This window comes from Camellia sinensis, chromosome 10, assembly GCF_055761805.1.
Source record: "Camellia sinensis isolate YWXY chromosome 10, ASM5576180v1, whole genome shotgun sequence".
Lineage (NCBI taxonomy): Eukaryota > Viridiplantae > Streptophyta > Magnoliopsida > Ericales > Theaceae > Camellia > Camellia sinensis.
In genome coordinates, this window is record NC_138970.1 from 19,311,602 (window position 1) to 19,455,780 (window position 144,179).

General features: G+C 39.4%; 4 protein-coding genes across 8 annotated transcripts; 1 reads left to right on the forward strand and 3 right to left on the reverse strand.

Annotated features, from left to right (window-relative positions):
• Positions 1–13,186: 13,186 nt before the first annotated feature.
• Positions 13,187–19,387, reverse strand: PEX10 (peroxin 10). Its single transcript, XM_082890942.1, has 11 exons — positions 19,035–19,387; positions 18,436–18,467; positions 17,200–17,289; positions 16,728–16,822; positions 16,407–16,617; positions 16,032–16,101; positions 15,853–15,931; positions 14,958–15,091; positions 14,415–14,509; positions 13,651–13,742; positions 13,187–13,564 (listed from the first exon to the last, which is right to left on the reverse strand). The coding sequence occupies exons 1-11, from the start codon at positions 19,252–19,254 to the stop codon at positions 13,462–13,464; spliced, it is 1,221 nt and encodes a 406-aa protein (XP_082747068.1). The 5' UTR covers positions 19,255–19,387; the 3' UTR covers positions 13,187–13,461.
• Positions 19,388–33,677: 14,290 nt separating this feature from the next.
• On the reverse strand, positions 33,678–36,536 carry LOC145800197 (uncharacterized). The gene is made up of 5 exons (XM_082889842.1): positions 36,515–36,536; positions 35,102–36,436; positions 34,322–34,608; positions 34,136–34,225; positions 33,678–33,977 (listed from the first exon to the last, which is right to left on the reverse strand). Exons 1-5 carry the CDS (start codon positions 36,534–36,536, stop codon positions 33,678–33,680), a joined length of 2,034 nt encoding a protein of 677 aa, XP_082745968.1.
• Positions 36,537–43,823: 7,287 nt separating this feature from the next.
• On the forward strand, positions 43,824–91,421 carry LOC114260903 (nonsense-mediated mRNA decay factor SMG7). 4 transcript variants are annotated; one of them, XM_082890947.1, is made up of 8 exons: positions 43,824–44,056; positions 46,310–46,464; positions 46,796–47,404; positions 47,548–47,670; positions 48,740–48,966; positions 49,479–51,530; positions 51,606–51,744; positions 90,899–91,421. In XM_082890947.1, the coding sequence occupies exons 2-6, from the start codon at positions 46,396–46,398 to the stop codon at positions 51,400–51,402; spliced, it is 2,952 nt and encodes a 983-aa protein (XP_082747073.1). In that variant the 5' UTR covers positions 43,824–44,056; positions 46,310–46,395; the 3' UTR covers positions 51,403–51,530; positions 51,606–51,744; positions 90,899–91,421. The 4 variants fall into 4 exon arrangements, with proteins under 4 accessions (XP_082747073.1, XP_082747072.1, XP_028056916.2 ...); XM_082890946.1 differs by having other exon boundaries at positions 49,479–51,423; XM_028201115.2 differs by lacking the exon at positions 90,899–91,421 and adding an exon at positions 52,657–53,175.
• LOC145800989 (uncharacterized) lies at positions 56,282–60,881 on the reverse strand. 2 transcript variants are annotated; one of them, XR_014341735.1, is made up of 4 exons: positions 58,581–59,093; positions 57,706–57,770; positions 57,539–57,589; positions 56,282–56,744 (listed from the first exon to the last, which is right to left on the reverse strand). XR_014341735.1 is itself a non-coding variant. In XM_082890943.1 (4 exons), the coding sequence occupies exons 1-3, from the start codon at positions 59,553–59,555 to the stop codon at positions 57,559–57,561; spliced, it is 300 nt and encodes a 99-aa protein (XP_082747069.1). In that variant the 5' UTR covers positions 59,556–60,881; the 3' UTR covers positions 56,282–56,744; positions 57,539–57,558. The 2 variants fall into 2 exon arrangements, 1 of the variants encoding a protein (XP_082747069.1); XM_082890943.1 differs by lacking the exon at positions 58,581–59,093 and adding an exon at positions 59,352–60,881.
• Positions 91,422–144,179: the final 52,758 nt, after the last annotated feature.

Sequence of the window (144,179 nt, forward strand, 5' to 3'; positions counted from 1 at the left end):
ATGTCAATCCCTAGGATTGTCTTCCACAACTTTTTGTATTCCCTTTTTCAAGGACTTATTGGATGATTCAGCTTGACCATTGGCTTGTGCATAATAGGGAGTGAAATTAACAAGGCTAATTCTAAACTCTGCCACAAAAGACTTTACCATTTTCCCATCAAACACAATCCCATTATCAACAGTTATAGTCTGTGGGATACCAAATTTGTGGATTAAATCCTCAATGAATCCAATAACCTTAGTTTGGTCTATAGCTTTGTATAGCTTAGCTTCGACCCATTTAGTGAAGTAATCAGTGGCCACTAAGATGAAACAATGATGCTTCGAAGAAAGTGGGTGTATTTTCCCCATCATATACATGGCCCATCTTCTAAATGGCCAAGGCTTTACTACTACATGTAGGTCAGTTATGGGCACATGCCTGATCGTGCCATGCTTTTGACCTGCCTGGCAACCCCTTGCATATTCTATGCAGTTTTTAAGGATAGTTGGCCAATAGTAGGAATGCCTTCGAAGTAACCACCTCATCTTCACACCAGACTGATGAGCACCACAGATGCCTTTATGAACCTCAGCCATAGCTGTCAATACTTCTTTTGGGCCTAAACATTCTAGCAATAAACCATATCTCCCTCTTTTATAGAGAGCATTACCGTATATGATGTATTGCATATATTGCAATTTAATTTTTCTGCTGGCCTTCGGAGATGGGCCAGCCAAGTACTGCATTATTGGATGCCTCAAATCTTGTTCCTGTAAGTCATTATGATTGACTTCCAGGACCGCATTCCTTTTATTTAAAGGTGGTATTGATTTCTGGTATATTGTTTGACTTATGTCCCTTTGAGTATTATCTCTTCTCTTGAAATTCGAAGTTTTCTGAGCCACATCATTAGCTCTACTATTCAAGAATCTTGGGATATGAGTTACATCTGCTACTTGAAATTGAGAAAGCAGATGTAATGCAACAACATAGTATGGCAACATGCTTATACTTTGACATTTGAAAATCCCTTTTACTTGGTTAACCATCAATTGAGAATCTCCAAATATGTCAACTACATGAACTTGTAGTCCAATAAGAATTTCCAATCCCACTATTAAGGCTTCATATTCAGCTTGATTATTAGAACAAGTAATTTCATCCACTCTAAAACCATGTGTGGTTTCTATTCATTGTGGTGACTTAATCACTATACCAATTCCAGTTAGGTCATTGGCTTTCGATCCATCGAACCACATTTGTCATGGCTCAACACTAGCCATACCAAGTTCCATTATCTCTTGGCTTTCTGTTTGAGATGGATGGTCTGCCAAAAAATTAGCTAAAACTTGTCCTTTTACTGCCTTTTGGGAAACATATTCTAAATGAAATTCTAATAAGGCTAATATCCATTTGCCAATTCTTCCCCTCAACAAAGGTCTAGACAACATATATTTAACAAAATCTGTGGTTTTAATTACCAAGACAGTTGTAGGCAAAAGATAGTATCTTAATTTCATTGCAGCAAAATACAATGCAAGGCACAGCTTTTCTACAGCTGAGTATTTACATTCACAAGAATTTAAAAACCTACTAAGGTAATAAACAGCTTGCTCCTTGCCTTCTTCATTATCTTGGGCTAAGAAAACTCCCAATGAATCTTCTGCTGCAGCTATATGCAAATTCAAGGGCTTATCACCCTTTGGTGGCATCAGCACTGGAGGGTTGGCCAAGTAGGCTTTGATACCTTCGAAAGCAATTTGATGCTCTGCTGTCCACACAAATTCCTCTTCATCTTTTAGCCTTAATAAGGAAGAAAATACTTTAGTTTTCCCTGCAGTGTTAGAAATGAATCTTCGAAAAAAATTAACCTGTCCAAAAAACTTTTGTAATTCTTTCTTACTTGATGGAGGTCTGGCTTCAATGATGGCCTTGGCTGTATTCTGATCAATCTGTATTCCTCTCTTGTGTACTACATAGCCCAAGAAGTTTCCAAATGATACACCAAAAGCACACTTAAGAGGATTGAGTTTCAACTTGAACTTTCTCATTCTTTCAAAGGCTACTTCTAAGTAAAACAGATGCTCCTCCATGGATTGGGATTTAACTACAATGTCATCAATATAACACTCTAAATACCCTCCAATGAGGTCATGAAAGATAGTGTTCATAGCCCTCTGATATGTAGCCCGAGCATTCTTCAGGCCAAATGGCATTTTAACCCATTCGAATGTGCCAATATTCCCAGGACATCTGAATGCTATCTTGTGAACATCCTCCTCTACAATGTAGATTTGGTTATAACCAGAGTGCCCATCCATCATTGATAAAATTTGATGCCCTGCTGAACTGTCTACCAACAAATCTACTATAGGCATAGGATACTCATCTTTTGGAGTTGCCAGATTCAAGTTTCTGAAATCAATGCATACTCCCATTTTACCATTCTTCTTAACTACAGGCACAATATTAGATAGCCATTCAACATACTTGGCTGTCCTAATAAAGCCTGTCTTGAGTAGTCTAAGAATTTCCTTCTTAACTTTCTGAATCACTTCTGGACTCATCCTTCTTGGTTTTTGCTTGTATGGCTTGAAATTAGGCTTCATAGGGAACCTATGTTCCACTAATGACCTATCCAATCCTGGTAATTCATTATAAGACCATGCAAAACAACCTTTATATCTCTTCAGAATAGCCAACAACTGGTTCCTGTCAAGAGCATTCAACCAAGCACTTATATAAATGGGCTGTTATACAGAACCTTCCCCTAAATTTATTTTTTCCAAGAGGTCTTGTATCTGAGAACTTACTAAGCTCCTTCTTTGATTCCTTCTGGCTTCAAAGTAATCCCCTTGCTGTGTTCTGCTCCCAGGTTCTTTGATTCAACATCTTTACCCTCCTCCTCATAGACAAAGTCTGTCTACAAGGCTTCTTCTTCCTGTATCTCCTGGAATTTTGTTTCAATGTCCAATGCACAGTATTTATCAAGGGCCAAAACTTTGGCCTGTTGCTGCTCCTGCTTGCCGCCAATTATCATGGCCTCTATCTCTTACCCTTGCACTTTCTAGACTATTGATTTTACATCCAATCTTGAGAACTTAATTAGAGCCAAAGACTTGGCTCCTTGTGCTTCACCTCTTTGCCTACAACCAGGCATCATTGTCATCTTTAATGACAACCTATTCATCAGCACTCTCCTGGACTAAGTGCTTCAGGTGTGTCACTTCCTCATCAGCCGTCACTTCGGCTGAGCCATCAGGTTTCCTCAGTATACTAAGTGGTGTCACTTCGTCAATATACAACTTGGCCTCTGCGAAGTCTGCGCAGGCTATGAAAGATTGAGGATCTGCATCAATTTCCTCTGTCTCTCCATTGCCCAAGGCCATCATTATTTTCTGATACAAAGAGGAAGGCACACACTTGTTAGTGTGAATCCAATCTCTACCAAGTAAAACATTGTACTTAGCATTGCTGTCGATGACGAAGAATGCTGTAATGCAGTCCCTGGTTCCCCTACTCAGGTTGATGGGCAGAATTCCCTGAGCCATCTGTCTGTTTCCAGCGAAACCAGCAATAGTTGTACTGGTTGGGATTAACCTAGGATTCCCTAGTTTCTTCAAAAAAGATTTCGGTAGTAAGTTCACCACTGCCCCATTATCCACCAAGACTCGGTTCAATTGTATCCCATCAAAAAAGGCCTTGATATACAAAGGCTTGACATGCTGTGTCATAGAATCTGAGGGATACTCAAAAGGATATGAGAGGTTAATGCTCACCTTTTCTTCACTCTCATATTCAGTTTCCATTGGGGTAGCCATTCCGGATTCATCCTGCACCATACTCACTTGTGAGTCTTCACTAGAGACTGAATTGGGTCAATTTCTTGCCCCTCTTGGTTTTCATCTCCAGCTTGGAATTCATGCGGTAGTATGTGTACCATATTCACTGACATTGAGCCAAATTGGATGGCTGGCTGTGTCTATTTTTCCTTTTGGCCACCTTGTTCAGTTATTCCAGAAGCATCCTCCATACTGCTTTCTGGTACTTCATCCTTCAAATGGTCTGTCACGACCGGCTTTTCAACCAGAAATGTTTGTTCAGCCATGAAAACTTCGAACATTTCTTCCTCAACCATTTTTTTCTTTTAGCCTAAGCCAACTTCTTTCTCTGCCTCGCTGTCACTCGCCGTCAACGCCTTCTCCAATCCTACTAAACTGGACTTCTCTCTGGCTTTTAGTTCAGAGTGAACTTTGGCCAACTGTTCTCTACTGCAACCCATTTTGCCTTGTAGAGTTGGTTTTGGAGTATAGTCTGACTTTGGATTCTTCTTTCCTTCTATCTGTACCAATGAAGAACTCTCTCCACTCTCTTTCAGGTCTTGCCGGTACTGAGTGTACCTACGCTGAATTTTCCTCCTTTGTGATCTAGAAATTATGGGGACCATGTCTGGTTCCTTTGTTTTTGGGTGCTTAAGCAATACCCAATTGTTTGGAGCCACCAAAGGAGGCTTGACCATCCTGCCTTGGTTTCCAGTTACATCTCTTTGGGTAAACACTTCCCTAGGTTTGTTCTGCATCACAAATCAATCTGGGACCCCAGGTATCCACGAACTTACTGACCCAGCTGTTGCACTGCTTCTTTCTTCTTTCGAAGTCACCTTCGAAGCTGGCTGTGAAGGCCACTACTTGGCCCTGACTTCATGCTTTGGGCCTAACTCAGGCCTTCGATGAAGGTGTCCACTTTTTATCCTGCGTGAGGCTGGTCTAGGGGACTGCTCTCCATTCTGTAATAATTAGGTGGCTTGGACTCATGTAAAGGCCTCTTGCATTTGGAATGCATCCTATCAGCTGTTGGTTCAACCATCAATGGCTGCTGCCTAACACCACATGGATATGACATTTTATTGTAAGCATTGGTTGGTTTAGGACGTCTCTGCACATCCTTGTAATATTGTTTCCCATCAATTGGAAGTCCTTTCTACCACTTGTAGCTTAGTCTGCACCTAGGACACATCCTTTGCATTACAGCTGCCTCTAAGGAATCTTCATCCAGTGCTTATTCATCAGAGTCTTTCCTCTAGTGTGAGAAATCTTATCCAATAGCTGGTAGATTTCCAGTGTCTTTCTTGATAGTTATCTGGTTGGCCACATGCATCTGTACATTGACTTCTTCCAATTCTTTCAAAGACAGATTCTGAAAGTCTGGCATAATTACATTGGCTACCACCTCTCCAATTTCTGAAAATGGATTACTGTCGATCCCCATAGCCTTTTCAGCTTTGGCTGGGAATTTCAAACTTCCTTTTCGAATTGTTCTTAGATCCTGTCTCGAAAAATAATACAATTCTTAGTCGAGTAAGAACAAGAATTATGCCATTTACAATATACTTTTCCTTTAAGTTCATCAAGAGATGGAATTTTAACTCCTTTTGGTAACTTAAGGAAGTTGGCCGCAAGTAAATGATCAAAAATGTCATCTACTTTAGTTAAATCGAAAGAGTATTTCCTGTGAAGGTCTTTCTTTTTAAATCGCTGGTCAATCATTGTATCCTTATGAATTAATGCTTCACAGATCACAGGTTCTTTCCCTACAATCTCTGCTGCATCGATCTCATAATTAGGATCTTTATAATATGTCTTGTACGATGCATTATTTTGATCTTGTTCCTCCTCTAGTAATGCTTCGTATCTAGACACCTTATAAGTGAGTTCCACTAAGTCTCTTAACTCAGTTGAGTCAAATTTCTTTCGAAGCCTAAACTCTAAGCCATTTTGAGCCAATCTCACAAATTCTGGCTCTGGCAGGATGACTCTACATTTATTTCAAGCCCCTTTTAAATCTGACAATAAACTGAGTAGCCTTCTCGTCAGGCCTTTGACTCAATCTTGCCAAGTCTGTCATGGAAACTTCTAGTTCCGATTGGAAGAATTGGGCATGAAATGCTTCTTCCATTTTTTGCCAAGTTTGGATAGAGCCAGGTGTAAAGTTAATATACCATACAAATGCTCTCCCAGTTAGGAAATTTGGGAATAACCTTAACTTCATATAGTCATTATTAGTAAATTCACCGCATTGAGCAGCAAACCTAGCAACATGCTCCACTGTTGATTGGTTTCCATTCCCATAAAAAAGGGCAAAGTCTGGTATCTTGAAACCTCTTGGGTATTCATGTACCCTGTCCACCCACTCTGGGTATGGTTTCCTGTACACTGGAGTCTGGACCCCCCGAGCCATTGGTCCACACATCTCTCTAACAATGTCAGCAATTTGATCTCTAGGGACCATATTTTGTGCCTGTTGAACCACTACTGGAGGGGCAAACACAGGATTTGGTGGACAAACTTGTGCCTGTGGTCCTCTTGGTCCATAAGGTGGTATATTCGGGACTAGTTGTCTCTGTGGTGCAGGTTGCTGTTGGGGGTGTGGGTAACCCCTTTGAGCCTGTCCTACGAAAGGTGCTAGAACTGGTGTTGTGTCTTTTCCATTTGTAGGAAAACCTTTCAACCCCCTGGATATAAATTCGAATAAGGGATTAGTGAAACCCCTTGTGCTAGGTATGGCTTCGAACATAGGATTTGGAACCATTCTTACGCCATTTTCTTATACTGGGCCAGATCCACCAAATTGCATGGCTTCACTGTTAAGTACTGAGGCATTTTGACCTGCTATAGGCCTTGGAATAAGTTCGTACCAAGACTGAGATGATGGTCTTTCATAGTTCTGATTACTAGTTTGACCATTAGAATGTCCATTAACTTCCATAGGCTATTTATCTCTAACCAATCTTTACTGAGGGACATTTAAAACTTCCTCCATGTGTCTTGCGTTTGTTGTTTGGTGGTTATTCATTCGATCCAAAAAGGATGTTGCCCATCTTTCCATCGTGTTTATTAACTGCTGTCCCATGGCATCTACTAGGTCACCCCATGGATTTATTGGCTGAGTAGATGGAACAGTAGATGGTCTAATTCCTTGGTCTTATCCAATATTACGAACATGTGGTACTTGTTCTGAAGTGCTAGTCTGTTCGATCATAGGTTCTGATAAAATGGGAGTTTCCACAGGATGTGTTATCACATTATCCTCTGGATTAGGTATCTCTACCTCTCATTCCACGCCTTCTTCCAAGTGTTCATTTTCTCCTTGTCTCCTACGTCTAGCCATTTCAATTAGTCCCATCGGGCGTGCCAAAAATATATGTTGGCTTTTTTGGCTTTCGAAGGTTATTATTGTAATTGCGAGCGTGCCAGCAAGGATCAATCAATCCTTACAGAAAATTAATTGCCAACCAATTATCAGACGATTGTGTTCTAGTTCTTTCAATCTTAATGAAGAGGACTTTTACTGATGGCTTGATTTAGAAGAATTAAGCAAAATTACAATTAAATGAAGAACAGTTGAAATATTTCATTAAAATGAAAAATTTACAATAATCCAAACTTAGCCTCGTAGAGGTTTATAGTAACAATCTACTTAAAACTACTCCTATGAACGAAGTGCAGTGCAGGAATTTAAAGTGCAGGAAATGTAAAACTAGAAAGGAAGATAAGTATAATAAGATTGGTTTTTTAGATCTGAGTCTGGGGGGCTTTTCTGGGGCCTTCTCTACTATTTATACTGCTCAAGGATGATCATTGAACTGCATTTCTAACCGTCAAATTGCTCCTCTATGATCGCTGATCATATTGTCTCAAGATTAGCTCCATTATGCCATTACTTGCAGTTAGGCTTCCCTCCTAAATTTGAATTTGAAATGTGAGTAACCGTTGAAGCCACATCACCTTGCATCTCTTTGTTGATCCACTGCTACTCAGATCTCGTAATAACCAATACTAACTGCCACGTGTACGATCAGGATCGAAGACTTGAATAGTCTTCCTATATTATCCTTATTTTGCCACGCGTTGAATTGTAATTGGCTTATACAAAATATGTAGCCAACAAGGGCCCTCCATGAAGATGCATAGTTCCTGATGTAGAGGTGCAAATACATCGTTCAACACATCCTCATAGAAGGAAACAGAGCTGCTGATGGCTTGGCTAATTTAGGGGTTAATCACTAAGAACCTTATATTTTTTTGAACGACCCTCCTACTGAGGTTGCAAGTCTACTTGTTGCAGATATACTAAGAACATCCTCTGTGTAATCAAGGCTTTATGCCTTAACTCTGTCTATTATTTTTTTTGAATCGAAGGAAAAAAAAAAAAAATTACTCTTATGACTTGAACAACCATTTTTAAATTTGTATAAATCATTAATGAAAAAACTAATAATTGTCATACATTTAAAAAAAATATATATTATAAAATTATGTAACTCGTATTATTGTCTTACAAATGATCAATGGCCCACCATCAAGGAAAATAGTAGCGTGAGGAAGATTCCTTTGGCACACTTTAATTCAAAATTAAATCCAAAAAATGGGTCTTTAATTGAAAAAAATAATAATAATAATTTGAATTTGGTCTAAAATTTAATTAAAAGGGCCCAAGTGGTTTCAGCCACTTTGATAATGAAGTAAGAGTCAAAACAATTAAATTAATACATGGGATTAAATCCAAAAAATGGGTCTTTAATTGAAAAAAATAATAATAATAATTTGAATTTGGTCTAAAATTTAATTAAAAGGGCCCAAGTGGTTTCAGCCACTTTGATAATGAAGTAAGAGTCAAAACAATTAAATTAATACATGGGATCAACATTAAGGAAAATTTAGTTAAAATTTCTTTATTAGACACTTATTTAGTGAAAAAAGACAACTCGATTTATTTTACTTCATAAATCTCCTAAGGAAAAGGCACTTAATTGAACAACGACAAAGCAAAAAATCCTCTCTTTTTTTCTTGAATAATATTGCCAGACAAATATATTTCTGTGAAACAGAATAACATGTTATTGTTAAACAAAATAACATGATACTGTTTACATCAATTTCAACAGTAATAAATTTTTATTTTTTATTTTTTAAGAATTTTATAGTTAACATGAATCTTATTTAATAAATCTTAATAAAAATATTATAAATTAATTTTTTTTTAAAATTAACATTTAGATCAAAAGCTATATTATTTTAAAGTTTAATATTTTAGTAATAATAGTATGTGTTAGATTTTTCAATAAATTTTTTTTACGCTTGTCCTTAATATATTAAAATTTTATTATGAGAAAATTTTGACCAAATCTCCGAACATTAAAGCCTAAAACAGGGTTTTGAAAACCGGATCGAACCGGCCGGTTCGACCGGTTAAACCGTCGACCGGTCAAGATTTCGGTCTGGATATACCCTCTGAACAAGTGAAAACTAAAAACCGGTCTATTTAGACAGAACCAGAGAAACCGACAGTCGAACCGGCCGACCTGGAGCCGGTTTATTTTATGAATTTTAATGCAATTAAAAAAAAGTTATTTTCAAACATATTAAAAAAAAATTCACTTCATGGAAAAGTTTTAAAAAACTATTTTAAAAAATTAATTCCCAAACGAGACCTTAATTTAGTACAAGATTTATCAAATTAAAATTCTAGTAAATTATGAACTGAAGTTCTATCAACCAGACTTCCAATTTAATAAATAAATAAATAAATTATAAACAATTTCAATAAATTACACTAAACATGTTGTTAATATTTTTGGAACAAATATATGCAGTATTACAACTTAATTTTGTTAGTTGAAATAATGAAATTCAGCGCTTCTATGCAGGACGAAATGAATAATGTTTGAGGGCCCGAAATTAGTAGCTCAAATTTGGCTCAAAACCCAAAACGACGTCGTTTTGGGTTTTGATTTTTTTTTTTTTTCTTCTTCTTCCTTCCTCTTCTTTCTTTTCTTCTTTTTCTTCTTCGTTTGAACCTGAGAAGCAGAGGCGAGAGAGAGGGAGGAGAGAAAGAGAGGGAGAGGGAGAGGCCGTCGCCGTCGTCGTCGCCGATAGCCGATCGCCGCGCCTCCGCCTTCGCCGCCTCGCTGCTCTGCTCTGATCGTCGCCGGCTCTGCCCCGATCGTCGCCTCCGCCCCTCGTCGGCTCTGCCCCGCTCGTCGCCTCCGCCTCCGCCGCCTCCTCCTCCATTTTTCAGGCCCCCTCCATTCCTTCCTCCCCCTCCCCCTCCCCCTCCCCCTCCTTCGTCTTCCTCCTTTCTCCGGCTGAAAAGAAAAAAAAAAAAAAAAATAGGAAATTTTTTTTTGAGCCATTCGAGCCGTTGCCCATTCGGGCTCTGTACCACCACTCAGGAGGAAATATAACAAAAATCACATGATGAATAATATAAAATATTGCTCAAAAATCGTGAAATAACCACTCTCACAAAAAAATATAACTTTTTAAAAGTGCCAAATTGTCTTTTCTTCTTTTCTTCTTTTTTTTTTTTGTAATATTTATTTGAGAAGATTGGGTCGTGAACCACAAATGGCCACAAATATGTCAGGTTTTGTCAACTTTACCAAACCTATGTGTACTTGGTTTGATGGAATTATTATATAAAATATAGGGCAAATTACATATACACCCCTCGAGGTTTGGTTAAATTACAGATACCCCCTGAGGTTTCAGAAATTACATCCCGCCCCCTGAGGTTTGTATTTTCATAACAATTTACCCCCTGAGGTTTATATTTCATAACAAATTACCCCCTAATTTCTTATGCAAATATAGCATTCAGGGGGAAATTCGTAATTTCTCAAACCTCAAGGGGGTATTTGTAATTTAGCCAAACCTCAAGGGGTGTATATGTAATTTGCCCTAAAATATATCGTAAAATATTATATTAATGGAATAGATAATTTTACACTCATCGAATAAACAATTTTAAATTTTGATTATCTTCTATCCTTGCCCAGCAACAAAAATTAATTATATATTTTTTTATCATTATAATCAAATATATTACAATAATTCTATAATACATATCCGATAAAGTTTAACCATAAGACTCATTACCAATTTTACTCTTATGATCACATTCCAAACCACTAAAACTTATGCAGCATTCCAATCTAATCACATTAATGGTCAACTTCTACACCACGCAACTAATTGGGCTTTGCCTTTTGCAGGTACAATCAAATTCTACATTGATGGGTGCTCAAAAAGTAACCCTAGAATAGCTGGTTATTGAGGCCTATTCCGGGATGAGAGAGGAACTTTGGTACATGACTACCATGGGAGATTGGAGGAAGGCTTGGAAGCAGAGTTAAGGGGAGCATATAGGGGCCTCACTATCATACTAGAGAAAGGAATGAAAGACATTACTATTGAAATTGGTTTTGTGCAAGTTGTTAAACTTATCCAAGAAGACTGTAGCCCAACTTTTTAGCATAAGACCCTCCTTGAAGATGCAAAGTTCCTGATGCAGAGGTGCAAATGCAAAGTTCTTGACGGAGAAAGAAACAAAGCTGCTGATGGCTTGGCTTATTTAAGGGTTAACAACAAGAACCTCTTGTTTTCTTTGAATGACCCTCCTACTGAGGTTGCAACTCTGCTGCTTGTAGATATAGTAGGAACATCCTCTGTGTAATCAAGGCTTCATGCCTTAACTATTTAGCCTATTTTGAAAAGATGATTATAATCAGTTTTTTGGTTTTTTGTGAGAGAGGAAGTGGGTTATAATCCGAGAAGTGGATTATAACTCACTTCCCAGCTTATAAGCAACTTTTTTGTCTATTATTTCTGTTGAATCGAGAAAAAAAAATAAAAAAATACTCTTATAACTTAAACAATCATTTTTAAATTTGTATAAATCATTAATGAAAAAATTAATAATTGTCATACTAAAAACAAATATTATAAAATTATTTAACTCATATTATTGTCTTACAAATGATTAATGGCCCACCATCAAGTAAAATAGTAGTGTGAGATATATTCCTTTGGTACACGTTAATTCAAAATTAAATCCCAAAAATGGGTCTTTAATTGAAAAAATAATAATAATAATTTGAATTTGGTCTAAAATTTAATTAAAAGGGCCCTAGTTTCTGCCACTTTGATAATGAAGTAAGAGTCGAAACAATTAAATTAATACATGGGATCAACGTTAAGGAAATATAGTTAAAATTCCTTTTTTAGACACTTATTTAGTGAAAAAGACAACTTGATTTATTTTATTTCATAAATCTCCAAAGAAAAAGGTACTTAATTGAACAACGACAAAGTAAAAAATCCTCTGTTTTTTTCTTGAATAATATTGCCAGACTAATATATTCCCATGAGATAGAATAACATGCTACTGTCAAACAAATAACATAATACTGCTTACATCAATTTCAACAATAATAAATTTTTATTTTTTATTTTTTAAAAATTTTATAATTAACATGAATCTTATTTAATAAATCTTAATGAAAAAATTCTAAATTTATTTTTTTTTAAAATCAACATTTAGATTAAAAGTTATATTATTTTAAGATTTAATATTTTAATAATAATAATGTGTTAGATTTTTCAATGAATTTTTTTATACTTATCCTTAATATATTAAAATTTTATTATGAAATTTTTTTGACCAAATCCCCCAACATTAATGCCTAGAAATGCAAAGTGAACCCATGAAACCCAATTGAAATAATTAGGAAACCATATGTCTCTAAAATTAACCCAGTGGACCCAGTGCCACTAATAATATATTAAAAACATATAATCATATAATTCATGCTCAACATATATACAGAACTAACATGTGCAATTTGGAAGGGGGGGGGGGGGCAATAATATAAAAATAATAATAATAAGAAATGCACATATTATATGTTGTTCAAGTGATATGTACTTTTTAATCAAACCCATAATCTCAATTTCGAGTCACAATTTCCTCTTAATATGATTTTTACATAAACACCAACTATAGAGTTATTTTCAAAAATTCCAAAATATAAGACATTTTGTGTCGACACGGCTTCACATATTTAATAGTAGGAAAATGAGTGAGAGCACACATTAGTGCTATCACTAATGATGTGGCAGTGAACCCCACCAAGAATGATTTGATGTTTTGACCTTGGTGTTGTATTTTTTTTCTTTTTTTATTGAGTGTCATGTCATTAGTGATCTTTTTAGAGCTCCAAAAGTAATGGTCTCTATCATTGTTGTTAATAGTAACACCATCTCAAGGCTTCACACATTTAGTATAGATAGATAATAGTATAGATTAAATCATACTCACAATAAGGTTATGCTAACCAAAAAAAAAAGAAAAAAAACCTAGATCTCGAAGTAATTCATTACAAATAAAATAATAATAATAATAATATTAAAAATACAATAGATTTATGGAACACCTCTCCCCCAACCCAAAAAAAAAGAGGATAAATAAACCCACCACCAATTATTATTGACATATAAAGCATCAAACTACCTACCCTATCTCTTCATTATTATGCCAAATGCAGTTGCTTCAAAGTCATTTAGTTTTAGTTGAAAGTGTAAGAACTACCTGATTTCCCTTTCCATTTAGTTTCAATTGAAGTCCAACATGATCAAGTACTAGAAATCAGAATGATATAAACAGACTAAACTCGAATGAGTTAGAGGGGAACGACATAGAGGGCATTCAAGCTTTTCATTGCACCACTCCATAACGCAATTCCTACAAAAGAAGACAAAATGAGAGAGAGAGAGAGAGAGAGAGAGAGAGAGAGAGAGAGAGAGAGAGAGAGGGTAAGGACGCAATACCAGCAGAATACGTGACCACAAGGCGTGGCAGTTGGGTATTGGCGATTACTAAGGCAAAGTGTACATTTGCTGACTCCACTTGTTGCTTGAGACTAAACAAAGAAAGTCATTCCACAATGGTGTTAGTAGCACATAAACTACTTTGAATTGCTCCACATGATAAAGATTCATTTTTTCATGATGGGTTCCGCTAAATAATCTAGCTGATAAGATCAACATGCATGCCATAAGAGAAGCATGTGAAGCATACCTCTATTTGGCACAAGAAGCCTACTATGATTGAGTTATATGAATGAAAAACAACACATGACAAGCCCAAATGGAATATGAACAGAAAGAGACACAGATCTGTTTAATATATGAACTATAGTGTATTTGGTGCTTATGGGATCACAAATTTCACAGATAGTTGCCAGGGTCTAAATAAAGAAGATACATGTGCTCCAGGATTACATATGGTTTTTCCTTTAGCTATATTTTACTTATAGTTACAAGAACACTATTCTTAAAATCTTCACTATAGTGAAGCTATCTGATCATCATCACCATCGACATTCTGATGAAGGTGAACCACAACCTCATTTTTATGTCTGCTCATAAGGGCACATAAATGGGATAATATGTTCTTTCCTCTGTTTCAATTTTAACAATTTAACCTAAATCCAGGCATTTTTGCACTGACAAAAAAAATAATAAAAAGAAAGGGAAAAAAAACCGTGGAGATTGAGTGAGATTATTGTTTGATTGCGAAATTGGAAAATTACCTCTGAAGTTGATGTGGAATCAGAGACCCAACTTCCCTTCTCAGAGTCCCCAGTTACCAAAGTGCCTTCTTCATTTAAAACAGGTATACCTCGCCCTACAAAACCAATGAACAAAGGGGGGCACAACATAGAGCCACAGTATGCAAGGTCCAAAGTTCAAATTGTTGCCAACTAGAATTGAAACTGTATTAGAATCCAATGTAAAGGTGAGAAGGCTAATATCATATTCCTGTTCACTTGTATTAATTATTTTTCCACTAAAAACCTTGGTGAAGCTGCAAAAGTATCAAACTGAGGTGACAGCAAATCCATTGGATCATAAACTCTCACGTGAGAGTTTATCTTGCACACAAAAAATGAGCTAGGCTTCCATCACACAAAAGAAAAAAAAAAAGGGAGGGGGGGGGGATGGGGGGGGTGGAGGAATTGAGTATGATATAAATAAATTAGAACCTGCAGAAGCATGGTGTGTCCCTAAAAGGGGGGGGGGGGGGGGGGGGGGGGGGGGGAGGGGAATTGAGTATGATATAAATAAATTAGAACCTGCAGAAGCATGGTGTGTCCCTAGAGATGCTTGGTGAACTGAACTTGCAATGGAAGATAAATTGCTGCGACGTAGTCCTTCAGCAGCAATGATGCATAACTGAATTAAAAGGAATACCCCCAGTATTTGGTATCTGCATCGCAGGACAATTGAGTTTTGATCATCTCTTTGATAAATCATGATAAACAAAACTGATCGGACTCTTGGGATGATTTATACCACCTAAACCAAACCAAGCCTTAATTCCCATCAAATGGGGTCGGCTACATGAATCTTTCTTCACCACGCAGCTCTATCAAAGGCCATATGATTTATACCACCTAAAAATAAAATAACAGGCTGTTGTTGCCCATCAAGATTGCTAGATTCTCCAGTTCCAGCACAAAAGACTAACATTACATGGTCAATTAGTACATGGTATGCAGTAAATTATTGAAGTTTTTTTTTTGTTTGTTGTGGTTATTTTTAATTAGGGTTCCTATAAATAGGCCTATATGCAATACGTTTCGACTTAAATTTAGAAAATTTGATATATTGATTGGGATTGTGTTCCCTGTTTTTCTCCTTCTCCCCTATTCTTCTATTTCTACCGGTTCAATCTCTCCTCTTCTTCTTTTTCTGATCTTTCTCCGTACTGGATCTGGAGCTACATGACTATGAAATTGTGAAAAGGCATGGAAGGTCAATGTAATTACACAAAAATGTAACTTTGAATCATCTGATTCAAGTTGAGGTGTCATATACTTGGATCATTTGATGGAGTTGGAGGTCATCATATAAAAGCACAAAATATCAAACCACGAAGTTAACATTTATGGATCATTCTTTGACAAATTCTTATGAAAAAAATGATTTGATGCAATTAGTTATACTTCCATTCGGAAAGAAATTTACCTAGGTCTTTGGTTCATTTGTTTTCCAATGAACACGTAACGAATGCCTGCTGCACGTTTTGATATATGATAATATAGGCCTGCAGAAGAGAGCATTTATAAACAACCAGTATTTTCCCCCAAATTTCAATTTGAAATTCCATTATGAAGATGTGTCCATTTGCAAAACATAGGCATCACCTTCAAAGTAGAAGAACATGAGGTTAGTGCGAAGAACCAATTGCAAAAATTCGCGGGCTAAGGGAAGCATCTGAATTTGCCACGCCATAGAAATGTTAGCTAAGAAAATCATATAACTCATCATCAAACAGTGAGAAAGGTAACAAAGTAGTCTTGAATCAAAAGAGAGAGAGCCAAAAGAAAAGTGGGGAAGAAAAGAGGAAAAAGACTGAGGTTATTCAGCAGAGGGACCATACAAATATTAGATTAAAAAGGACTGTCTGCTCAATGACGTTTGGATTAAAATTTTGGAAAAGGATCAACTGATAGCTCATAATTAACAAGAAACAAATCTCAATTCGATTTCTAAGGCTAAAGTGAGCAATATATGTTTACCGAGGGCCATGTCCGAATTGCATATAGCCATAGCCCACTAATTTTTTGTTTCAACCTCGACAAAACCGAAACATTTGCTCCTGATGCAGGGGCAGATGGGATTGTAGCAACTGCGGATGATTGAACTTGACTACTCCCAGGAGCATCGTTGCCATACAGATGATCAGACAGTGAATCAGTGAGGGAACTGCCACGAGAAGCAATTCTCGAACTGTAAATGAGACAAATAACAAAATTATAGGGGGCTATTTGGTAACAGTTACGACTTCAATGAAGTTCAGAAGTATTTAAAAAGATGTGAAAGAAAAAACATAATTGAACCTAATTCTTTCTGCAATGTAAGGAACTGCTGTGTGGTAGACAATGAATAGGGCACGCCTAGCAGGTGTTGGAGGAAGTCCATATGATCCAGAAACCTGTAAAATCAAATAGTAGAAAACAAATTGAGTGGTACACTTTCCAGACATGAACCCTCAACATCAGATAAAAACTCCAGAATTTTTTTTTAAGAAGCCAATACTAATGGAAACCCTAGGGGAATTGCAAGCTAAAAAAAATTGTTATGTTTGCAAATGTTATCACATAATGGTGCTGAAGACAAAGGAATATCACCTTTTTCTCTGACAGTATTTCACATTTGTAACATGCATACATAAAATATACATTTACACATGTTCATTTATACATATATTTTCATTAAAAAATAATAATTAATTAAAAGCTGATGCAACTGTTCTTACTTTACTTGAAGACCCAAGAAAAGAATAACAAATAAAGTAAAAAGTCTATACACCTGAGTGATGTCACAATATTCTTCTCCAAGTGTTTGTTGCCCCGAACCTGTTGTTAATATATAATAAAGCATTTGTCCCAAAAGTTTTGTCTGCAAAACAGTAAGACGCAGAGGCAACATTTGCAAATCAAAATTCACTTACAAATCCAAATCCAATAGCAATGACTTCGCAAGCAAACAATTACAACATGGAAGCACACCATGTCTGACATATATAGTCTCTAGTGAATTCTATAAAGGAACTCATGTTTAAAAGATGATTTTCTGTTCTTTTCTTTTTCCCAGCTGTGTACACGTGCAAAAAAATGCACCCCTTGTAAAGAAACACATGTTTAAAAAGTGCTTTATTTTCCCCCTACCCACAATGTAATAAGCATGAACCAAGGTATCACCCTTATTCAAGCTAACAATCAGCAGTCTAATGTCTATAGGAACAAAACAAACAACAAGAATATCAAAACCTATGTTACTTGGAAGTTGGAACCTGGATCGTTCTAGTACATGGAATGGAACAGGAACATGATACACCACATACTCTAAAATGTGATAACATAGGGGTAGATTTGTCTAGATTATACTACTAGAATTTAAGGTACACATCGAGCAATTTTCTTTTATCAATTAGACACCCAATTAAATATTGTATATTTTTATCAAATCAATCCTGTAAAAACACATTTTTATGAGCATTATGACCTAATTTTTGCATTTCGCTATATCAATGCTTCACTCTCCTTCAATTTTAGTTCATTTTATTGATTTTCCTTCCTCCCAAGGAAACCTTGAGGTAACATATAGGGGAAAAAATTAGGAGAGTGGCGTACATTATATTAACACACAAGTAACAACTAAACTTTCCAATATATTGAACTTTTTCCAATATATTTGAAATAATACATAGCATAGTAACAATTGAAATTATAGTACTACCGTAGTGTACTCCACTCTCCAATATATAGCATAGTAACAATAGAAATGACAATAATACACAAGTAACAATTGAACTTTCTCTGCTATAGAATTGTGCAAATGGAATCCCGCAATTAAAAATGATTACTTATGCTATATTTCAAATAGCATGAAGCTTGGATTTTCAGCATTCTCAAAAACCCTTCACTGCAATTTAAATCCACATAATAATAAGAATCAAAGGTAATGACTATTTCATGCAATTAAATAAATAAATAAAAGAACAGAGAAAGTAAAAAATAGATTAAGAGTTAGGAGAGGGCTTACCTCACTCTGATAAGCTACGGCAACCCTTGTACCTGAAATAAGAAGCTTAAAATCATAAATTTGATAAATATGAGCAAAATGCAAGAGAATCATTTTTTTATGTTTCATCCAAAACTATCAATTTCATCTATTTAGTCCCTAAAGTGTTATCACTTCGGTTCATTTAGTCTGATTAGAAACGATTTCATTTAGTCTGATTAGAAACGATTGTACAAATTAGTAACCATTGAAGTTCTTAATTTAATGATATAAAAAAAGGTCATTTCAAAATTTGAACAACAAATTAGTTTATGGGGGTGTTTGTTCAAAATAGTAAGAAAAATGAGTGCTTATGATTTAAATTACTCAAATTTTTAAATGACATTTTTATCCATCAAATCAAGCTTCAACAATTACTAATGTATACAATTATCTCCCAATTAGACTACATCAACTAAAATCAGAAATTTGGGGCTTATATATATGAAATTTATAGTTTAGGCATGAAACATACAAAAATTGTAACAATTTAGGATAAAACTGAAATTGAACTTACAAACATATAAATAAAAACATAAATAGGCAAACCCTAGAGTTGGGGGGAGGAAGAGAGGAGAGACCGAAGAGGTGGCGGAAGGCGTCGCGACATCCATCGTATACGAAGGAGGCGTACTGCTCGTCTTTCTCTGCTGCTCTCATTATCTCCGGCTGCGCCGCCACCGGAAACCGCCGTACGCCACCTGATTCCGCTGTGCTGCTGCTACTGGGACCAACCTCTTCACTGCTAGTATTGCTCCCGGCATCGCCCGAACCCGATGGCGCTTTCCACTCCAGCCCCATCTCTCTCTCTCTAACAAATTTCTCTCTCTAGAAATGGAAGCTTCCACTCCGGGAGTGCAAGGGATTCAGACCAGATATAGACTCCTGACTGAGATATATGGAATTGGGACGCTGCTGTGCAGGGGTGAGCATGGTTCGGATTGAATCGGATTGGATTGGGGTAAAATCAGGACCAATTCGTTATCTACGGTTCCTGAAAAATTGGAACCAATCCAATCCGTTTAAATCATGAAACCAATTCGAACCAATCCATTTAAATACGGATTGGATCGGTTTAGGACCACGGATTCACATAATTAAATAACAAAAATATATATATAACACTTTAATTTCATAAAAATATAAATATAGCGCTATATTAGTTCCACAATAGCAACATCTATTTCTATAATAGCGACATATTGTGCTAGAATTTAAACAACCATAAGAAAACTGGTTTCACCATAAGTATTTAGACCATTACAAATTAAAACTAAAACTAACAAACAAAAGTAATAAAAGAAGATATTATACGGTTTTAGGTTTGAGTTTAGATTTTATATAGAATAAGAGAAGATACTATGGGGGAGGATGTATAATAAAAATATATACTATTTGTATATGGTCCGGATCGGTTCCAATCTGGAACCGTGAGGTTCAATCCGGAACCAATCCGTGTACTACGGATTTTTAATTTTTCAATCCGGAACCGAACCACGGATTCAAAAAACCAATCCAAACCTATCGGATTGGACTGGACTGGATCGGATTACGGATTTCACGGATTTCTTGCTCAGCCCTACTGCTGTGTCGGAATCCGTTTAAATAATCTGAACATTTATTTAGAGTATATATCGAATTCACTTATTTTTATATTTATTTTAGTATATCGAATTCATTTTTATATTTATTTTAATATTTTAAACCATAATATTATTTATTTTTCAATATATAAATATGAGTAGATGAATAGACTAACATATCTGATTAATTTGATATTTGACAAATATGTTTTACTTGATGTACTCTAAAATATAAACAATTTAGATGATCAAAACGAATTCCAAAATAAATCTATAGGACTACACAAGAGTACCTATTGTACTAGTGCACAACCGACCCTCAAACTCGAGATATACATGCCTAAAAAGGGCTAGTTTTATTGCACCTCAAACTCGAGATATACATGCTTAAAAAGGGCTAGTTTTATTTATTTATTTGGACTATTTTGAAAAGATAGTTATAATTAGTTTTTTGATTAAAAACTGATTATAAGCTGCTTATAAGTTGCTTTTTGTGAGAGAGGAAAGTAGGTTATATTCTGGGAAGTGAATTATAACTCACTTCTCAAAAAACCCCAAAGGGTTTGAGTTTGGTGTTTGGCAAGTTGGTTTGTGGCTAAAATAGCCACAAAAGACAAAATAGGTTATTTTAACCACAACAAACAAAATATTACATCCAACCTATAATGATTACACTTTTCTCTTACAAAGAAAGCTAAAAAAGTCAAAAAGTCCTTCCAAAACAAACTTTTTAGCCCAAGCTAAAATAGCCAAAAAGTCAAAAAGCCAACCCACTTCCCAAAGGGAAGGACCAAGTTTTGTTTGGTTTGAGTTTTTTTTATTAAGTTTTTTAAAAATTGAGTTTTTTTTTGTGTGTGTTTTTTTTTATTTTTAGTGAATATTTTTAAAATTTTAAGCATTTTTTTTTACTTTTTTAGATGCACCTTGCTTAGATATATTTAAAAAATACAAAATTTGTGAAAAAATATTTTAAAAAAATTAATAAATACATAAAAATAAGAAAAATATATTGAATTCTTGTCTTTTTTTATATTTTTGGTATTTAGTAAATTTTTAAAAGATTTTTTTCACAAAAATTATATTTTTATGTGTATTTATGTTAGGTGTGTCTAAAAATTAAAAAATTTCTTAAAATATTTTTTAAGAATTAGTAAAAATAAAAAACACAAAAAATAAGAAAGTAAAATTTTCTAAAAAGTGTTTTTGAAAAACCAAAAACAAGCAAAGTGATGATGTTGTAAAAGAAAAGAAAAATATATATATAAGTACACATATCACATTATGGGGTTGTTTGGGATATCCTAAATAAGTGTACTTTTTATCTTTTTGGACTAAAAAATTGAGAAAAAAAATATGAATGTTTGGGTTAACTTTTTGACTTTTTATGAAAAAATATGTAGTAAAATATTGTATAAATTAGTATATAGGAAAAAATTAAAATTGAGAATTGTGCAGCCATAATTTTTAACTTTTTGTGAATAATGATAAAACTCTTTTTAGAGTTTTAAAATTACTACTCTCAATCTTTATCCTTTATTTATTTATTTGTTATACTTTTTAAATTTTGAGTAAAAAATCTTCAAAATGTCAATTTTTAAAAAAGCTTTCTCAAAGCAAGATAAGCCAAATTTTTATTCCAAATATAAAACTTTATAAAATTTGACGTTTTTAAGTATATTTTTTTGGAACAAGAATTCTTTTTAAGATTACATAAATAAATTGACATTATTAAAAAAAAATGACAAATTACGCTAACAGTCCCTATAGTTTGGGATTTATGTTACTTTAGTTTTTGACTTTTCAATTGTAACACATTTAATCCTGAATTTTGAATAATGTTCCAAATAAGAACAATTGAAGATACCATTGTTTAATTTTAAAGGCAAAATCGTCAATTTAATAAAATATAAACTAATTTGACAAAAATAAATGTCAAAAAAGTATTTTTAATTTTTTAAAAATTACTTCTATTTACTAAAGATAAAATTATATAAAATTGATCAAAATTAATAAAAATTACATGCTTAATTTTACATGATCATCATCCAAACACATAATAAGAATTAATTTGGTAAAAATAAATAAATGTCAAAAAGTTTTATCAATTTTACATAATTTTATCTTTAGTGGATAGAAATAATTTTAAAAAATTCAAAAATATTTTTTTGACATTTATTTTTGTCAAATTAGTTTATATTTTATCAAATTGACTATTTTACCCTTGAAAAATCTAATGATATCTTCAATTGTCCTTATTTGAAACAAAATTCAAAATTCATGGTCAAATGTGTCACAATTGAAAAATTAAGGGCTAAAATGACATAAGTCACAAAGGCTCCGTTTGGGAAGATAGATTGTGGGTTTTTTTGACTATTTTAGCCATAAAAGACAAAATAGGTTATTTTAGCCACAACAAACAAAACATCACATCCAACCCATAATTATTACACTATTCTCTCACAAAAAAAGTCAAAAAAGCCAAAAAGTAAAAAATCTTTTTAGCCCAGGCTAAAATAGTTAAAAAAATCAAAAAGCCGAAAAGCCAACCCACTTCCCAAACCAACCCAAACTATAGGTACTAATATAATTTATCCTAAAAAAACACAAAGAAATTCAAAAACAAACGGAACTAAAAAAATCATATAAGCCAACTCATGATTGCTGGTTAAAACTTACAAAATAAATAAAATAACATAATTATAAAAAAATATAAATTATTTTATTTTATCTCTACCCAAGTTGAAAGCTTGTAATTAATTTCAGTTCATAATAATTTGCTCAAAACATAAAAATGAACAAACCTCTGCATAAATTGTGAACATGGTAACAAACATTAAAATTCAATTCAACAAATTATACAAACAGTGGAAGAAATTTATTTTTATCTTTAGAAAATCACCCCACACACAACCGACTATAATTCATAAAAATTGTTGGGAAAAAAGAAATTAAAAGTAGTTCTTAAAATGAAAACGCCAAATCTTTTATTGTTCATTATTTGGTTAAAAGTTTCAACAATGATAGAGACCATTAATTTTAGAGCTCTAAAAAGATCACTAATGACATGACATGCAATAAAAAAAGGAAAAAAAATACAACACCAAGGCCAAAACATCAAATCATTCCTGATGAGGCCCACTGCCACATCATTAGTGATAGCACTAATTAGTGCTCTCACCCATTTTCTTAAAAATTTATGGCACTTGAGTTTCATGTTAATTAAAAGTTATAAATACTCGATGTGATTGGTTAAAAATTTATGGCATTTTGAGTTTTGTGTGAATTAAAAGCTATAAATATTTGATGTGATTGATAAGACACTGAGCAACATAGTGAATATGAAATTAATTGATTATGTTCGAATGATGTGCACCATGAAGTAGTAGCGTTTTGAGAAGTTTGTAAAAAATTAATTTTTTATTTTTTTAGTTAGAAAAATTAATTTTTGGATAATGATTTGGATAAAAAAATTAGTTTTTTTATTAAAAAAGTCAAAAGCTAACTTTTTGCTAATTTGCCGAAGCAAGTCGAAAATGAGTCCAAATCCTCTCCAACCAATCTCTCCAGTCATTTTTCTTGTTAAGGGCCAAGATTTGGCCATGTCACTTTGGAGAGGTTGGACGACTCAGATCAGATTAGTTTTAAAAAAAAATTGAAATTCATTTCATTTTTGTTAGCAGCAGAGGTTCCCTCTCATTCATTTTTTCCCTTCATCTTCGAAGCTCTGGTAAACGACGATCGGCAACGAATCCAAGTCGGCGATGAACATCAACGATCTCTCCCTCTCTCCCTTTGTCTTACTCTGTAGATTTCAGCCACCAATCTCTCACTCTCTCTCACTCTGAAGATTTCTGAATTTTGTAAGAGTTACTCACATTTCATATATATATACATACATATATATAATCTATAATGTGGTTCTGCAAGATCATTTTCTAAAACTGACACAGTTGTTATTAATTGGTTCGGAGTATTGAAGTATTAAATTGAAGGGAGAGAGACAGCTTGATTAAGTAATTATTATTTGGAAGGTTAAAAATGGGAAAGGAGTTTGCAATTTTGTTTTTTGTTTTGTTTTTCTCAGTTAGTTTCTTGTGATGTGAATCTCAGATTTTTGTATTGCATCTGCTATTTTCATTGTTTAATAGGCATAAATAAATAAATAAAAATATAAGTGAGTAAAACCAGGAAATTCACCAGAGTTTAAGAAGGAGATGAAAAGTGAATGGGAAGGAACTCTATTTTGCTGTGTAATGAAGTGAATTTCAATTTTTTTTTAAAAAAAAAAAACTAATCTGATCTGAGTCGTCCAACCTCTCCAAAGTGACATGGCCAAATCTTGGCCCTTAACAAGAGGAGTGGCTAAAGAGGTTGGCTGGTGTAATAACCTGACCCTCTTATATGCTTAAATCTCTCATTATATGCGTGATTATATGCGTGTTTATGTGTTTAACATGAAATTTTATGTTTTAATGTATGAATTATATGATTATGAAATCATATCTGTCGGTTATGAGAAAATTTGTTGAAATTACGACATTTGGACTGTAAATTGAAAGCCTTAGAAGCGCGATAAATTGAAGTTGACTTTACAGTTATGATTAGCATGATTTTTAGGACATTATATGAAATTTTGTAAAAATTCGATTTGTAACAAATTAATTGAATTATTTGGGCTCAATTTTTAATTAAACTTAATTAGCTTCATGACTTAAGTCTTAATAGATATAAAAGCCACTTATATGGGCATTAGATGATCTAGCCTCAACAAAAAAACACTAACATATCTCTTGGAAAGGTTCTAGAGAAAGAGAAAGAGAAAGAGAAAGGAGAGAGAGGAAGAAGAGATCTTGAGGATTGAAGCATTTGGAAGGGGGTTTAAAGAATAGAGTTCACGATTAGTGTAAATCAATCAAAACAAATCTCTCTTCATTTGATTATCACCAAGCTTTAAAATGAAGTTTATACACTTATCCAAGTTAAGGTTTTGAAATAAAGAGTTTGCTTAAGGAGATATCCATGGCTCATTGTATTTGTTTGATTTGAGAGCATATCCTTGTATTTTGAGCTTGTTTTGAGAAAACTTGAGAGGAAATATGTGTATATGTTTGTGTATATGTTTGTGAGATCATGAAAAAGATGAAGAAATGAGTGAAATGTAGTAATTTGAGTTATAAATATGTAATTAAAATGAGTTATGAATTACTTGGGCTTAAGATTCATGTTTACTATGATTATATATTATGTTTTTGGAATAAAATTGCTTGAATTAGAGCCTTGAAATGCCTTTGGAAAGCTGAAATTGTTGAATTTTTTGGCTGCTTAAACAGAGTCTAGGACCGCACGTGCAGGATGCACAGCCGCACGTGCGGAAAACAAAGGAGGCAACTGGAGCATTCTGAAATAAAAGCACGTGCGACTAGTGGGGAAAATTTCTATCAATTTCTTTTACTCTGTTTGACCCTCTGAATCTGTTCATATGCACATTTGATCCTTTTGAAATACTTAACAATGAATAGGAAGTGAACAAAATGAAAGAATAAGGAAAGACAAAAATAAAGAAAATAATGCATTACTTATCAATTTTTGTGTGTGATGTGTAGGCCACTTGTTGGAAGAAATCATCGCACGATCGGATCACTGTGAGTAATAGTAATGTATTGATATGTTATGCTTTGAGATGTTGTGTTTATCTGTTAAAGTATCCCACGGGTTCACAATGGTATATGTGTCACGACCCATCCCGATAACCAAGGCTGGATCGCAACTAGCTAATCCTAAAATCCCACAGAGTGATTCTAAGTAATTAATTTAAATAACGCAGCGAAATGAAATAAAGAAGGTAAATTAATATCTAAAGCATACATAGAAATTATTATTTATTTTACGATGTAACATCAGTCAGATAATGATTATAAGGAAAAAAAAACATGATATCCATAACAAATTTGAGATTCTGATCCGTAGGGTAAAACCATCATTCTGTAAATTTCTTCACCTGAAAGGGGGTTTTAACAGCTATAAGCACATGGCAGAGTGAGAAATATTATACTGAGAGCATAAGGGTATAAAATCACCATAGATAATTGTAACAACCCTCATACTGTTTACCGATTAATGACTGATTAACCGCTAATTACTGTTAACCAAGACTGATTTTGACTGATAATTGAACTGCCTAAGGTACTGAACTGACTGACTGAAAACTAGAATCGAATTGACTGAGTATGTGTGTGTTAAATTGTATTCTATCTGTTTGACTGTTTGATTATCTGTTCGTGTTTTATGTTTAAACTATTAATTGAAGGCCTTATTGGCGGCCGAACCGGAAATTGGTTAGTGTTTTATGATCCTCATAATTAATGTAATTTTATGGTACATTCATTGAAAAAGTGATTAGGTATGATTAAATTAGATTAAATAAGCTAATTAAAGAGTTAGGCTTAATTACCAAATTGCCACCCTTAGTGGCCCACTCAATACACACACTTGAGCCTTATGTACACACTTAAAGAACATTTCATCAGCCATTTCTTCTTGTTCTAGCCGACCTTAGAGAGAGAGAGACTTGAGGAGTTGATTTCATCTCAATTTTGCTTGTGAATTGTTTGGAAATTGAAGAAATTGTTGAGGAGATTGCATATTTGAGCTCCCTCACTTCTAATTCTACACCTAAGGTAGATCATTCATCATCTTAATGGTGTCTTTGAGTTGTTCTTGCATGATTCATGCTTCATTGTAGAACTAAGTCATGAATTGGTTCATTGTTGTTGAATTGAAGCTTAAGGGTTGCATGCATGTACATATATTGAAGTTTTGAGGTGGTAGTTCATCATACCTCACATGTATGTCCATCTTTTGGTCATACTCCATGAGTTCATCTTGTTTTTGAAGGCTTGAGCTCTTTTGAAACAGCATTAAAGCTTTGAAAATGATTTAAGATCATGCATGTCATGTTTGAAGATTGTTCTTGAAAATGATTTGAAATTGGGTTGAAATTGGGTTTGAATTAAACACCCTTGGGCTTTGATTTCTCAAATTGAGCTTTGAACCACGTTATTCTATGTGTTTATAAATGTTTTTCAGAAAATGAGCCCAAGAGGATCGGTTTTGATGCATTTAAACTTGAGTTTGAGCTTGGAGGTGCAATCTGGGTTTTCCAGATTTCGCACTTCCGCTCGAGCGGGGAAAGTTACGCTCGAGCGTGGAATCCGAGCAACCAGCATCTCTCTGCACTGTTTTACAGTCCGCTCGAGCGGAGGATAGGGCGCTCGAGCGGAGTCATGTCTCAAGCTCGAGCGGGCGTCGAGCGGAGATTTCACCCATCCAGTACTTTTACAGTACGCTCGAGCGGAAAAGTTTACGCTCGAGCGTGTACCTTTGTTGCATGTCCGCTCGAGCGGGGAAACATGCGCTCGAGCGGGACTCTGTTTTTCTGAAAATGCTTTTAAATGTGCATCTTTGCATCCTCACTCCATTCTAGGCATTCTTAGACCTAGTTTAAGGTATCTTATTGAGGATATAGATGTAGAACACACCGAGGCAAATTAGGGTTTAAGTTGTTACTTTCCCAACTGCGTAGCTTAGTGTGTTCAATCTGTTAACTGTGTAGGGTTGGCGACTGAGGAGACACGCTCTAGCTTACTGTAGCCCGAACTCTGTAAGTAACAATTGTGTAAAGATATGTTCAAAATGATTATCTTCTGAATACTGAACTGACACTGTTTACTGAATGAATGTATGTCCTATATTCTGAACTGTATTGTGGCATCCTTAGCACCTACTGTTTACTGTTACTGTTACAGAGATCTCTGTCGGTTCCCTCGTGGAACCACTACTGTTTACTGACTGATGGCCATCATTACTGTTCGGTCTTTTAAGACCTACTGTTACTGTTATGCTAATGGATGTACCACATATGACTGTTTACTGTACTGAACAACTGAAATACTGATTGAATTGAACTGTTTTCATTACCGTAAGGACATTTCATTCATAACCCCTTTACGCATTATGTTATTCACTGGGCTTTAGCTCACTGTTTATATATATATGTAGGTGCTCAGCCACCAGACCGGAGCTAGGAGCGTGGGTTAGACTCCAGTTTTGTCAAGCCAGCCTATGTGCCTCACTGCGAGGTTCCGAGCCTATCGTGTTAAGGCTTAGGGGTGTTTTACAATTCCCCCTTCTGTACTGTCTTACTGTTCTGTATAGACTGAATGTTTTCCGTACTGTTGTGTAGGGTTGAGTCCCTAGTTTGAATGAATGTAAATATTGTGCATACTGTTCTGTACTGTTTACGTATGAATGTATGAAAAAAACATATTTTGGCATACAGACTGTCACAGCTCATTGGGCATTGTTTCTTTACTGTATTGACTTCTGCCAGGCCCTGTACTCTGTTTTACTGTATTACTGTTCTGCAGGCCTTCGGTAATCTCGGATTACTGGCTGGTTACGGTACTAAACCCATAGGGCCGGGTTTGGGTCGTGACAATAATTATTTAGGCTAAAGATGAATAATTTGATCCAAATAAATTATTTTTAATAACAGATATATAACACGAAACTATATAACAAAATAATCATAACCACGGTACAGAACAGAACAGAGGGTCAATGGATCCATGACAAACAGAGGGTCACGAAGTAATTAATCAGAGGGCTAAAGGTTATTTAAGTCCTCCAAGGCATGAGACTGTCAGAGGGTCACTAAAGTGACAATTCAGAGGGCCAATGATTATTTAAGTCCCCAAGATATGGGACGTCCATGGTGGTACTTATTCAAAACAAATGTTTATAAAATCAATGTCAAATATTTTTTAAAATTTAAACAAACATATCCATGGGTTTCAATTTAAACAAATGGAGTTCAGAAAAATAATTCACGTAATTAAAACATTAACATAACTATAAAACATAATTTATATAAAAGAAGTTATGATAACTCAAAACATTCGTAAAATATATTATGGTAACTCAAGGTATAATATCACTCACCTAATTAGTAATTCCTAATTGGGCTCCCCTCCTTCGCGAGCTCACTCTCTCACCCGATCACCTTTGTTGGTTGTTTTGTTTTTTTTTTGTTTTTTTCTCTTGATCTCCTCTTCACATCAATTCTCCTATTTATATTGGAAAATGATTTTCCCCCTGAAAATTCGGCCCCGAATCCCCCGTTTTTTTTTTTTTCTCTCGTTTATATTTGAAGAGGGAGATGGCAAGAGAAAGAGAGAGAAGAAGAAAGAGAGAGAAGGAGAGGAGAAAGGGAAACAGAGAGAGAGAGAGGCAACGGCGATGGCGGGGCAAGGCGACGATGATGGAGGATGCAGTGATGAAGGGTGCGATGGTGGTGTGACGGTGACCTTCCCCATTCTCTCTCTCTCTCTCTCTTTTTTTTTTTTGCCTGGCTCCGAAGATGAAGATGATGTGTTGATGATGGTGATGCTAATGAAGATGTTGTTATTATTTTATTTTTTTTCCTGTTAGATCCAAATCCAGATCTGAAGGAGGAAAACAAAAAAAAATTGTTGGTTGATGATCTTTTTCTTCTTCTATCCCTCCAGATCTAAAGGGGTAAAACAAAAAAATAAAATAAAATGTTGGCTGATGATCTTCTTTTTCTTCTCTTATTCTTCTTTCTCTTCTGCCTGTTCTTCTTCTTCAGACAAACGAGAAGGAAAAATGGGAAAGAAAAAAAAAATCCCAAAATGACGTTGTTTTGGGATTTCGGGCCATTTGAGGGCTTCCAATTCGAGCTACGTAGCACGATTGATTTATACTAAGCATCAAACTTGCTCAGCAAGTTCATAGGGGACATGTTGCCTAAGCTAGGTAATTGATGCTCTAGAAGGCATGAACTTATCCATTTGGGATAAGTTTGAATAGTTTTTTTTATTTACTTTTTATTTATTTATTTATTTTTGGGTTCAAATTCTAACATAATTAAACCGTTAGATTACATTTTAGCACATGTCATTTAAATGCTTTCCTAGTATTTTTATTTTTATATATTTTTATTTTATTTTTATTATTATTATTTTTTATTATTATTTTATTTTTTTATTATTATTATTATTTTTATTTTTTTATTAATTAAACAATTAGGGTGTCACATTTCTTCCCTCCTAAATGGAAGTTTGTCCTCGAACTTGACGTACCTTGGTTTTCAAAAAGTGTGGGTATTTGGCTCGCATTTGGTTTTCAGTTTCCCACGTAGCTTCTTCGACACGATGATTTCGCCATAAAACTTTGACAAGAGGTATAGTCTTGTTTCGGAGAATTTGGTCCTGACGATCGAGGATCTGTACAGGTTGTTCTTCATAAGAGAGATTTTCTTGAACTTCAAGGCTCTCATAATTAACAACATGTTCTGGATCTCGAAGATATCGTCGAAGCATCAAAACATGGAACACATTGTGAACATTGGACAATTCTGGTAGAAGTGCAAGACGGTATGCTACAGGGCCGATTCTCTCTAGTATTTCAAATGGTCTGACGTAACGCGGATTCAACTTTCCTCGTTTTCCAAACCGGATGACTCCTCTTGTTGGTAAGACTTTTAAGAAAACGTGCTCTCATACCTGAAATTCCAAATTCCGTCTCTGTGTATCCGCATAGCTTTTCTAGCGACTTTGAGCTGTGCGAATTCGCTATTGGATGAGTTGAATCATATCAGTCGTTATTTGCACGATTTCGGGGCCTACTAGTTTTCTATCTCCGACTTCTGCCCAACATAGGGGTGACCGGCATCTCCTTCCATACAATGCTTCATATGGTGCCATACTGATGCTTGTGTGGTAGCCGTTGTTATAGGCGAATTCCACTAAAAGTAGGTGCTCATCCCAATTACCCTCGAGGTCCAACACGCACATCCGTAGCATAGCCTCCAAAGTTTGAATTGTTCTTTCGGATTGCCCATCAGTTTGCGGGTGATAGGCAGTGCTAAACTTCAGTGTTGTTCCCAAAGCTTCTTGCAATATGTTCCAAAAGTGAGATCTGAAGCGGGGGTCTTGGTCAGACATGATTGACACTGGGGTACCATTGTCACGACCCAAACCCGCCCCTATGGGTTTAGCATCGTAACCGGCCAGTAATCCGAGATTACCAAAGGCCTGCTTAATAGTAAGACAGTAATACAGAGTACAGGGGCATGGTGGAAGCCAAAATAGTAAATAAACAATGTCCAATGAGTTGTGAGTCTGTATGTAAAAAGATTTTTCATACGTATATACATGAACAGTACAGAACAGTATGTGCAACATTTACAGTCGATCAGAACAGAGACCTAATCCCTGTTAAACAGTACAGTACAGTGCTATCAGTCTATGCAGTTATTACAAAACAGATACGGGGATAGACAGGGGAAATTAAAACACCCCTAAGCCATAGCTTGACAGGCTCGAAACCTTGCAGTGAGGCACAGTGGTTGGCTTGACAAAAAGGGAGTCTAACCCACGCTCCTAGCTCCGGTCTGGTGCCTGTATACCTACATATATATATAAACAGTGAGCTAAAGCCCAGTGAAAAACATAATGCGTAAAGAGGTTAAGAATGAATGTCCTTACAGTAATGAAAACAGTTCATTAAATCAGTATTTCAATCATTCAGTCATAACAGTCATATGTGGTACATCCATTGGTATAGCAGTACAGTAAATAGTAGGTTTTAAAAGACCAAGCAGTCAATGATGGCCATCATAACAGTAAACAGAAGTTCCAAGATAGGAACTGACAGAGATCTCTATAACAATAGCAGTAATAGTAAACAGTAGTTGCTATGGATACCACAATACAGTTCAGAATAGAGGACATACATTCATTCATTTAACAGTAACAGTTCTGAAAGCAGTTCAGTTAACAGTCAGAAAATATTCATCTTTGAACATATCTTTACACAGTTGTTACTCACGGAGTTCTGGGCTACAGTTAAGTTAGAGCGCGTCCTCAGATGCCAACCCTACACAGTTACAGATTGAACACACACTAAGCTACACAGTTGGGAAAAATAATAAATTAATCCCTAATTTGCCTCGGTGTGGTTCTACATCTATATCCTCATTAAGATACCTTAAACTAAGCCTAAGAATGCCTAGGATGAAATGAGGATGCAAAGATGCACATTAAAAGCATTTTCAGAATTTTAAAAAAACAGGGGTCGCGCTCGAGCATCTATTACTACGCTCGAGCGGACATATAGACAAAGGATACCTGCTCGAGCGTGGACTACTCCGCTCGAGCAGACTGCAAAACATGCCAAAAGTGCTGGATGCTTGAAATTTACGCTCGACAGGCGCTCGACAGCCGTTCGAGCGTAAGACACAAGGTATCGCTCGAGCGTCAATTATTCCGCTTGAGCGGACATTAAAACAGTGTAAAGTGCTAGGAGCACGAATTTTACGCTCGAGCGCCAGTCACCCCGCTCGAGCGTGAGTTCAAAATCTGGAATTCCCAGATTTGAACCTCAAGCTCAAATCAAGTTTCAATGTATCAAATTCGATCCTTTTGAGCCCATTTTCTAGAAAACACCTCAAAACCCATAGTGTAATATATTTCAAAGCTCAATTTGTAAAATCAAGGCCCAAAGGTAGTTCAAATAAATCCAAATTCAAACCAATTATCATGAACAAGATCAACATGGGACATGCATGACTTTAAATAACTTCCAAACCTCAAATACATGCTCTAGTGAGCCAACTCTTACAAAAACAAGATGAAATCATGGTCTATAACAATAATATGAACATGCATGCACCAATTGCCATGAAATCAACATCAAAATGCAAGGACATAGACATGCATGCAAAGCCTTAATTCAATAATCTATTCCAATTTTTGACTTAGCTCTTTAAACTATCATGATCTATGCTAGATAGAACTTAAATACACAATTAAGAAGGTAATTATTCTACCTTAAGTCTTGAATTAGAGGTATGGAGGCTCAATGTTGCAAGTCTTCTACAATTTCCTCAAGTTTCCAAGCAAAACCCTCAAGAACAATTCAATCTCCTAACTCTCTTTCTCTCAGTCGGTTTGTCCCTCAAATGGACAGAGCAAATGTTGTGTTTAGGTGTAATGAAGCTTCAATATGTTTTAGATAGTGGCCCACCAATATGGCTTTTTGGTAAATAGTGCAACTTATGCCATTTATCAATATTGATCCAATTTAATCATACCAAAACACCTTTTTTAATTAAATACACCATAAAATCACATAAAATCTAATTGACACAAAATATCAATCAATTTCAGATCCGGCCACCGATAAGGCCTTCAATTAGCAGTTTAAACACAAAGACATGAACAGATAATTTGGCAAGCAAACAGATAGAATTGTAATTTAACTAATATACTCAATCAATTCGGCTTCAGTTTTCAGTCAGTCAGTCAATTAACATATTTAGCCTCAGTTTAACAGTAATCAATGGCTTATCAGTAAACAGTGGTGAGGATTATTACAACCATGCAATCGAATGATTTATTTGATGTATAGAGTGGTGAACTTAGTAAGAGAGTACGTGATTCTGATTGGTAGGAAATGCCCTGACTTCGTTAATCAGTCTTCTATAAACCATATCGCATCATTCTTTGAAACTGATTGTGGTAGCCCGACCACGAAGTCCATAGTAATGTACTCTCATTTCTATTCAGGAATAAGGAGTGGTTGTAGTAACCCCGCAGGTCTCTGATGTTCCGCTTTAACACGTTGACATTGCAAGCATTTGGAGACATGGTCTGCTATGTCTTTTTTCATACATGTCCACCAGTAGTGTTCTCTCAGATTGTGATACATCTTGGTGTTGCCAGCGTGAACTGCAAACCTCGAGCTATGAGCTTCTACTAATATCTTCTTCTTGAGCTCTGGTACATCGGGTACGCAAATTCGATTGCGAAATCTTAGCATCCCATTGCTTATAGTGAAGTCAGGATCAGGAGTAGTTTTCTGCACTTCGTACTTTTTTCTTCAAAAGTTTATCTTCACACTGGCATGCTTTAATTTATTCAATCAATGTGGGTTCTATGATTACGTTGGCGAGCAATCTATTGGTTTTGCAAGGGACGAGAATACATGCCAGACTTTCTACTCAATGTGTCTGCTACCACATTAGCTTTGCTCGGATGGTGATGGATCTCTACATCGTAGTCTTTCATAAATTCCAGCCATCGACGTTGCCGCATATTCAGTTCTTTCTACGTAAACAGATATTTAAGACTCTTATGATCTGTGTAAATCTTGCAGGTTGCACCATAGAGATAATGACGCCAGATTTTGAGGACGAAGATTACTGCAGCCAATTTTAGATCGCGAGTTGGGTAATTCTTCTTGTGAGTCTTCAGTTGTCGCGAGGCATATGCAATGACTTTCCCATTTTGCATAAGAACACAACCCAAACCATTGTATGAGGCGTCGCTATAAATTACAAACCCATAAGTTCCTTTGGGGATTGCTAGTATAGGAGCAGTCACAAGCCTATTTTTCAACTCCTGGAAGCAACGTTCCTGCTTGTCAGTCCATTCAAATGGTGTGTTTTTCTGTGTTAGCTGGGTCAAGGGTGATGCTATCTTCGAGAAATCTTGAATGAAACGTTAGTAATAGCTGGTTAGACCCAAGAAGCTTTGAATTTCGGACACGTTAGTAGGTCGTGGCCAATCCACGATTGCTGCAACTTTTTGGGGATCAACCGAGATGCCATCTTTGTTGATGACGTGGCCGAGGAAGTGTACACTAGTGATCCAAAATTCGCATTTCTTTAACTTGGCATAAAGTTTGTGATCACGTAGTGTTTGCAGCACGGTTCATAAGTGTCGCTCATGATCCTCTGGTGAATTGGAGTATACGAGAATGTCGTTAATGAAGACGATGACGAACTCATCAAGATATGGTTTGAACACTCGATTAATGAGGTCCATGAAGGCCGCTGGAGCATTTGTGATGCCAAAATGGCATGACAAGAAACTCGTAGTGTCCGTAACGTGTTCTGAAGGCCGTCTTCTCAATGCTTTCCATTTTGACTTTTAGTTGATGATAGCCGGAACGCAAGTTGATTTTGGAGAATACTTTTACACCTTGAAGTTGATCAAACAAGTCGTCAATTCTTGGCAAGGGGTATCGATTCGTGATGGTGACTTTGTTCAGCTCCCGGTAATCGATGCATAACCTTATCATGCCATCATTTTTCTTTACGAAGAGTACTGGAGCTCCCCATGGTGAGGTACTTGGTCGAATGAAACCTTTGTCCAGGAGTTCCTGGAGTTGGGTTTTTAGTTCCTTCAATTCTGTTAATGACATGCGGTAAGGAGTTTTAGAGATTGGTTGTGCATTGGGTTGAGTGTCGATGGTGAAGTCGATTTCTCGATCAACTAAGGTACCAGGTAAGTCTTCAGGGAAAACATTAGGAAATTCTCGAACGACTAGTATTGAATCAAGTGTAGGGTCTATTTGTTGAGTGTCGACCACAACACAAATACAACCACCACAACCTTTTCTCAAAAGCCGTTGGGCTATAATAGAGGATATCAAATACGAAGGGGTAGAAACTCCAGTTCCTTCGAAAACCAGCTTGCATTGATCGGGTAACCGAATAAAGATCTTTTTGGTCATACAGTCGATAGAGGCATGGTTAGCAGTAAGCCAATCCATCCCTAAGATTATGTCGAAGCTACTAATGTAGAGTGGAATTAGATCCACATACAAGGTTTCATCCTTTAAGTATAGAACACAGGACTTGTATACCTTTGTACTAAGTGCGGTGACACTAGATGGAAAAGCCACAGATAATGCATATCCCAATGGTTTAGGTGTTGATGTTAACTTGGAAATAAAATGTGATGCCATAAACGAATGAGTGGCACCAGAGTCGAAGAGAGCACGAGCTAAGTCACCACAGACAGAAAGTGTACCTGTCACAACGTTCTTCGTAGCATTGGAGTTTCCGGGTACTAACGCAAAAGCTCTTTCTTGGCGTCTCTGTTCCTTCTTCCTTCCTGTGGTGGTTTCTGGTTTCTGAGCTAGTTCAGAGGTACTTATCACAGAGTTGGTGAATTTCGGACAATTTTTCATCACATGGCCAACTTGGCCACATCTATAACATACTCCTATTGCCCAATAGCACTGTCTCCTATGAGCCTTTCCGTAACTTGGACAATTTGGAATGGTGCTACCCTTGGGAATAGTAAAACCTTGGTTAGCTGAACTAGTTGAGCTAGTAGATCCGGGATTTACTTTCTTTGGTGGGGCTGCCCTTGATCCTCCGACTGGTTCCCAAGACCGTCTCTTTTGACCCATTCCACTATAACGTACGGTTTTAATTCCTTTTTCGACGATATATGCTCGATCCACCACCTCTGCATAGGTTGGTAGTTTTAGAACCTCGAGCCTATCTTTGATTTCTACATCTAATCCTGCTTCAAATTTTCTTGCTATTCAGGCTTCTGTCGGAATAACATACGGTGCAAATCGTGCTAGTCGTGTGAACTTACTTTCGTACTCCGCCACCGACATTCTTCCTTGCCTCAAATGTAAGAACTCAGATGCTTTCTACTCCCGTAGTGATTCCGGAAAATACTTTTCATAGAACACCTCTAGGAATCTCGCCCAAGTCATGACCTCTTCTTTTTCTAGGTAAGAAGCCACCATTCCTGCGCATCTTCCTTGAAAGTGAAAGTGGCGAAGGATACTTTCCATTCTTCTGTGCAAGGTATGGCACGAAAAATCTTCTCTATTTCTTTAACCCAAGCTTCAGCTATCAACGGATTTGAACCTCCTGTGAATGTGGAAGGATTCAAGTCTTGGAATTGTTTAATCGTAGTTGTCCCTTCTCGATGTTTTGGTGACCCATTGTTTTGCAAGGCTTGCAAGAAACTGGTAATAGCTCTCTCCATAATCCGTTCCATTGGATCGGCTCCATTGGATGATGACCCGGTACCATTTCCATCGTTAGCCATAGCTATAAAACAATTTTAATAAACGTGGTGCATGATTTCTATCAATTACCTAAATTAAAACATATTCACATAATCTACAAAACATAGATAATATATTACTCACAAAACACCAGTTTTATTTATGTATAATGGTGTTGGTACATTACTTGTAGTTATGTCAATTTTAATGCCTAACCCTCCATGACAAAACGGGTTAGAACTAGGTCATGGTCAGCTCGCCTAGATACCCAACAAAAGAAAAACATAAAAACAACAAAAGAAAGGACTTTGTTATTAGGGTCTTAGGTTGAAAACAACCATGGGTACTGCAGCTGCATGTGATGCTCAAACTCCTATCCGTTTTGCTCTATACCAAAACATCGCCATACCACCTCCACTTGGTATATGGGAATGTCTGCCTCGTAACCCCACAGTTGTCATCCTATGATACGCACAGGTATCTCCATATACATCCTAATGTCACCAAAGTTAACCGTTTGAGTGTCAATTAGGTTCTGAGGGGGAGAGACTTTTGCTTGGATGTGATCACTTAAGAAAGTATGTCCTCGTCGACCCATAAACTTTGAAGGTAAAGGTGCTACTAAATAGTGAGGATATTCCTGACTCGGAGCCATGCCTACTACCCGTGTGGGTCCTAAAAACCTGTCTAAGGTACTCATAGCGTCAACCCTTAAGTATACTGGTTGGCCCATAAATCAGTTGAGGATCGAGTCTACCTGCCTAACTATTGCTTCAGAGTACCATATTTCCTCTGGTAAGTTTGAAACATAATTGTTATTTTCAAAAATTCTTTCAACGTCCGGGGGATCAGGTCCATACCAAAAAGAGTCGCCAAAGTTAAGTTCTGACATTGCCTGCACCACAGGATGCCCAACTTAGCTATAGAACCAAGAAAAGACTTATCACTATAAGGACTAAGGTGAGACCATAAGGGCTAAAAATTTATTTTATTTTATTTTTTTAAACCATTGCTCTAATACCACTTTTGCCACGACCCATCCTGATGATCAAGGCTGGATCGCGACTAGCTAATCCTAAAATCCCACAGAGTGATTCTAAGTAATTAATTTAAATAATGCAGCGAAATGAAATAAAGAATGTAGATTAATATCAAAAGCATACATAGAAATTATTATTTATTTTACGATGTAAAATCAGTCAGATAATGATTATAAGGAAAAAAAAAACATGATATCCATAACAAATTTGAGGTTTTGATCCGCAGGATAAAACCATCATTCTTTAAATTTCTTCATCTGAAAGGGGGTTTTAACAGCTATAAGCACATGGCAGAGTAATAAATATTATACTAAGAGTATGAGGGTATAAAATCACCATGGATAATTATTTAGGCTAAAGATGAATAGTTTGATCCAAATAAATTATTTTTAATAACAAACATATAACACGAAACTATATAACAAAATAATCCTAACCACGGTACAGAACAGAACAGAGGGTCAATGGATCCATGACAAACAGAGGGTCACAAAGTGACTAATTAGAGGGCCAAAGGTTATTTAAGTCCTCCAAGATATGAGACTGTCAGAGGGTCACTAAAGTGACAATTCAGAGGGCCAATGATTATTTAAGTCCCTAAGGCATGGGACCTCCGTGGTGGTACTTATTCAAAACAAATGTTTATAAAATCATTGTCAAATATTTTCTAAAATTTAAACAAACATATCCATGGATTTCAATTTAAACAAATGGAGTTCAGAAAAATAATTCACGTAATTAAAATATTAACATAACTATAAAACATAATTTGTATAAAAGAAATTGTGATAACTCAAAATATTCGTAAAATATATTATGGTAGCTCAAGGTATAATATCACTCACCTAATTAGTAATCCCTAATTGGGCTCCCTTCATCCGCGAGCTGACTCTCTCACCCGATCACCTTTGTTGGTTGTTTTGTTTTTTTTGTTTTGTTTTTTTTCTTTTGATCTCCTCTTCACATCAATTCTCCTATTCATACTAAGCATCAAACTTGCTCAACAAGTTCATAGGGGACACGTTGCCTAAGCTAGGTAATTGATGCTCTAGAAGGCATGAACTTATCCATTTGGGATACGTTTGAATAGTTTTTTTATTTACTTTTTATTTATTTATTTATCTTTGGGTTCAAATTCTAACATAATTAAATCATTAGATTACATTTTAGCACATGCCATTTAAATATTTCCTAGTATTTTTATTTATATATATTATTATTATTAATTAAACAATTAGGGTGTCACAATATGTATTGGGCTCGAGGCCGTTTTGTTATTATTGGGCCTGAGACCGTTCTGTTATCTGTCATTATTGGACCCGAGGCCGTTCTGTTATTATTGGGCCCGAGGCCGTTCTGTTATTATTGGGCCCGAGGCCGTTCTGTTAGTATTGGACTAGAGGCCGTTCTATTATCTGTTGGTGTGTTTAGTAACGTTTACGTTTTCAGTTTATATTTACAAAAATTTTATAAAGTGGTTTTTTTTTATTTTTTGTTTATTTTTAGAAAAACATAAACTACAAATGCGTTTGGTAATTAACAAAATGTTTAAAAAAATTTACAAATATAAAAAAGAATGAGAAATGGCAAGTGGTGGCAAGTGGCGGTAGAAGACGGTGGTGAAAAGTGGTGACGGTGGGTGGTAGATGGTGGGTGGGTGGCAGTGGCGGGTGATGGGTGGTAGCGAGTGGGTGGTGGTGATGGTAGCGGCGGGTAGTGGCAGGTGGGTGGCGGATGGCGGGTGGTGGCGGGTGGGTGGTAGTGGGTGGGTAACGGTAGTGGGTGGTAGGTGGTAGCGAGTGGGTGGTGGTGGTGGCGGGTGGTGGCAGCAGGTGGGTGGGTGGTGGCGGGTGGGTGGTGATGGTGGGTGGGTGGATGGGTGACGGTGGCAGGTGGTGGTGGGTGGTGGTGGTAGGTGGGTGGCAGGTGGTGGTGGGTGGTGCGGGTGGTGGTGGTGGCGGTGGCGGTGGCGGGTGAGTGGATGACGGTGGTGGGTAGTAGGTGGTAGTGAGTGGGTGGTGGGTGGTGGTGGTGGTGGTGGGTGGTGGTGGTAGGTGGGTAGCTGGTGGGTAGTGGGTGATGGGTGGTGGGTGGGTGGTGGCGGCGGCGGGTGTCTGGCTGGTGGTGGCAGGTGGGTGGTGAGTGGTGGTGGCAAGTAGGTGGCGGGTGGTAGTGGCGGGCGGTGGATAGTAGTGGCAGATGGTGGGTGCTAGCGGGTGGATGGCAGGTGGGTGGTGGGTGGTGGTAATGGTGGTGGTGGTGGTGGCGAGGGGTGGGTAGTGGTGGCGAGTGGGTGACAGGTGGGTGGTGGGTGGTGGGTGGTGGTGGCCGGTGGTGGGTGGTGATAGCAGGTGGATGGTGAGTAGTGGTGGCAGGTGGTGGTGGGGGGTGGGTGGTGGTGACGGAAGACGGTGGTGGAAAATGATGGCGGGTGGTAGCTAGTGTTGGGTGGTAAAAAAAAAAACTGAAAACTCAAAATGGAAACACATTTTTTGTGTTTTCATTTTTTGGCTAAATTTATAAACTGAGACAACTGATTTATAAATCAAAAATTTTACCAAACAAGTTTTTATTTGAGTTTTTTAAATTTTTGTAAATATAAACAGAAAACTGAAAACGTGTGTTACCAAACGGCAGCCGTTCTGGAATGTGTTGTTGGAAATGACATACATGTAATACATACATATTCTTCAAGACACACGTTTATTTACATGCCCTTATACATTATTATTATTCACTGAGCTTGACTCATTTCGTATTCATATATGTTTTGTAGGTGGTTAGCTTAGAGACCAGCCCTAAGTCAACTTTAGATGCCCTTTGTGGACATTTTTTGTTAAGTCTAAAGTGGAGTCTTTTTGCCTCTTAAAGAGTTCAGTGTCACATTTTTATAAAATTCTTGATCGCTTTTGTTAAATATTTTATGGTCATGTAACTTTTAGGTTTTTAACTATTTGTACGTATACTTGCCTTGGATTGTATTTATATCTGAAGTGTGCATGTGAACTTCGTCGTTTAAGGGAAGTTGTATATAATGATACTGGTATATATGCACGGCTCGATGGACGTTCTATTATTTAATTGCTTTCGCTTTAGGCCCCACCATTGGATAAATTATATTCTTAAATTGTTATTTGAGGCCTAAGTACAGGCCGATCATGTCTTAAACTTTTAGGGACAGGTTTGGGTCTTGACAGTTGGAGAGAATTTGGACACTTATGAAAAGTATGAGAAATTATATTTTGGCCTTAATGCAAATTTATATGTTGTTCTAAATAAATTTTGATTGGTTAAAATAGTAGGTCTTATTATTTTTGTTTTTATTTTGAGAAGACAAATGGATAAGTATCTAATTATCTAATTTTGAATGGTGTTGAGTAATACTCTAAGACCACCCAGTACCTTCTCGAAAAGAATTGTCACATTGAAGATGGAGGGAAATGTAAGCAATAATCATAACTATTTAAAAATATCATAAATAAGTATATACACCAAATCATAAAGTTAATTACGAAAGGCGATATGTACCATCATTTGTTGATACGAATTTAAGGAAAACTTCAATAAAAAATTAGCGATTAATGCAAAGTATTAATCATGTTCATTTAAAATAGTGTAAGCTAAATTACACAATAATTGGTCTTAAATAATAAATTATTAATCATGTTCATGTAAAATAGTGTAAGCTAAATTACACAATAATTGGTCTTAAATAATAAATTATAAACTAGTGACACAAATGAGAAAAGTAATATAATGGCCTTGTTTGGTTTGTGTTTCCTAAAATTTTTTTAAAAAAATTCTCTACAAATAAGTTTTCAAAAGTAATCAAACCAAACAAATATTTTTAAATTTTTTTTTAAATTTTTTTTTCAAAACTTGTTTGGTTTACAAGTTTTCTAAACAAATCTCTTTTATACACATCAAATCAATCACTTTTTTCAAAACTCTCTCTCAAAATAAATTTTCAAAACATCTTTTAAAAAAAACAAACCAAACAACTTTTCGTATTTTTTATCTTTAAAACTCATCTCCCAAACTCAAACCAAACATTCCCAATATGTCCATAATCTCATTCCCCTTATGATCCGTTATCTTACTAACATAGTAACATGTCATCGCTGCCTTTCACGCTCTCTACAACTCCACGTCCCCTACTTTTTTTACATTTTCACAATTTCTTGATACAACCCACTCATCTCCTATCATCTTAGTACATCACGATCACTGTTTCTCCACAATTTTATTACAAACTCAATCATATTTCCTTAATTTCATTGCCACTTGCAACCTTCTCATCCCTTTCATTCTTAGTTTTATTGTTTTTACCCTTCATTGATGTCACTCTAATATCCCTACTCCATCTCACATACTTAGCCAACCAATTGTAATCTAATAATTGAAAACCTTAACTCAATTTCTTTTAAATCATATATATCTTGTACTCGTAATTTGGAGATGTTGGTTCATTTTAATATCATTTATTTATTTATTTATTCATTTTGTTCATGAATCTTCCTTGGTTCTTATTCATGAATTTTATGTTGTTCATGAATGGAGATTCATTGTTTTGGTGTCTTTTTGTCTTGTTCATGTATGGAGTTTAAGTGGTGAATTCATGTTTGGGTACATTCTCCATTTTCTCTAGGTTCATGGCCATTATTGTTTTTTGATGTTTTTTGTAATGTCCTAGTGACCTATAAATAATTCTCTCTTCTACTCTTTTCTTCAACAACAAATCAACACATCAATTATTTTCTATACAAGAGAGATTACTAGAAAAGAAAGGTGTTTTTCTTAGTGGAGTTTTGGGTTCACCATCTTGTGTAGAGTTGTCTTGAACCATACAACAAGTGGTCGGGCTGTTGTATCTTGGAGGGGACATGTCATAGTTTTGTGACTGCTACATCGGTATTTGGATTTTTTCAACCGCGGTGGGCTTGATTTCCTTAAAGAAAATGAGATATTCGTGCCTCAACCTGATCTATTTGTATCTATTTTTCTTTGCATTATTTATCAACAAAATATATTTTTTCTGATATTTTTACCACCAACAAGAGAGTTTTGGATTTTGCCTTGGTCACCATCATTACATATGGAAAACGGGTGATAGGGTTGTCGCAACAATTAAGAGATATTGTGGGTGTAGTGAAAGGAAAGCAGGGAGTGAAAATAAAGAAAATAGTGAGAGTATATTGGGAATTATGAGAATGGTAAAAAGATAAAATATAAATATTAAATTTGTAAACGTAAATAATAAAAAGTATCTGTAAAAATTTAATTTGTGACGTAGATTTAAACTCGCCAATTTTTTTCAATTCGTTCATATATAGTTAAATCAAGCGCCTAACACACGTATATATATGTTTGAGACACTATTAATTTTACACTTTATTTCAAATTAAAAAAAAAAATTTAGATATATTAAAATGTTAAGATGGTTACAAATGCTTATATATTTTTCATAAAAAAAGATAAATTGTACTAACCTCCCTAAAGTTTTAAATAAAATATAACAAGTTTTACATTTGTTTATATAAATACACAAATTTTTATTTAGGTGGTCAAAATTAATACAAACAATAGAACACACAAATATAAATAATGTAAAGTGTATGAAAACATAATTTTTTATTTATAAAACTAACGAATTACTAATAAAAATATATAAGTGTTATGTGAAATAAATATTTTAAATATCATAATAATTATACTAAATTTATACAGTTTACCTAAATTTATCAGATATATACATATGTTAGGGAGGTTTTGGGTTTTTAGACTAAACTTGGGGTAAAATGGAATTAATTGAAATTTAAATATTTAAATATAGGTGATAAGTTTTAAGACTATAGTTAGTCGGTCATATTCGCATGACTAAAACAAGAAAAGGCTTCTTGTTTATGTGTTTTCATGTTCATTCCAACAACAATGGCTTGAAAAGACAACCCAACCAAACCCTAGACTCGCCCTAACTCTCCTCTCTTGTCCTCGCAGATTATCTTTTCTCTCCGAATTATCCTTCAATTCACCGATTCTCTGCGCGACGAGACCTTTGCAGATCTGATTTCGTAACAGGTAGCCATAATTTTAGATTTCGAGGTTAATATATTTGCTTTTGCTTTTGCTTTTGTTTTGTTTGTTTGTTTGTTTGTTTTTTTTTTTTTTGTAGTTTTGTTTCAAAATCGATGCTTACGTAGTGGGTTAACATGGGTTCTATATATAATTTGGAGTTTCAAGGTTTTTGGGATTTATTTCTTGGTTATATGAGAAATTTTGATCGACATGTTGGTTTTCGTTGTCTTGATTTCCTCTTGGACCCCTTTTTATCCCTTTTTTGCTTTCTCTCGGTTTTTTTCTTTGTATTTTTTTTGGTTGAAGGTCAATTTAATAGAGGTGGTTTTGAATTTTTTCAGTTTCAGGTGTGTATATGGGGGTGGCTAATAGTTGGGTGTTCTTTTATGGGGAAATTGCAAATCAGTGGTAAGACCAAAAATAAATTGCAAATCATGGAAAAGTTTATCACTTTAATTATTAAAGTTGATAAGCTTTACCATTGATTTGCAATTTGTTTTGAAAACTTACACTGAATTGCAATTTCCCCATCATTTATCTGTGCATAGGCTTGTTTGGAAATTTTCTTTTTTAATGGATTTTTGGTTTTTAATGATTATGAAAAGACGTGTAAAAAGTAGAGAATGATTTGACAATTTGTTATTGCTTTTGGGCTAAAACTATCCTTTCCAAACCAGTGTTCTGATTGCAATTAAGCAATCTAGCTCCCAAAAACCCGTGTGCCACTGTTTCTATAATTTTATCTGCATATGTTTCCATTATATTTTATTTGTGTTTTATAGAAATTATATGCGGAGTCATAACCGCATGGCCTATCTCTAAACACGAACAGTATCATCGCTTCATGGTAGACTCTGTAACTGCCAGTACATTTTCTTCTAGGTCAAATAATAAAAACTAGTAATCTCCATAATACCGAGGTTTTGATACTTTGTTGTTATTTTATGTGGAATAGATGCACTGGAATTATTTATGGCGATCTTCATGGTTGTATTAACTATTGAACAAAATCTTGAGAGGATGTTGCAATTAGAGAAGGAAAGAAATAGCATTTTCAATTATTTTGAAAATGTGTAGGTGCATATGACGGTTTGGACATTTTAAAATTTGAAGTTCCTTTTTTAACTTAAGTGCAAATTACACTGACCTCTCTTGAAATTTGTGCATAATATAGATTCATCCCACATTATGGAAACTACACAGATCACCCTTGTTAGTGTTTGTTTTTTAACAACTCTAACGGGAAAAGGAAAATTACATCATTAACCACATATTGAAACAAAATTACCTAATTATCCTCACCTTACCTCACCTTCAAACCCATGACAACTGTCCTCTATGTTTCTGTCACCGGCAACTCTTCTCACCCTCCGACCTTCCACTCCCACCATCATCACTCTATGCCATTATGGAAACTACACAGATCACCCTTGTTAGTGTTTGTTTTTTAACAACTCTAACGGGAAAAGTAAAATTACATCATTAACCACATATTGAAACAAAATTACCTAATTATCCTCACCTTACCTCACCTTGAAACCCATGACAACTGTCCTCTATGTTTCTGTCACCGGCAACTCTTCTCACCCTCCGACCTTCCACTCTCACCATCATCACTCTATGCCACACCCCCCCCCCCCCCCCCCCACCCACCCTTCACCCCCCACCCCCCCACTTCCATCGTGACCACCATCAGCGTGAAAATGACCTCCACTGCTTATGACTCAATCCCCCAACACCATTTTATCACTTTCCTCAAGTTTGATTGGAGTTTCTCGAAGTAGAGGTATTGCTTATGAGGGAGGGAGGTTGTGTCTCTAAATTTGTGAAGTAACCATGTCGGATACTTGACACTGGGGTAAGGTCATAGGATATGTGTCTGATATGCGTAGTTGGAGATTTATGAAAAAAATATTATAAGTAGTCTACTTTACTACAACTACGCATGAGATACACGTAAATGCCATATTTTAGCTTGTAAACACCATTTTACTCTTAAAAATTTAGACAAGTATTTAAGAAATATGAAATATAGCTTTGTCTCAATGTCCTTGACAAGAGAATTAGATGAATTTGACACTTGAATTTGACATGAGTATTTAAGAAACAAAATAAGTGTTTAAGAAATAGGAAATATAGCTATTTCAGCAATACTATTTTTTTTTAAGACTCAGATCTTATAGATATGTTTGTGTTTGTATGTGCCTTTTGAATTTGTTTAAAATTTTTTGTTCTGATTGAATTGTTATTCTGCAGGCAGTTTCCTTTAGTTTAAATGTCGTGTGTTGCTATTGAAGCTACATCTTTTGGAGCTGAATTTAGTGAAAGTTGTTTGATGGATAATGACTATTCCGATGGATAATACTTCAGATCTTTCATCAAGGGATCGCGTTCAACGTCTTTATAGCAATGTATGCCTTGCTTTTTCCCAGATTTTATTTATTTATTTATTTTTTAAATTATTATGGGATAGAACAATAGTACAAACAGAGTGTATGCCCTTTGTGCATATACCTGGAAAGGGTATAGCAATCTAGTCATATTTCATGCACAAAGGGTAAAAGTAATGTGCATGTGCATCATTTTGGGAAAACACAGATGAAAGGATGTGGGCATTAAGCATTATGCCGAGTGATCATGTCAAAGAACTTTCAGTATCGTTGTCTTCTTATATTTTGTTATTATTTTATTTGTATTGATAGTGACCAAGTTGTTTGATGTTTGTCTATTTCCTCATTTTAGAATGTTGAGTTGGAGAATAGGCGCCGGAAAGCAGCACAAGCCAGAATTCCCTCAGATCCCAATGCATGGCAACAGATGCGAGAGAACTATGAAGCTATTCTCCTTGAAGATCATGCTTTCTCTGAACAGCATGAAATAGAGTATGCTATATGGCAGTTGCATTACAGGAGAATTGAGGAGTTACGTGTGCACCTTAGTGTTGCTCTTGCGTCAACAGGATCGACCACTCCTCAGAATGGGAAAGGTACCACACGACTTGGACCTGAGCGACTCACAAAAATTCGTTCTCAGTTTAAGACCTTCCTTTCGGAAGCAACTGGGTTTTATCACGATTTGATGGTTAAAATTAGAGCTAAATATGGTCTACCACTGGGTTATTTCTCCTATGATCAAGAAAATGAGATTTTGTCTAAAGATGTAAATATATCTGCTGAAGCGAAGAAAGGTTTGGTCTCCTGCCACCGTTGTTTGATTTACCTTGGGGATCTTGCTCGTTACAAAGGGTTATATGGGGAGGGTGAGTCCAAAGTGCAAGATCTTGCAGCAGCGTCAAGTTACTATATGCAAGCTGCTTCACTTTGGCCTTCAAGTGGCAACCCTCATCATCAGGTGATCCCTTTTGATCCATTGTTACATAGCTTTCTTATATTTGATGTCTGTGCTACGTTCTGGTGTGGCTTATTCTTTTCTTTATATGGTTGTCTTGTGGTGATGAATCTATGTCATTAAACTCATCCTTTGCTTTTTTTCAGCTTGCAATACTGGCTTCTTATTCAGGGGATGAACTGGTGACAATTTACCGATATTTCCGAAGTCTGGCAGTTGATAACCCTTTTACCACTGCAAGGGATAATTTGATTATTGCATTTGAGAAGGTAAGAACTATTAAGATGATAGAAGTGTATGCCATGGCCTCGTTTGGTTTGTGTTTTGAGATATTATTTCAAAAATAATTTTATGAGGAGAGTTTAGAAAATTTGAAAATTTGTTTCGTTGTATATTTTGAAAATAGTTTTGGAGTTTGGGATGATTTGATATTTTTTTTTGTAGTTGAATAGATGGGTGTGAGAGAAAAAGTGAATTGAGAAGGAGAGATGAGAGAGAAAAAATGATTGATTGATGTGTAGTAGAGAGAAGGGTTTTTGAATTAAAAAAAAAAAAAAAATTCAACCAAACATGCCCCCATATTTCTTCAGCATACTATTCCAGTTTTATTTTTTATTATCAGGGTTAAGAACCATGAAGTTTATTTAATGACTGTACTAAGGTCTTGAAAAAAAGGAGATGCTTAAGAAGTTTGGGTCATAGATTAAGTGCGTATTGACCTTTGTTTTTTGACTTGTTGGTATGGGCATATCTTTTCCATGAGACCATATGGATAGGTTTATAGGCTTAGCTGAAAAGTGTCTGGTAGGTTCCGTTTGATTAGAAAGTAATAAATGATGAAAGGTGAAAATGGTAAAAAGTGAAGTTGAAATAAAAGAAAAAAAAAATGCCCAATTAGTACACATTAATGTGTTTTTGGGAGGGAAAAATAGGAATTCAAATTATAAGTAACTATTTTGATAACAAATTTAAACTTTCTTGTATTTTCATGTATTTTTTGCAAGAAATTAGAAGCTTAGTTACCATGCTATTATGAGTTGTACAATAAAATTAACTTTCTTGTAACTTCAATCACTTTCATGCTAAACAAACTTAGAAAAAATTTATTTATTTTTCCATTTCCTTCACTTTCTACCATTTTCATCTTAACCAAACTGAGCCTTAGGTACAGACTAAAGATTTGGATTCAAAGACTCAGCTTTTACCTGCAAGTGTAGTTGATGTTGCTTTGCCTGGCAACAAATGAAACATGAATAGTTTGGTTTCTGTTGTAAAGTCTCTGTATAAAATCTGTAAGAAATGTTAATTATCGTCCTACCTATACTTTCTTTTTGGCAGAACCGTCAGAGTTATTCCCAGCTGCTTGGGGATGCCAAAGCTTCTGTCAAGAAAACCCCTGTGCGGATGACTGGAAAAAGGAGACAAAAAGGTGAAACAAGGGTTCCAAAAGATAATAGAGTAGAAGCTAGTTTTGTGAAGGAAAGATCATCTAGTATACATGAAACTCTTAAAGCCTTCAACATTCGTTTTGTTCGACTGAATGGCATACTTTTCACACGGACAAGGTATGTCTTCTGACCAATGGGATAAGTTTACATATAACACTAGCCTAAGAAGCAGACACATCTAAGAAGGTGGCGTATCGTGCCACACATACCTCGTCGAACACATCCCAATACCTATCAGACATGTCGTCCAAACATGTCAACTATTTTTAAAAAATTTCGAGACTTGGATGTGCTTCATATAGTTCAGGAACACATGTCTATTGCGTAGACACATATTAAACATATTGTAAGTTTGAATAAAATAAATTGAAATCCAATGATAAAAAAGAAACTACATAAATTTATACTAAATTCTCTTTCTTTAGAATTTTACTCTTTGAATTAAATATTTATATATATGACATATATTCATTGCTTATCCTTAAATAGGCATATAGACAATTATATATTTTTTAATTGTGTCCCCCATGTGTCGTGTCCATTTTTTTGAGTCCATGTTTGTGTCTGTGCTTCTTAGGCACTGGCAGTCCAGTCCAATTATGAAGTAACACTTTGTCGTCTTTTACCAGCTTGGAGACATTTGGTGAAGTTTTCTCTATGGCTAAAAGAGATTTCCTGGAGCTTCTTTCTTCTGGGCCAGATGAGGAGTACAGTTTTGGTTCAGATGTTGCCGAGTGTAGACTTGTGATTATTAGATTGATAGCCATTCTCATATTCACTGTTCACAATGTGAACAGAGAAACTGAAAATCAGTCTTATGCTGAAATTTTACAACGTTCAGTTATGCTCCAGAATGCATTTACTGCTGTTTTCAAGTTCATGGGACACATTCTTGAGAGATGCATCCAGTTGAATGATCCTTCAATGAGCTATCTGTTGCCTGGCATCATGATTTTTGTGGAATGGTTAGCATGTCGGCAAGAGATTGCAGTTGGCTCTGAAGTGGAGGAGAAACTAGCTAGTGCTAGATCCTTTTTTTGGAACCACTGTGTTTCCTTTATGAACAAGCTCTTGTCAAGTGGATTCTCGTCAATTAATGAGAATGAAGATGAAACATGTTTTTTCAATATGAGCAGGTATGATGAAGGTGAAACTGCCAATCGGCTTGCATTGTTTGAAGACTTTGAATTAAGAGGATTTCTGCCTCTTCTTCCCGCACAACTAATCCTTGATTTTTCAAGGAAGCATTCATTTGAAAGTGATGGTGGCAGTAAGGGGAAGAAAACTCGTGTTCAGAGGATTATAGCAGCTGGAAAGGCTCTTGCTAATGTGGTTCAAGTTGGTCAACAGGGAATTTATTTTAATCCAAAGTTGAAGAGATTTGCCATAGGTGTTGGGCCACAAATGTCTGATGATGATTATTCACTTTCTAGTTTGGAGATCCCCAGATTAAATGGTACTGAGCAAGAAAATGTATCAGAAAATCACTTGAATCTTGGCCTTTTGCAGCCAAAGGCACAGCTATACATGGATGGGGAAGAAGAGGATGAGGTGATTGTCTTCAAACCAACTGTACCTGAGAAGCATGCTAATGAGGTTGCTTCAAAATTGACCAATTCTGAGGTTTTGGGGTCTGGTGTTAATAGCTTCAAGGTTGATTTGGGAAATCATGTTGGGTCTGTTTCAGCATCAAGTGATGTTTTCATTTTGCAGAATGATTTCAATATGAGTTCAAGGCCACAGCCATCTCCTGCTAACAGTACTACCCAGTATTTGTTACCAATCCAACCAAATACTTCAAAATGGCTGGTAGAACAAGAAGTTTCTATTGCAAATGAACCAGCCAAGTTGAGCTTTTTGGAGAATGGCTTTCGTATGAAACACGAGTTGCAAAATCAATTAGGAGCTTTGCAGCCTACTGCTCTTTCTGTTCCATTTCCTCATCAGTCTGTTAATCTCAGTGCTGGACGTCAATATCCAGTTCAGGTCTCAGAAACTGCAGTCCCTTCTATGTTTGATTCAATTATGTCACCAGCAACTGTTTTGGATAGCTTGTCCATGCAGTTGTCGTCAATGGTGTCATCAGGTTTGAGAAACAGTCCAGTAAGCCGACCTGTTAGGCATTCGGGTCCCCCACCTGGGTTCAGCTCCATTGCTCCCAAACTTGTGGATGAGTCCTCGTCTGGTGTATTATTGAAGAATGAAAATCAACCAATGGATGATTATAGCTGGCTAGATGGGTATAAGTTGCCATCATCAACACAAGGCTTTGCGTTCAATAATTCCACAACTCAGTCAGCAGACACATTTCGTCCTGCGATTAAGAACGATGGCTCGATGGGGATGGTAAGCTTTCCCTTTCCTGGAAAACAAGTATCAACATTGCAAGTCCATGCAGAAAAACAGAAAGGCTGGCAGGATTATCAATTTTCGGAACGTCTGAAACTATATCATGAGCAGCAGCAGCAGCTTCAGAAAGGAAATCAACAGCCTGTTACACTGCCAGAGCAATATCAAGGACAGTTTCCCTGGGGAGGTCGTTTCTTTGTGTGAGATGATTATGGGATATAGTCGGTAAGACGATGCATTTTTCAGGCTTTTCAGACTTTACTATAAATTATAATAAACTATGGTTTAGGCTGTTGAGGTGAACTGATTTCATTTAGTGATTCCTGTGAAAGGTATTCAATTTTTCTTAGTCTTTCCCTTTAATTTTTCTGAGAGTCAAGTCTTGATGCTTTCTCTTTGCCATTCAGGAGGTGAACAATCTACTGTGATGGATGTCCGGTGGCCTGGTGCAGCCAGTTCAGACATTGTCTTTGCAGTGTGGCCAATGTTACTTTCTGTTGGAGCATGGATGGTCTTGGAGTGTTGCAGGCACCTGCTAATGAACAGGTCTCTCTCTCTCTGCATGCACTATTATAATTGAATCTGAAAGTGTATTTATTATTAAGTCAACTCGGTCTCTAGTATTTTTTGAATGATTATGATTAAAGTATTTAAAAAAAGGGTAAATTACAAACATACCCCTAAGGTTTACTTAAATTACAAATTATCCCCTGTGGTTCTAGAAAGTACATTATGCCTCATAAGATTTCTAATTTCACAACAAATAGGTCATTTTGTTAATAAATCATCAAGTTAATTAACAGTTTTTAATAATGTTAAAATTTTATTTTAATTAAAATTTCAGATAATTTTATTATTGAATTGGTGAACAATTAGAAATTTCACTTTTCAATTAATTCTGTTAAATAAAAAATTCTGACAGGGATTGTAATTTTTCAAACCACAGGGGGCAATTCATATTTTAAGTAAATCTCTGTAGGTGTATTTGTAATTTATCCTTAAAAAAATGTTTGCTTGGATTATTTTTTAAGCTAAATTGCATCATGTTTATCTATTGCGTGCTAATATCCAATTAATAAATGTTTATTTTACTGAAAAATTTGATTCACTTCACACATAATTTGTTGTGGTTGACAGGGCCGAGGACCGGTCTTTAATTAAGAACTTTGACATCAATGAAAATTTGATGTAGTTAAAAGTTTACTCAATTTTTATGGCACCAGTGGATTGAATTGATGTTTGGTTTTTATCTTTTGTCAACACTAATGGCATAGATACGTTGGAAACTTGAGCCAAAATTTTGACCATGAGTCAGTCCTCTAGAAAACTTTGTGGAGCCGTATTGTCTGGTTTAGTTCTTGCATTTTAATGTCAATAATGCTTTCTTTTATGTTCAGCATTTATTGGTTTATCAGTATTGAATTATTGGCCTTATTTCTCTTCTTGTTTTTTACGCAGCTGGTGCCAAGCTTTCTAGACCGCATGAATGGAGATCATGAAAATGGGTGTCGGAAATGTGGATTTTATGAGGGTAAGATATCCTTGTCTGGTTTGATGGTTGGACGTGTAACGTGTAAGCAGCTAATATTGGATGGTAGTGGGCAAGTTTTTGAAGTTGGATGGAATGAAGTCCTAGCTATTCTACTTGATTGATTAAAAGGTAAGTATTTGTTCGTTGGGGAGATGGGTAGTTTTTGCGATACTTGCCATGAGCACGGCAGTTCTTGGCTGGTGAGTGTTTGAGATAGAAAACATCTTTGCAGTCTCGGCAGAGCTGCCTATAAGTTCTGGGGAAAAAACTATGGAAAAAGTAGTTGTCTTGGGTTGGAATTGGATGTTAGATGAAAAATAAGTACATGGTTAAAGATGCATTTTGGTATTTCTTGTCTAATGCCTTATGGTTGTGTATGAACTTGCCCTAAAGTTGCTTTTTTGGAGCGTTTGTGAATCAATGCAACTTCAGTATTGTTCATGGATGTTTTTACAGTTTAAATACTTCAGTACAGCATCTTGCTTTGATGAGTACTTGGTTTTGATTATTGTGTTGAAATTTAGAGAATATGTTGAATGCCATAACTTTGGCCTCAAATAAGTACCTAGTGCAGGTGGATTCATAAGAAATGTGTTTGACCGATGTCAAAATTGTGTGTGGACTATGTTCTTGACACTGGAAATTGTGCGGACCTCCCACATCTAATCTCACCTGCGTCGGTGAGAAATTTTCCCACACAAGGAAGTTTTCTTCTGAAATTTGATTCGAAATTGTGTACTCACAAACATAATTTGACAAAGAAGTTGTAATTGTCCGAAATAGGCCTTAAGAGTCTATAAATAGATATTTTGTTGGATTGGGTGGAAGCAAAAATTATTCTGTCTTTTTGGAATATTATGTGGTTGTGTATTCGATCAATAGTAATGGTATTTTGTGATTCTTAAAAAATATATTTTTATTTTTTTGAGTCCCAAGTATTAAACACTTTATTGGCTAGGCAACCACCAATGGGATTGAGTATAAATTCAAAAACACAACTTAATTTACATTTAAATAAATTTAAAAAACAGGATAAGAAAATTAGTTTGAGTTAATATGATACAACAATATTATACATTACATTACAATATAGTTTAGTACAAATAGTGAAAAATGTCAAATATTTTATAGTTGTTTGTATTTGTTATATATAATTTATATATATATATTTTATATATTAACAAGAATTCAGTTTAATTGGGCTGATCGGGTTGTGAGAATAGTAAATTTTAACACAAATATTAACTAAATTTATAATTATATTGTTCAAACTTTAATTTTTTGTGAATTATATCTAATTTATATATATTAACAAGAAATCGGTTTAATCTTGGGACCACATGATCTTTCCCATTCACACTACATGCATAAAGGAGTGGTGTGACTCAGCTCGCAAGTCACTATTGTAGAGAGTTTATTATGAGGTGGAGTTCACCACTCTATCCATGAATTATCTTTTATTATGAGGTGGAGTTCGCCACTCTATTCATGAATTATCTTTTTATAATTTGGTTAGATATAATTGAATACAAAAATTTTAAAAATAAAAAACTTGCGTGTAAGTCCTAATTAACTTAATTTGGGTTTGTAGCCCAAGTAATCATGAAAGGATAAGGTATTAGTGTGGCTATATTTCAAGTTAGAGTCAATGGAATGGCGTTGGCATGTTATTCAAATTTAACTCTACTAACTTATTAACATCTTATTATGTGACCCAGAAAAATAAAGAGGGATTTATGTATAGGTTCAATTAAGTGGACTTATTGTTTAATAAGTCTTATGATAATTAATAATTTTTTTACAATATACTATTAAAAAAACGTTACCAATTGTTAATTTTCAGTGATAGTTTAAAAAATTTTATTAAAAAAATATCACTAATTATAAATTTTAGCTATAGTTTAAAAAAATCATTACAAAAATGTCATTAATTTTTAACTTTTAATTGCAATTTAAAAATTGTCACAGGAAAACGTCACTAATTGTAAGTTTTAGCGACAATTTATAAAAATCGTGACAAAAAAACTCACTGATGGCCAATTTTTAGCGATATATGTAAAAAATCATTACAAAAAATTATTTTTAACGACAATTATATATTATGTCTTATTTTCAATACGACTTGAAAGAAATTAAATTCAATTATTAGGACATATTGATAGTTTATCCAAAAAAAAAAAAAAATAAAAAAAAAATCTGAATTCACCTATGGAGAGGAGGATAATGGAGAGGAGGCAAATCATCGGGGCTCGTAAGACTCACTTCAGGTCGGGAAATTATTCAATACTCCCGGAGTACCACGTGTCCATACTCCAAACCAATCACCAATCAGTTAGCCCATGTTGTCCCCTCATCTCCAACATAAATCGTGGGCCCTTGTGTCTCTCCACCAATCAAAACATTATGGAGCACCACGTGCCCATACTCCGGGAGTACTGAATAATCACCCCTTCAGGTCTCACTGACGATTTGAATAGTTTATTTCATTACTTTTGTATATAGATCATTGAATAAAATAAAAATTAAAAGAAAATGATTTGATTATAATAATCATATGAATTCACCATATTTATAATAAAAAAATAAATCATATACTTTTATAATTATACTTGTGTGTTTTTTTTTAAAAAAATAATTATAAATATAATGAAATCATGTGACTATGGTTATTATTATATCAATTTATTTTTTTTTATAAATAATTTATACACAAAAATTATAAAATAAATGACAAATTATTAAAATGTGATTATAGTGAGTCCTATGATCGGAACCCTCTCGGATAGTGATAAACTTAATTATGCAGAATTTTTGCCATGAGATATACTACTATGAAATATTGGCCTATATTTAATTATTGTACGATTGATTTTACACATAAATTAAATCCAAAATACATGTTAATTTTTATTTTAAATCGTAAATAAAAAATTTAATTATTATCTAAGATACACTACAAAAAAATTGACTTTTTGCGATGGTAAAATACCGTCGCTAATACTCGTAATGCCGTCGCTAATACTTTTTGCGACGGCAAAATGACTTTTTGCGACGGCAAGAGGAGGGTCGCAACTGCAGGGGTTGCAAAAGAGTTTTTGCGACGGTAAGTGCCGTCGCTAATGTTTTGCGACGGCATTTTTACCTTTTTGCGACGGCACCGTGCAGTCACTAATAACGTTTGAAATTTCTTAACTTTTTTGCGACAGTCCTATTTTACCGTCGCTAAAAATGTTATTTGAGACGGCAAAAAATACCGTCGCTAATAGTCTTTTTTTTTAAAAAAACACTATTTTTTGCGACGGTGTGTGCCGTCGCAGAAAGTATAAAAAATATGAAATTTTTTATTTTTTGCGACTGTTAATGCCGTCGCAAAAAATATTAAAAAAATAATAAAATTTTTATTTTAAATAATAAAATTTCTATTTTTTGTGACAATATAATGTCGTCGCAAAAAGTAAAACCTATAACAAAATTAATAAAAATATTAAAATTTTCTATTTTTTTCCTCTAAGAGCTGATTATTTACATTCCATTCACAAAAACATCATAACATAAAATAAAAATAAAAATTGATCAAACCATCAAATTTAATATTTTACAAAGAATAATTAAACTGTACATGTTCATAAAAGCATATTTAAATTATAAAATTCACCCAAATCCTAAAAAAAAATAAAATAATAAAATAAAATCTAAAATTCAGCATTATTTTCCATTATTTAAAAAGGCCTACAATGAGAACTTTCGGTTTTGGAGATTATAGGGCAGCCCAAATCCAAGCATTCAAAACAAACAATAAGTCTTTCGAAAGGGAAAAATATAAACATGTAGAAGATATTGCATTAGACAAATTGATTTCAACTGCTCCAGTGACGTCTTCCAAGTAGAAATGGCCATCCTCTAACTGAGATATAATGCCCATGACCCATCCTCTAAAGAAGGAAGCAAGAACCTTTTAGATGAACAGCCAGTAGAAACAACAGCAGTGCTTTTCCCGGAAAAACCAACATCAAGTCTGTTGAAAAATGCATAAGCACCAAATCAGTTCCATAGAAAAGGTTTCAGTGTGGACACAATTATGGCTCTACTGTTAACTACCAGGTACATAAAACTTGAAAAAAGGGCAAGGGCTCAGTATGCGTTGCCTTTGGGTTCCAATATGTAACAATATCTCATTCCTACAGTCATGTTTTACGCACTCAAGCGTCATGCAGCTTATTTCACAAATTTCCACTGGGTTACGTAATTAATGTCGATGCTAGTTTATGTAAAGGTTAATTAAAGAATTGACCTCTAAGAGTAACTGAAATGGTGGCTAATAAAAATTGATAGCAAAGACATGAGTTATATAAGAAAATTTTGATAGGGAATATATGAAATGATAGAACCACAGTTATCCCTGCAAGACTACCTAGAACCAACACAAAATTACTTTTGCCTTCTATGCTATATAGGCTTTTTCACACCACCATTTCCGTGTTTAAAAGAAGAGATGACCACTTTTAAGTAGACAGAAGGGATAGACAGTTACCTAAATTGGGTCTGGAATTGCATATATGTGAACAGACAGTTACCTAAATTGCTTTCATAATTGGATTTTAATGTGCAATTTGGTGTTTCATAAATCAAAATGGGTTGGCCCAGGCAGTATTGGGATGGAGAATAAATAGATTTTTTAACGGACAAACAAACAAATAAATAGGTTTTTTATTACTCGAATTCATTACCAAATTCGTTATATTATTATCAATTTTAATGATATCATACACATGCCACACAGACACAGAAATCAGAGAAATGAATGGTTACCTCAAGGTGGAACTTGTACTTTATACCAAAGGGGCTTGAAGATTTAAATTTCTGAACCCAAAAACAGAAATAATCCCTAATTGTCAGATAGTGTCTCCAATGGTAAAATGAAAATGATAATGACTAATACCCCAAAGATCTACATGTATGAGGCAAAAAAAAATTACCTTCTCAAAAAATTCTTCATCAAAACGTATCCAGTAAACACTATTACGAAAAACCAGTCCTTCGGCTGCATACTCACAGAGAAAATCACATCAACCAGAAATTGAAAAAACTGGTGTAACTTGCCAACAGTTTCAACACTCGTATTCTAAAAATCAAGTAAAGATCTTTTGGTTCACACATGCATATTATCTTGTTCAGAAAACAAAAAGTTCATAATGATTAGGCCTTTTTTAAATTAATCAAATTACTTGGCATCAAAAAATTGAAGGGAGAAGACAATCGATGATTATGAGTGACAGGTCACCTCATATTAAATTGGAAAACGAATTACAGTAGCTGGTCAGATTTTTTTTTTTTTTTGATCTGTCAACATATTTTCAAGAATAAAGCTGTCTTATGCATGTTAAGAAGAAGAGGATGTCTACAAGAATAAACATGTTAAACAACATGTTAAATAAATAAACAAAAATGAAGAAGAAGAGGATGTTTACAAGAGACAAACACTCTTATGTAAGAAAGCTGCCTTAATCAGTGTATCACATCCAAAATCATCACAAAACTACAGATTCATTTTGAAGAAACAAATATATAGGACTCTAGGCAAATACTTCAATAAGAAAATCCAACAAAAAAGACAACACCTAAATATTTATAGTTTTTCTACTTCATGAAGGCTATACAAATTGACCATAAGAAAAACACGGGAAGAAAAAAAAGAGTGCATCGAAAGAAAAAATTCATCCAAAATCATCCTCTATATAAGAAAACTCCTTTGACTAAGGAAGTATACAACCATGTGACCCCCAACATCTAGCAAAATAAAAGGCCTCACTGAAGGCACAAATGTATTAAAATATCAAAACGGTGACATTACCTTCTTTGTCAATCTCATTCATCAGCCATTAACAATGTCGAGGTCCCAGCATATTCTCAATTTAAGGGGGTGCAAAGTCATAAACCTGAAGGAGAATTTTTCAAATTCCAACAAGTGATGTTTCATCAGAATTACGCCATCCCACACATATGCATTCCCGCAAAGTTATTTCTACCATCTCTCAGGCAATTACAATTATCCGACATAGGATCATTATTTCACTTCCTTTTCTCTTGGCAATCATTATTCAATTTTTTAAAAAAAAGAAAAGAGAAAAAAGAAAATCCAAACATTAAGGCCTTGTTTAGTTTGCTTTTGAGAACAAAACATCAAATCATCCCAAACTCCCATACTCCAAAACTATTTCCAAAATATACAACCAAACAAATCAAAAAAAATTCTAAACTCTCCCCAAAATCTTTTTTAAAAATTTATCTACCAAAACCAAACCAAACACACCGTAAAACTCCAAGAAGATTGCCTTCAAAAATTCCTTTTGAGAAGTAACATTTGGACAAATGGTTTTTTTAATTTTATTTTGATTTTTGAGAAGAGAGACCAAATTCTTTGTCTCAATTGGAAAAAGGGTTCCCCCCCCCTTTGATAAGTAACATTTGTAATGTCACATCTAGAACATTAAAACCCCTAAAAAAGAAACAAGAAACTATGTTCACTTTTCTGATAGAATTTTTAAACCAAAACTACTGATGGAATGCCCCAAAAGAACTAAAAAATGAAAATGAATAACTACGAGGAGAGATCTTGACATACCACATTCTGCTCATAAATCAAACGCAATGCATCTCCAGCACTAACAGAATTGTGAGATTCTATTGTCTTGATCGTAAAGTTTGGTTGACCGAACCACTTGGAATTATTTAAATAATCAATCACTTGCCTGGAATGAGCACAGCAAAAGACAAAAACTTCTTCAACACCAGCTGATTCAATCCATGCTAAGGTGTAATCAATCATAGGGATGTTGACCAATGGTAATAGTACCTTCAATGGCAAAAATTGTATGTCAATGAAGAATTGGCATTATAAGAAAGATTACCATCAGCAGGAATAAACAAGTCCAAAAGAATGCATTGTTAATACCACATGTCAATCTAATCAACCATAGGGGTGTCCACAAATGCAAATGGTACCTTCAACACGGAAAAACAGTCAAGTAACGCAATAATTGTCGCCACAAAATGATAAAAGTTTTTAAACATGAATTGCAATATTCAAAAAAGTCAAGTATGCATCCTTGATTTTATTCTTTTTTTTTTTTTTTTTTTGGGATAAGCACACTGATACAAGGAACCAAAATATCTACATTTGTAAGGAAGGAAGAAACAAAATTTAAAAAATTAAACGAGAAAACAAAATTGGTAAAAATATCAGAAGGAATAAGGTAGTATAATTTTCCAAAACTAGAGTAAAAATAAGTGAAATTTCACCATAATATGAGCGCCACCATGAAAATAAATAGCTTAAAATTCTTGAATAAATTTGCCACACATAAATTTAAGCAATACCAGCATAATTAGCAACAGTAACCAATTCTTCAATTATTTAAGAAATAATGTTGGAAAATTCTACAAACCCATTACTTACTACAATTTTTCTATTCATTAAAAGACCTAAAAGAAAATTGATTAAATCAGAGCTCAACATCACTATCCAAAAATTACAATCACAATCACAATGGTATAGTAATAGTTCAACATAACTCTGCATATACAGATATACATACATGCATATATATATGTATATGTAGAGAGGGAGAGAGAGATTACTTTGGGGGCGTTCGAGGGTGATGAGACGGAACTTCTGGGCGAAGCTATCGGCCAAGAGGACGGCCTGTAAGGGTGCTCGAGCCAACTCTTCTTTTGCATCTTCAGAAACCCTACTTGCTCCCTTCTTCTGTACCATTGCTGTGCTAGCTTCTTCTTCTTCGATGTATCTTGAGATGAAGTGAGAGAGAGACTGATGAGATGAGAGAGAGAGAGAGAGAGAGAGAGAAGCTTACCTATGAGATCGATCGGTGCAATGAGAGAGTGAGGTCGATCGGTGAGGAGTCGATCTTGCGAGTTTGATCGGTGTGGAGTCGATCTGTGCAGATGAAAATGAGTGTGAGAAAGAGACTGATGAGATGAGATGAAATGAGAGGAATGAGAGAGCTGTGTGCATATTAGGGTTTTTTTTGGGGATTTTTGGTTGAGGGGGGAAAAACCAGCGGGAATGGAAAAGGGGGAAGGGATTAGGGATTTTTGACATGGGGGATTTTGGGTTTGGGTAGGAGAACCCGAGTGGGAATGGAAAAAGGGGAGGGGGGGGAATGATTTTTTTTTTTTTTTTTGGCAACGGAAGAATTGTTAAAAAAACTATTTTTTATTAAAATAAATTTTTTTTATAGTTGATGAATTTTATTTTTTTTTACATTTAGTAAGGTTGAAAATTTATTTGTTTCATATTTATTTTAATGAATAAATTTTTTTTTTTTATTTGGTAGAAGTAGGGATAATATTTTCTATTAAAATAAAGTTAATTTTTTGTGGTCAATGATTTTTTTGTGACTCATTTTTTTTTTTATACTAAAAATCAAGAACTAATTTTTTATGGTAGAGAATAGAAATGGCAGTAGTGGTGAAAGTGGTGGATAAGAGGTGATAGTGGTGGTGGTAGTGATGGTGAATGAGATAAGTGGTGAAGTTGTGGTAGTGGTAGAGGAGATAGAATAGCGGTGGTAGATGAGAGGTAATGGTAGTAGTAGTGGTGGTAGTGGAGTGGTAGCGATGATGGTAGTAATGATAGTTGTAGAGATGGAGTGACAACAGTGGTAGTAATGGAATGGCATTTGCAGTAGTGGTGAATATGGTAGAGAAGATGGGTGGTGAGAGAGATAAGTGAGAGACAGACACAGAAAGAGAGAGAGACATAGAGAGAAGAGAGACAGATAGACAAACAGACAGAGAGAGAATAGTGATGAGTGAGAGAGAGAAAGGAAGATGAAAAAATGGATGAAAAGATATAGACAAAGAGAGAAAGAGCGAAAAGAGATAAATGAGAAAGAGACAGAGAGAGATGAGCGAGAGAGATAAAGAGAAGAGAGATGAGTGAGAGAGGCAGAGAGAGAAGACAGATGAGAGAGATAGAGAGAAGAGATATGAGCGAGAGACAACGAGAGAAAGAGAGAAACAGAGAGACAGAGACAGACAGACAGACAAACAGAGAAGAGTGATGAGTTAGAGAGAGAAAGAGAGAAAAAAATAGAGAGTGAGAGACAGAAAAAGAGACAGAGAGAGAAGAGAGATGAACGAGAGAGATAGAAAGAAGAGAGATGAACGAAAGAGACAGAGAGAGAAAAGAGATGAGAGAAGAGATAGATAAATAGAGAATATGAGAAGGAGAGAGTAAGCAAGGCGAACATAATGAGGGAGAAATAGACAAATAGACAAGCATAGAGAGAGAGAGATGAGTGATGAGTGAGAGAGAGTGAGAGTGAGAGAGAGACAAAGAGAAAGAGATAGACAGAAAAAGAGACAGAGAGAGAAAGAGAGAGAGAGAGAGAGATAGAAGGAGAGATAGAAAATGAGAGAGAAACAAGAGATGAGCGAAAGATAGACAAAAAGAGAGAGAAATAAGACGAAAAGAGATGAGCGAGAGAGAGACACAGAAAAAGAGAGAGACATAGAGAGAAGAGAGATAGATAGACAAACAGACAGAGAGAGAATAGTGATGAGTGAGAGAGAGAAAGAGAAGAGAGAAAGGAAGATGAAAAAATGGATGAAAAGATATAGACAAAGAGAGAAAGAGCGAAAAGAGATAAATGAGAAAGAGACAGAGAGAGATGAGCGAGAGAGATAAAGAGAAGAGAGATGAGTGAGAGAGGCAGAGAGAGAAGACAGATGAGAGAGATAGAGAGAAGAGATATGAGCGAGAGACAACGAGAGAAAGAGAGAAAGAGAGAGACAGAGACAGACAGACAGACAAACAGAGAAGAGTGATGAGTTAGAGAGAGAGAGAGAGAGACAAAGAGAGAAACAGATAGAGAGTGAGAGACAGAAAAAGAGACAGAGAGAGAAAAGAGATGAACGAGAGAGATAGAGAGATAGAGAGATGAATGAAAGAGACAGAGACAGAAAAGAGATGAGAGAAAAGATAGATAAATCGAGGAGAAACTCAATAAATAGAGAATATGAGACGGAGAGAGTGAGCAAGACGAATATAATGAGGGAGAAATACACAAATAGACAAGCATACAGAGAGAGAGATGAGTGATGAGTGAGAGAGAGTGAGAGTGAGAGAGAGACAGAGAGAGAGAGATAAACAGAAAAAGAGACAGAGAGAGAGAGAGAGAGAGAGAGAATGAGAGATAGAAAAAGAGAGAGAAACAAGAGATGAGCGAAAGATAGACAAAAAGAGAGAAATAGAGCGAAAAAAAGATGAACAAGAGAAGGACACAGAAAAAGAGAGATGGGCGAGAGAGATAGAGAGAGATATAAATAAGAGAGAGAGAGAAAAAAAAAATAAATGAGAGAGATAGAGAGAAGAAAGATGAGCGAGAGAGATAAAGAGAGAAGACATAAGAGATAGAGAGAAGAAAGATATGCGAGAGACACAGAGAGAAAATGAGAGAGATACACAGACAGACAGAAAAAGAAGAGCGATGAGTGAAAGAGATAAAGAGAACAGAGAGAGATAAATACAGAGAAACAGGAAGATGAAAAAATGAAAGAAAAGAGATGTTATATTAAAAGAGTAAGACAACATCGTTTTTTTTATTTTTTTTGTGACAGAAAAATACCATTGAATTTATTCAAACTATTTTGTGACTGTATATATATGAAGCTGTCTCAAAACCACAATCACTATGTTAGGTTAGAGTTTTTCAAAAACTCTTTTGAGAAAATTATACTTTCTTATTTTCCGTGTTATATTATTTTTACTGAATTTTTTTAATATTTAATTTTTTTAATTTTTAGACACACCTAACATAAATACACCTAAAAAGTAAAAAAATCTTTTAAAAATTCACTAAATACCAAAAATACAAAAGAAATACAATAATTCAATACATTTTTTTTTATATTTGTATGTATTTATTAATTTTTAAAAATATTTTTTCATAATTTTTTTTTTTAGATATATTTAAGTAAAGTGCATCTAAAAAAAATATTTAAAAATTTAAAAATATTCACTTTTAAAAAAAAACCACAAAAGTGACTTTTTGCGACGGTAAAAAATACCGTCTCAAAAAACAGAGTATTTGCGACGGTAAAAAATGCCGTCTCAAAAAACAGAGTATTTGCGACGGTAGAAAAATGCCGTCTCAAAAAAGAATAGTACTTGCGACGGCAGAAAATACCGTCGCAAATACTCTCTTTTTTTGCGACGGTATTTTTCTACCGTCGCAAATACTCTGTTTTTTGAGACGGCATTTTTTACCGTCGCAAATACTCTGTTTTTTGAGACGGTATTTTTTACCGTCGCAAAAAGTCACTTTTTACGACGGCAAGTGTACCGTCGCAAATAGTTCCGTCTTTTAAGCCCCATTTTCTCGTAGTGATAGAGAATCCTCCCCGTATGTCGTGTAGTAACAATAGAGGACAAGAAGCTAAAAATTGCAACTTGTTTATCATATTTTATTTATTTATTTTTTTGAGATTTAAAAAAATATATAATTAGTTATATATTTTTAATGTAATTATATTAATTTTCTTTAAAATTTTAATTTAGATAATAGTTAAATTCTTTTTCATCAATAATTTGTTAATCATATAAATACAAAAATGATATTATATCTTTTATATTACAATATATATACTAATTACATTTTTTTTCAAATTTCAATCGAAATGAGCGTAATTTATTCTTAAAAATTTTAATTTTTAAGTTATTGTTAAGTTTTCAATTTTCACGTCAGACAGACCATTTGAGGCGTGAGACATGTAAATGAGAATTTCTATTATATATCTAATTATTATGAAATATAAATATAAATTGATAATTATTTTAAATTTTAAAAAATCATTATACTTATCATTGTATGATGTAGGATTATTTTGAGAAGATGATTATAATAAATTTTTTGATTAAAAACTCAATTTTTTGTGAAAGAAAAAAGTGAGTTATAATTTAAAAAGTGAATTATAACCCACTTTTTAAAAGAGCCGTAATGAAACATCTTCATTACCATTATACAACATAGATAATCACAATTAGTAGTACACAATTAGGTTAGGTTTGGCAAAACCTATATAATTCATCTTTTTATCTTTTTTCCATCACATTACCTCTCTATTTTTTTGCACATCTTTTCGTAAAAATACAAAAAATATGTTTTTTTAGAACACCCCAAACCAACCCTTAATAGTACATTTCGAGAGTTTTGAATAAGTTGGAGGTATAACTGGACAAAAGTGATTTGACGTGTGAATGTGTTAGCACATTATTGTGATTTGACGTGTGAATGTATTAGCCTATTATTGTCTTGGATATTTTTCATTAGGGTCTTGTTACATGTTTAGAAAGTAACAATTAACATAAACTACTTTCCACTTGTATAAAAATATTAAACAAAAGTAGAAATATAATGTTTTTGAAGAAGCTAATAAATTTGATATATTTATTGGATGTGGACAAAATTACCCCATTCTTCTGTAGGAAATTGACAATAAGATTATTTAACTATTTCAATTTATATATAAAAAAAAACTATCCCGTGATAGCCCCGCCAACCACTAGAACAAACTTTAGTTGAAAATTATTTTTGTTTGGTTGAATTTTTAAAATTTATTTTAAAAAATTGACAATTAATTTAATAAAAATAAAATTATTTTTGGGCTTGAATAGCATTACTTTTTTAAGTTTTCAAAATTTTTTTTTAACCAAAAAAAATAAATTATATAAAAATAAGGAAGGTGAAAAGGTATAAGAAAAAGAAAGATGGAAGGCTAAAATGGAGGAAAAAGAAACAAAGATGTTGTTAATCCTATAATTTGATTTTGATGATATCTAAACTATATTAGATATATTATGACTTTTTATGTACATATTTTACATCTTTTGATACAAAATATATTATTAGATATTTAACAATTGGTATACATGAATGTATGCATGTTTAAGTTAAGGAGATTTAGAATTTGTAAAGATTATGTGTTGAAAAAGATGATTATCTTCATACTTTGGAAAAGCAGAAAATCATATTGTTTTGCCTGATCTGCTAATAGCCTTTGCACTCAATATTTGTTGCATGGCATTACTGACCATTACATTACATGACAAACCGACACTGGTTGCTGATTGTCAAAAAGAAAAAAAAAGAAGATGAGTTAGCAGTGTACAGAAATGGTGCTGCGAATTTTTTGGCAGATTTTTAACTCGTGAAGCTTTCTATCTCCAATGGACGTGAATTTTTCAAACTCCGTGTGCTCGAAGAAAAAGACAAAAAGAGAAGCAGACGTTCTTGATCAGTGCAGCTCAGAAGAGGAGCGTCTCTCCTCTTTTGAACATATATATTAGTGGCATTCTATTTGAAAAAGTAGAACAAGAGAAGTGATTATATCTGTTATATTTAAATGGGATTATACTTCATTAAGTTATATTTTTTTAAGAAAGAATTTGTTAAGATATTGAGCAAAAATTGTAAAAGGGTTTTCATATCCTTCTTATTGTTCTTGTAAAAAGATAGAGTTTTTGTAAGTGATTTTTTGAGATAAAATCCCTTTAGTTAGGTGTAACTAGATACCGGATTCAAAAATAGTTAGTTGGAGTGATCGGGTTTGATCACTTGTTGTAAAGGTTCACTAACACCCATGAAATTAGTGGTGTAGCTACTATTAGAAGAATACTGGAGAATTCAAAAGGAGGAACTTGAGGAGTGGACATAGGCTTGGTTTAAGCCGAACAACTATAAATCGTTGCGTTTACTCTTCTCTCCCTATCTCTTTTAAGAGATACCTCTAATTACAGTATTAACAGTTGATATGTATACAAAGTATGAAGACTTGTATGGATAAATTGATTTGTATCTAAAATAAAATTATATAATAAATAAATACATACTCGACTGAAAATTTTAAATAATAAATAAGAAATTTTATAAATATAAACATTAATTTATAACTAGATTATTCAGATCATAATCTTATCTTAACAATAAACAATAAGCAGTGTAATGCCCCAAGAAAAATATACACTAACAGTGCATCGATCTCTACTCTTTATGATAACATAAGTAATTCATCAACATTTGAATACATGATCATAAGGTTTTTACAAAATAGTTCCACATGTAGATATATATTCAATGACTTCTAACACATGAATCTATAGCATGTAGAACATTTAGCCAAAACGAATAAGTGCCCTTAAGGGCTACAAATTTCCAAGGTTTAAACTCGGTTACACAACAATGGTTACTCGAACCCGTACAGATATAACCATTGGCTTACAAAATATAATCATAGCAAAACAAGAGCCCTGTGCTTTCAACATGCACAACCACACCCTTAGTTCGGCAGAATCGCTACATCTTTTCTTGTACCAAAATCACGTAGGGTGAGTATAGAGCCTAGTAGGAAATTTTTAACAAAATATATACATTTTATACAAGCCTCATGAGTACATGCCATGCCATGCAAAGTATCATTTTCATCATTTGAAAACCAACATGCACAATGAAAATTGAAATTTCAATAGATTCAATGATTTTAAACCACGTTCACGGGGCGGTAAATACGACTCAGGTAATCCCTAGGTTGATATTTGCAAGTAGGTATAACTAGCACTACCAAATCCCCACTTTACCGGTAGCTAATCCGAAGGCATGTGGTACCTCCTCCGCTCGTGTGTTCAGTCTTTCACCTTGGACACTCAAGGCAACTTAATCAATTTCATCTACACCTCCTATCCGAACTTACCAACGTATTTACCCCAAAACATTTCAATAAAATCTTATTTCACAACATTTCCTTTCTCCATGCAAGGTTTCAAATCCCAATGCAATATTTGTAACAAGCAAAAGTATTGAAATGCCAATGCAACAATTATTAATGCTATGAAACACCCTTTCCATTTTCAATTGTTCCATGCAATGTTCTTGTAGTAATCACAACACTCATTTCTCTTTTCAATGACATTCCTCATGATAGCCATATGTTCATTTTAATCCTTCAATGAATAACCAATAATTTCACACTTCATGCATCCTCAACGATTTAATCATTTCGTAACCACATCAACATTTTGAGCAACGACTTTCCAAAATCAACAATTCTTATATTCCATGAAATTTGTCATTTGTTAAGTAAAATAAGAGATTTTTCAATCATTCATTCATTTTAACATGATAATAGGTGTACGGGGAGCAAATATTCCGGCAAGCCCGTACTCCTTTCTTCCGAGCTCCGTCGATGTCCAATCACCTGCGAGCAAGTAACGGTGAGCTACCCGGCGGTGTGTGGCCGGAAAAACCCTTCGACGATCAAGTTAGCACACACCTTAAGACAGATAGAGAGAAGGGAGAGAGTGTTTGAGTGTAAGAATTCCTTACAGAGATGTTCGCGTGTCGCGTATGGGGGGCGCAGACATGCTTATATACCTTCTGAGCCCCATATCCACTCCCAGTCATCTCTTGACACGTGGCTCTGCTATCCCATCTGTCAGCGTAAACTTTGCCGATCATCACCTAATCTCAATTGCCTGACTTCACAGCTGGAGCTCGGCAGCCGAACTGCTCTACCACGGCCATGCCATGCTTCATACCCAAGCGCCTAACCGGATAAACACATGGGGGACCGGGCTAGGCGGCATCCCGGCAGTGCCTAGCCGGGGCACCTCCTTTGGTCGGCCTTTCTGCCGGTCAAACAGTCTCCTCGGTCGGCCACGCCTTTCCGGGCGCCGGTCACTCAGCTTGTCTGGCTTCAGCCATCCCCTGATCAGGCAGCCTGGTCCAACCAGGCGCTATCTAGCCGAGCTCCATCTTGGGCCGGGGTGACTCACTTGGCCCAAGTTCTTCCCGACTCAAGTTCTGGCAGCCCACTTCCCGGCGGATGGCCAGTCATCTCGGCCCTATGCACCGTTGGGCTCTCAATCTGCTCGACCGTTACCTCGGCCCAACTCCTGATCATAAATCACCCTCTCAATTGCCCCTTAATTCCGTCCGCAAAAGCGTGACTGGGATTATTCTCTTCGACCGAGATAACACTTCTCCGGTCTCCAAGAGGCCAGAAGGCAACCGGACTGGTTAACAAACTGGCCGCAAACTTGCCCGGTTATCTGCCACGAATGACGCCCTCTTCTTCGGAAGTAGCTCGGTTGGCTCTTCGACTTTTTAACCCGTCGCTTCAGTACTGGTATTGCCATAAATAGGGACACGTGGCGGGCTGCCATTGGTCATCGGGCAGCCAACCCGCCGTCGGTGCCAGAGTTTTGAATTTTGGCGGCCTTTCGTTCTTACATATACACGACCTCCTAACGCCATTTCTTCCTACTGCCTTTCTACTACCTGACGATCCAAAGCTCGAGCCATCTCTTCTATCTCGACTGCCATTCTTCGTGCTTGGAAGGACAGCTCGAGCCCTTCACAGGTAAGATCTTCATTCCTTCTTAAGTTGCTGTTTTCTTTCATAATACACACATTAGGGCACAAAAACATAGCTATTAGGGCATAGGTCGTAGAATCCGCACCTAACCTCCCATTGTTCTTGGTGTTCTTCATCTTCATGAAGAACACTGAAAAACTGGGGTGAACCGGGCTCCTGGTCCTCTTTCGATCCAAAAAACCAGTCCAACCGAGCAAATAACAAGTTTGTCTCGACCCCAGCAAAAACCGAGATAACAAAAGGACTTGGTCGCTCAACCGGGCTAACATCTGGTCTGCTTGGGCGACCGGGCTCCTTAGATAGAATTAGACAACTGAGGTGGTTTGGCACTCTAAATGACCGAGCTAAAATCCAGCTCCTTTTGCGCAACCGCGCTCACACTTAACACTTGCCATCCTTTTCCTGCAGAGTCCAAGGGGACCACTGTCATTCCTGAGGCTCTCAGGACCGAGCAGCATCCAATAACCAGTGCCAAACCCCTCAGCCGGGATACACTAAGCCGGCCACAAATGGGGAAATTCCGCTTCCTAGTGGATACTCCGGCCGCGTTAGCTGCTTTCAGAGAGGATTACGGCATTCCGGCCGATGTTCATCTTGAACTGGCTGAAGAGGAGACCACACCCTGGGGAAGAGTTGACCAATGCCCTTTCACCGTGCTCTCGATTGTTGAAGGGGGCCTCCGTTTCCCGCTCAACCCTCTTATAACCGAGTTCCTTTGCCGCACCGGGCTGGCACCCACCCAAGTGTCCACCAATACCTATAGAATTATCAACGGTGTTCACGAATTGAACATTCGGCTAGGCACCCACTTAGGTCTAGAGGAGATATTAAGGCAATACACAATGGGCCACACCGGCGACGGCCTAGCATATTACTTGAAGATTAGATCGGGCAAGGAAAAAATTGTAACCGGCACCCCGGATAAAGATCTTCACGACGATGATTTTTTCTGGGTGTCGGGAAATTACGAAACAGCCGAGGTCCCGGGCTGGTTTATAAACAAGGGCTTCGGTTCTTCATGTAAGCCACTCAAACTTGCTCGGTTAGCTTAACGTTTTACCTTGTAACTAACCGGTTTTCTTGTCTCCTTTGCAGCAATCCAAGCCTTGCAAGCCAACTATCAATTTCCCAACGTCGAAGCAATTCAGACCGTGCTTCGGTATCCTCGCCGAGATTGTAACGAATTACTTGGCTACACACCGACATACAGGTATTCTGCTCCGCGCCGGAGTAGAGTAACTGACTTCCTCCGCGCTCCTTCGCCGCCTCCAGATCCTTCCCTTCCTGACGTTCCCCTCATTCGCCTGACCGAGGAACAAGAAATGGCCAAGCGCAGCAGAATCAAGAACCTGCTCACCGCCACATCCGCCGAGGTGCCGAGCGTAGTAACTCGGTCACCAGCCGCCGGTCAATCCAGTGGCGCTGTGGTCGCCCTTGCCACTCAATCCGCCGGGCAATCCAGCCGAGAACCCTCTGCACGACGTGCCGGAAAAAGAGCTCGGGCAGACCCGTCCGTCGAGCTAGTCACCGAGCTTACCACCGAGCACCCAACAGACGCCCCCACTCCAGTGCCGGCCTGGCGCCCGCATTTGAAGCACCGGGGTCAAGATATCCCGGCGACGGCTTCGATCAAGGCGGATAAAGAGCATCTGCTCGCCTTCGATCTGTCCAAAGCCCTGTTACTACCGAGCGACGTGGTCGGCAGCGACCACGTCCCCGACACTCGGTTGGTCAAATCGTCGGTGAAGTCTATAGCCAGGGTAAGTCGATGTTCCTTTGAAAATTTCACAAGTGTTTGCTCGGTTCCTTTTTTGCTCGGTCTCCTATCTAATCAACGTTGCTTTTGTTTTTGCAGGCCATTCAAAAACAACACCTGGTCTTGGAGCGTATCCACAGACTTAGGCAGAAAGCCAACGACACAGCCAGCCAGGTTGAAAGCCTTCAAGCCGAGCTCGGCCGGGCTAAGTCTTCTCTTGAGATGGCCAACTCCGACAATAACAGACTGCTCGGCCAGCTGGATGCAGCCGAGAAAAAACAAAATGAGCTCCAGACCGAGGTGGATACCCTGAAGAAATCGAAGAAGAAAGCTTGCCGGGCTGCAAACACCGCCGGCTTTAACGAGGCTGAGGAGAGCTACAAGAAGCAAGTCTTTGAAACACAAGACATCTACTTCAAAGCAGGCTGGAAGTCTGCCTGCGAACACCTCGGCCAAGGCTCCGACACCGACGTATTTGCCAACCCTCCTCCAGCTTCGCTACCGGTCTACCTTGTGCCTTACGCAAACGACGTATTCAGCGCTCTGCAAGCGGAGGCCGAGGAAGGACTTGAAGATGGAGAGGATGACACAGATTCTGAGGCAGAGGAGGCCGAGGTGCAAGAGCAGCCCGGCAATGCTGAGCCCGATGCCCAAGACGTCAGTCCAACCATCAACCTTGATGCTGGCGAGGACGAGTTCACCAATCTCTCCCCTCTAGTTTAGTTCTGTTCTCTTTGTTCTTTTTTGTAGTTTTGCTTCCAACTCTTTTGATGTAACCGGGCTCTGTCCCCACCTTTTGTAATGATTTTCTTTTCAATGAGAAACTCAAATTTTTCTAAGTGTTTGCACGGTATAACTCATCGTTTGAACAACACTTTGTCGACCGGAATCCATAACACGGTCGAAGCACTTCAGCATAACAAAACAAATTCAGTAACCGAAATAACCATCTCGGTTGTAACAAAGTTGAACAAATCAACACTTCCAACTGGATTAGGTCATCTCGGTTGGGAATCCTAAGTTGGACACAACACCAACTCTTCCAACTGGGGTACATCATCTCGGTTGGGAATGCGAAGTTGGACAAGACACCAACACTTCCAACCGGATTAGATCATCTCGGTTGGGAATCCTAAGTTGGACATAACACCAACTCTTCCAACCGGAGTACATTATCTCGGTTGGGAATCCGAAGTTGGACAAGACACCAACTCTTCCAACCGGAGTACATCATCTCGGTTGGGAATCCGAAGTTGGACAAAACACCAACTCTTCCAACCGGAGTACATCATCTCGGTTGAGAATCCAAAGTTGGACAAAACACCAACTCTTCCAACCGGAGTACATCATCTCGGTTGGGAATCCAAAGTTGGACAAAACACCAACTCTTCCAACCGGAGTACATCATCTCGGTTGGGAATCCGAAGTTGGACAAAACACCAACTCTTCCAACCGGAGTACATCATCACGGTTCGTAACATTAAAACAACAGTCCAAGTGCTAAAGCAAAATTACTTCCATAAATTGACAAAAAGAATTACATGCTGTGGTGCAAGCCAAGAAATTTCTTTGCACAAGACAAGAAAGCAGAAGCTTAAAAATAATACAGTTTCAAGTTGGCCGCATTCTATGGCCGGGGTATTGCTCTTCCCTCTAAATCCTCCAAGTGGTAAGCCCCCTTGCCCGCCAGACCAGTGATCTTGTAGGGTCCTTCCCAATTTGTCCCTAGTTTGCCTTCTCCTGGCACCAGGGTGTTGCCCATAATCTTCCTCAAAACCCAATCACCAACTTTGAACGGTCTGGGGTGCACCGTCTTGTTATACTTCTTTGAGAGCTCCTGTTGGTAGGCGGCCACATGGATGAGGGCCTTCTCCCGACGCTCGTCCACTAGGTCCAGCTCCAAGGCAATAGCCTCGGTGTTCAGCTCGGGCTCAAAACTCTCGCTTCTGAGGGTGGGCATTTCAACTTCCAAGGGTATGACCGCCTCCATGCCGTAAGCCAAAGCAAATGGAGTTTCCCCGGTGGAACGTCGCGGGGTTGTTCGGTATGCCCAAAGGACGCTAGGTAATTCCTCAGCCCATTTGCCCTTGGCCTTTTCCAGCCGTTTCTTCAACCCATCCAGTATAGTCTTGTTCGATGCTTCGGCTTGACCATTGGACTGCGGGTAAGCCGGGGTGGAGTTGTAGAATTCTATCTTCAAATCTTCACAAAATCCTCTGAATAGGCGACCGTCAAACTGGGTGCCATTGTCAGAGATCAAAATCTTGGGGACGCCAAACCGCGTGACCACGTTCTGCTAGACAAACCGCTTCACGTCTTTCTCTTTAATGGTTGCCAAGGGCTCAGCTTCAACCCACTTTGTGAAGTAATCTGTGGCCGCGATGAAGAATTTTCGGTTGCCCGGTGCTGTTGGCAGTGGTCCCACTATATCTAGCCCCCACATGGCGAAGGGCCAAGGATTGGTGAGGGGAAGAAGTTCCCTGGCAGGCTGGTGGATCTGATGGGCGAATTTTTGGCATTTTTTGCACTTGCGGACATATTTTTGTGCGTCGGCCTGCATGCACGGCCACCACTAACCCTGCGAAATAGCATAGTAGGCCAAGGACCTGCCTCCTATGTGGCTGCCACAAATGCCCTCATGAATTTCGTACAAGAGGACCTCCACACTATTCGGTGCACGCACTTTAAATAAGGACCAGTGAAGGACTTCTTATATAACGCGCCAGATGAAGAGAGCCAAAACCGCTCTGACTTCACCCAGATTTTGTGTGCTTCTTTCTTGTCAGTTGGAAGAGTCCGGTCTCTGAGGAACAAGATCAAGGGGTCCATCCAAGAGGGACCGAGCGCGGCGCAGAGTACATCTGTCTGCCCGGCGTGTTCAATGCTTGGCCGCGGAAGAAAGTCAATCAAAAGAGGGTTTGGAAAAGTATTATCCACCATAGAAGCGAGACCGGCCAGTTCGTCAGCTCGGCTGTTTTCTTCCCGGCCAATCTGTTGGACTCTAATTGCCTCAAACTGCTTGATATGTGCCCTGACCAGAGCCTGGTACTTCGCCATCCTTTCGTCCTTTGCTTCATAAATCCCAGAAACTTGGTTAACCACAAGCTGGGAATCACTGTACACCAGGAGCTAGGCAGCCTTCATTTGAATTGCGCTCTTGAGCCCGGCGAGAAGTGCCTCGTACTCAGCCTCGTTGTTAGATGCCGGGAAGCCAAGCGTGATAGAATGTTCAATGGTTAGGCCATCCGGGGAGATAAGAACGATACCTAGGCCGGCACCATGGCGGTTGGACGCTCCATCAACAAAAAGCTTCCACATGTCCCCCACAAAAAGCTTCCAGCAGTCGGATGGGTCCTGAGAGTTGCGAAGGGCAGTGGGATCACAATTGCTCGGCTGTGCGGTGTCAAGTTCGGTGTTGACCGGTTCAAATTCAGTGCCCCTTGGTGATTCGACACCGGACTCAGCAAGTTGTTCTGTAATGCTCAAGTCCGTGGGCGAATCATCAGGTTGCGGTGTGAAGCCGGCCGCAGGTTCTGAGCTGTGTGGAGCCATCCCTTCCCCCCTTGATGATTCGGCACCGGACTCAGTAAGTTGGTTCGGAATGCCCAAGTCCGTAGGCGAATCATCAGGTTCTGAGCGGTGTGGTTCAATTTCTTCCCCCCTTGGTGATGCGTGACCGGACAGAGTGGATGGGCTAGTGATACACAACTCCGTCATCGCATCACCGGGTGGTATGACCGTGCAAACTGAGGGAACTTCGATGGTGCGCGCTAACTCCGCGGTGCTACCTCCTTCAACTGGTTGTACCTCGGTTGGCATTGCGTGTATCTCATCATCTGCCTCGGTAATGTCGACCGGGCATACCGGATGAATGCCAGGTGAGAACTCGGCGACAAAATCTGCCAAGGTCTGGGCTTTTATAGCAGTGCGCGGCTAGAACTTGACATCAAACTGTCCCAACTCGACCGCCCACTTAAGAATTCGGCCTGAAAAGTCTGCCCGTTCAAACAAGGCCTTGAGGGGAAACTCAGTCAGTACGACAATGGTATGGGCGTGGAAATAGTGCGCCAATTTTCTTGAAGCCATCATCAAGGCTAAAGCAAGCTTCTCCAGCGGCAAGTATCTCGACTCTGCCGGTAACAAAGTTTTGCTGACATAAAAAATTGGGAGGTGCTTGATTCCTTCAGCCCGGACCAGCACCGCACTGACTGCGTGCTGGGAGACGGCAAGGTAAAGGTAGAGTTCCTCACCCGGTTCTGGTGTTACCAACAGTAACGGAGAAGACAGATATTCCTTGAGCTCGGCCAAAGCTCGGTCACATTCGTCGTCCCATGAGAACTTGGACTTCAATGCTTGAAAGAAAGGGCGGCAGCGATCTGATGACCGGCTTATAAATCGATTAAGCGCGGCGGCCATACCGGCCAGATGCTGCACGTCCTTAGCCGAGCTGGGCTGCTTCAACGCTTGCACGGCTCTAATCTGAGTAGGGTCTGCTTCGATGCCTCGGTTCGTGACTAGGAATCCCAAAAATTTTTCGGAACCCACGCCAAAGGCACACTTTGAGGCGTTCAAGCGCAGCTTGTGCTTCTTTAGAATGACAAACATCTCGGCTAAGTCGGAAAAATGGTTTGCCTCATGTCGGCTTTTTACCACCATATCATCAATATAAGCTTCCATTGTCCGACCAAGCAAAGGAGCAAACATTTTGGTCACCATCCTCTGAAAGGTCGCCCCGGCGTTTTTCAAACCAAATGGCATGACTCGGTAGCAGAAGAGTCCCCTTGGAGTCATAAAAGAGGTGATCTCTCGGTCAGGCCCATGCATGGCGATCTGGTGATAGCCGTGGTACGCATCCAAGAAACTGAGCCTATTGTGTCCAGCCGTCAAGTCCACTAGCTGGTCAATGCGCGGCAAAGGGAAGCTGTCCTTGGGACAAGCTCGGTTGACTGTCTTGTAGTCGACACAAACTCGCCACTTCCCATTCTTCTTAGGCACCACTACTGTGTTGGAAATCCACCGAGGATAATGCACTTCCTGAATTGCTCGTGCCTCAAGCAGGTTCTTTACCTCCTCAGCAACTACCTCGGCGTGATGCAACGCCGATCTCCTTGTTCGCTGGATGACTGGCTTGGCTCCAAGGAAGACATTGAGGTGATGGCAGATAAAACTTGGGTCGAGGCCAGGCATGTCGTAAGGCGACCATGCAAAGACTTCGATATTCGCCATCAAAAACTCAACCATCTCGGTCCTCTCTATGGCCGTGAGACTTGAACCGAGCAAGAAGAATTTGTCCAGCTGCTCGGTATCAATCCGCACCTCAACCAATTCCTCAACAGCCTTATCTTCGGCCTTGGTGCCCACATCATCCAAGACACCCTGGTCCTCCGGTCCCTCAATCATTTGAACGAATCCTTTGGCAGCCCGGCTTCCGTTGACCGCCACGAAGCGCTGCTTGGACATGACCTGATCGCCCCAAATCTCCTCGATTGCCCCCATAGCCGAGGGGAATCTCATTACTTGGTGAAAAGTTGATGCCACGGCTTGCATGGCGTGTAGCTATCCCCTTCCAAGGATAAGGTTGTACGTCGAAGGCACTTGCAGCACCCAAAACTCAACTTGCTTGACCACGGATCCCGCTTTGACCGGCAGGATTATCTTTCCCAAAGGCCACACCGGTTGCGAGTTGAATCCAACCAGTGGCGAAGTAGTCGGAGCCAAGTCTGTCTCACGGAGTTTGAGCTGCTTGAATGCATCATAATACATGATCTCGACCGAGCTTCCCTGATCGATCAAGATCCGTCTAACATCAAATTCTTTGACGCGTAGTGTTACTACAAGAGCATCGTTGTGCGGCGTCTGGATACGCTCAAGATCCCTTGAGGTGAAACTAATCACGTCTTTTTCTTTAGTCTTCCCCCTTTTGATGGCAGGCTGCACCGACAAAACTTCCCTCATATGCTCTGCCTTTTTTATCATGCCCCGAAGTTCGCAAACTCGCTCCGGTTCCACGATGTCGTGGATGACATTAACAACTCCTTGTGGTGGTGCGTCTCGGTCATCCTGTCCCCTGGGATCGACCGGAGCCTGATTCGGATTTACTCCGCCATCAATGTAAAGGTCTAGATGCCCGGCTGCAACCAGCTCTTCCAAGTGCTGGCGCAATGGAAAACAGTCCTCTGTTCGGTGGCCCCTCTCCCGGTGGAATGTGCAGCGATACCGCGGATTATAGTCCTTCTGTCCATCGCCCAACTTAGCAGGAAACCGGACATACTCCTCGTCTCGGATTTCACTAAGTATGCGATAAATTGGAATCTTGAAGACTGTGGTGATGCCGGTCTTTGCCTTCATCCTTCTGTTTGCGTCTGCTACGTCATCTCGGGGGTAGTCATCCCGGTCATTCCGACGTCCTCTGCCCCGATTTTTTCGATTTGAACCACGGTCCGATTCCTCTGCTCGGTCACTTGAGCGGCTGGATTCTTGCCCAACTGCGTGCACTTTGCCTGCTGTCTTCTTGTCTGTTGCTACCGGGGTGGCCTTCACAGTAGAAGCTGATGCGTCATCCTCTACTCGGATGTGCTCGTTGATGCGCTGCATGAGCTGGTCCATGGAGGTCGGCTGGTGCATGGTAAGCTAGTCCCGCAGTCTATGTCCGACCGGGAGACCACGCTTGTATTGCGTGATTGCAAGGTTGACCGGGCAGTCCAAGATCTCGTTGAAGGTTTCCCAGTACCTTGAGTTGTATACCTTCAGTGTGTCGCTCGGTTCCATCTTGACACTTAGTAGATGATCAACTTCCTTTGGTGTTTTTGTGTTGGTTTTGAAGCGTGTAACAAACGCCTCGGCCAACTGATGCCACCTTTGTATGCTCCCTTTCGGCAACCGCTCGAACCACTTTAAGCCCAGCTCGCCCAAACTTGACGGGAAGATTAGGCACATAAGTCCGTCATTCCGCCTATGTCCGGCCATAACCTGTCGGAAGTGACTCACATGCATGTAAGGATCGGTTTTCCCGTCATAAAGTGTGAACTTAGGCTGGTGGAAGCCTGCCGGAAGCGGTGTTGTTTCTATATCCAGGGAAAATGGGGTGGCGCTCAGCCTGGCCAAGTCCGGATCCTCAAAGAGCGGCACTGCTTGGCGGGGTGGAGGCATTCCGACCTCCTCACTGGCGTGTACCCCATAAGATAACCGCTGGAGCGCCGGTATTCTCTGTGCTTCGCGCCGGCGGGCCCGCTCCTTTAAGACCGCCCGTAAATCCTCTGACTGAGCAGAGTAAGAGTACCTTGACGTCGTCTCCGGACGTGAGGGTTTGTAGGTGTTGTCTTGCTCGCTAGACTTCCCTGCACCCACGTCGGAATCACCAACCCGGTAACTTCTGGTAATGGATATTGACTGAGTACGTCGCTGACTCTGACCGCCTGAACGGCGGGACGGGGTGCGCTCACTGTGGTCTCCCACTCCAACTACACCCTTCCCTTTGACATGCCGCTTGAGATCTTCCATCTCCGCCGCCATTCGCCGGATGACAGCATCTTGATCCCTCAACTTGCTTTCCAGTCGCCTGGCGTGCGAGTCTCTCCTCCGCCGGTGACTGTCTGGACTCCGTGAATGTCCGTGACTTCGTCCGCGCTTGTCCCGCGCGTCTCCAGACTGTCCGCCAGTGGGCGTTCCCAAGTCAGCCATTGGGTGGACAGCAGGAGGTCCCTCTCTCCTTCGGGTATACTCTGGGGTGGCTCCATCGATGGTGGACAACGGAAACTCGTCGTTGTTCGCCATGGACGGCGATCAGATGAACCTGGAAGACAAGGTTTTGTCTGTCAAGTTTCCCACAGACAGCGCCAATTGTACGGGGAGCAAATATTCCGGCAAGCCCGTACTCCTTTCTTCCGAGCTCCGTCGATGTCCAATCACCTGCGAGCAAGTAACGGTGAGCTACCCGGCGGTGTGTGGTCGGAAAAACCCTCCGACGATCAAGTTAGCACACACCTTAAGACGGATAGAGAGAAGGGAGAGAGTGTTTGAGTGTAAGAATTCCTTACAGAGATGTTCGCGTGTCGCGTATGGGGGGCGCAGACATGCTTATATACCTTCTGAGCCCCATATCCACTCCCAGTCATCTCTTGACACGTGGCTCTGCTATCCCATCTGTCAGCGTAAACTTTGCCGATCATCACCTAATCTCAACTGCCTGACTTCACAGTTGGAGCTCGGCAGCCGAGCTGCTCTACCACGACCATGCCATGCTTCATACCCAAGCGCCTAACCGGATAAACACATGGGGGACCGGGCTAGGCGGCATCCCGGCAGTGCCTAGCCGGGGCACCTCCTTTGGTCGGCCTTTCTGCCGGTCAAACAGTCTCCTCGGTCGACCACGCCTTTCCGGGCGCCGGTCACTCAGCTTGTCTGGTTTCAGCCATCCCCTGATCAGGCAGCCCGGTCCAACCAGGCGCTATCTAGCCGAGCTCCATCTTGGGCCGGGGTGACTCACTTGGCCCAAGTTCTTCCCGACTCAAGTTCTGGCAGCCCACTTCCCGGCGGATGGCCAGTCATCTCAGCCCCATGCACCGTTGGGCTCTCAATCTGCTCGACCGTTACCTCGGCCCAACTCCTGATCATAAATCACCCTCTCAATAGGTAAACAACGAACCCAACGGTTAACAAAACCTCGCATTAAAACTCTACATTATAACAAGAGTAAACCCAATCATAACTCAAAGAGAATGAGACGAAAAGCGTTCCTGGTCATCACAAGTAGATTTTTTAAATATATAATATTACACAAATATTTTTCTATCAACTTTCCACCTCAAGTTTTCATTATCCGTACTTGTAATACAATTGAAGGTATGAAATTAATTACACAATTACATAATTTGGTTTAATAGTTCATTTCATAATACAAATTTATTAAATCCACGATTACATCTTATTTGCATACTGTCATACCCCAAACCCGGGCATGATCGGCTGTGGCCCACAGGGCCTTGGCCCAAGGCACACGTAAGCCTAAACACGAATCCATAATCACATCGAATAAATTTAACAATAGTCCAGTAATAAATAACCAAAACTCAATCGAGTGACATGTCATAAGTATGAATGGTAAAACCAACCATAACCAACTTCCAAAGTATATATATTAAATGGGACACAAACCGCCCACATAAATTAAATAATTCTAAATAAAACCCAACCACAATGTATACACAAAACTGACATAACAAGCTAAAACAAAATAAATGAATGTCCTAGAGGTCTATACAATTTAGTTCTCGCTACGCCATGAGTCCACTCTAAGTCCTTCTATTACCTAGAAATGATAAACAACTAAGTCAGTTGATAGCTCAGTAAATGGCAACATGAATAGTAAATAAAGTTTTGAAAACATGGTTCAAATCCAAAATAAAATATATATCACAGAAACTAGATTGACATACAGTTTTGATAAAGACAATTTGTTTCAAAAAGAAGGCTCCACAGTTCAACAGTTAAAATACTCATGTCTCTCAAGAACATTACAACTGACATTCTTTACTTAAAACAAATTACAACATGATCATCAATAATTTTCTGAATACCAAGAATAACAAGTAACACGCCACATAGTTCTCGAGAAAATAAGCTTGTTAGATCTAATATTGAACCAAGAGTCATCCTTGAGGTAGCAACCCGGGCTTTTCTCTAAGACGATTTGAGTGAAGGTCACCTAGCCTAGCCCATGTCTTTTCTTTACAATCGTTGAGCACTAGAGTCATCACAGCCCAACCCAAATCTATTCTCTAGTGGCTAGAGTCACCACACACTGTGGAATAATTTCCCTAGACTTTAATATACGAAGGGTCCCAATAATCAATACAATTCAGTTTCGCAAAACATGGTAGTTCACCATTATAAACATGCGACCATAACAAATAGTTTACAATATGCCAAATGTACACATGTTTCAGAAATAATTTAACTCTATTGATAATATAATAATTTATCGTAACAATTTAGTCCTGAAACAACAATTTAATTTTCTAACAGTTCAGGGTAGGGGAACATTTATAAAAAAATGTAGCATTCAACTACTCACCTGAAAACGAAATAATATAATTCTCGAATAGAGTATGAAAGTCCAACTAGTGCCTTGAACCAAGTATTAAAACTATATGTCACTATTAATTCATACATACTAAAATGAATAATAAACGAAGTAACCTCAAACTAAAGCGCACCAACACGGCTCAACTCAACTCATTGTTACTCTTAAATAATACCTAAGTTTATGTTCTTCAAGATCTAAAATTACCCCAGACATGGGTACAGATCGAAACTTAATTAAAAGTAACTTTAAGATAAAATAAAGTTTTAAACAAGTTTTTTCAATCTATTTGCTAACTTTGAAAATTAAAAACCCACTCCATACTGTTCGAAAAATTTCAGAACCTTCCAGATATCAACAAATATATCCTAAATTTCAAATCCAATTGGTTTTACTTGATTTGCTTATCAAAATAATTATTTACAATTAATTATATCTAAACAAGTTGTTTTCTGCAGCACTTTAAAGAAATTAATGGTTCTTTTAGTATACATGAGCAATCAATGCAAGGCCAAAAATTTAAAAAACTAGACTCGTAACCGGTTCTAATGACGCTGATTTGATAATTTTTGGATTTATACCCAAAGAGAACGACACTTCCAAAATTTCTATTTTGTACTAGTTTTCTAGACAGATTTAAATGCACCAGTTAATATAGATTTTGACTCCCAAAAATTATGAGAAAATTCTGATTTGGGGTTCAATATGTAATTAATCTACTGTAAAAATTTCAATTCAAAATTCATCCGTTTGATATGATTCCTCAATTTTTAAGTTTGTGGTTCTATACAGAATATTTAAACTAATAATTTCTCCCATTCTTTATGCACAATTTTTCTCCTTAGATTTCTTAACAGTATATATATATACAAAATACATACACCTACAACATCTCCATAAATGAATTAAATAATAATAGAGTAAGGATAAAAAACAAAAACAAAGGAAGAAGAAAGATAGAGACCTATCACACACCTAAAAATTCTTCCTTGTTTGCAACCTTTTTTTTTTTTTTTTTTTTTTTTTTTTGTCTTCTTCTTTTCTCTCAAATTCTCTCTCTCCCGTGGCTGCTGCTGCTGCTGCTGCTGCCGCCGCCATATATTGTATTAGGCAACCTAGGGTTCATATATATATATATATATATATATCTAAACAAAAGGCTTTAAATTATTATCTTTTGTTTTATTTTATTTTCTCTCTCTATTAATTTAAATAAAATACAACTATTACTAGATCAAAAATATACTAACTAATTTGTCCCTTATTGTTTTTAATAAAAAATCTTACCTCTAAATTAAATACTTTCACCATAAATTTATTTTAGGTTTAAAATGAATTAAAATATCGTTTAGTAATATTTAATTTGCACCTTAAGATTCGCAAGTAAAATATTTGAGGTTTGTAAAATAATAATTATTTAATTATTTATTTTATTCGTATATTCGGGTTCTCACATATACTATTGATGTAAGAATGCATTAATATTAATATAGAATATGTTTTTATAGCCGTTCAATATATACATATATATACATATATATACATCAGGAGTTATGAGTCTTGTTTTGTATGCCACGAATATCTTGCATGATGAAAAGTATAACATTAGTCATTAGTATATACCATTTATGTATAAAATGTGAAATAATTTTTTTAAGAAGATGGAATGATATTATAGCTTAATATTTCGATAAATATAGGAATTTTATAATAAAAAATTAAAAACAAAAACAAAATCGTGATTCAGTATAATGCAGCAGGCAGAGATGGAGATGGAGATGAAGATGGAGACAAGGAGAGGAATGCATTAGGGAGGTTGGATTCCCATTGTGAAACAGAGATGAAGACAAGAGTTAGGGAGTTCAGTTGTGGGCCCAGTTCTGTATACATTATTTGTGGATAATCTTCCACAAAGCATGGTACCTAAAGGTTATTCAAGTTATTCATGAAGTTTGGTGTTGTCAAAGATGTTTTCATACCGCAGAAGAGGAGGTGAGGAACACAATCAAGATTTGGCTTTGAGAGGTTCAGTTGTGAAGTTGCAGCAAAAGTAGCAGTGCAAAAAGCTAATGGGTTATGGGTGGATGATAAGGTACTAGTGGTGAAGCATGCTGATTTTCGAAGGGAAAGAAAGGTGCAGGCATAATGCAACCTCAAACAAGAAATCCATTAGTTCATAGGCCTCACCAAACTAAAAAAGGAAAGGTTGCGAATCAATTCATGGGGCATAGAACTTTTGTGGACATTCTTAAAGGGGGCAATACTGGAGGAGAAGTTGTTGTAATAAAGGCTGTAGAAATAGGCAATGGATGGTTGTATGAGATTATTATACTGCGTATGAAAGTAGAATACATAGATGTTGATTTGAAGATGGAGCTTGAGCATAGAGGAATGAAAGAAATAGTGGTCAGAAAGGGTGGTGGTCGTCAGATGATACTATCTTTTAAGTCAAAGGAGGAGATGATCTCTAAGGTGCAGAATGTCAAGGAAATGGTTGGGGATTGGTGTGAAGATATAGTTATTTGGGAACAAGGGTTGGTGTTGGAACAAGATAGATGTGTGTGGATAAGTTGCTATGGTGTACCTTTGAATCTGAGGAATAGAATCAACTTGAGTAGGATTGGGAGCTTATGGGGCGAAATTATTTGTGTTGATGGTGATTTGGATCAAACAACCTCGTTCTCGTGTGGAAAGGTTAAGGTTGTCACAAAATGCATGGAGCCCATTAATAAAGTGATAAATTTGGAATGGAAGGGGAGATTATACCCTGTGAGAATTTGTGAAGAACAGAGTATAGTAGTTCAAACAAGCTCAGAATTGTCTGTATGCAAGAAGCAAATGCAGTTGGAGGAGAACTTCAGTACAAACGATCAGTCCAATCAGGCCATGGAGGAGAGAGTTAGAGAAGAGAAGGAAGATCATAACATCGTTGATGAGTCAGCTGATGTGCTAGAACATTGTGAGGTGGTGGCTAGAGAGGCTCTGACATTTGGACGGATGAACAGCATGGAGGTAGACAAAGAGGTGGGTGGGATAAGTGGGACGGTAGTAGCAGAGTCGGCTGGTGTATTGGTGAAGGAGCTCGAGATAGAAGCATGCCAAGAAAGGAAAAAGGTGGGAATTTCATAATCCAGCTTTGTGGACAAATGTCAGCAGTGTTATGATCAAGTGTACATAACCTGGGTATATGAGAAAATTAAGTAAGTCTAGCCTGCTTACGCCTGGGTTGAATCTGGAAGTGGCTTTGGGCTGTAATATGGTGACAAATGGGTTAGGGAGGCTATCACCTTTAACGATTGGGCCTACTGATCAGGTACTCCAAACAGATGTGTGGGCTGAGGCAGATGGGCCAGGTTGTAGCCAGATAAGGGGCTCAACAGCCCTATTGAATAAGGGTCTGAACAAGAAAATAAATTCAAGGAAGAAAGACGATAATAATTGGAGCCGAAAAGGGAAAGGTAAGATTCAATCTTAGAAAAAAGGTTTTTTTGATCTTGTGAGTAGGTATGGCTTTAAGGGAGCCTCATCCAGTAAACAAGTATCGAAGCAGTCAGTATTAAGGGGCTCAGTTGCGGAAGCTTCAATATCAGCCTCCATTGACAGTGGGAATGCTGCAGGTAGAAGGATCCTTAGTGATGCTCAAGCAACAGTACAGATAGGAGCACTGCTGGGTCTGCAGTATATTGGGAAAGAAGCTGAAGTTATTAACAAAATTGTTGAGCTTGAGAGGAAAGATAAGGAAAGAATTGGAAGAGTGAATGGGCCAGATGCATAGAATACAACAATGAAGGGGTTATAAGGTGTGTTGATTGTTTCTTGATGAAGATATTAGTATGAAATATTAGAGGTGTTGGTAGGAGTGTGAAGAAAGGAAAGATCATGAAGTTGCTTAAGGAAAGGAGTGTAGCTATTGCTTTGTTTCAAGAAACTAAGAAGGCAGATATCACAGATCAAGAAGTCAGAGCAATTTGGGGAAGGGATTCAATGGAATATATGGCAGTGGGCTCAGAAGGATCTACTGGTGGGCTTTTTTGTATTTGGGAGCCTCAGGTTTTCCATTTAGGAGACTACTGTAGCAGTAGGAGATTTATTTTGCTTTCTGGTTTGTTGTTTAATTCTTTTGAATGTGTGATTTTGAATTTGTATGCACCTAATGAAGTGGGAGATAGAAGAAAATTTTGGGAGGGTCTATCTAAACTAAAAAATGAATTTTCTAAACCATGGTGTTTATGTGGGGATTTCAATCAGACCAAATTTATGAGTGAAAGGAAAGACGGTTATAGGAGGGATAGGGGTATGGCAGATTTGAATGAGTTCATTGAAAAGTGTGAAGTGAAGGATTTACCATTATTGGGTAGAAAGTTCACCTAGTGTAACTCAGCAGATGTGGAGAGATAGAGTAGAATTGATAGGGTTTTGGTGGATCCACAATGGTTGGAGGTGTTTAAGCTTAAATTATGGGGCTTGCCTAGGCTCATTTCTGATCATTGTCCTCTGTTAGTGATGGAGGATGAAAGAGATTGGCGGCCTAAGCCATTTAGGTTTATAAATGCATGATGTTTGCACCCTTCTTGTGCTTCTCTTGTAGATAAATCTTGGAAGGAGACTGTAGTTCATGGTTGGGCTGGCTATGTATTACTCAAAAAATTGAAAGCCTTGAAGCAGATACTCAGAATATGGAGTAAGGAGGTGTATGGTAATGTGTCACTTAAATTGAAAGCTGCAGAGGAGGAGGCGCGTAATCTTGATCTTGAGGCTGAAACTAGAGACCTTAATCAATTTGAGACAGTTAGAAGAAGGGTAGTTAGAGAGGAGGTTTGGAGGTTGAATAGGATGGTTGAATGGATATGGTTACAAAACTCAAGGTTGAGTTGGACATTGAAGGGGGATAGGAATACCATATTCTTCCATGTGATGGCCAGGACCAGACAAAGCAGAAATGAGGTAGCATCCATTACAGTAGGGGATTCAGTGGTAGAGGAACCTTATATTGTGAGGAGGGAAGTATTTGAGCATTTTAGGAAACATTATACAGAGAAGTGGGTGGTTAGGCCTAAGTTAGGTGGCATGTTCAAATCAGTCCACAATAGTCCTCAGGTTGAAATGCTTAAAGCAGAGTTTTCAGAGGAAGAGATTAAGGCAGCTGTGAAGAATTGTGATGGTAATAAGGCTCCTGGGCCTGATGGGTTCAACATGCTATGTTTTCAAAAATTCTGGAAGGTGATGTGATTAATTTTATGAAAGATTTCCATAGAAATGGTAGATTGGTGAAGGGATTGAATAAGTCTTTTACCACTTTGGTTCCTAAAAAGGAGAACCCTGTGGGATTATCTAATCAGCGTATAAAATTTTAGCCAAGGTATTGTCAATAAGGCTAAAAGCAGTGCTTCCTAGTGTTATCAGTGAAACCCAATCAAGGATGTGATAATTAAACTTGACTTTGAGAAGGCTTATGCCTCAGTAAATTGGGGATTTCTGCACTCAATGCTTCTGAATTTTGGGTTTGGTTTAAGATGGTCAGAATGGATTATGGAGTGTGTTACCACAGCTCGTGTTTCTGTCCTTGTCAATGGTTCTCCTACTAATGTGTTTTGTCCACAGAGGGGTCTTAGACAAGGAGATCCATTGTCTCCATTCTTATTTAACTTGGTAGCTGAGGGTTTGAATGTGTTATTAAATAGGGCATACCAGTTGGGTATTATTAAATGGGTGAAAATAAGGGTTGGGGGTGTGGTGTTGTCTCATTTGCAATTTGCTGACGATTCCTTACTGTTGTGTGAAGCTGAAGAGGAAAGGTTATGTCTGAGTTGAGAATTAATTACCATAAAAGTCAGGTTTGTGGAGTGGGTGTTGCTGATGGTTATTTGGACAGATTTGTTGATATACTAAACTGTAAGACCAAGAAGTTGCCTGTGTAGTATTTAGGGCTGCCCTTAGGGGCTAATCCCAGTTGTAAAGCAACATGGAAACCAGTGGTGGAGAAAGTGAGAAGCAAATTAGTTAGCTGGAAGAGGAAACTTTTATCCCATGCTAGTAGACTTACTCTAACTAAATCTGTTCTTGCATTTTTGCCCGTGTTTTATATGTCTTTGTTTAAAATGTCGGATGGGGTAGCTAAAATATTGGAGAGATTGCAAGCCTCATTTCTCTGGGGAGGATCAGAAGTAAGAAGAAAGGTGCATATGGTCAAATGTAAGGAACTGACTAAAAGCTTGGAGCAAGGGGGTTTGGGGTTGAGAAGAGTGAGGGTGGAAAATTCTTGTTTACTAATCAAATGGTGGTGGAGATTTGGATATGAAAAGGAAGCATTGTGGAGAAGAGTTATTTGTAGTAAATATAAAGCGGACTTCAGGGGTTGGATTCCTTCCACTTCTACCACCAGTAGTATGTCTAGTGTATGGAAAGGTATAATTACTATCGCTGAGTCAAACTACACCCTCTTGGAGTATTACATGAATAACTTTCAGCTTAAGATTGGGGATGGGAATAATGTTAGATTCTGGGTGCACAAATGGTGGAATAGGACAAGTCTTAGAGAGGAATTTTCGGGTTTTTATGGTTTGGTGGTGAATAAAGAGGAATCACTTAGATCAATGCATGACCAAAAGGTTGCTGAAGGAAATTGGGTGTGTCAGTTCAGAAGAAGGTTGTATAAGTGGGACATTAGTGAGGTTTTCAGATTTAGAAACTTCCTTGCAGCAGCACCTAGTCCTGTACCAGATCAAACAGATTGTCTAGTGTGGAATGCAACATCCTCTGGGGTGTTCTCTGTCTACTCTGCTTATACAGGTTTGCTGGCTTCAGCAGGCCCTTTGTTAAGGTCTACTAAATTAGTGTGGATTCATTACTTGCCCCTAAAAGTTCAATTCTTTACTTGCCTAGCTTGGCGAAATAGAGTTAAGACTGCAGTTTACTTACAAAGAATTGGTGTCCTTCACAGTTCTGCTTCAACTTTGTGTGTTTTCTGTAATGTTGACTTCGAAACTGTGAATCATGTGTTGGTTTCCTGCCCATTCACTTGGAAGGTGTGGTCTGCAATGTTGCTTTGGTGGGATGTTGTGGGGGCTTTACCTGAATCTGTTGAAGGAGTTCTATTATGGTGGGAAGGACAATGTTTTAGAAGTCAATAGTAGAAGATTTGGAGAGGAGTGCCTCTGGTTGTGCTGTGGTCTCTCTGGCAACACAAGAATGCTATAGTGTTTAATGCATCTGCTCCAAACTTGGCGGAGCTGTGTGAAGTGATTAAGGTGAGAATTGCGTTATGGCTGAAACCAAGGTATTCTAAGCACCACTTTTCAGTGTAGGATTTTCTGGTTAATCTTAGGCAAGTGAGATGTTGCATTAGAGGGAGGAGTATGTAACTCTTTTTGTCTGGTGCTATCTTGATGCTGTGTTTGTCTCTTTCTCTTTTCTTTTGGTTGGTATCTCTCTAACCATAAGGTGGCTCTGCCTTGTTACTGTGTCTTTTTTCTTCCTCTTTGGTTGGTTCTGTCTTGTTGCTGTGTTTATCTTCTTCCTCCTGTTGCTGTGTTGCTTTCTTCCTCTTCTTTTGCTCCATTGGACTTTGTTGATGTTTTCTCTGTATCTTTTCTATTTGTTGATCATTAATAAAGGTTGCTTTGGCTGTTTCAATATATATATATATATAGGAATTTCATAATTATTTTCATGATATTTATAGATCCATGCTTATAAATATTTGTAGGGCCACTGTGCGGGAAATCCCACATCGATCTGTGAGGGACTACTTTCCCACCTTATAAGCAGGCTTGCTCCTCTTACCTTGCATAAGCCTTTTTCCCTCAGTGGGGGAGGAACAAAACCGTGCGGTCAGAATGCCAAAGCAGACAATATGTGCAAGGCACGGGGATCGGTGGCTTTATTTGGCGGCGTCTGTGGGAACTCCCTCCGGGGTAACCGGAGCCAGCGCGACTGGGGGCTAATGTGCGGGAAATCCCACATCGGTCTGTGAGGGACAACTTTCCACCTTATAAGCAGGCTGGCTCATCTTACCTGGCATAGGCCTTTTCTCCCAGTGGGGGAGGAACAAAACCGTGCGGTCGGAATGCCAAAACGGATAATATGTGCAAGTCACGGGGAACGGTGGCTTTTTTTGGCGCTGTTTGTGGGAACTCCCTCCGGGGTGACCGGAGCTAGTGCGGCTGGGGGCTAATGTGCGGGAAATCCCACATCGGTCTGTGAGGGACTACTTTCCCACCTTATAAGCAAGCTGGCTCCTCTTACCTTGCATAGGCCTTTTCCCCCAGTGGGGGAGGAACAAAACTGTGCAGTTGGAATGCCCAAGCGGACAATATGTGCAAGGCACGGGGACCAGTGGCTTATTTGGCGGCGTCTGTGGGAACTCCCTCCGGGGTGACCGAAGCCAACGCGGCTGGGGGCTAATGTGCGGGAAGTCCCACATCGGTCTGTGAGGGACTACTTTCCCACCTTATAAGCAGGCTCAAATAAAGCCACTGGTTCCCGTACCTTGTACATATTGTCCGCTTTGGCATTCCGACCGCACGGTTTTGTTCCTCCCCCACTGGGGGAAAAGGCCTATGCAAGGTAAGAGGAGCCAGCCTGCTTATAAGGTAGGAAAGTAGTTCCTCACAGACCGATGTGGGATTTCCCGCATATTAGCCCCCAGTCGCGCTGGCTCCGGTCACCCCGGAGGGAGTTCCCACAGACGGTGCCAATTGTACGGGGAGCAAATATTCCGCCTAGCCTGTACTCTTTTCTACCAAGCTCCTTGTCCGTCCGATCGACCTGTGAACACAACGGCGGTGAGCTACCCGGCGGTGTGTGGTCGGAAAACCCCTCCGACGGTCAAGTTAGCACACACTCAGAGATAGAGAGAGAGAGGAGAGACTTGAATGTATAGATTTATCTCACCAAATTATGTTCCATCCCCAGCATGGGGGGCGCAGACACGCTTATATACTTTCTGCGCCCAAATCTGCTCCCATTAGTCTCTTGACACGTTGTGCTGCTCTCAAATCTGTCAGCACAAATCCTGCAATCACCACCTAACCAAACCGTCAGACTATATTAGCGGAGCTCGGCAGACCGGCGGAACCACCTCGGCCTTTCACGACCGCGCTGCGCAGCGTACCCGAGTGCTCCACTCACCGAGCTCCAGAACGACTGAGCTCGGTTGCATTCTGGCAAAATTGAGTTCAAGATAGGTCAAGCCAGCAAACCGAAGGCCTTCCTGCCGCGCTAAACGCGTGAACCGTGGAATCCAGCATGGCAGGCAATCATCTCGGCCGAGCAACTCAAGTAGCTCGGTTTTCTACATAGACAAGCCCAAGTAGCTCGGTCCCAACATGGTCCTGGGCCTCAACCGAGCAAAACCTTATCTGGACGAGCCCAAGCCATCACAGCCCAAACATGTTCGGCCCCTCATTTTGCCCGGCCTTTACCATGGCCCATTCCAGCTCATAAATCTCCCTCAATATAGTATTATAGATTAACAATTTATAAATACAGTAACATATATAAATTTATATATTTATACATGTAGACATTGACATATATAAGATATCAGAAAAATAATATCTAAAATATTTTGAAACATAAAATACATAACTAAATAGTTAGTTATAATATAGATGTTCCATGCTACATTTTTGTATGTATACACTATTTTTTGATTAGATTTTTAAATTCACATAAAAATTAAAAAGAATTTGTGAATAATTTGAAAACTTGAGCCAAAATTTTGACCATGAGTCAGTCCTCTAGAAAACTTTGTGGAGCCGGATTGTCACGTTTAGCTCTTGCATTTTAATGTCAATAATGCTTTCTTTTATGTTCAGCATTTATTGGTTTATCAGTATTGAATTATTGGCCTTATTTTCTCTTCTTGTTTTTTACGCAGCTGGTGCCAAGCTTTCTAGACCGCATGAATGGAGATCATGAAAATAGGTGTCAGAAATGCGGATTTTATGAGGGTAAGATATCCTTGTCTGGTTTGATGGTTGGACGCGTAACGTGTAAGCAGCTAATATTGGATGGTAGTGGGTAAGTTTTTGAAGTCGGATGGAATGAAGTCCTAGCTATTCTACTCGATTGATTAAAAGGTAAGTATTTGTTCGTTGGGGAGATGGGTAGTTTTTGCGATACTTGCCATGAGCACGGCAGTTCTTGGCTGGTGAGTGTTTGAAGTAGAAAGCATCTTTGCAGTTTCCGCAGAGCTGCCTATAAGTTCTGGGAAAAAAACTATGGAAAAAGTAGTTGTCTTGGGCTGGAATTTGATGTTAGATGAAAAATAAGTACATGGTTAAAGATGCATTTTGGTATTTCTTGTCTAATGCCTTATGGTCGTGTATGAACTGGCCCTAAAGTTGCTTTTTTGGAGCGTTTGTGAATCAATGCAACTTCAGTACAGCATCTCGCTTTAATGAGTACTTGGTTTTGATTATTGTGTTGAAATTTAGAGAATATGTTGAATGCCATAACTTTGGCCTCAAATAAGTACTTAGTGCAGGTGGATTCATAAGAAATCTGTTTGACTGAAGTCAAAATTGTGTGTGGACTATGTTCTTGACACTGGAAATTGTGCGGACCTCCCACATCTAATCTCACCTGTGCTGGTGAGAAACTTTACCACATAAGGAAGTTTGTTGGAAATGGTAGGAAAAAATTCTGGGTAAAATCAGAATTTTTCCTCAAATTTGGTCTATTTTTTAGGTGGGCCCTGAGCGTCGATTTACTCGGGTCAAAGTGGTAACGCGTTCTATGCCGCGTTGTGATTCACGTGATATATTTGATTGCTCAAAACCGTTACCGAGTGAATGGAAAATTGAAGCCAAAGTGTGCTCTATGAAAATGGAGTTTTGGTGGAAATTCCTTAAGGTTATAAAATGGCTTGTCCCACGTTGATTTGGTGGGAAGTTTTGAAAGGGTTTATAAGGCATGCGTTTGGTACTTGGGGTGTGCCCCAAGGGGTACCCAAGTGTTTTAGAGGGAGAGGTTATGGGCAAAATGGGCTAGACCCATTGGACCCAAAAATCACCACACGCGCGCCACCGCCGTCCGGGTAGGCTGGGCCTGGGCGCGGGTGTGTGGTTGGGTTGAGCTTGTTCGGCCCAATATTAATCTTTTTGGGCCAAAAACATTTGAATTTAATTTTATTTTTGGTAAAATAAAATCCAGAATTCAAATTAAACTGATTTGGATTTTCTGTATATCCAAACAGGGCCCTTCCCGTTTTCAAACAGAAATAAACTAGTTTGAAATTAGTGCACACCCAAACAGGGCCCTTCCCGTTTTTTGTTATCTGTTTGAATTATTAACAGATTCAAATCTGTTTGAATTCAAAACCAACAGGTATCATACCTGTTCAATTTAAAACCAAGAGCCATCTTTACATCTATAAATAGGACCACCCTCATTTGATGTTATTAATTCAGAAATTTCGTATTTCACTTCTGCTTATTCTATTCTTCATTTTGTTGCATTTTATTTCTGAAAGAAAGAGTGTAAACACTTAGTGTGTTCGTAAGGCAAACAATTTGTAGTGTTGCTATTGTTTGTGGTAGATCATTTCATCCTGGGAGATAGACGTCCAAATTCTGAAAGCACCGTGGAGAGGATGAATCTGTCTTAAGGACACAGTGTCAAACACTGGACTTGATCAGAAAATAATTCGAAGAAATTAAATCAAGTTAGTTATTTAATTTATTTTCAGTGTTGTTTTTATTTATTAAAATCAGATTTAAATTTTGTATTTATAACAAAATAAAATTTGTTATTTATTTATTTATTTATTATTTCGAGTTTGATTTTTGTAATCAAACATATTCTCTCATTTTCTTTATTTCTTTAAATTCTAATTGTTGTTGTGTACACAATAGAATTAAATCTTTTAAATACAGTGAAGATTGACCAATAATCTATAACAAAGTTTTCTTTAGAAATTTGATTCGAAATTACATACTCAAACATAATTTGACAAAGAAGTTGTAATTGTCCGAAATAGGCCTTAAGAGTCTATAAATAGATGTTTTGTTGGATTGGGTCTTTTTTGAATGATATGTGGTTGTGTATTTGATCAATATTAATAGTATTTTGTGATTTTTAAAAAATATTTTCTTATTTTTTTGAATCACAAGTGTGTGGGTAAAAATCTGACCACACTGCCCGTTTAGTGATCAGCAGCTAAGCACCGGCAGAATAGATGGCTCCAGCAACCTGTAACAGAAAAGAAAAGCTCCGGCGGTGGTTCTTCCACCCGGGGGCACTCCGACGATCTAGTCAGTATATCTCTCAAAGATAATCAAGTACTAAACTGAATACTCAAAGTATAAATTGCATACCTTAGACCCACGGGGGTGCCTCTCTTTTATAATATACTCAATCCAAGTCCTACTAGAAGTATGACTTCTATGAACTCCAATCTTAGTGCTTACTCTGGACTCTTTAAGAGATAGAGATAAACTCCCTAAGAGCTTTTATCCTTATCTTAACTAAGTCCCCTCTTTGCCTTAGGACTCTTGTCCCTTATCTTCGGACTCCGACATCTTCGGAGATGACCTCGGCTTCTCCGAGATTACCTCGGCTTAACTACCAGGGCACGTGGCACCTCGGCTGACACGTCGGCGTCACCATGCCACGTGTTGGTATTCAAAAAATATGTCCCCACAACTGCCCCCTAGGTTCTATTACCTCGGCATTCTGAGGTGATGGAACCTATTCCGAATTTTTTTTTTTTTTTTTTTTTTTTTTTTTTTTTTTTTTTTTTTTTTTTACTTCCTTTCTGAATAATGGCTCAAGAAGACTGCTTTGCCAAGATTATCTCTTTTCAGCCGACGTGTTCTCTTCGGAGAACATGGCTTCGGTCGTACTCCCCTATGCACATGAGCTGTCATTCATGTCTAACTGTTCCTTCCACGTGTTTCGTCTTTATTGGAGCGTGTTAGTGACGCGCCTGGAAGCTGTCTGTTCGTTTCGTCTGCGCCGTCTGACGCGTGCGTTACCCTAGGCGCAATAATTGCCCTATTTTTGCCGCCGTTTCAAATTTTTGACAAAACTTCTTTTGCCTCTATCTTTTCTTCACTTTTTCTTTCCATCTTCTTTACTCTTTCTCTTCCGAAAGCTCGTTCTTCCTCTTCAAATCTGCCATTGCTTCAATTTCTTCTCTGGAACTGTATTTCTTGCAAAGCCTTTTTTGCTGTCGCAACTGGTTTCTGGATTCAACGAGTATTGCCTTGGCTTCACTTTTCCTGGTAAGTCCCCTTCCTTTAATTTCTTTCATTCTCTTTATGCGCTATTGTCAGTCTGTTGCCATTACTGATCTTTACTCGAGGTCTGGGATTTATTTGTATTTTGAATTTTGTGGCTATATTTTGAACCTCTATGCTTTTCCATCATTCTTTTCGCCGCTGTTCTTGATTTTTTCCTGTACCTCTATTGTTTCTGAAAATTATACCTCTGTTCTTGAATCTGAAACCTCGTTTTTGTTTTCTCTCTCTTTTTTGTATCTGCCCCAGATCTGTGCCCTCGATCCTTATCTTAATAGTTCGTAGGTTTGGGATTTGTCTGTAGAACCCTTAATCTTTAGGGAAACCTGAAAAACGCCCGTCTTCTGAAACATATTCCTCTTAATTTAGGCCGACACAATGGGTATGTGGAGGCACAGGGTAAATACCCCAACAAGTCTTGAATACTTTAGGCAAGAATTCTCTATCCCAGCCGACGTTCATCTTAAGCTGGCTGGGGATAATGACACTATCGTGCCTACAGACCATACAATGCCTTTTCCAGTAGTTGCTTTTATCGAATGTGGACTTCGGCTTCCACTCGATCCCCTTTTTCGTCAAGTTCTCTATTTCTACAAGCTAAACCCCATGCAACTTACTATCAATTCCTATAGGATAATTAATGGTATTATAGCCTTAGCTAGGCAAGAAAACCTCAGAATCACCCTCGCCGACCTTCAATATTGTTATACCATGTGCCCTCTTGATCTGAAGGATAGGGGTTTTGTATATTACCTTAAGCCGAGATCCACTCAGTACAAGATTATAGCCGACCTTCCAGACTCCAACAAGGGGGCTGGAGATGACTATCTTATTGCCTCTGGAAATTGGGAATTTGGCCCAGATGAAGATGTCCACCTTTACCCTCTTCCTCGAACACTTACAGAGGGCAAGAGTAAGAGCCCTGAGTCAACACTTAGTTGTTTTCATTCAACACTTAAATACTTTTGTTGTTTCTGACGTCTGATTCTTTGCAGATCTTCATCAACCACCGAAAAATTTTCGTCAATCCTTCTTCCCAGGACCAGATCTGAGAACACTTCTTGGTCTTCCGATCCTTAAACGAAAAGCCCCAGTATTATTAAACTTTGTCCCCACACACAGATCCATTTTACCCGACGTCCCTCGAAAAAGGAAGAAGAGTCTCTCTCCACCAACAGCCACAACCTTAACTGCTTCTACATCTCGGACAGATCAAGAGTCCACATCTGACCCAGCCGATCTTCCATCAACTTCGGCCCCCTTCTTGATACCAATTCCTGAACGTAAACGTCGACGAAGGCTAGTAAAGACTGCCGAGATGGTTCGTCCGAGGCCTGTCGTCCAAGATCTTCTTGCCGACATTCCAGCTGACGCCGAAGCCGCAGCAACGCAATCAATGCTTCCACCCAAACCGAAGAGGGTAAAAAAGGCTCAGCCTAAGGCCAAGGTTACAGATGCCGAGGCTGAGGATGCTTTGCCGATTTCGAAGCTAGCTGAAAGCAAAAAATCAACCTCTACTTCAACAAAAAGGTCTGCTGAGGGCCAACCCTCAGGATCTACACAAACAAAGAAGCCAAGGTCATCGTCCGCAACGACCTCGGCTTCGAAGAAGCCCGACGTCCCATGGGCCCCTGATCTATCTCTAGAGGACAGGCCTATCATGGCTAGTGAAAGTACTGATGATATCAACGTTGCTGTCGCCCTTAGTACCGCTCTTCTTCTACCGAATGACCTGGAGCGAAATGCCAAGTTCAGTGAGTATGAAAATTACGCTTTGATGCTCCAACACTCTGCCCAAGTAAGTATTTCTATTTGTTTTTGTGTTTTTTCCTTCTGTTTCTTTCTGAGAACACTTTCTGATACTTCTGTTTGCATTCAGGCTATCCAACATGCCCACTCATTTTCAATGCAATCCTTTGAGAATCGTCAAAGATTGGTTGATATGAAAAGGGAAGCGACCTCAATGAAGAGAGAATTAAGGGCTCTTGAAGTAAAAATGAAGAAACTAGAGGATCAAGCCGAGGCTGCGACGAAGAACCAAACCTTAGCTCTTGAGAAGGCCGAAGCTGCTGAGGCCGTTAAAAAAGTAGCTGAAGCCGAGAAAAGGGAGGCCGAGGCTCAGAAGGTCCAAGCGCAAAAAGAACTTCAACAAGCTCTGGCCACCAAGGAGGCCGAAGTCAAGGAGGCCGATGAAAAGGCCTATGCTCAAGGCATGGCCGACGTTGCAGAAGAATACAAACTTCAAGTCAGGCAGGCATGCAACAGGGGATTTTCCCTTGGTTGGATGTCTCTGGTAAAGAAGCTTGATCTCCCTGCTGACTCGCCATTGCGCCAAGTTGATGCTAATCTTCTACCATTTCTTCCTCCAAGTCAAGCTGAGGATGAATCAGAGACCGAGGTAGAAGCTGAGGGTGAAGACGAAGAGAAAGATGAAGGTGAAGCCTTGGTGAGAAAACCCAGGGGCGCTACTGAGGCCAAGTCCTTTCCAGCTGAGCAAATTTTAGACTTAACTCAAGATGAAGTGGGTGATGAGGCTGAGGAAGTGCCCAGGGAACCTGTTCAGGGGTGTCCATCATTTGACCTTCTTCTGACTGACAGAAGTCTTGACATAACTTTAGCAGAGATAGATGCCGAAATACGGGCGGAAAAGGTGGCCGAGGATATTCTAGCTGAATCATCCGAGGTTCCAGTTTCTGCTGCTGATGTTCAAGAGTCTTGATTTTCCCTTCTTTCTTTTCTGGATTTTGGACTTCGTTTTTTCTTTTAATTCCTGAACAATGTACATTCCTTCTTATGGCCGATGTGCCTTTTTCAGTATGTAATTGCAACTGTTCTTGCAATGGATATTTTTGATCTTGTGATGTTCTGTTGCTTGCTTCTGCATAGTTCTATACTTAGAAATTTTTGCATGCTTTCTTTGTGCAATCTTCTCGGGGCTACATACCCTGGGTATAACTGCAAGGCTTTTACTTCGGCGAGATACTGACCTGCAAACCTTGTATAAATTCTGTCAAGAACTAAACATATACTACTCAATGTATACTTTTGCCATCTTTTAAGTTTTCAATAAGTATTTAAACAATGATTTCGTTCTAACCTACTTGTAAATTGCTACAAATTTCAACAAGTGTTAAGCATCTTCTCTAGGGTTCAGACAACCCATATATTGCTATGAGAACTTACGCAATAACCTCGGCCTATCTTCGACTTGTAAATTGCTACAAATTTCAACAAGTGAAGGTAGGGAATCAGCTTGATTCCAACTTGTAAATTGCTACAAATTTCAACGAGTGGATCAAGGAATAATATCGGCTTAACTTCAACTTGTAAATTGCTACAAATTTCAACAAGTGAAGATAAGGAATCAGCTTGATTCCAACTTGTAAATTGCTACAAATTTCAACAAGTGGATCAAGGAATAATATCGGCTTAACTTCAACTTGTAAATTGCTACAAATTTCAACAAGTGAAGATAAGGAATCAGCTTGATTCCAACTTGTAAATTGCTACAAATTTCAACAAGTGGATCAAGGAATAATATCGGCTTAACTTCAACTTGTAAATTGCTACAAATTTCAACAAGTGAAGATAAGGAATCAGCTTGATTCCAACTTGTAAATTGCTACAAATTTCAACAAGTGGATCAAGGAATAATATCGGCTTAACTTCAACTTGTAAATTGCTACAAATTTCAACAAGTGAAGATAAGGAATCAGCTTGATTCCAACTTGTAAATTGCTACAAATTTCAACAAGTGGATCAAGGAATAATATCGGCTTAGTTTGCCTGAGTTTGATATGTCTTCAATAACCATTAATCATACGTGTTGAGAGAATTCTGAAAAGACTTTATTGATAATATCGGCCAAACAATGATGTTTATCTAATGATAGAAGAATTTCAAGTTACAAGTATTCCAAGGTCTGGGTAGTGCTTTGCCCTCATTGTCTTCAAGCCGATATGCTCCATTGCCCAATACTGAAGTAACTCTGTAGGGTCCTTCCCAGTTCGGGCCAAGCTTGCCTTCCCTGGGATCCTTCTTGTTTCCGACGACTTTTCTTAGGACTAAGTCGCCAACTTGAAAATCCCTTGGATTAACCTTCTTGTTGTAAGCTCTGGCAAGCTGTTGCTGGTATACTGCAAGCTGAATTGCAGCATTCTCTCTTCGTTCTTCCAGTAGATCCAGGTCTCGGGCTAAGAGTATGTCATTGGTGCCATTCTCTACTCCCTGGGTTCTGATCCCTGGGATGCCGATCTCTAATGGGATGACTGCTTCTGTGCCATAGGCCATGGCAAAAGGGGATTCTCCCGTTGATCTTCTCGGCGTGGTCCGATATGCCCAAAGTACGTTGGGCAGCTCGTCCACCCACTTTCCCTTTGCTGCTTGGAGCCTCTTCTTTATCCCATCCAGGATTACTTTGTTGGACGCCTCTGCTTGCCCATTACTTTGAGGAAAACTTGGAGTTGAGAAATAGTTTTTGATCTTGAATTTCGCACAGAAGTTTTTGATAAGTTTGCTGTCGAACTGTGTTCCGTTGTCGGCAACTATTGCTCTTGGAATCCCAAATCTGGTGATTATGTTTCGCCAAATAAAATTCTTGACATCCACATCTCGGATTTTGGCAAGAGGTTCTGCCTCTATCCATTTTGTGAAGTAGTCCGTTGCTACCAGTAAATATTTTCTTTGCCCAGTTGCCTGGGGAAGTTGTCCCACCAGATCCATGCCCCATTGGGCAAACGGCCAGGGGCTGGATACTGGGTTTAGGTCGGCAGCTGGCTGATGTATCAAAGGTGCAAACCTTTGACACTGCTCACATCTCTTTACATAGGCTTCGGCATCCTTTTGCATGTAGGGCCACCAATACCCCTGGGTAATGGCCCTATGGGCTAACGATCTGCCCCCGGCATGGCTTCCACAAATTCCTTCATGGATCTCATAAAGAAAATCTTCAACCTGCAAAGGGTGTACGCACCTTAAAAGTGGTCCAGTGAAGGACCTCCTGTAAAGATGGCCTTCCGCTGTTAGGCTGAATCTAGCGGATTTCAGCCTAATTTTATGTGCTTCTTTGTGGTCTTCTGGCAGCTTCCCCTCTTTTAGGAACGCAATGATTGCATCCATCCAGCTTGGTCCAAGGCCCACGCACATTGTTTCTTGTTCGGTGCTCTGTTTATCTATACTCGGGGCCGACATGTAGTCGATCATAATTGTCCTTGTTTTTCCAGTTTGAATTGAACTGGCCAGGTTGGCTAATGCGTCGGCATGGGTGTTGTCATCTCGGCTGACTTGGAGTAATCTGCAGTTCTGAAATAGGGCCGCCAGTCGGATGACTTCCTTTGCATATGCCGACATTCTTTCGTCTCTGGCTGCAAATTCTCCTGTTGACTGGTTAACAATTAATTGCGAATCACAAAAAACAATTACCTCGTCTGCCTCTGCTGCTGCTGCTAGCTTTAGTCCTGCAATTAATGCCTCGTATTCTGCTTCGTTATTGGAGGCTTTGAACCCCAGTCGGATGGATTGTTCTACAATCTCTCCATCTGGAAATATCAGCAGTACTCCTGCTCCTGCTCCCTGGCGGTTTGAACTTCCATCGACATATAGTCTGAACGAATCGCCGATGTAGATGCTGCATGGTCTGAGCCTTTCTTTCTCTTGCTGTTTTGTCTTTGACTGGGTTTCTTTTTGTTTGTCGGGGTGATGCTCATCTCGGCTCGACGGAGCCTGAGGTGCGATGGCTTCAGGTGTGAGTTCTGCGACGAAGTCGGCCAAAACTTGGCCCTTTATTGCTGTTCTTGGCCTGAATTCTAGGTCAAACTGTCCCAGTGTTACTGCCCATTTTGCTATCCTTCCTGTTAAGTCTCCTTGATGTAATAAGGACTTCAATGGGTGCTCTGTTAGAACCACAATCTTGTGTGCCTGGAAGTAATGGCTTAGTTTCTTTGAGGCCATTACCAAGGCTAGCATTAATTTTTCCAGTGGTAGGTACCTTGTTTCTGCGTTAGCCAAAGTCTTGCTTACATAATAGACAGCTTTCTGCTCCCCTTTTTCCTCGCGGATTAGCATTGCACTGACTGCGTGTTCAGAGACTGCTAAGTACAAAAATAATTCTTCTCCTGGAACAGGGTTAGAAAGGACCGGGGTTGTGGTCAGGTACTTTTTCAGATCGGCTAAGGCTGCTTCACATTCTTCGGTCCACAGGAAGTCTGTGGCTTTTTTTACCAGGTTAAAGAAGGGTCTGCACTTGTCCGAGCTTCTGCTGATGAATCGGTTCAGGGCTGCGGCCCTTCCAGTGAGCATTTGGACTTGCTTTGCCGATGTTGGGCTCTGTAGCTCCAGGATGGCTTTGATTTGGTCTGGGCTGGCCTCTATGCCCTTTCTTGTTACCAGATAGCCTAGGAATTTACCTGACCCAACTCCGAAGGCACACTTTGCGGCGTTGAGTCGGAGCCGATATCTTTTGAGTATGTCAAAGACCTCTTTTAGGTCGGCAAGATGACCTTTTGACTCCTTGGTCTTTACGACCATGTCATCAATGTAAACTTCTACTGTTTTGCCGATCAGATGTTTAAACATCTTTGTTACTAACCTCTGATAGGTTGCTCCTGCGTTTTTTAGCCCAAAAGGCATTACCTTATAACAGTACAGGCCTTTCGGGGTGATGAACGCGGTCTTCTCCTCATCTGGAGGGTACATAGCAATCTGGTGGTACCCTCTGTATGCGTCTAAAAAACTCATTCTTTCGTGTCCCGAAGTGGCGTCTACCAGTTGGTTGATTTTGGGCAGAGGGAAGCTGTCCTTGGGGCAAGCTTTGTTGAGGCTGGTAAAATCCACACAAACCCTCCACTTGCCATTTTTCTTTTTTACTACTACTGTGTTGGACAGCCACGTTGGGTACTGGACTTCTCGGATTGCCCTGGCTTCAAGGAGTTTGTCTACCTCTTCCTCCACTGCTTCGACGTGTGATAACGTCGGCCTTCTGGCTCGTTGAATCACTGGTTTTGCCGATCTGTCGACATTCAAACTGTGGCAAGTGACCTCGGGGTCAATGCCAGGCATTTCATAGGGTGTCCAGGCAAATGCCTCTATGTTTGCCCTTAAAAAATCTTCTAGTTCTTTTTCTTCTTCTTTGGCTAGGCCGGAGCCGAGAAGAAAAAATCGTTCTTCGTCGCCCTCCTGGACGAAGATTTTCTTTAGTGCTTCTTCGCTTTTCTCGGTCGGTTCTTTCCCGACGTCTTCCAGGACTTCCATGTCTCCATCTTCAACTTCTGCTTTCTTTGGCTCCTGTATACTACAGGTGGATTTTATTGCTGCCATGGAGCAATTTTTGGCTTGTAGTTGATCCCCTCTGACTTCTTCAATCCCATGCTCCGTTGGGAACCGGAGTAGTTGATGCAACGTCGAGGGAACTGCCCCCATTGCATGCAACCACGGTCTTCCAAGGATGATGTTGTATGGTGAGGGTGTGTCAATGACCAGGAATTCTGTCCTGATCTTCTTAGTGCCGGCTTGTACCTCTAAGCTTGTTGCACCCAGTGGCCATGTTGGCGTTCCATTAAAGCCGACCATCGGGCCGCTGGATTGCTCTAGGTCATCGGGGTGAAGGCCTAGCTCTCTGTAACATCTGACGTACATGATGTCACAGGAGCTGCCTTGGTCTATTAGGATGCGTTTTACTTGGCATTCCCCAACCTGGAGGGATACTACCAAGGCATCGTTATGCGGATGTTGGACCAGTTCTAGGTCGGCTTCGGTAAAGGCTATCATTGGCCCTTGGCATTCTTCTGGCCGATGTCTCTTGTCCCCAACTTGGTGGATATGCTGTAAATGTCGTACCCTCTGGGTTTCTCCTCTGACCTCGTTTTCGTTGACCCTTGAATGGATCACATTGACCACCCTTGGTTCTCCTGCCTGTGGTCGCTGTGCTGGGGGAGGGGGTGCTGCTGGTGCTTGAGGCAACCTTGCCTGTTCTTCCCTTGTTCTGGCCTCATCGACCAGGTCCCTCAGAAGGCCTTGCCTTACTAGGTCCTCCAAGTGTGCTTTTAAGGCCCTGCAACCTTGAGTTGGATGCCCTCCTTCATTGTGGTAGGCACAACGTCTGCCGACGTTTTTTCCCATGAATTCCCCTGGTGCTCTTTCTGGAGCCCTGAAATATGGTTGATTCCGAATCCGATCCAAGATTTTATGGATGGGGATCCGGAATACCGTGGTTACCGCCTGTTTATTTCTTAATTCTATTTCTTGTCTGGTGGGTCCATTGTTGACTCGGCCTCGCTTTGGCGAGCCGTTTCCCTTTTCTTGCTTCACCTCTTTGTTTCCCGGCGTATCTTCCTCGGCCCTGGCGTATTTCTCAATTCGTGCCATGAGTTCTTCCATGCTCTTTGGCAGTGTCTTTGCCAAAGACTTCCGTAGTGGGCAGTCATCTTTCAGGCCGTTCTTGAAAGACACGACTGCTACTTCCTGGTTGCATTCAGGTATTCGGTTGAACACCTCGTAGTATCTCTTCGCATAGGCCCTAAGGCCTTCTTCCTTGGTTATTCTTAGAGCCATCAAAGCATCAACCCTCAGGGGTTGCAGCTTGTTGGTCACGAATCTGGCCACAAACATCTCGGCCAGGCCTTCCCATGTCTTTATACTTCCTTTCGGTAACTTGTGGAACCAATCAGATGCAATTTCCCCAAAGGATGAGGGGAATACCTTGCAGAGCAATGGTTCGTTCCCGCTATATAGTGCCATTGAATTTAGGTATAGCCCAACATGAAAGTTTGGATCTGACTTACCATCATAGATTTGGAACCTCGGCATACTGAACCTCTTGGGTGGTTCGAATTTGTCCAGTTCTACCGAGAAGGCTGTCTTCGGTTTTACTGGGGAGTTTACCTCGGCCTCTGCATTTTGCTGCCTCCTCTTGAGGTAGTCCCTTAAGTCTTCTTTGCTCCTCCCTGGAGCTCGGCTGTCTTTTGATTTTAGTCTTTTTGGTATACTGCTCTCGGCCTCGAGGTGGGTCCGTTTGGTTCTCTCTTCATGGGTTGTGTCAAAGTGGAGTACTTGCCCCTGAACATGTCGATGTTCTTTGGGGTCTGGATTCTTCATGTGTTGCGTCCTTCGGGACTCTTCTTGCCTCGGCCTTTCTCGTCCGACTTCCCTGGAAGGCCGGTGAGAATGCCTTCCGCTCCTGGTATGTTGAGGGACCTCGGGGATTGTTTTTCCTCCACCCTTCTGGGTGTTGGTTGCTGGCATTGGCGTATCTTGCAGCGGGTATGGTGGTTGCATAACATTGTTCTGCATCATGAAGTTGACGACCGACTGGAGGTCCGCCAACTTGTTTGCTAATTCCTTTACTTCCTCGTCTCTGCGTAGGCACCTGTCCCTCCATACCTGGAGGTTGTCTTCATTGTAGTATTTTCCTTGGTTTGATCTTTTTGTTGTGTCACCTTCCTGGATATCGTCGTTCTCCCTGTGACCCTGGTCACGGGCTTCTGTATTGCGATTGTCTCCTTCGGTGTCAAGGTTAATCGGTCTGCTGCTTCCAGAAGGAGCATCGTCCCCAGCGTTTCCTTGTTGTCCGTTACTGGCCATCTATTCTTCCTTCGTTCCCACAGACGGCGCCAAATTGTGTGGGTAAAAATCTGACCACACTGCCCGTTTAGTGATCAGCAGCTAAGCACCGGCAGAATAGATGGCTCCAGCAACCTGTAACAGAAAAGAAAAGCTCCGGCGGTGGTTCTTCCACCCGGGGGCACTCCGACGATCTAGTCAGTATATCTCTCAAAGATAATCAAGTACTAAACTGAATACTCAAAGTATAAATTGCATACCTTAGACCCACGGGGGTGCCTCTCTTTTATAATATACTCAATCCAAGTCCTACTAGAAGTATGACTTCTATGAACTCCAATCTTAGTGCTTACTCTGGACTCTTTAAGAGATAGAGATAAACTCCCTAAGAGCTTTTATCCTTATCTTAACTAAGTCCCCTCTTTGCCTTAGGACTCTTGTCCCTTATCTTCGGACTCCGACATCTTCGGAGATGACCTCGGCTTCTCCGAGATTACCTCGGCTTAACTACCAGGGCACGTGGCACCTCGGCTGACACGTCGGCGTCACCATGCCACGTGTTGGTATTCAAAAAATATGTCCCCACAACAAGTATTAAACACTTTATTGTCTAGGCAACCACCATTGGGATTGAGTCTAAATTCAAATACACAACTTAATTTGCATTTCAATAAATTTACAAAACATAATAAGAAAATTTGTTTGAGTTAATATGATGCAACGATATTATATATTACATTACAATATAGTTTAGTACAAATAGTGAAAAATGTCAAATTTTTATAATATTTTGGATTTGTTATATATATATTTTATATATTAACAAGAATTCAGTTTAATTGGGCTGGTCGGGTTGTGAGAATAATAAATTTGAACACAAATCTTAACTAAATTTATAATTATTGTGTTCAAACTTTAATTTTTTTGTGAATTATATCTAATTTATATGTTAACAAGAAATCGGTTTCATCTTGGGACCACATCATCTTTACCATTCACACTATATGCACAAAGGAGTGGTGAGACTCAGCTCGCAAGTCACTATTGTAGATAGTTTATTTTGAGGTTCACGACTCTATTCATGAATTATCTTTTTATAATTTGGTAAGATATAATTGAATACCTCTTATCCCGAAAATTTTAAAAATAAAAAATTTGAGTGTAAATCCTAATCAACTTAATTCGGGTTTGTAGCCCAAACAATCATGAAAGGATAAGGTATGTGAGATATCAAGTTAGATATCAAGTTAGAGTTAATGGAATGACGGTGACGTGCTGTAATAATTTAACTATGCTAATTTATTAATATCTTATTATGTGACTTAAAAAAAAAAAAAAAAAGAATTTAAGTATAAGTCTTACCAAGTAGATTTATTATCTAATAAATTCTATGATAATTAATGATATTTTTTATCATATATTATTAAAAAACGTCATTAATTGTTACTTTTCAGCAATAATTTGAAATTTTTGTTACAAAAAATATTACTAATTATAAGTTTTAATGACAGTTTAAAAAAATCATTACATATAAAAGTCACTAATTTTCAACTTTCAACTAAAGTTTAAAAATTGTCACAGAAAACGTCGCAAATTGTAAGTTTTAGTGACAATTTATAAAAATTGTGACAAAAAATTCAATAATTGTCCATTTTTAGTGACATATATAAAAAAATCAATACAAAAAAATACTTTTAGCAACAATTATACTAGGTCTTATTTCAATAGGACTTGATGGTAATTAAGTCAAACTATTAGGACCTATTGATAGTTTATCCAAAAAAAAATTGAATTCATCTAAAGGGAGAAGATTGGTGGGGAAGAGGTATCTCATCAAGGCTCGTAAGCCTCACTTCAGGTCTCACTGGCGATCTGAATGGTTTATTTTATTACTCTTGTATATAAATCATTGAATAAAAAAAAATTCAAAAAAAAAAAAATGATTTGATTAGCATAATCATATGAATTCACCATATTGGTTTATTTATTTATTTATTTTAAAAAATAAATATAAATATAATGAAATCATGTGGCTATGATTATTATCATATCAGTCTATTTTTTTCATAAATAATTTACACACAAAAATTTACAAAATAAATGACAAAAATCATTAAAGTGGGATTATAGTCAGTCCTATGATCGGAAAGCCTCTAGGATGATGATAAATTTAATTATGCAGAATTTTTACCATGAAATATACTACTATGAAAGATTGGCCTAAATGGGAGCTTTTTCCATAAATCCTACTTTAATTACTTATATTTTAATTAGTTCAAAATTTATTTTAATATTCCACTTAGTCTTGTCCTAGGTAAAAAGACGATATTACCCTTATGTTCATATCATAGGCGCCTTTTTTCTTTGAAACACTAACCAAAAACTCTACAATTTTGTTTTTCCCCAAATCAGAACCCTAACGTAGAACTCTTTCTTGTTCGACCAAAACCCTATGATCGGCAAATACTGTTCATTCCGGCAACAAAAATCACCAAGTATTGTTCATTCTGGCAACATTGATCACCAAGAACAATCCATTCCGGCAACTGAGATCGCTAATAACTGTTCATTCTGGCAACTGCGATCGTCACTTAAATTGATATCTACAATGGTGAACAAAAGTAAGTTGTTTTCTTCAATTTCATACTATTTTCTGAAATTAAATCCATTAGTTCATATTCTTTCATTAAAATCTGAATATTTACATTTCAATGTTCGATGTCTAATAATTATTGATTCGACATTTAGCCTTTGAAATTTATAGATTAGAATTTTCTTCTTTATGAATGCTTCGTTTTTCATGTCACATTTATGAATGCTCTGTTTTTCAACTTTAGTGTTTAGGGTCTTAACATTTAGGAATGTTTATGAATGCTCTGTTTCTCATTGTGAATGTTTGAATTTCTGTTTTCCATATTATATTGATTATGTTGAGTCACATTATTTGTTAGAAATGGTTTAGAAATTCTGGGTAAAAACAGAATTTTTACTCAACTTTGGTCTAATTTTTGGGTAGGACCCATGCGTTGATTTTGGCAGGTTGAAGTGGTAACGTGTTCTATGCTGCGTTGTGAATCACGTAGTATATTTGGTTGCTCAAAACCATTATCGGGTGAATGGGAGTTTGAAGCCAAAGAGAGCTCTATGGAAATGGAATTTGGTGGAAAATCCTTAAGGTGTGTATAATGGCTTGTCCCACATTGATTTGGTGAGAAGTTTTGAATGGGTTTATAAGGCATGGGATTGGAACTTGGGGTGTGCCCCAAGGGGTACCCAAGTTTTGTAGAAAGGGAGATTATGGGCAAAATGACCTAGACCCATTGGACCCAAAAATAACCACACGCGCGCGCCGCCGCCCGTCCGGTTGAGTGGCCTGGGCTTGGGCGCTGGTGTGAGGTTGGGTTGGGCTTGTCCGGCCTAATACTAATATTTTTGGGCCAAAAATATTTGAATTCAATTTTATTTTTTGGTAAAATAAAATTTGTCCAATTTAAATTTCAATTTTTTGAATTCAAAATTGGGTCCATTTTTCTCCCACCCGAACAAAATTGAATATGTTTAAAATTCAGAAAACCCGGACATATTTAAATCTGTGCAAAACAGTTTTACCTGTTTGAATTTTGAACCCAACAAATTTAAATCTGTTCATTCAAAACCAAATAGGTTTCATACATGTTCAAAACAGGTTTGCACCTGTTTAATTCAAAACTAGCAGCCACCAATCCATCTATAAATAGGCAGCCCTCATTTGATGTTTTCATTCAATAATTTCATCCTAAATATTGCCTGCCTTTTCTGTATTTTTGCTGCATTATTTTCCTTCTAAGAAAGAGTGTAAACACTTAGTGTATTCGTTGTTCGAATAAATTGTAGTGCAGCATTTATTCGTTGATAGATCATTTTATCCTGGGAGATAGACGTCCATATTCTGAAAGTATCGTGGAGAGGACGAATCTGTCTTAAGGACACAGTGTCGAACACTGGACTTGATCATAATATTATTCAACAAATTAATCAAGTAAGTTAGTTATTTATTTTCTGTTTTATTTATTTATTTAAATCAGATTTTGATTTTGTTTTTGTAACAAAATAAAAATCTATTTTTATTTATTTTATTTTATTTTTTTGGTTTGATTTTTGTAATTAAACGAATTCTCTCATTTCCTTTATTTCTTTTATATTCTAGTTGTTGTTAAATACACAACAGAATTTAATTTATTTAAATACAGTGAAGATTGTTGAACAATCTTAAGACATAATAATTTTTTGTATCTTTATAGTATTTAATTTTCTGTGTTTTCACAAAGTGTTATTCTGGTTGGAAAAAACAAATAGTATTTATAAACTATTTGACAGATAGTAGTAATACATTGTCTATTTTCTTTGACAACTAGTAGTAATATTGTCATGACCCAAACCTGCCCCTATGGGTTTAGCACCGTAACCGACCAGTAATCCGTGATTACCGAAGGCCTGCTTAATAGTAATAACAGTAATACAGAGTACAGGGGCTGACGGAAGCCGAAACAGTAATAAAAGATGTCCAATGAGCTGTGACAGTCTGTATGCAAAAAGACTTTTCATAACACATTCACATTCGGAACAAAAGCAGTATGTACATGCATATACAATCATCCAGGACAGGGACCTAATCCCTATTAGAACAGTACAGTACAGTACAGTATAGGTACAGTCAGTCTATACAAAAACAGCGATAGAAAGGATGAATCTAAAAGACCCCAAAAAGCCCTAGCTTGAAGGACTTGGAACCTCTCAGTGAGGCACAGTGGTTGGCTTGACAAAAAAAGAGTTAAACCCAACGCTCTTAGCTTCGATCCGGTGCCTGGACACCTACATATATATATAAACAGTGAGCTAAAGCCCAGTGAATAACATATGCGTAAAGAGATTAAGAATGAATGTCCTTTCAGTATTTAAAACAGTCAGTTATAACAGTATATCAGTCATTCAGTCATAGCAGTCGTATGTGGTACATCCCATAGCAAAACAGTATTGTAGGTCTTAATAGACCGAACAGTCAGTTGATGGCCATCATATCAATAAACAGTAGTGGTTCCAACATGGGAACCAACAGAGATCTCTGTAACAGTAGCAGTAATAGTACAATAACAGTAAATTGCTTCGGATGCCAACCCTACACAGTTACAGGATGAACACACACTAAGTTGCACGTTTGAGAAATAATAACTTAGTCTCTATCTTAACTTGGTGTGGTTCTATAGCATTATCCTCATTAAAATGCCTTAAACTAGGTCTAGGAATGTCTAGGATGAAATAAGGATGCAAAGATGCACTTTAAAACACTTTTCAAATTTTTGCTGAAACAGGGGTCCTGCTCGAGCGTGGCTTTCTCTACTCGAGCGGATATGCAGACAAAAGAGCTACGCTCGAGTGTGACTTTCCTCGCTCGAGCGGACTGCAAAAGTACTGGATGCATGAAATTCACGCTCGACAGGCGCTCGACCCCCGCTCGAGCGTGAGACATAAGTCCTCATTCGAGCGTGCATTCCCTCGCTCGAGCGGACTGTAAACACATGCAAAGTACTGGATACACGCATTTCACGCTTGAGCGTTACTTTCCCCGCTCGAGTGGAGTGCACGAACTCAGAGTGTACGCTCGAGCGTGGAGTTCCTCGCTCGAGCGTGGATCCAAAATCTGGAATTTCCAGATTTGTCTCCAAGCACAAAACTCAACATTTAAAGCATCAAATTCGATTTCTTTGGGCCAATTTTCTGGAAAACACTTTGAAACTCATAATATGACATGTTTTAAAGATCAATTTACAAAATCAAAGCCCAAAGGTAGTTCAATTGAACCCATTTCCAAACAAAACTTTAAGAACATGATGTACATGCAACATGCATGAATTTAATCAACTTCAAAGCTTCTAATACAAGAACAAATGAGTCAATCCTTCCAAAAACATGCTGAATTCATGGACCAAAGCTAGAATATGGACGTGCATGTGAGGATTTCCATGAAATCAACCTCAAAACTCAACAATGTATACATGCATGCATGATTTACTACTCAATTCAACATTTAAACCCATTCTTGACTTTAAACTCTAAATTACCATGAACCATGCAAGAACCAACTTGAATTCATAAACTAAAGGATAAATATCCTACCTTGGGTCCTCAATTTCAAGTCTAGAAGCTCAATTATGCAATCCTCTCTTCAATTCTTCCAAGTTCAAGCAAGAATTCCTAGTTGAAACCAATTTCTCTCACTCTCCCCCTTACACGGTTTAGGCTCAAGGAAAGGGCTGAAGATATGTTGTGTCTAAGTGTGTAGTTCAAGCCTCAAGATGTTAATAAAAGTGGCCCACTAAATGGCATTTTGGTAATAAACTCATTTAATGTAATTAAACATCATTTAATCCAATTTAATCATACCAAATCAAATTTTAATTTAACATACCATAAAATCACATAAATTCTAATTAACATGAAACACTAATCAATTTCAGATTCGGCCGCCGATAAGGCCTTCAATTCACAGTTCGACACTTAAAACATGAACAGATCAATTAACTGTCAAACATATAGAAATGCGTTTAAACTAATACACTCAATCAATCAGTCAGAATTTCAGTCAATCAGTCGCTTAACATGCTTAATCATAGATTAGTACTAATCGGTGGTGAGGGCTGTTACAGTCTTCCATCCTTACAAAGAGTTTGGTCTTCCAAACTCAAATTACTTTCATTTTGGAAGAACACTGGATCCAGAGGGAACAGTTCAGGATATCTCTTGATCATATCGTCTTCCCTTTCCCAAGTGGCATATACGCCACCATGGTTTTGCTAATCAACTTTCACTAACGGAATCTCTTTGTTCCTTAACTTCTTGATCTGTCTGTTTACAATCTGAATAGGCCGTTTTTGATAAGTATAGTCATCACTTAGCACTACACGGCTATGCTCAATAACATGAAAGGGATCCCGAAGATAATCCCTCAACATTGAAATATGGAAGATATTATGCATATGCTCCATTTCAGGGGGAAGCACTACGTGATACACCACCGGATTGATTTTCTTAATAATCTCATACGGTCCGACATATCTCGGTGCTAGCTTGCCCTTGACCCCAAAACGAGTCTGGCCTTTCATCGGTGTCACTTTAACAAAAACATGGTCACCTACTTCGTACTCTCTGTCTCGCCTTCGGACATCTGCATAACTTTTCTACCAGCTTTGTGCAGTTTTCAATCTTTGCTGAATCAGTTTCACATTTTCTGTGGTTTTCTGTACAATCTCGGGCGCAAAGGCCCATCTCCAACTTCTGCCCAGCAGACTGGAGATCGACATTTCCTGCCATACAAAGCCTCGAAAGGCGCCATACCAATACTTGAGTGAAAGCTGTTGTTATAGGCAAATTCAGCCAAAGGTAGATGACTTTCCCAATTTCCCTAGAAATCAAGAACACACATCCGTAGTAAATCTTCCAGAGTTTGGATGGTTCTCTCTGACTGGCCATCTGCCTGAGGATGGTATGCACTACTTAGTCTCAGTTCAGTACCCAATGTTGTCTGTAGGCTTTGCCAAAATCTCAATGTAAACTTCGAGTCCCTATCAGAAACAATGGACACAGGCCCTCCATGCAATCTAACAATCTCATCGATATAGAGTATAGTCAATTTGTTCACATTATAAATTGTTTTGACAGGTAAGAAGTGAGCAGATTTAGTCAGTCTATCAACAATAACCCAAATTGAGTCCATACTTTTATTGGAGCGAGGTAAACCAACAATGAAATCCATAGTGATATGTTCCCATTTTCACTCCGGTATCGGTAAGGGTTGTAGTAAGCCTGCGGGTCATTGATGTTCGGCTTTGACTTGTTGGCAATGAAAACATTTCGACACAAAATCAGCAATTTCTTTCTTCATTCCCGACCATCAGAAATTCAGTTTCAAGTCTTGGTACATTTTCGTATTTCCTAGATGGATAGACAGTTTTGAATTGTGGCCCTCTTGCAGAATTCTTCTTTTTCAGTTCAGAATCACTCGGTACACATAGCCTTCCCTGAAATTTCAGTACATTGTTTTCAAATTTGAAACCCGGCCTCGGTCTAGATTCCCGTTCCTCGATGACCTTTTTCAAAAAGTCATCCTGTTGCTATTTCTCCTTAATCTCCTCAATCAGTGCCGGTTGAGCAGAAATAGCAGCTAAGGTTCCACCTTGTTCACGCAAAACAATCTCAACTTCAAGTCTTTCAAGGTCACATAGCAACTCTTTCTGTCCGGTGAGTAAACAGGCTAAATTTCCAATCGATTTTCGACTCAGTGCATCGGCAACGGTGTTAGCTTTTCCTGGCTGGTACAAAATTTGTAAGTCATAGTCTTTTATCAGTTCTAACCATCTCCGTTGTCTCATGTTCAGTTCTTTCTGTGTGAAGAAGTATTTCAAACTCTTGTAGTCTGTATACACCTCACATGTTGCCCCATAAAGGTAGTGACGCCAGATTTTCAATGCAAACACTACTGTAGCAAGTTCCAAATCATGGGTCAAGTAGTTCTTTTCATGCGGTCTCAGTTGTCGGGAAGCATACGCAATCATTTTACCATTCTGCATTAAAACACATCCCAAACCCTTATAAAAAGCATCACTAAATATAGTATAACCATCCATACTTGAGGGTAGGGTAAGAATCGGTGCAGTCACAAGTCGAGTCTTTAACTCTTGAAAGGCTGATTCTCTCTGATCGGTCCAGTCAAATGATATCCCCTTTTGAGTCAATTGAGTCAGTGGTAGGGCAATTTTGGAGAAGTCTTTGACAAACCTTCTGTAATACCCGGCTAAGCCTAAGAAACTTCGAACTTCTGTAACATTAGACGGTCTGGGCCAATTCACTACTGCTTCAATTTTCTGCGAGTCAACTGTAATACCATCTTTACTGATCACATGCTCCAAAAACATTACATTATCAAGCCAAAATTCACATTTTGTCAGTTTAGCATACAGTTTCTGTTCTCTTAGGGTTTGCAAGGCAATTCTCAAATGATGTTCATGTTCTTCCGTGCTTTTGGAATAAATCAAAATGTCATCTATGAAAATAACAACAAATTCATCTAGGAATGGTTTGAAAATTCTGTTCATAAGATCCATAAATGCAGTAGGTGCATTGGTAACTCTGAAATTCATAACTAAGAATTCATAATGTCCGTACCTCGTTCGAAAGACAGTCTTTTCAATGTTCCCTGTCTTGACTTTCAACTGGTGGTATCCAGATCTAAGGTCAATTTTGGAAAATACTTGGGCACCCTGTAACTGGTCAAATAAATCATCAATACGAGGCAATGGATATTTATTTTTTACTGTTACCTTGTTCAATTCACGGTAGTCAATGCAGAGTCTCAATGAGCCGTCTTTCCTTTTCACAAATAAGACCAGCGCGCCCTACGGTGAAGTATTGGGCCTGAGGAACTTTTTATCTAACAGTTCTTGCAGCTGAACTTTCAACTCTTTCAATTCAGTCGGTGCCATTCTGTAAGGAGCTTTAGATGCTGGCTGTGTATTCGAAATCACATCAATGGTGAATTCAATCTCCCTATCAATCAAATCCCCTGGCAAATCATCTGGAAAAATATCTGGGAATTCTCTGACTATAGGAATACTTTAGCATCAGTAGGTACAGTCAATACACAACACAGATACCCTTTACACCCCTTTTTAATCAGTTTAAAAGCTTTTATAGATGAAATTAGATATGGGGGAGGTACTACTCCAACTCCGTTAAACACAAATTCAGGTAGTCCAGGTGGACGGAAAATAACTTGTTTTGTTACACAGTCTATGGTAGCATGATATTTCGTTAACCAGTCCGTTCCTAATATCACATCAAAGTGATCAATATTCAAAGGCAGTAAATCAATATACAAATGAACATCTCCAACAATAATTTCACATGCAGGGTACATATAAGCACAAGTCATAGATCCTCCAACAGGTGAAGATACAGCTAACAGATAGTTCATAGGTTCCAGTGGTCTATTTAATTTTTGCGAAAAAGCATGCGATACATATGAATGTGTAAACCCCGAATCAATCAGAACATAAGCATTTTGAGCACAAATTGAGAGTATACCTGACATAACGGTCTCGGTATTCTGCACATCTCCCGGTACGAGTGCAAACACTCTGCCTTGCCTCATAGGCTCTTTTCCGGTAGCTTTCAGATTTGGTTTCGGTGCAACAGTTGATGCTGCGGCGCTGGCTGCAGCTTTACTATTGCCTTGAGGAGTAGAAGGGCAATCTTTGACCATGTGGCCCACCTTGCCACACCTGTAACAAGCACTTGAAATTTTATAGCAAACCCTTTTATGTTTCTTACCACATTCAGAACAGGGCGGTATGGAACCACTTCCCTGACTGGAACTGGTTGTTGACCTTGTATTTTGCTTTTTATTCAATGAATTGTTTCGGCATTTCTTAAACTTGAAGCCTCGTCTCTTACCACGCCACTCAGTCGCTGGTGTTTCAGTCTGTTTTAGTGTCTCGATGTTCAACTCAGCCATTATTGCTCGGTCAAGAACATCTACATATTTCAGTAATTTCAGAACATTGATTCTATCAAGTATTTCAACATTAAGGCTGCCTTCAAACTTCCTGGCCTTTTTGTAATCAGTATCAACCATGTGTGGTGCATATCTGGCGAGTTCAGTGAATTTAGATTCATACTCTGCTACCGACATGGTGCCTTGTTTCAGTTGTTCAAACTCAGTCACTTTGTGGTCCCTGACACACTGAAGGAAGTATTTCTCAAAGAAGACTCCCTTAAACTGAGCCTAATTCATGGCAGTATTGGTGTCGCGGACCAGCATCCACCACCTTCTGGCCTCCTCTTGCAAAGTAAAAGTGGCCAATAGGACCTTGTGTGCTTCAGAACACGAAACACTTCAAATAATTTCTCTGTTTCAAGAACCCAGGCTTCGACCTTTAATGGTTCAAGGCCTCCTTGGAAAGACGGTGGTTTCATTTTACTGAACTTCTGTGTTAGAGCAATTATATCATCATTCATATTCAGTTCTGGCTGTACCGGAGGAGGTGGGGGCTGTTGGTTCTGTTGTTGCCTTAAGGCCTCAGTCAGCAGTTCAACTGTCCTTTCTAATCTCGCCATTCTGGCGTCAGATGATTCAGTTTCATCAGTAGTTCTCGCATTCTCCATTTCATTATAGGCAATTATGGCAATAATAAACATAGGCAGTTGCATACTTTAAACATATTAACACATTAGCACATATATTCATGTCATAGCCACGCACACTTTTTCAATGCTCATGAAATGCCCTATTCACTTCTCTAGGACATCCTATAGCTCATTTGGACATGTGCGTGCGGTATAACTCGTGGTTTAATATCGCTATGATACCACTCTGTCACGACCCAAACCCGCCCATATAGGTTTAGCACCGTAACCGGCCAGTAATCTGTGATTACCGAAGGCCTGCTTAATAGTAATAATAGTAATACAGAGTACAGGGGCTGGCGGAAGCCAAAACAGTAATAAAAGATGTCCAATGAACTGTGACAGTCTGTATGCAAAAAAACTTTTCATAACACATTCACATTCAGAACAAAAGCAGTATGTACATGCATATACAATCATCCAGGACGGGGACCTAATCCCTATTAGAACAGTACAGTACAGGTACAGTTAGTCTATACAAAAACAGCGACATAAATGATGAATCTAAAACACCTCAAAAAGCCCTAGCTTGAAGGACTTGGAACCTCTCAGTGAGGCACAGTGGTTGGCTTGACAAAAAGGGAGTTAAACCCAATGCTCCTAGCTTCGATTCGGTGCCTGGACACCTACATATATATATGAACAGTGAGATAAAGCCCAGTGAATAACATATGCGTAAAGAGGTTAAGAATGAATGTCCTTTCAGTATTTAAAACAGTCAGTTATAACAGTATATCAGTCATTCAGTCATAGCAGTCGTATGTGGTACATCCCATAGCAAAACAGTATAGCAGGTCTTAACAAACCGAACAGTCAGTTGATGCCATCATATCAATAAACAGTAGTGGTTCCAACATGGGAACCGACAGAGATCTCTGTAACAGTAGCAGTAACAATACAGTAACAGTAAATTGCTATAGATGCCACGAATACAGTTCGCAAATAGGACAAACATTTATTTAGTAAGAAATATCATTTCATAAAGCAGTATAGTTGGTCATTTAGAAAATATTCATGATTGAATATATCTTTACAATATTGTTACTCACAGAGTTCTGGGCTACAAATAGGCTAATGAGCGTCCTCGGATGCCAACCCTACACAGTTACAGGATGAACACACACTAAGTTGTACGTTTGGGAAATAATAACTTAGTCCCTATCTTGACTCGGTGTGGTTCTATAGCATTATCCTCATTAAAATGCCTTAAACTAGGCCTAGGAATGCCTAGGATGGAATGAGGATGCAAAGATGCACTTTAAAACACTTTTCAAATTTTTGCTGAAACAGGGGTCCTGCTCGAGCGTGTCTTTCTCCGCTCGAGCGGACATGCAGACAAAAGAACTACGCTCGAGCGTGACTTTCCTCGCTCGAGCGGACTGCAAAAGTACTAGATGCATGAAATTCACGCTCGACGGGAGCTCGACCCCCGCTCGAGCGTGAGACACAAGTCCTTGCTCAAGCGGACTGTAAACACATGCAAAGTACTGGATACACGCATTTCACGCTCAAGCGTTACTTTCCCCGCTCGAGCGGACTGCATGAACTCAGAGTGTAAGCTCGAGCGTGGATCCAAAATATGAAATTTCCAGATTTGTCTCCAAGCACAAAAATCAACATTTAAAGCATCAAATTCGATTCCTTTGGGCCAATTTTCTGGAAAACACTTTAAAACTCATAATATGACATGTTTCAAAGATCAGTTTGCAAAATCAAAGCCCAAAGGTAGTTTAATTGAACCCATTTCCAAACAAAACTTCAAGAACATGATGTACATGCAACATGCATGAATTTAATCAACTTCAAAGCTTCTAATACAAGAAAAAATGAGTCAATCCTTCCAAAAACATGCTGAATTCATGGACCAAAGCTAGAATATGGACATGCATGTGAGGATTTCCATGAAATCAACCTCAAAACTCAACAATGTATACATGCATGCATGATTTACTACTCAATTCAACATTTAAACCCATTCTTGACTTTAAACTCTAAATTACCATGAACCATGCAAAAGCCAACTTGAATTCATAAGCTAAAGGATAAATATCCTACCTTGGGTCCTTAATTTCAAGTCTAGAAGCTCTATTATGCAATCCTCTCTTCAATTCTTCCAAGTTCAAGCAAGAATTCCTTGTTGAAACCAATTTCTCTCACTCTTCCCCTCACACGGTTTGTTGAAGAAATGTTGTGTCTAAGTGTGTAGTTCAAGCCTCAAGATGTTAATAAAAGTGGCCCACTAAATGGCATTTTGGTAATAAACTCATTTAATGTAATTCAACATCATTTAATCCAATTTAATCATACCAAATCAAATTTCAATTAAACATACCATAAAATCACATAAATTCTAATTAACATGAAACACTAATCAATTTCAGATTCGGCCGCCGATAAGGCCTTCAATTCACAGTTCGACACTTAAAACATGAACAGATCAATTAACTGTCAAACAGATAGAAACGCGTTTAAACTAATACACTCAATCAATCAGTCAGAATTTCAGTCAATCAGTCACTTAACATGCTTAATCATAGATTAGTACTAATCGGTGGTGAGGGTTGTTACAGTCTCCCCTCCTTACAAAGAGTTTGGTCTTCCAAACTCAAATTACTTTCATTTTGGAAGAACACTGGATCCAGAGGGAACAGTTCAGGATATCTCTTGATCATATCGTCTTCCCTTTCCTAAGTGGCATATACGCCACCATGGTTTTGCTAATCAACTTTCACTAACGGAATCTCTTTGTTCCTCAACTTCTTGATCCGTCTGTTTACAATCTGAATAGGCCGTTTTTGATAAGTATAGTCATCACTTAGCACTACACGGGTAGGCTCAATAACATGAAAGGGATCCCGAAGATAATCCCTCAACATTGAAATATGAAAGACATTATGCATATGCTCCATTTTAGGAGGAAGCGCTACTTGATACGCCACCGGATTGATTTTCTCAATAATCTCATACGGTTCGACATATCTCGGCGCTAGCTTGCCCTTGACTCCAAAACGAGTCTGGCCTTTCATCGGTGTCACTTTAACATAACCATGATCACCTACTTCGTACTCTCTGTCTCACCTTCGGACATCCGCATAACGTTTCTGCCGGCTTTGTGCAGTTTTCAATATTTACTGAATCAGTTTCACATTTTCTGTGATTTCCTGTACAATCTCGGGCCCAAGCAAAGGCCCATCTCCAACTTCTGCCCAGCATTGGGAAAATACTTACTGAATCTGTCTTTGCTGAATCAGTCTTTATTTATCGAAAAATAAAGGTGATGCAGTGTCTCAGTTAAAATACTCCCAAATCATTAGAAGCCCAATGTACCTAATGAATTGTACTCGTCCTGATATAGCTTATTGTAGACACCCCATTTTTGACCGTCCTCAAGACTTGGACGTCACCGTTTGAACACTCGGTGATCATCCATGTTCGTGTTTGTCTTGAGTTCTCGGAGGTCTCGGCCACGCGCCTTGCCTCAAGACCTCTCGACTTGCCTGTTTTGTGTTTGGTTTTGCACCAAACACTTGTGTTTTGCTTTTGAGGAGCAGGGAATGGCTTGTTGGCCATCCCCACATCTCACCGGCCATGGCTTGAGGCCACAGGCCATTGTTTTGTTGCCATCGGCCAAATGTTTAGTCGGTCGACACTCTGTTTGGTTGGTCGACACTCTGTTTGGTCGGTCGACCATTTATTTGGTCAATTTGGCATTTTTGGCTGGCCAACCACTGTGCATCTGCTTTTGGCAGATATTTTGTGCCAGCTGTGCTAGTTGGCACCCACTTTGCACCCTTTCCATACACGTGTATGGAGGGATTTCACTCTTGTTTAGCTTGTTTTGTAAGCTTTGCAAGAGTGATCCTCTATAAAGGGAGGCCTTCTCCTCCCTCCTCAAGGGTTAGAAGGTTGAGTTCCAGAGCTCTGGATTAGGGTTAGCATAGTTGTACCTATTCTATCTCTATATCTCCCTCTCTTCCATATTGTGTGTGTATTAAGGTGTTTTGTTCATAGTTTTGCACACAAACACCTAGAGTTACACTTTCCTTTGGCTACTGAGGTACTAAGGAGTGATTTTCAGAATTCTTGAGTTGATTTAAGCTTGGAGAAGGGGCTGGAGTGGTCCTTGTGAAGAAGGTCTTCAAGGGTAAGAACTTTACCCCTTTATTTCCCGTTTTTGCATAGGCTTTTAGCCATCCTTGCATCTATTTTTAAGATTAACTTATAACATATAAAAGTTCTGATTTTAAGTGCTTAAAATAGTTGTTTAAGGTTGTTTCGGTGTTTGGTGTTGTTTGACCCCTCTTAGGCCTTGTTTGGCCCCCCATTTTGTGCTATTTTGGTGAGCTCTGGGACCACCTTGTTTGGGCCTCCTCACCACTGAAATCCAGAGGGATTTCAGTGGTGGGGATGGTGCTTTGAGGTCCTAAGAAGGAGAGGGCCATCCCCTCTCCTTGTTGTCTTCAAAAATTGTCATTTTAGCCTCACGTGTGAGCACCATTGTTGAGTTCATGTTGGCCATGTCTTAGCTAGTATTTGTGCTTATTTTGCCATGATATAGCACTGTTTTAAGTCAGTTTAGACACACCATGCTTGCTTTGCATACTTGTCTTGTAATGCCATGAATTGCCTTAACATGCTTTGTGCTTTGAGCCTTGTTTCTAGCATGTTTTTGGCCTAACTTTGTGAAGTTTTTTTGCATGTCTTAGTATGCTTAAGGTCTATTTGGAGTTGTTTTGGCCATCCATGACATGCCTTGCATAGCCACCTTGCATTTTGGCTTGTTAGCCTTGAGTGTGTGAGTGTTGAGCATGCATTACTTGGCTTGTTTCAGTGGTTTGGCACCACTTATAGCATCATTTCAGTCCTTGTGGCATGCTTGTATGCTTGCATTTGATGCTCCTTTAATGCTTTAAAAGGTTGGTGTTTCATGCTCCATGTTTGGACCCTTTTGCATGCCTTTAGACTTAGGCCATTTAGATGCCATCTAGGTGTGCCCTTGACCTTGTTTTGGTCTGCCTTGGGGTGGTTTTAAGTCCCCATGGCCCTTTGGGACTTGCTTCATATAGCCATGGTTTAAGCCCCTTGGCTTGCCTTGAGTTTTGGACATAGTTGCATGCCTTGTTTGTCTTGTTTAGTTGGTTTGGCACCATCCTTAACATGATTTTCAAAGCTTAGTATGCTTGCCATATGCCCATGTTTGTCCCTTTTAAGTGTGCTTAAAAGTTACTTCTTTATGCTTAAGTCTTGAACCATGTATGTATGCATGCTTGTATGTACATTTGCCTTCACGTGCTTAGCATATTAGCCACTATTTTGGGCTTAAAAGTTACTCCCTCATGCTGAAGTTTTGGACCATTGTATGCATGAATGCTTGTGTGTACATTTGCCTTGCATATTGTCGCATACTTGGCCCATGGGCATGTTGTCACATACTTAGCCCATGGCATGTTGTTGCATGCTTAAAGTTGTGTTGCATTTGGCATGCATTCCCCTTGTAGTTACTTAATATGTTGTCACATGTTCGCTTGATATGTTGCCACATATCATTTGCATGCTTGTTAGCTTGCATACTTGTTACATGCTTGTACCTTCATATTACTTATCCTCATGCTCATATTGCATACTTAGCTCACATGCTTATGTTGCATTTGGCATGCATGCCTTGCCTCTTGAATCACCATGATTGAGGTTGGTTTCCTTATGTGTTTGTGTGCATTACATTTGACATTAAAATGCATAACTTGGCCTTTTTGGCCATCACGCATTGAAATGCGCGATTGGTGGCCCGAGAGTCGAGGACCATCCTCCTTTTAGTCATGAACATGATAAGGAGGGTGTTGGTGCAACATTTGCTTAAAATGCATTGCCATGCCTTGTCCTGTCCTCTGCTCCTGTCAAAACAGGATTCTGCAGGCATAGATGGCCGATCGACCACATTCAGTGCCGACCGGCCATGCATTGGTGGCCAAGAGCTGAATATTTGGTCGATGACCCTTCTACCATGGTCGGTGATATTTCCCCTTGGTCGGTGATGCTCCACAGTGTTCAGAGAGTGTTCCTTGGGACTTGTGCAATTTTCAGAAGAGCAGAGCAGGGTAAACAGAGGCAGCTTGTGCATGGTGACGGATTTCCGAGCAAACCCGAGCACGCATGCATTGGACCCTCTTCCCGAGGCTGTTTTATTGCTTTCTTAGCTTAGTTAATTTGCTTAACTAGTTAAGTGGTCTGTAATAATTAATTATCTTGTAGGTTAATTAATTTGTATTATTCTTTTGGTCCCTCCGAGCGAGGGCGAATGTGTAATAAGTGTGGGTGTGTGTGCATGTCTTCCAACCCCCATTTCTTTCTCCCTTTTACTTACCTGCTTTTGATGGTTAGTACTAGGGCATATTTAATTTAGCATACCTTATGCTATGCATGCATGCATTCATTCATCAGTATTGCATGCACCAGGCTCGCCGTATCATGCTAACTGCATAGTATTTCAAATCTAACTTGAATACATGTTATTTGTTGCATTTCACATGCCATCCTATGATTAGCCGAGCCTATGCTAGATTGCATTTTGCCTGTGATGCATTAGCCATTTAACATGGACTTGGATCATATGTTTGATTGCTAACATGTTCTTTGTTTTGGCTCGGAGTACGCTGTAAGTATTTATGCTTTAGCATCTCGCATGAGTGTGAATGTTAACATGACAACATGCTTACCATGTGGCTATGTGCTTATGTGATGTTACTGACTGAATGCCTGTGGGTGAAGGTTGGATTGCTTGAGTTGGAACAACTTGTTGAAATCCGTATTTTAGCCTACTTGAGAGTAGCAAATTTCAAACCATTTTCTGAACAAACGGATATGCAATGCTTTGTTCCAAATTAGGCGATCTAGTCTATACTTTTGTGTTGTGCGCATCACATAGTAAGATTAACTAATTAATCAGAATAAGAACGCATAATGTTTTCAAAACTAGATATCATGGTTAGTAGAGGCCGATCTTCGGATCGGGCGAGCGGGGGTGCTCATAGCTGACCTTCCCCAATCGTACCCAAGTTCCTGAGCCGAGGCAACTTTGGTGATGACGGACACATGGCCTTAGGCAAACGAGTTAGGGTTTCCTAAATTCCCCCATAAAAAAATATTTAGGTGGCGATTCTGTATCTGGCAAAGCAGTCCATGTTTGGCACTTCTTTCTAAAAATCTGTTTTCTCAAAACGATTTGCCAGATTTGGACTCTTTGGTGATTTATCAATCTCACATTGCACATTGTGAGATCAGATTAAGAACCGTGACAATTTGAGTCCGAACTGTAGTAAACCCACAAAAGAACAGAACGGGGGGGATTCCCTCTTGGGACGTTTGCGGGGGATGTCTACAGTTTCTGGCGACTCTGCTAGGGAGTTTAGAGAACTTGATTCGAACTCATGATATCTTGTTTTGACTACACTCATGTGTTTCTTTGCATTGCATGTGTATTGGTGCGCCTAGGACACCGTGTTTGCCATCTGCTATTCCTGAGCGGTTAGCCTGAGGCTGCGTGCCATAAGGTTGACCGGTTACGGGCACTGCCAGTATGGGAACACAAACCCTGATTTTACCGAGGCACCCTTTTGACCATTCAACCTAGTGCATATTCGGAATCCATAGTGACCATTCCAAGCTAAGACAGGTTGCTAGCCGATTATAGGTTGTTTGAAACCGCTGCGTGCGTAGTGAAACCCTTGTTCCTGACAAAATAGGACAGGGAAACCCTATCCCAACATCGGGGTGTTTTGGTTCTCATTTACTTGCTATGTGCTTTTAGAGTGTATCTCTACAGGGAATGCGCATGTCAGTTTGCAAGTTCGAATACCAGGCCCGAGGGCATCAGTATCAGTGTTTTTGAGAATCAGTTATATCTGCGGGTATCAGACTCAGTTTTGGGGCAGTGATTTTGGGGAACAGTGATCAGTAGTAGAGTACAGTAATTCAGCTATGCCTGTGTCTGTTCCGTTTGGGCTGAAATGCTGCTTGTTTTCCCTTTCAGTTCAGAGATTCGGGTTCAAAGATTTGGTGTTCTCCTTCGCTGAGGCAAGGCAGACGTTTGATCCGTCAATCGCCGGTTGCATCATCACCGTTCAGTTCAGCGGACTTATGATGAAGCAGAGTTCAGAGGAAATCGTGGTTATGGCAGCCGCACTGGACCGAGGAACCATCTTGCGGGATGAGACTAATGTTGAAATACCACATTCGCCTAGGTCACCTGCTGTGTGCTCGATCTGGGAACCCTAGATGTTTCAAGCTCGTGAACCCACCACGTTTGAGTTAATGGGAATGATCGGCGACCTCCAGAGATCTGTGGCCGATCTGGCCTATGGGATGTCAGCTCCATCACCAGCTGCATCATATGCCGGGAACTTCATGCCACAGGAGCCCCCGCTACTGGGGCGAATTGTGATCGAGCTCAGCCAACCTGAGGTTGTTTCAAGCTATAGCAATGGCGTGTCAACAACAACCGGGCTTCGCTTTGATATAACAACTCAAACCCTCGATCAAGCTGAGGCTAGAAGCAAGAATAAGATGAAGGCAGATGTTGATCCCATTGAACATCTGCTGTGGGCAATCGAGGCTTTGAAGGCCGGGGGGTTCAATAAACAACAAGTATTCGTAGTTATGACTAAGACTGTGGATGATGCTTTCCCCACTCCAACCGAAGGCAGTTCAAGCTAGGTGGAAAATTGGGATAGGCCCCGTCATGCCAGAACAGCTCCTTCCACTCCCAACCCTACCCCTGGGAAAGATCAGAAAGCCAAGGCAGTGCCTGCCGACCCTTTCGCTGGTGCGTCTAGCAAGAATCCTCAGACTTCGAAGTACTTGCCTCGAGGACGCAGAGTCTTTTATGCCCTCTACATGCCTTTGTCTAGGGCATTTCAAATTTTGGCTAAAAAGGGACATCTTTAACCCCTCGAGCCTCGACCTCTCCCAAAGAATCTCCCTTTCACACATGATGCTGCCTTGTACTGCGCGTACCACCAGCAAACTTGTCACAACACCGACGGTTGTTTCCTCCTTCGCCATGAAGTGCAAGATTTGATCGATAATGAGGTCATCCTCCCACCTACCTTAGCAAAGTCTGTCACCGCTGAGTTGTTGGACTTCGAGGATACTGCAAGTATGTGATCGGGGGTTGGACCACCTGCGGGTGGCGCTCCGTGTATTCAGATGTGGCGTTTGGCACGCACTGTTGGGAGCATTTGCGAATGCAGTTTTGTAACTTCTAGCTTGGGTGTCGAGTCAGTTCTTTGTTTTTGTTTTGAGTCAGTCTCTTTGTCTTGAGTCAGTCTTTTTGCTTAAGGGTCTATCTTGTTGTGTCGAGTCAGTCCCATTGTATAGAATGTCAGGTGATTCCGGGGTTGTTGCCTCGAACACCATTTCGTTTTGTAATTACGCTTTTGTTTTCTTTTGAGTCTGTCTCTGCTGTGGAGCCAGTTACAAACCAGGAAATCTGAATGATATAGCTGCAGCTATCATGTTTTCCGTGCCTATTGCTACTTCGAGCCAGTTGTGCCAGAAAATTTGAATGAAACGGCGGAGCATCTCACTTACTCTTCTGCACCTCGAATTCATTACATTGACCTAAGTTTTTCAAATTTTTTTTTAACACTGTGGTGATGAAAACGAAGAGGAAAGAATTCCTTGGGATTTGCAAAACTTTGATCAAATTAAGAGAAAGAGAGGCATGCTAAGCCCTTAATGATTGAAATCATGTTTGTTAACGTGAGTACTGAGAAGGACCCTGGCTTGATCAAGATTGGTTCTGCACTATCTTCAGCGCGAGCGATTTGTCGCTTTCTTAAAAAAAATTTCAAAAACAAAATGTTTTGCATAGTCCTGCGAAGACCTGTGTGGAATCGCTCTTGAGATTGTGCAGCTTAGGATCGCTCTCAGCCTCAAGACTTGAGCCGTTGCTTTCAAACCTTGGACCTTAGTTCAGAATGTTCAACAGTCAACTACAACATGAGGCCTGCGTGGCCAAATTTGAAGCAGCCCTCGAACCAGAGGCCAAGAAAGTCAGATCAAGAAGATCAGACCTCATTAGAAGAAGCTTGCGAAGCTAGAACAGAAGCACCCCTCGAACTAGGGGCAAAAATGTCCGATGTGCTCGAAGAGCCAAAGATGGATCCTTCTGCAAGTCAATACAACAGCCACCCTCCTAGATACAGATGGCTTCGAGATCTTAAAACCATTTGGCATGGACTTGTTACACTTTTACCCTTTGAGAGGCTCGTTGGGCCGAAAACCCAGAAGGACCACCCAGGCAAAAGTTAGAGCAAAAAGAAAAGAAAAGAAAAGAAAAGAAAAGAAAAAAATACAAAAAATGCAAAAAAAAAAAAGAAGAAAAGAGAATGAAAAGATTTGAAAAAGAAAATACAAAAAAATGAATAAAGAAAATAAAAAGAATTAAAAAGAGAAGAAAAACAAAGCTCGCAAGGTTAAAAACCCGCAAAGGGCGTCCTTGGCAAAAGTTAGAGCCTAAAAAGTGAGGGTTAATACACGAGTGTACCTTAACCGGAACTACGTAAGGCTTGATTCCCATGTTTGGAATACGCATGCAACTTCATCCTGAAGTCCAGCCACAAACACTTCCAAATCAAGTGTGTCCATGTAATGGTTTTGATCATCCTTGCCTTTTCTGAATCCGATAGTTCGGTTGTGACACAACCGGAACTACGTAAGGCTTGATTCCCATGTTTGGGATACGTAGGCAACTTCATCCTGAAGTCCAGCCACCAACACTTTCAAAGTGACTGTGTCCATATATTGGTTTTGATCATCTTCGCCTTCTCTTTATCCGAGAGTTCGGCTGCGATCATCACTAACGAGGACTGTTTATAGTATGCTGCGGCGTTATCCAGACAAGGGGCAACTTTCCGTTGCCATGAGTCTCCATTCAAACAAGGGGCAACTTTCTGTTGCCATGCAGCTCTCTTCAGGCAAGGGGCAATTTTCCTTCGGATTCGAGGTTGTACATCTCGAGAGTAAGTTTCATGTTCATTGAGCACTGGCTGTTTGCCAAAACGGTTTTTGAGAATTTTTACTAAGGTTGACTATTTTCTCGAAAATTATTTCATTTTTCTAAAACTGGACCATTTTCTTGTACTCAAAAAAAGGAAAATTTTCAGTACTCATAGCCTGACTTGCATGATTTTAAATCAAAAATCAAACAAGTATGTTAATCTAACTTTCATTTTGGTCAAAATTATTTTAGTAGAAAACCAAAACAAAAAATGGTCAAAATGATGAACTAAGGAGCACAGTTGAGTCAGGCTTCTTGTCTTTCCCCCATCGCCAACATACTTGCCGAAAAGGGCACAACTGAAGCTGTCATTAAAAGGCTGAAAGCTCTCTCAATCTCCGAGCAACGAGGTATCAAGCCAAGTGCGAAACACGAACCGGAATGGATCAAGATACTCCACTCCCTTATCAGGAACATCGACTAAACGTCACCGGAGGAAATAGTTGCGAGCTAACAGTGTTGGGCATGAACCCACAACCTCTTGTTTATTCACCGACCATATCTGGGGAGGGATGAAAAATGAGAGAGTGAAGAATAGATAGGTGTAAGTCGAGAGAAAAGTGAGCAAAAAGGGGTTTTGAGAGAAAAACCGAGCCTGAGGGCCGAGTGATGTGAGAATCACAAATGAGAAGAGGGTGGGAAATAATACCCGGAGAAACTGGCTCCTCGTGATCTGAGAAGTCTCTCATTTTTATAACGCGTCTGCATGTCGTGTCTTTTGTTTTGTTTACCTTAACTCTTGTTTTGGGTCTGTTCCGAGCGTGTCTCGATATGTTTAGGTCGTGTACCTTTGGTTGAGTTGTAGTATGCTGTGTTCAATCGTAGGCTCAATACCCGGTTGAAAACCCTCTCCTCAAATCGTTTTGTGCTCAGAGTGTTGTGCCATTCCCCACATTTGTGCAAAACATGATTTGGTTCTTTTATAAAACTGCAGGGTCCACCCTCGATAAGTGTGAACAGAAAAACCTGGACCTATCTGAAGCTTTTGGGTTCCGGATTGCGAAGCAAGAAATTTTGGAGCATGTGAGTGTGTTTCAACTTTTGCAGAGTTCAGAATGAACCGTGTATTCAGAATGGGCAATATGCTACTGTGGCTATGAGTTCAGAATGAGCAGTGTTCAGAATGGACTGTGTGTTCAGAATAAGCAGTGCGTTGTATGAACTGTGTGTATAGGCTGTATGCAGAGTAAACCAAGCACTGTGTTATGGGCTGTGTGTTCAGAATGAGCAGTGGGTTGTATGAGCTGTTTTGTCATTAGTTGGTTCACTACCTGGTTATTACAATACAAGTGTTTGATTTTCAGACAAAAGATCAATCTCATTTACGTTGAGGTATAATATGATGCAATGCGATGCGATGTATGAAATACACAAATGTAACACTTTTTCAGGCAAAAAGTTTGTTTCATTTCATCATCTTTTCAAGTACAAAGTTTCGAAGAAAATAAAACCTGCTTGCGATAGTACAAGGTACTCAAGCTACCAGTAAAAAGAAAAAGTAAAACAAAAAGAAGAAAAGCAGCAAAAATCTGGATCAGCATCGATCATCTCAGGCCTGAGGGTCTGTCCTCGTCCTTTTCCTGGACGAAGGTCTATGAGCATCATCGTCAGCACCATCATCTGAGCCCGAGTCTAAGTCATCTCCAGTCTCCTCCTCAGATGACTCTGCCTCTGCCTCTGCCTCGGACTCATCATCATCGGGAACTGGTACCCGAGAGCTACTTTTAACATGAGTGCGCCCCACTTTGGTGCGGGGGAATACTGTGCCACCTCGCCCTCCTCCTCGAGCGGGAACAGATGGCCCAGTTGGAGCACCTCCTGCAGTAGGAATCTGGAATGGAGGCTGAAAAGCACAAATGGCAAACGCATCAGTATGCTACACAAAAGCAGAGTATGAATGCTGTGAGCAGTGTATCAGTACAGAATGCAATGTATGAGTACAGTGTATGAATACAGAATGCAGTGACTGAGTGCAGTGTATGAATGTCGTGAGGGCCGTGTATCAAGTGTTGTGTTGATAGTGCGATGCATCAGATTATGTGAAACAGTTTATGTAAAGTTTGAGACTGTGGTCAGAAAAGCGTACCGAGATATTGTAAATGGCCAGCAGGCCGAGGCTCCGCTGGAACATCCCCATCACGGAGGCGGTCCACTCCAAGGACTGGCGAGTGTACTCGGAGGAAGCCTGCAAAAGTGCCAGAAACATCAGTATTCTGCGGAATATCAAACGAAATGAAATAAAATAACGGTGCAAAATACAAAATGCAATAATACATACCGGAGGCAAGTCGTAGAGCCCGACTAGCTTGTGATCAGCCGGAGGGGGAGCGATGGGGATCTGGTAAGTCTCCCCACCCTGCCCTCTGCATGTCATCGTCGTGGGCAGTGTTGGCCAACTAGCCCCCCGTCCTCTCCAGGACCCACTCCTACCACGGGCCCGAGCCATCCTCAGTGCTCCCGCTCCTGCTCTAGCTGCCGGCGCTGTTGGCCTCTCTCTCTCAGCTCGGCAACCACTGCTCAGAGGCCGCATGATGTAGGTCTGGACGTACTCCGTGTAGTCGCCCTCGCCCCTGAAGTCCTCCACATCCCAGTCAATCGTGTAATCAACCATCTGCTCAAGGGAGAACCTCTCAGTGTCCCTCATATGGGTAGGAGGCGAACCTGGGGCTATCTGCTCTAGTAAACCTAAGGTCTGGCTTAGGAAGCGCTCGCCCAGGTACCAAGCCCGACAGACCGGGCCCTCCAGCAGGATCCTGAATCGGACAGTCTCCTCAGCACCAGCATACCGCTCCCAAACTGCGGCTGGCAATGGAGCCCAAGGCTGCCAGGTGATCTGTAAATGATATGCAGTTTGTTATCTACTGTTATCGAAAGAATAATGTAAAGCAAAGCTTAAATGAGCTACAAATTCTAAAAATACCTCTGCGGCGGTAATGGTATCGAAGTAGCGACGGAAGAATATGAATGACTCCCGTGGTCTCCGCACGCATCTCACGTCGAAGCGGCGAGAGAATGGAACACCGAGGGAGGTCTCCTCGTCCGGCACTAGGGCAAGCCTCGGGAAGTAGGTATAGACCCACAACTGCAGAGAAAATATCAGTATGCTTATCAGATAAAGCAGAATGCAGAATAAAGCAGAAATTACAGAACTGTGTATTGTGCAGTGTATTGTGCAGAGTGTACAGTGTGTGCAGTATACAGTCAGTGTAAAGCAGATTGCATGTTTGTAGTATGTGCAGTGTATAGTCAGTTGGCATCAGATTGTGCAGTATGTGAAGTATTGTGCAGTATACAGTTAGTGTAAAGCAGATTATATGTGTGCCGTGTGTGCAGTATACAGTCAGCGTGAGGCAGATCGCAGTGTGTGCAGTATACAGAGTACAGATAATGTAGAGCAGAAATGTAAAGCAGGAAAACAGGATGTACCTCCCAAGCCCGCCAGTAGCCTCCGAGCAACTGTCCGCTGAGGCGAGAGGATGAACTCATGTAGCCGTACAGTGTGGCCAAGCCTGCGCCACCCCAGTCGTAGCGGCGGATCCGCGTGACGTCCACTAAAGCGTTAAGCAGACAGAGGGGCACGGTGTTCGCCCGTTCGGCGAAGAGAGTCGTCCCCAGCAAAAACATAAGGAAGCTGCGTGCATACTGCTCCGCCTCCTCCTGAGCCATCGGTGGCTCCTCAGCCAAGGCAGGCTGAATCCTGAAGTGGTCCTCGAACCATGAATATCTGACAAATCCTGGACGAGAAAGAGGCGGTAGGTCGCCTAGCAGGTACATCTGAACGGCCTCCCACTCATCCATATCTGTGTCAAAGGGGATCAGATCACCCCCTACCCCGATGCCGGTGAGCATCGAGAAGTCGAAGGGAGTCATCGTCATGTCTCCCGTGGCAGAGAAGTGGAAGGAATCGGTAGTGTCCCACCACCTCTCCACCAGAGCAGCAAGGAGAGGCCTGCTCGCAGTGAGGCGCGAGAGCCCCCTGCAGAAAGTGCCGAAGCCAGCCTGATCAACAATATGGCGGACTGCGTCAGGCAGCTCCAAGTACCATCCACGGGCCATGACATTCCCATACCCTCGAAAGGCATGGGAATCCCCCTGTGGTCAAAACAAACATTTGCGAAACAGTGTGTAGACGTCCCCGAACGCCCCGGGAGGGTGAGTCCCGTTCTGTTCATTTGGGGTCACTACAGCTCAGGACTCTTAAATTGTCACGGTTCTAAATCTGAACCAAAGAGTCCAAATCCGGCAAATCGTTTTGAGAAAACAGATTTTTAGAAAAGAAGTGCCAAACATGGACTGCTTTGCCAGATACAGAGTCGCCACCTAAATATTTTATTTTGGGAAATTTAGGAAACCCTGACTCGTTGCCTAAGGCCACGTGTCCGTCATCACCAAAGTTGCCTCGGCTCGGGAACTTGGGTACGATTGGGGAAGGTCACTTCGTGAGCACCCCCGCTCGCCCGATCAAAGATCGGCCTCTACTAACCATGATATCTAGTTTTGAAAACTTTATGCGCTCTTATTCCGGTTATTAGCCTAGATTTACTATGTGATGCGCACAACATACAAGTATAGACTGGATCGCCTGAATTGGAACAAAACATTTCATGTTGGTTTGTTTGAAAATGGTTTGATGGTGCTACCCGCAAGTAGGCTAAGACGTGGATTTGCCACCCTCGGGTGGGCTTAGAAAAACATGATTTTGCCACTATCTAGTGGGCTTAAAAACACACATTTGATGAATTGTTCCAATCCAAATAACCCAACCTTCACCCATAGGCATTCAGGCAGTTATATCATATAAGCATATAGCCTCATGGTAAGCATGCTATTCATGGCAGTCACTCACGCGCATGCAAGGATGCTAAAGCATAAAACTTACCGAGTACTCCAAGCCAAAACAGAAACTACATTAGAAATCATGCATGATCCTAAGTATACAGAAATGCCTAATGCAACACATGCAAAAATGCAAACTATAGCAGGCTCGGCTATTCTAAACATGGCATATGGAATGCTACAGCTAACATGTATTCAACTTGGAATTGAAATACAAATGCAGTTAGTATGATGCGCCGAGCCCGATGCATGCAAAACAGATGAATGAATGCAAACATGCTATCATACTGTATGCTAATTGAACTATGTCCTAATCTAACCATCATAAACAGGTAAATAAAAGGGAGAAAGACGTGGGGTTGGAAGACATACATCACACATACGCACACTTATTACAATTATGCCCTCGCACAGAGGGTCCGAATAAATGTACAGTCCCAAATAATTACAGTCCCAAATAATACAATCCAAAATAATACAGTCCAAATATACACAAATTTCTAATTAATTTACAAATTAACTAAGAAAAATAATAAACTGGCATGCAAGCCAGGGACTGCCTTGACTCTGATGAATGATGTATGTTTGGGCTGCCTCGTACGGAAATCCACTGAGATGCCCCAATTAGCCTCTGTTTTGCAATTATTCTTGGAAAGCGCGCCGAGCTTCGGAAGATTGCTGATTCTTGATTTGCTGCAACAGAGAGCAAGAGAGGGGCATAGCAATGTATTTTCACAGATGTATGCATGCCTCGATCCTCGTGCCACCAATCACGCATCTCGATGCACGATGGCCGAGGAGTCGAATTGTGCAACTCAATATAAAATGAATGCACATAAAAACTCAACTAAAACCTAACTCCATCATGGATAATCCAGAGTGTCGGTGACTGGGAAATTGAGACACGTTCCGTCACTCGGAGTACGGAACGTACCTCGTTTCCCGTGCTCGGGCTAACTCCTATCCCAAGCACGATGCAATATGCATGATATGCATGAAATGCAACTAATATACAACCTAGCATGCACAATGCTATGAAATGGCATACACGATGCATGAGATAACATGGCATACGCAATGCGCTAACATACAACCTAGCATACGCAATGCTATGAAATAATATGGCATACACAATGCATAATGGATTTACACCAACATGAGTGGACCTCAGCCACACTCACATAAGAGGCCATAGATGAAAAAGAGACACCTCGAGATGCGTGCACACATGCACGCAAACCGAGGACCGACCCTAAGGCACCGAGTGCTACTCTAACAAGACATGGCAAGGCATGAAATATGATATGCAAACATGCAAATTTCAGCGCTAAAATATGACCCGAAACAGCCCCGAATCATGACAAAATAGCACCCGATGCATGAAATGGTCCCGAAATGCAAAATTAGGCATACACAATGGCCTACAGCTATACAAAGCATGCATTATTTGATCATGGAATATGAAGACAGATTCAAGGCAGCCCCAAAACAAGCATGTTTTCTGTTTTAAGCAGGGCCAAACAGCAAACAAAAATAGGGAAAAATTAGCATGCAAAAATGGCCCTAAATGTGAGATTATGAAGCAAGTCACAGATTCTGGCCCCAAACAGCTGAGGGTCCTTCAACAATGTTGAAGAGGGACCCAAAATATGACCTTTTACAGTTCTGAAAAGAGCCCAAAAACAAATAAAAGTATGGCTAAGCTCTCATGCAAGAAATGGGCCAAAAGATGGACAAAGAAGCAAGTGAAGGTTGCTGGCCTCAAACACAAGAGGGCCCTTCAACAATGTTGAAGAGGGGCCTAAAATATGGCATTTTACAGTTGATGGCCGGACCCAAAACAGTATGCAAGAATTCTCAAAATGCTATGCAAAATAAGGCTAAAAAGAGGGATATAACACAAAGTATATAAAGGATGCCTCAAAGAGTAAAAGACCCTCAATGAAACATGAAGAGGAGGCCAAAATAAGACTGTTTTCAGTTCTGAAAAGAGCCTAAAAATAGAAGAACAATAGGCTAACAAATCATGCAAAAATATGGCCAAAAGAGAGATATAAAGGCAAGTGATAAATGAAAGCCTCAAAAAGCAATGATCCCTTCAACAATGTTGAATAAGGGATCAAAATAAGCTACTTCACAGTTTATTACATGCCTCAAAACAGATTATACATATGCCAAAAATACTACACAAGAAAATGGCATACAAGAGGGATAATGAAGCAAGTGTATCAAGGAGGCCTCAAACAGTGAGAGGCCCTTAAACAAAAGTGAAAAGGAGCTCAAAAAAATGCCATTTTCAGTTTTGGTCAGAGCTCAAAACAGCAAGCAAAAGGGTCTAAGAAACTTGCAAAAATGAGCTAGAAAGAGGGAGAAATCAACTCACCCTTGAAGACCAATCCTTTGCTGCCTCTTGGACCAAGAAAAGCTGCCTCCTAGCCTCAGAGAAGACCTCCAAGCTTCTGGAATGGAAGTGGTAGTGTGGTGCTAGGTGGTGATGAAGAAAAGGGTGTAGGAGTTGGTGTTTTGAGGCTTAGAGTAGAGAGAGAGGAAGAATTGATGCAAGGCTCTCAAAACAAATTTTGTAACCCTAAAATCTGAAGGGGAGGGGCTGTATATATAAGCAAAAGGGGTGGAAAAGAGGGGGAAAAAAAGGGAGGGAAAACAAATCAAGTTTCCCCCCAAAATGGCCAAACCCTCGAACATGGGTGTAGTGGAAAACAAAATTCACTTCTAGGACACACTTGGGGAGGGGGGCATGGCCGGACAGTTTAAAAGGGCAAAAAAGTCATTTCACCAAATAGGTGGCCGGCCAGCTACTTTCAGGACAAAAAAAAGGCTACCGGGAAGAAAAGTGGTCGTTGGGTGATTGGGAAGTCCAATGGTGGCCATTCAAGTGTCCAAATTGAATCCCCGGAAGTTATCTTTCCAATGGCGCAAACCTTGAATTAAAATTCCTCCTGTGGAAAAAGTTATGCCAGTTTCCGTGAAGCCGCGCAGATTCGGTCCCAACCGGAGTGATGCCCTACTTCAATCAACTATATCTCCCTCGTCTGGAATTGGATTGAGGAGATTCTTGAGTGAAAAATGAAGCCCCGGAAGTATTATTTCCAACGGTGGTGGCCTCATAGCTTGATTCCAAGTGTGCAAATGAATAGGCTCGATTTGACGAGGGCTGCTCGACTCTTTCTTAACGGTTCATGCCCATTTTCTCCCCCAACTGGATTTCTTCCCTCTTCTCCTCTTTTCTTCAACTTCAAACCCCTAAGTAAGGTGTTTTGAAATATTCTTCAAAGATTTCATCTCTCTTTCATTCATTTCCACTTTGTCTTTGCTCGGTTTTTCGAAAAGCACAACATTTGACAAAATGCGAGTCTCGGAACATAGTAAAAACTTTATTTCAAAAACGTTTTGAAAGAGAGGGTTTTAAGGTCTAAAATATTTTGATCAAGATTGTTTCGGTCCAAAAAGGGGTATGAAGTTGAGCTTTGACTCTCTTATTGCCGAAGAAACTGAACCTTTCCCTGCACACCTTTCTCCACCATGTAAACCATCAGTCACGTCCAAGTCTTAAAGGTAGTCAAAAATGGGGTGCCTACACAGTGTTACAAATACAGCGTTGAAAGCACTCAGAATTGATGAAAATACAACGTGCGTGCGCGTGTTCAGATTCAAACAGATATCGGGTGCAGGTGTGCTCGCAGTGAACTATAGCATGTGATGTATCATTGTGTCTGAGTGGTTCAGTGGAAAATGCAACGTGTGTGCACATGTTCAGATTCAAACAGATATCATGTGCAAGTGTGTTCACAATAAACTACAACATGTGGCATATCAGTGTATCCAGGCTAAGTAGTTAAAGAATAGAATCAACTATTGCAGTTATGTTCTACATTGTGAAAAATAAAACAGAGGGAAGACTGTACCTTAGAAGCGCCATAAGACAGATGTGACTCTGGCTCGCGCAGAAGAAGCTCTCGTGGCACGCCCTTATCAAAAGTCCTGAACTGGCGATGACCATCAGGAGGTAGCACGTGAATCGCCGGCCAATAGGTCGCCGGGTCGAACGGTCGGACACTAAGAGGCAAGAGCTCGGCCTCGGGGTCCATCTCCTGCTCCGGAGGAGTCCCGCCTCGTGGAATATCATCTGGGATGCCGAGAAGGGTGTGAAAATGGCCAGAAGAGTGAAAACCGGGCAAGAATGCGAAAAGTCAACCCCGGGAGGGTGAAAAATGGCCGAAAAGGTCGGGGTATGGAAAAGGCATAGAGATCAGGGAAAACTCGAGGGAAACAAACCCCGAGTGGTGGAAATCGAGAAAGAGACACTGAAACAAAGATTTGTTCGGTTCAAAATGTTCGAAACGCGAAGGAGTTCGCGAATCGAACGATAAAATGGGCCCTAAAATCGAGGAAAACGGAGGATAGAAGGTTGGAAAATAACCTAGAGGAAGAGGGAAAGGGTTTTCGAGTTTGTGGGAAGTGAGAAATGAGGGCTATAAGCCCTATTTTTAAAGACCCGTCCCGAATTGACCAAACTGCCCCGATTCAGGCATATTTGGCCAGTCGGCCAAATATTTGGCCGATTGCCTTGTTTTGTGGCCGGTGTATGACCGGTGACCTTCCCCGATGGCCGGTGAACCTCCTACACCTTTGTTTGGGTCTTTGATGTGGTTTGGGGCCTCCATTGCTCAACACAGTGCAAGAAAATGCATTTTCGAAGCTTAACCGGCCTCTGTGCCGTGTCTTCTATGTGTAGCACTCGAATACGTGCGAGGTGTATCCTTTTCGTATCCTTTGATATTGTAGACACCCCATTTTTGACCGACCTTAAGACTCAGACGTCGCCAGTTGAGCACTTGGTGATATTGCATGTTGTGCTTGTTTAGAAGTCTCAGAGTCGCGGCTGCGAGCCCTACCTCCGGACTTCCGAACCCTCTTCTGTGCCTGGCCTCAGTTTGCGAACCAGACTCGGTTTTCTCGGTTTCTTTTCCTGAGGGAGGGAGAGATCCCGTAGACCATCTCTCAATGTCCGTAGGCTACATTTCGTGGCCGTAGGCCATTTTGCCCATTTCGGAGTCCGGTTTCCGGTTTTTCGGAATCGTTGGCCGTGTGCCCCGGTTCGGGACCGCTTAACCATCTCCATTTTCTCTGATTTTTGGCATACATCTTATTTTCTCCCTTTTGAGGGACACTGGGGTCTGAGAAACCCACTTCGTGGCCGAATGCCACTTTCGGTGCTTAACAGCCCATTTTCGGGACCCCGAACTGCGCGTTTTGGCCCCCGAACATTCGTTTTGCAACGGTTCTCGTTCATTTTTGGCAAGTACCTATGTTTTATCACTGGGAAGGCCGTAGAAGGGTGGGAGGCCAGTAATTGTTGCAGCAACCAGTTATATATCCTCCGACGCCCTCCGATGCCCGTTTTTCACACTTCCGGGCTAATGTTGAACACCTTGGGGCCACTTTCTTGAACTTTGAACCACATACTTGTGATGTACACACATGGGAGGACCCTAAAAGTTGGTGGCCGGCCACTAATGTTGCTTGACCCTTTTGAACCCCTCCTTCCGGGCTAATGTTGAACACCTTAGGGCCACTTTCTTGAACTTTGAACCACATATTTGTGATGTACACACATGGGAGGACCCTAAAAGTTGGTGGCCGGCCACTAATGTTTCTTGACCCTTTTGAACCCCTCCTTCCGGGCCAATGTTGAACACCCTTGAGCCACTTTCTTGGACTTTTAACCACAGGGTTGTGTTGAGGGCACATGGGAGGACACCATTATGTGGTGGCCGGCCACTAAACCAACTTGACCCTTTTGACCCCTAGCCGGCCGGCTAGGGGATGTGGCCGGCCGGCCACCTGAAACAAAAATACCTGGCCGGCCATGATCCTTACAACATCCACTTTACAACTGTATAGCTGTTTCCCCTAGAAAATATCCCAATCCGGGGGATATTTTGTGGGGGAAAACTTGCCTAATTTTCCCCCACCTTTGCCCATTCTCTACTCCCCCTTTTTTGTCCATATAATCAGCAGGCAACATAGAGTTTAGGGGTTAGAAAATTTGCTCTTCAAGCTTGAATACAAGAATCCCTCTTCATCTCTCTCATTTCCTTAAAAAACTTCCAAGTCCTACACCACCATTCCTTCTACACCACCACCCCCCACCCTTCCATCCTCCATTCCAGAAGATTGAAGGTGTTCTCCAAGGCCTAAGGAGCCACAAACTCAAGCCAAGAGGCAACCAAAGTCAAGTCTTCAAGGGTAAGTTCACTTTCCCTCTTTTCTAGCTCATTTTTGTAACATTTCTTAGCCTCTCTTTCTTGTATATTTGAGCTCCGACCAAAACTGAAAAGGTCATTTTTTTGAGCCCTTTTTCACTTTTTCTTAAGGGCTCAACCCTGTTTGAGCCCCCCATCTTGCACTTGCTTCAATGTCTTCCTTAAATGCTATTTTCTTGCATGCTTTGGCAGCCCATTATGCTTTCATTTTTGGGCATTTTACAGAACTAAAAACAGGCTTATTTTGAGCCCCTCTTCAACATTGAAGAAGGGCTCAATACTGTTTGGGACCTCCATGCTACACTTGCCTTTATATTCCCTCTTTGGTCCCCATTTTTGCATGCTTTGGCAGCCTATTGTGCTTCGATTTTTGGCCTTTTTATAGTACTAAAAATAGTCTTATTTTGGCCCATTCTTCATGTTTCATTAAGGGCCTTTGGATGTTTGATGAATATTTTGTATACTTTGTGTTATAAGCCACTTTTGAGCCTCATTTTGCATTGCATTTTTAGCATGTTTGTATACTGTTTTGGGGTTTTTAAAGTTCCGTAAATAGTCATATTTTTGGTCCCTCTTCAATGTTGTAGAAGGGAATTTTTCAGTTTGGGCTTTGCATATACCACTTGCCTCTTTGGCCACCTTTTGGACCTTTTTCTTGCATAAGAGCTTAGCCATATCTATGTTTGTTTTTAGGGTTTTTACAGTTCTGTAAAGTGGCTTATTTTTAGCCCCTCTTCAATGTTGTTGAAGGGCCCTAACCTATTTGGAGTTAGCAGCTGTGAGTTGCTTCATAATCTCATGTTTAGGGCCATTTTTGCATGCCATTGTTGCCCTATCTTTGCTTGCTGTTTGGCCATGATTTGTACTGGTAAAATGCTTATTTTGGGGCTGCCTTGCTTCTGTCTTTTCATTCCATGTACCAATTATGCATGCTTTGTATAGCTGTAGTTCATTCTATGTGCCTAATTTTGCATTTCGGGAGAGATTCCATGCATCGGGTGTGTTTTCGCCTCATTTCGGGGCTGTTTTCCCCCACATTTCATTTCTGAAAATCCATTAACATGTTGCATTCTATATGTCATTTCCATGCCATTGCATTGCATATGCCATTGCCTTGGTTTGCGTGCCCGTGTGCACGCATTTCGAGGCACTTCATTTTCATCTATCGGCCTCTTATGTGAGTGTGGCTGAGGCTCTCTCATGTTAGTATAAGTCCATGTTGCATTCTATATGTCATTTCCATGCCATTGCATTGCGTATGTTATTGCCTCGGTTTGCGTGCCCGTGTGCACGCATTTCGAGGCACTTCATTTTCATCTATCGGCCTCTTATGTGAGTGTGGCTGAGGCTCTCTCATGTTAGTATAAGTCCATGTTGCATTCTATATGTCATTTCCATGCCATTGCATTGCGTATGCCATTGCCTCGGTTTGCGTGCCTGTGTGCACGCATTTTGAGGCACTTCATTTTCATCTATCGGCCTCTTATGTGAGTGTGGCTGAGGCTCTCTCATGTTAGTATAAGTCCATGTTGCATTCTATATGCCATTTCCATGCCATTGCATTGCATATGCCATTGCCTTGCATATGCCATTGCCTCGGTTTGCGTGCCCGTGTGCACGCATTTCGAGGCACTTCTTTTTCATCCATCAACCTCTTATGTGAGTGTGGCTGAGGCTCTCTCATGTTAGTATAAGTCCATGTTGCATTCTATATGCCATTTTAGCCATATTGCATTGGGTATGTTATTTTTTCGGTTTGCGTGCTCGTGTGCATGCATTTCGAGGCATCTCATTTTCATAGCATTGTGTATATTAGGATTGTATCTTAGTTGCATTTCATGCATATCATGCATATTGCATTGTGTTCGGAATAGGAGTTAGCCCAGGCACGGGAAACGAGGTGCATTTCGTACTCCAAGTGACGGAATGCGTCTCAATTCCCCAGTCATCGACACTCTGGATTATCCATGATGGAGTTAGGTTTTAGCTGTGTTTTCATGTGCATTCATCCTATATTGAATTGTGCATTTCGACTCCTCGGCCATCATGCCTCGGTATGCGTGATTGGTGGCACGAGGATCGAGGCATGCATATATTTGTGAAAATACATTGCTATGCCCCTTTCCTGCTCTCTGTTGCAGCAAAATGAAGAATCAGCAACTTTTCGGGACTTGGCACGCTTTTCAAGAATAACTGCTAAACAGAGGCTAATTGGGGCATCCCGGTGGATTTCCGCGCAAGGCAGCCTAAATGTACATCATTCATCAGAAGCAAGGCAGTCCCTGGTTTGCACGCCAGTTTTTACAGTTTTCTTAGTTAATTCGTTAATTAATTAGGAATTTGTATATTATTTGGACTGCAATATTCTTTCATTTGGAACTGTATTATTTATTCGGACCCTCTGCGCGAGGGCACAACTGTAATAAGTGTGCGTGTGTGTGTTGTATGTCTTCCAACCCCACGTCTTTCTCCCTTTTATTTATCCGCTTTTGATGGTTAGATTAGGGCATGTTTAAATTAGCATACAGTATGACAGCATGTTTGCATCATTCATCTGTATTGCATGCACCGGGCTCGGCGCATCATACTAACTGCATTGTATTTTTCAATTCTAAAATTGAATACATGATAGTTGTAGCATCTCATATGCCATGTTTAGAATAGCCGAGCCTGCTATAGTTGCATTTTGCATGTGTTGCATTACGCATTTCTGTATACTTAGGATTCATGTATGATTTCTAATGAGTTTCTGTTTTGGCTTGGAGTACTCGGTAAGCTTTATGCTTTAGCATCCTTGCATGTGTGTGAGTGACTGCCATGAATAGCATGCTTACCATGAGGCTATGTGCTTATATGATATAACTGCCTGAATGCCTGTGGGTGAAGGTTGGGTTACTTGAATTGGAATAAATCATCAACTATTTGTTTTAAGCCCACTAGATAGTGGCAAAACCATCTTTTCTAAGCCCACCCGAGGGTGGCAAAATCTTCATTTTAAGCCTACTTGCGAGTAGCAAACCATCTTTCAAAAAACAAACATGAAATGTTTTGTTCCAATTCAGGCGACCCAGTCTATACTTGTATGCTGTGCGCATCACATAGTAACCTAGGCTAATAACCGGAATAAGAACACACAATGTTTTCAAAAATAGATATCATGGTTAGTAGAGGCCGATCTTTGATCGGGCGAGCGAGGGTGCTCACGAAGTGACCTTTCCCAACGTACCCAAGTTCCCGAGCCGAGGCAACTTTGGTGATGACGGACACGTGGCCTTTGGCACCGAGTCAGGGTTTCCTAAATTTCCCATTAAAAAACATTTAGGTGGCGACTCTGTATCTGGCAAAGCAGTCCATGTTTGACACTTCTTTCAAAAAAATCTGTTTTTCTCAAAACGATTTGCCGAATTTGGACTCTTTGGTTCAGACTTAGAACCGTGACTACAAATCGAGTCCGAGCTGTAGCGAGGTCCCCTGCGGACTTGTTACAGATATCTTACGAGATTCAGTAACTGCTTTGAATGCGTCGCATTATAATGTTTTACCTTGTTAATGGTTAGCGTACATAGGTTGCATCGTTATGCATGCATACACGCGTTGTAACGCGCACGACTTGCATTGTTATGCACCTCCCTTCGGTCTAGGAGACCTTAAATCCTCTGAAGGTGCAAGTCCTTTGGTGTTCGTCGTACCCGAACGACTTTTGATACGTTTCATCTTAGGCCGCATCGTCATGCGCACCATGCATGCATTGTCATGCATGGTCCTTGTCACGCATCATCATGCGTACCTCACATGCATTTGTCATGCATTTCAAAGAGAACATGCGTTGTCGCGTATTTGAGTCCCCTTTGCATCGTCATGCACATTCTAGTTGCATTGTTATGCATTTTCTCTATCATGCATTGTCATGCTTATCTTACTTGCATTGTTATGCATTTTAATTTCGGTCTAGGAGACCTTAAATCCTCTGAAGGTGTAAGTCCTTTGGTGTTTGTCGTGCCTGAATGACTCTTGGCGGGTTTTATCTTAGGTTGCATTGTCATGCATCCCTCGACTCGTATTGTCATGCATATCACGCGTTGTCATACGCACCTTACATGCATTGTCATGCATTTTCCTTACCTCGCATTATCATACGTAGTTCATTTGCATTGTCATGCATTTCAATAGACGCGCGTTGTCGCGCATTTGTGTCTCATTTGCATTGTCATGCATTTAAAAAAAAAAAAAACAAACATACATTGTCGTGCATATCTCATTCCATTGTAAATATTGCATTTGCATTCATTGTAAATAGTGCATATGTCATGCATCACTGTAAATATTACATTGACATGCATTTCATTGTAAATATTACATTCCATTGAATATTGTATATATTGCATTGTAGCTTGCATGCATTTATTGTATCACCTCCATTTATGGCTTGCGCCTTTCCGTGTTGAGCTTGGTCTGGTATGTGCTCGTACTTTTCGCGTTGAAGCACAGTTGTGATATTATGTGTACGCACCTAGTGTTGAGGGTGACGGCACCGTTTTTGTGTTAAACGTGGTCTGTATGTGTCCATGCCTTTCCTAGGCAAGATACAGTTTGGCCGCGTGCCTTATCCATTGTAAATATTACATTCCATTGCATATTGTATATATTGCATTGTAGCTTGCTTGCATTTATTGTATCACCTCCATTTACGGCTTGCGCCTTTCCATGTTGAGCTTGGTCTGGTATGTGCCCTCACTCTTCGCGTTGAAGCACGGTTATGATATTATGTGTACGCACCTAGTGTTGTGGGTGACGGCACCGTTTCCGTGTTAAACGTGGTCTGTATGTGTCCATGCCTTTCCTAGGCAAGATACGGTTTGGCCGCAGGCCTTATCCACTGCATCCATTGCATTTTAGCTAGTAAATATTGCATTGTACATAGCTTGCATTGTCATGCATCTTTCCTTACATGCATTGTAGTGCATTCTTCCTTACTTTGCATTGTCATGCATTTCCCTACTGCATCATTTAGTATGTAGGTTTTCATTATAAATAGTGCATTGTCATGCATTCATTGTATTGCATTGTAGTTGCATGCATTCACTGTATCACCTCCATCTACAACTTGCGCCTTTCCATGTTGAGCTTGGTTTGGTATGTGCCCATACTTTTCGCGTTGAAGCACTGTTATGATATTATGTGTATGCACCTAGTGTTGAGGGTGACGGCACCGTTTCTGTGTTAAACGTGGTTTGTTTGTGTCCATGTCTTTCCTAGGCAAGATATGTTTTGGTCGCGCGCCATATCCATTTCATTCATTACATTGTAGTGTAGTGTTTTGCATCCAGCATTTAGGATCACGATCTCTTCTGAGCAGAGCATTCCCCACTTATATCATCCCACCCAATTACTTGTATCTTGTGTTCCGTCTACACACTCATAGTTCTGCATGTGTACGCGCCTATTCCACTGCTAGTATTGTGGTTTGAGGGTGTCGGCACCTTTTCTATGGTAGACGGACTTTGCATCTCCATCATCTTTATGATATTTGTGTGGTTTTGAACTGCTTATGGTTTGATCATGTTTCAATTGCATTGCATATCATTTGCATTATTTATATATAGTTTTGTATATATTGCATTATCATTTTGCATCCATTCCGCATTGTTATGCGTTGTCACACATAGGTTGCATTGTCATGCACTTCTTCACTTGCGTTGTTACGTAGCTTAGATTGCATTGTTATGCATGTTGCTAACGATATCGTACCTGCTAAGTTCCCTTTCTCTTTCAGGCACGATATTGTATGTACGGTTCATTTGAAGTTGGTGCAACCAGACGAGCCGCACAAGTATTGTATTCTCCGTGTGAGACGTATCGAGAATTGAATAATTCTCCTACATCCTTTCTGCATTGTAATGTGTAGACACCCCATTTTTGACCGCCCTTAAGACTTGGGCACCACTGATGTTTTGCTTGGCGGAGAAAGGTGTGCAGGGAAAATGTTCAGTTTCTTCAGCAAAGAGAGAGGCAAATCCTTCAAAACACTTTGTTTAGGGGTTTGGAGTTGAAGAAGAGAGGAAAGGAAAGGAGAAAACTAGTTTGGGAGAAGTTCGGCATGGATCTGGGTAGAAGCGAGTTGAGCAGCCCTCGCTGAATCGGGCTCATCTGTCTGTACACTTGGATTTAATCTATGAGGCCACCACCGTTGGAAAGAAGACTTCCGGGGCTTCATTTTTCATTCAAGAATCTCTTAAATCCGAGTCCGGAGGGCGGAGATATGATTGGTTGAAGTTGGGCATCATCCCAGTTGAGCTGAAACTGAGCAGCCTTCACCAAAACAAGCATAACTTTTTGCACAGTTGGAATTTTGATGCAAGGCTGGTGCCATTGGAAAGCTTACTTCCGGGGCTTCAATTTTGACACAAGATTGACCTGAAAAGGAGTTCATATGAAGAATTTATGCCCGTTTTAAGTTGGACCTGCAGAGCAGATTTTTCCTGCCGACCGGCAAAATAGATGGCCGACCGGCAAGAAAAGATAGCCGACCGACCTTTTTTGCTAGCCGATGACCTTTCGGAGTATTCTACAGATTGAATGGATGCCAGCTGTGGCAGCTGGAATGCACAGACCCTGCTCCCCATGCACGTGTGTGGCTGTTTTGCACCCTTTGCACACCCTTTGAACCCCCTAACCTTCTAGAAGCTTGAACCCTTTGGTTGGCCAGCTGTTTTAGCTTCCTCTAGAAGCCTTGAACCCCTTTGACCCCTTTCCCTTTACTTAGCTTGTAAGTTAAGTGCTTCCCTTGCCTTATATAAGCACCATTCCTCTCCCTTTGTCTAGGTTGGATGGTTTTTGAACAAAAAATCCAGAGATATATAGATATATCTGATATATACATACATATATCACCCTCTCTCTCTATATCTCCCTCTCTCTCTACATTTGGGTGTGTTATAGTGATCAAACACCCTTGTTCTTGGGCCATTT

Coding starts and splice junctions, on each gene's coding strand:
- PEX10 (XM_082890942.1), bottom strand. CDS start 19,254: ATGGGGCTGGAGTGGAAAGCGCCATCGGGTTCGGGCGATGCCGGGAGC. Junction 18,468..19,034: donor CGCCTTCCGCCACCTCTTCG/GTCTCTCCTCTC, acceptor TTCTTATTTCAG/GTACAAGGGTTGCCGTAGCT. Junction 13,565..13,650: donor TGTGGTCACGTATTCTGCTG/GTATTGCGTCCT, acceptor CTTCTTTTGTAG/GAATTGCGTTATGGAGTGGT.
- LOC145800197 (XM_082889842.1), bottom strand. CDS start 36,536: ATGTCGGTGGCGGAGTACGAAA. Junction 36,437..36,514: donor GTCGGTGGCGGAGTACGAAA/GTAAGTTCACAC, acceptor AATTTGAAGCAG/GATTAGATGTAGAAATCAAA. Junction 34,226..34,321: donor GCGATCTAAAATTGGCTGCA/GTAATCTTCGTC, acceptor CTGTTTACGTAG/AAAGAACTGAATATGCGGCA.
- LOC114260903 (XM_082890947.1), top strand. CDS start 46,396: ATGACTATTCCGATGGATAATACTTCAGATCTTTCATCAAGGGATCGC. Junction 46,465..46,795: donor TTCAACGTCTTTATAGCAAT/GTATGCCTTGCT, acceptor TCCTCATTTTAG/AATGTTGAGTTGGAGAATAG. Junction 48,967..49,478: donor ATACTTTTCACACGGACAAG/GTATGTCTTCTG, acceptor GTCTTTTACCAG/CTTGGAGACATTTGGTGAAG.
- LOC145800989 (XM_082890943.1), bottom strand. CDS start 59,555: ATGATTGATTACACCTTAGCATGGATTGAATCAGCTGGTGTTGAAGAA. Junction 57,771..59,351: donor TGATTTATGAGCAGAATGTG/GTATGTCAAGAT, acceptor GTGAGTATGCAG/CCGAAGGACTGGTTTTTCGT. Junction 57,590..57,705: donor ATGAAGAATTTTTTGAGAAG/GTAATTTTTTTT, acceptor TTTTGGGTTCAG/AAATTTAAATCTTCAAGCCC.